The sequence below is a fragment of the Peromyscus eremicus genome, chromosome 15 (genome assembly GCF_949786415.1).
Source record: "Peromyscus eremicus chromosome 15, PerEre_H2_v1, whole genome shotgun sequence".
Taxonomy (NCBI): domain Eukaryota; kingdom Metazoa; phylum Chordata; class Mammalia; order Rodentia; family Cricetidae; genus Peromyscus; species Peromyscus eremicus.
The window spans coordinates 29498141-29642319 of NC_081431.1; the positions used below are offsets into that span (position 1 = coordinate 29498141).

The following is a 144179-nucleotide window of genomic DNA, read 5'->3' on the forward strand; positions in this document are numbered from 1 at the left end:
CCAAACAACTACAAGATGATGTCTTAGTGCATAGTACACATTGTAGGTATGTTAAGCTCCTTACCCCCATATATGCACACACAATTGCTATATAGTCTATTTCTCAAACGAATTAGAGCTTAAAATCCATCTAAGGACCACCAGCATTGACCTCTTTCTGACAGTGAATACAATGTGACCAGCTAGCTACTTCTCGCTCCCGCTGCCATGATTTCCCATCCCTCCAACCCTGAGCCAAAGCAAACCTGTCCTCGAGGAAGGTGCTTCTTAGCAGGTATTCTATCACATCCGTGTTAACAGCAACCAGCACACAAGACAGTGTGGTTCTTCAGAAGATCTGGTTTCATCTCCGGAATGCAAAGGTCCTGAAATAGGTAAAATGTCAGGTAAGATTTCCAAAGGTTGCTAGGAAAAAAGAACGACTCCGAAGGCAGGAAGAAACGAAGACCAGTTTCTGGAGAGAAAAGGGGCAATGTAAAGAAAAAGGTCAGCAAAACAGACGAGAAGATCAGAGACACACACAGCAACGAGGAGGAAAAGTTAGTAAGGAAATTGAAAAACAGAAATCAAAACCAAAAATGTTAGAAAGGAAACCCCCCTACAAACTAAAAAACAGTGGAATTGCCACAGTTTGGACCAAGCGGAAGAGTGACTTGGGGATGGAGGACAAGACTGAGGAAGCCATTGAGACAATGCTGCAGTGTCCCATAACTTAGGGTTATAATGAAGATGCCAAACCTGGGACTCTCTAGGATGAAAGAAACATAGAGAAACATGGAAGGCCTAGAGAATCTATTCAATGAGGTTAGAGCGGAAAATCCCCAAATCTAGAGAAATAGACACCCAACCACAAGAGCTATTTAGAAAACCGTAAACATTACTAGAGAATTACCTCTTCACAATAGTCCAGATAATAAAAACGAAGCAAATAAACATCAGAATAGCAGCAGTGCTCTGGTCAGCAGCCCTAAAAGCCAAGAAAATATGGGATGATATACTTCAAGCCCTGAAAGTAAATAACTACCGACCAAGATTGCTATAGCCAGATGAGGCTGTTTGGATGAGAAGTGTCCCCATAAGCCCCTGTATTCGAACACTTACTTGGTCCATAGTGAAGGTGATGTTTGGGGAGGTTATGGAATTTTTAGGAGGTGGAAACTTGCTGGAGGAAGTACGTCACTGGGGGCAGGCTTTGAGGGTTTATAACCATTTCACACTTCCTATTCTCTCACTGTTTCTGGTATGTGGAGGAAAGTGTGATCGCCCAGCTTCCTGCGCTCCTGCCATGCTTATTCAGCCATGATGGACATCTAGTCCTTTCAAACCATAAGTCAAAATAAACTCGTTTAAATTGCTTTTGGTCATGGTATTTTATCATAGCAACAGAAAATTAAGTAACACACCGCACCCTTTTATAAATGGTGGAAAAATAGATTTCAAGACAGGCAGAGTCTGAGGCAGTTCTTGATCACTAATCCATTTCAGAACCAAATTAAGTACTATGCACAGAGAAAGAAGAAAGTCTCAATCGTGAGATCACAGGAATGAATAAATGTCATGAGAGGAGCGAATAAAGCTACCAAGGAGTCTATCACATCCAACACAGTGAATAGTAACCCAACAGAAAGCTGCAATGAAATTACAAGAATAAGTAAAGCATTCCCAATAATAATCTTATATGTAAATGGCTTCCACTTCCAACCAGACTGACTAGCATGATTAAAAAACTGGATCCAACTATTTGTTGTCTTTAAGAAATGTACTACATGAATGGACACTCTGGGTCAAAGAATGGAAAATGAAAAAAAAAAAAAAAAAGGAAATAGAAGCCCAAAAGAAGCTGGGCTAGACACAAACCAAAATAAGAGATAAACAAGGCCATTACATATTAATAAAGGCGACCAAGAAGTTATAATAATTATAAGTGCATGTGCATCCAATATTGGGGCTCCTAATTTCATAAACACTAATGGACGTAAAAGATCTGAGAGTTCCTAACAAAATAATAGTGATTTCAATGCTCTAGTTTCATCCTCAGATTAGGCCATCCAAACTAAAAATCAAAGAAACCTCAGAGTTAAACACTATAGGTTAAATGGATATAACAATACAATAGAATATGCCAAGCAGTAGATAAAATTACACATTCTTCTCACCATCCCTAGGACATCACATTCTAGGACATGCAGCAAATCTTAAGAAATAGATAAAATAATTTCTTTATCTCAAAGAAGAAAAAGACTATACAAATCAATAGTGAGAGAAACTACACAAATAGAGCAAGCAATTATTTTCCGAGTGACCAGTGGGCCACTGAAGAAGTCAGGGAGGAAGGTTAAATTCCTGGAATCAAAGGAAAATGGAAGCACAACCTGCCAGAATCTTTGAGATACAGCTAAGGCAGTTCTAAGAGGAAAGTTTATATATGCTTCCATTAACAATCCAGAAAGAGGGCTGGAGAGATGGCTCAGAGTTTGAGAGGCTACTCTTCCAGAGATCCTGAGTTCAATTCCCAGCGACCACATGGTGGCTCACAACCATCTATAATGAGATCTTCTGGTGTGGTATGCAGGCATACATGCAGACAGAGCACTGTATACATAATCAATCAATCAATCAATCAATCAATCAATCAATCAATCTTTAAAAAAATCCAGAAAGGGCTCAGATAAAAGAACAATTCAGACTCAAAAACAGTAGATGGCAAGAAGTAATAAAGATCAGGACAGAAATTAGTGATTTGGAGAAAAAATATGTACAATCAAGCAAAGAGTTGGTTCTTTGAAAAACAATGAGTTAGGCTGACAACCTTATTCAAGCTCTCTCCCTCTCTCTCTCTCTCTCTCTCTCTCTCTCTCTCTCTCTCTCTTTCTCCCTCCCTCCCTCCCTCTCTCTCTCTCTCTCTCTCTCTCTCTCTCTCTCTCTCTCTCTCTCTCTCTCTCTCACACACACACACACACACACACACACACACACACACACGAGAGAGAGAGCAAATCAATAAAATCAGATATAAAAGGGGAGATAGGAATAGATTCCAATGAAGTAATATGATCACTCAGTACTATTTTGAAAACATTTAAAAAACCTGGAAAATCTAGAAGAAATGGATACATTTCTAGATACACATGACCTACTAAAATTAAACCAAGAGGACACCTTAAAATTCCTAACAGGCAATGAGAGTGAAGCCATAATAAGTCTACACACAAAGAAAAGCCCCGAGACCAGATAGACTTGCTGATGGAATCTGCCAGACTTACAGAAGAGCTAACTCAACACTTTATAAACTGTCTTCTGACATAGGAAGGGATGGAACATTGCTAAACTCATTTTACACAAACATCACCCTGAGTTACACACACACACACACACACACACACACACACACACACACACAATTTCCCTGATGAACATACATGCAAAATTTCTCAATATGTTGTGGGTTTTTTTTTTTTTGCAGGTTGAATTCAAGAACGCATTAAGAAGATTATACACATGACAAAACTACTTTCATTATAAGGATGTTAGTTTGTTTCAACATATACAAATCATTAAGTGTGATTCAGCACATAAGAGACTGAAGGGCAGAGACTGCTTGATCATCTCAACCAATACAGGAAGGGCCTTTGACAAGGTCCAACATCTTATCATACCCCCTCCCCCCCCCAAAAAAAAAAACTAGGAATAGAAAGAACATACTTTAGCATTCTAATTCCTGATCCTCCTGCCTCCACCTTTGGAGTGCTCGGATTACAGACTTGGACCACCATCTCTGGCTCCTTTTGTGGTTTTCAGCTGAACGTTTTTATGATGCTGGTTTCTCTACTTGCTCACCTTGGTAGTGGTGCCATTCCTGGTCCTCTCCTCATTCTTATTTGCCAAATATATCTATAATTGATGCAAACTAAAATTTAAATAACAGTGTAGAGCATAAGTGCTCTGTGTTACTAAATATTAGTAAAATAATCCTGACCTGCACCTCCCAGCTCTGTGCCAGTCTGCCATTCTTTGCAGTGACGTATCTATATGCATTGTCTTCATATCTCCTTTGTTGTTTTATTTTGTGCTGATTGGCTATTTTAAAACTTTGGTTACACCCTTCCTTTTTGTTCACTTTTTTTTCCCTCGAGACAAAGTTTCTCTGTGTAGCTTTGCGCCTTTCCTAGATCTCACTCTGTAGACCAGGCTGGCCTCGAACTCACAGAGATCCACCTGCCTCTGCCTCCCGAATGCTGGGATTAAAGGTGTGCGCCACCGCCACCCTGCCCATCCTTCCAATAGTGATTAATATCATGTACTATTGAAGCATTCTACAGTGATTACCCTAGATAACACTGCATACATCTTTACCACATCAAGGCACTGTGTTCACTGGTCCTTTTCTTCTCAGACATTTGGCAGACTCCATTTTCCTTAGACTTCATTACCTCTTCCCAGTTTCTCTGTCATCGTTTTCTTTCAACATATACTTAAATCTAAGCAGGGCTGTTATTGTGGGACGCGTTAATGGAGGTTTCTTTGCTCTCCATTCCTTCCTATCCCTCTGGTGTTTAATCTGAGATCATTTTCCTTTTGACTGAAGAACATGCTGTATTATTCCCTGTAGTACAAGTCTGGCTGGTGGCAAATTGTTCTTTAAAACAAAATTACATTCGTTTATTTACTTAGTACACCACCTCACATAGAGAAGACACTTAAACCATTTGCTGAATGAATGGAAGTGTAAACATGTAAAGGAGTCTGGATGCACAGGCAGCCTGCAGACACAGTTTTGTTTTTTCGTACATAAGACTGAAGCTTTCTTGTCTTTTGATGCCTTTTGATGAACACATGGCTTTCTTTCCCCCAGTCTCATCGTAGTGTGTGTGCTCCCTGGCTTAGCTGCAAAGGCATGGTAGATGTATGATAACAGCTGTAGGAAAGTCAAATTCTTTTAACTTTGTCACATAGAGTTGAATTGATTCATCCTTTTAAAAATTTGTTTTATGTGTGAGAGTCTTGTCTACATGTGTGTATGTGCACCACATGTATGCAGTGTCCACAGAGGCTGGAAGAGGGCACCAGATCCCCTGGATCTGGGGTTACAGGTGAGCTTCCATGTGGGTGCTGGGAACTGAACCTGGGTCCTCTGCAAGAACAGCAGGAGCTCTTACCTACTGAGCTCCCTATCCTGCTCATCATTATTAGAGATTGTACTGGAGATCTAGAATGACGTTCTCATAGACACCTGGAAACTCAGCGGAAATAATTTTGTGTGATGTTTCTGTTGACAGCTAAGAGACATTTGGGAGTCTGATGAGTAGTTAGTTTGCTGGTGGCTTGCAAAATTTAACCTTTCAGACATGGAAATGGATGTATGGGAGGTTAGCTTAAAAGGTTGTCTTAAAAGACATTGGATTGGAACTGACCTCAGACACTAATGAAAGAGTAATCCTCCCCAATTCACCCCAAAGCTAGTAATCCCCGGGGCTGCGTGCTGGTGATTAAAAAAGAAAGGTAAGAACAGCTGTCTTTTTGTTCAGCTTAATTCTGTCCATGTACCTGGGTGGGTGTTAATTTCCTGGTGGCGCTGGCTGAGGGAAAGGGAGGTGTTAGGTTTCTGTAAGGACTGAATGTGCAGACGGGAATTCTGCCTGGTGTGTTCCTGGGGAACAGCACAGTTCAGGGGAGCTCAAGCTCGGGAGCTCAGGTTGCGTGCCTTTTAATTTCTGTCCTTTAAGTTGGACACATGGGCCACTATGTGCCTTAGGACATGGCAGTACTATCAAGTGTCAGCTAGACAGCACACTTTAATTAACAGTGTATCACCTCACCCCCGCCTCCAACAATGAGCCTGGCTGAGCCTGTGAGGCAGAAGACAAGCTGTCAGGCAGAGGAACAACACCTTCACCCTGATATGCCACATTATCTGTCATCTATCTGCCTGTCTGTCTGTCTATCTATCTATCTATCATCTATCTATCTATCTATCTATCTATCTATCTATCTATCTATCTATCTATCTATCTAGCAAGCAGGCAGATATGGTTCGGGAGTAGTAGCTGAGAGCTTACATCCTTACTGGCAAGTAGGAGGCAGAGAGAGCTCACTGAGAATGGTGTGGGCCTTTTGAAACCTTAAAGCCCACCCTCAATGATACACCTGAACTGTACCATGTGAAGCCTGGAGCAGGGAACCCAGCTACACTTTTTCTGGACTTCAGACCCATAGAAACTATGAAATAACAAAGGATGTTGTTTTAGGCTCTACATTTGTAGCAGATTGTAAGGAAGCAATAATAATAATAATAATAATAATAATAATAGCAATAATGATAATACCTCACAAAAATCCATCTATCACTAACTCAACTTTAATTCTCTATCAAGATTAATATGCAGCCGGGTGGTGGTGGTGCACGCCTTTAATCCCAGCACTCAGGAGGCAGAGGCAGGCAGATCTCTGTGAGTTCAAGGCCAGCCTGGGCTACAGAGGGAGATCCAGGAAAGGCACAAAGCTACACAGAGAAACCCTGTCTTGAAAAACAAAACAAAACAAACAAACAAACAAAAAGATTAATATGCGTCTCAGTAAAGTCAAACACATTAATCAATCAACTCCAGTTTTATCTCATTGTCTTTTATTGATTTATTTATTTTGAGAAAAAATTCCTTTTGAGTAACTTTGAATTTTAGGAAAAGCACAGGCTTGAAGGACAGTCCCCACCAAGATGAAGACAATTATCTATAAATGTGAGGCTACATATGACTTGTTTCACTTAATGGACTCATTCGGTCCCATCTGTTTTGTTATAAATTATGGGCTTTTATTCTTTTTATGGCATAAGAGTATCCCACTATACATATGTGCCACATTAAAAAACATCCATTTGTCAGTTAATCCAACATCTCTTTATGATAAAAGTCCTGGAGAATCTACAAATGCAGGGGACATATCTTAACATAGTAAAATCAATATACAGCAAGCCCACAGCTAGCATCATGCTAAACAGGAAAACTCAAACATTTTCACTAAAATCAGGAACAAAATAAGGATGTCCATTCTCTCCATTCCTGCTCAAAACAGTGCTTGAAGTCTGAGCTAGAGCAATCAGACAAATGAAGGAGATAAAGATAAATAGGAAAGGATGAAGTCCAAGTATTCTTATTTGCAGATGATATGATTGTATACATAAAAGATCATAAAGAGTCTATCAGAAAAACTACAGCTGATAAACACGGTTCAGCAAGCTAGCATAGAGTAGAAACATCTATTTTCCAAACTAAAGTGTGGCTCTGCTTAACTCCTCGTCTCCCTCTGCATCCCTGTCTCAGAAAATGGACTAATTATTCATGTTAGACTCCTGGTTCCCTCATAGCCATAACTTTCTCTTCATCAGTGTGTTCTGCTACTCTGCCTGAGACGTGATTGACATCTTCGGGATCCTCGTGTGGAGACTCTTCTCTCACCTTTCTCTGTCCCTTTCAGTGGCTGTTGAGATACCTTCTCAAGGCTTGTACAGCACACCGTCGAATCAGGATCCCCCCATCTCGCCTTGCACACTTATCTCCATCACTTCACCATTTTACATAATCTTCATATTCCTCCCATGGTTGATAATCAAACTACTTCATGTCATTTCTTTCTGTCTTTCAGATCGGTAGTTCTAGGAAGATGTCGCTTCTCTTCTCCATCACTCCTGGGTAGCTCTTAGTGGGCACTTAATTCATGTTTGGCATCCTCCATATTCGGAAGTCTTCCCTAAACGGTCTGCTTTCATTTTCATTGTTCTGACATTCTCCTTTTCTTTTATAACAACAAGAAAAACCTGCTACAGGCTCTGCTGGGGATTGGGCTATTTCAGCTGCCTTGGGTTGCTTCCTCCATGGCTTCTCCCTTCCCATCCACTAGCAACATGCTGTATCTTTAGTAAAAGGAAATGTTTCTACTAATTGCATCCTCTCAGGAAATAGGGGGATTCACCCTGGGAGGATAGCATTGGCCATGGCTGTCCAAAAGGGAACCAGATGCTTTTTGGAACAAAGGTTAGCATCCCTCTGCCTAATGATGTAAAAACTTTTCACTTACAAGGGGCAGAGTTTTTCTTAGAATAATTGGGTACAAACTAATTTCCTCCTCCTATCCACTAGCACTGGAAATAAGAGAAATTAGGGTCCTGGATTCTAGGGAGGAAGGTCAAAGTTCAAAGCTCTCCTGCTTGGGGAGGATGCAAAGGACCTTTGAGGTGAGTAGGGTGTGACTGAGGGTGGGAGCAGCCAGGAGGCAGGTGACCAGAGGAGCCCCCTAGTGGAAAGAGGTCCTTCGTTCTTTTCTTTCCTCCCGATTTCAGTTCCTTGAGCATGGCACACAGAGGAGCTTCCTTTATTCTCAGGTCTTGTATGTTGGCACAGAGCCCTTGACCTTCAGCACAGAGTGCTCTTCTCTCCAGGGCTTCCACATCTGTCCAAGTCGCTAGCGCAGGGCCGAGGGAGTTCAAAGGATTGCTCTATCAGGACAGTTCACTCGGGCAGCAAGTTTGTTGATCCCCACAGCACCTCCTTTTCTATAGGTGCCATATGCCACGATTCATACACAGACATGATTTGCCTGATTGTTGCAGTCTGGGCCTGGAATAATTTTAATTAACGGGAAAATGGTCCTCAATACACCGATTAGACCTCTTCAGGTACAACAAGATAAAAGCCTGATAATTTGGATGGAGTACTCTTCTTAAACGTCTACTGTAGGCACGGCAGCCAATGGGAAAGCCAGGCTGACTCCCACCTGACCCAGTGAGTAATTAAGAGAGGGCCTTTTCTTCTCCACCTCTCCCTGACTCTACCCTGCTCCCCAACTGAAGCTTAACAGGTTGGCGGCATAATTTGGAGACTTTCAGGGGTGTCATACTAGAAGCTTAAGCAAGAGCCAAGACATCTTCTACTCCCAGTCACTGACCAGCTGGGGTCGAAAAGCCAGCAAGTGTGAGGAGGAAGGATCTGGGGACGGCTCTCAGCAAAGTTTGCGAGGGCCTATGGCCATGAGTGAACCGGGCACACAGAAGGCTGGTGAAGGCACGGTGTCCCGCCTGCTCAATGTGGTGGAAAGTGAGCTTCAGGCAGGGAGGGAGAAGGGAGATCCTACGGAGAAGCAACTTCAGATCATCCTGGAGGATGCCCCACTCTGGCAGAGATTCAAGGAAGTTACTAATGAAATGATCGTGACCAAGAATGGCAGGTGAGTTTGTCTGCATCCTGCTTGTGCTGGCTTTGGGTTGGCGAGGAAGGTAAGACACCTTTAGGAATGGCGAAGCTGCCACTCTTCATTCAGAGGCACTAGGCTCTGACGGAACACCTTAAAGAAAGACGGTCTCAGTTGGTTGTCACTCAGCCAACTTAATTTCTCTGAGATCCTCAGAGCAGTGGAAGATGGAGCCACCTGTCTTAGACACACGTTAAATGGGGAATTGCTTTGCAGGGGGCATGCCCCATGCATGGGGGAAGTGGACTCAACTGTCAGAAACTGGTATTCATTTTTGACTGACTGTGTACCCTGGAGCAGACGTGAGCACAGCCCTGTTCAGACAACGTGAAAGTCAATTATATTTGGAGACCGGACAGTTTCCTCTTAAGCCCAGCAAAGGTGTCAGACAATTTTGATTAGATGAAGATTGGGATTGAAAGGGTAGATTTAGCTCACCAATCTAACCGCCTCGTCAATCAGTGGCTCACAGGACCAGGGGCTAAAGCAGCTTTCCTGTGGAGAGGGGCTGCCGACCCATCTGCTGAGGAAGCAGTTTGGAACCAGGCATTGGAGAAGACACAGGCCTGGGCAGAGAGGAATGTGTAAAATGCTTCCTTGAGGGTGGGTATTCAGTTATGATTGTGTGTGTGTGACTGTGTGAGAGCTGGCATGGTCACAGTGAATGAAGCCTTAATACCCTGTCTCAGGGAAGAGAAGTTTTCTCCTTTTATGCCCCCTGCAAAGAGTGGGGATTATAGGTACGGCTCTCTGCTGGTATTTCTCAGATTCTGTGAAGTTGAGTCTGTTAAGGGGCTTTTGAGGCAATACTAAAAGCTTGCACTTAGCAGAGGAGATGCAAATGTTTTGAAAGAGACTCGCTGCTCAGCCACGCTGACTCCCGATATGGTGCTCACAAATCGTTTGGTACCCATGGGCACAAAAGTATGCAACACCGAAGGACATTTGCGGTGATGTTGGTTGAGCCAGGACTCTTATTCTGACACCTCGAGAGAAATTTGGCTTATAGAGAAAAGTTGAAGCCAGCTGAACTTCAGGCTGGCTTTTGTCCTTGAGTAAGGTGCTTCCGCTCCCGGTGTCTTAGCTTTCTGATTTCAAATAAGACACGGTATGTACATTTTACCTTATTTTACGTTATTCCTTGTACAGCTGGAAGAAGTATGGACCCAAGGGCCGTGGCATGACAGTGACCTGTTCTGGGAGTCAAAGTTATACTGTAAATAAGTCATTTTATAAACGGCAGTTACAGCTGTAGTGGAGCTATCAACCTGTGTCATAAAGACATTTTTTCCCTTCTAAACAGACCCCCACATGTGTCCCATAAATTTTATTGCTTTGAATATTTGAAAATTCAATTTCACTTGTTTCTTTTCTTGATAGAAAATAATTTTAAGTTCAAAGAATTGCTCTAAATTCTTAAGTGGATTTACAGAGAAACCCTGTCTCAAACCAACCAACCAACCAACAAACAAAAAAACAAACAAACAAAAAATTCTTAAGTGGATTTAGTCTCTTTCAAAGATGGGTGATGATGCAATTGTAAAATTAATCATATCTGGTTGTGGGTGGAACATTTGACTTGTGCTTTATTAGTCTTTATTTGACCATCAAAGTGGCTCTCTGTTACAATACAAATAAGTACAACCAATACATTAAAATATGGTTCAAGTATTTTAGTAAAGGCAATAGAAGTCTCTGAGACATCATTACATTCAATTTGATAGTAAATTATAGCAGAATGTACCTTTGCCATTTGAAAAGAGTGTTTTTTTACCTTTTAAAAAACCCCAGAAAAATTTCTTTCAGTATTTAAAGTTTAAAATGATTTATATTTAAAGTCATTCCAAGTAATTATGTGAAAATTATTCTTTGTGGAAACAGTGCACTTGTAGCCAAAGTCGTTCTTAGTTATGATTGAAACCTTTTTCTTAAATTACCTTAAGTCTGCTGAGCCTTTAGGGCCACGATTTCCCCAGAGTTTGGACAGCATGCTCTACCTTATAGATGAGGCAAGAAGATGAACTTGTAGGAAACTGCTGTGTGAATATCGAGCCTGCTCAGGACCTGCTCGCACTCCCCTTGGGTTTTCAGATTCAGATTCTGGTAGACTTTATTGTTCTTCCCACAGACCACGGCTTTCTGATTTCATCGTTTCCTTACGCCCTTCTTCCTTCCCTTCACCCCACCATCTCTTCCCCCATGTCTCCTTTTTACACATTCTTCTCTGCCCAGGCCTGTGTTTTCCCCGATTCCTGGTTCCAAACTCCTTCCTCAGCAGGTGGGTCAGAGCACTTCTCCACAGGAAAGCTGCTTTAGCCCCTGGTCCTGTGAGCCACTGACGCAGTTTTCCAGATGCTTAGCCTTGAGCAGGCGAGCTCCCACGGTTGGTTGTCTTTTCCCTTCTTTCTGCTTTTCTCCCCATTACTAATCAAACAGCAACAACAGCCACACTTTCAGCCGTTTGTTTTTTGTAAGCTTTCAGATGTAGCAGTAACTATAACACTGTTAGCTGTGCTCACATTCACCTCCACCCTTTAAGCTTATATGTTAGGTTGCAGGAAAAAAATTCAGTTCCGGCTATACAGGCACCTAAATCAAATCTCCCCCCTCCTCCTCCCCATCCTCCTTTTCCTCCTCTTCTTTTTTATTCTTTCTTTCCTCTCTTCATTCCTCCTTTCTTATCTTTCCCCTTCCTTCCTTTTTTCCTCCCTTCCTTCCTTCTTTCCTTCCTTCTGTCTTTCCTTTCTTCCTTATTTCTTTCCAGTACTGGAGACTGCCTAGGCAAGTGATATAATATTGAGCTGTATCCCCAGCCCTCTTTGGACGGATCTTACCAAGTTGCCCATGCTGGCCCTGAACTTACTTGGAACCCCAGGCTGGCCTTGAGTTCTTACCTCTCATGCCTCAGCCTCCTGAGTAGCCGAGACAGTAGCCTGTGAGTTCAGACCCAATGCAGGTGTTTCCTTTACCTATAAACACCTTCATCTGAGAGGCAAGTGCTGTATTTCATGTATATTTCATGCAGTTTAATAATTCTGAGTTAGTTAAATTTACCTTGCCCAGATTTTAAGAAATTGGAAGCATGTTCTGACATATCCGGTGCTTACGGACGATCATAAATAAGAGCTGGGAATGCAGGGTTGGAATCTGTTGATAAGTGGGGGTGCTGGTGATGCTCAGCTCCTGCTAGCAGTTTCTGGTGAGGGCAGCATGGAAGTGAGAAAAGGGAAGGTCATACCTCAGGCGGGTTCATCTCCATGTCTGGGTAGCCCATGGATTATTTTCTCTACACTTTATATAAACACAAGAGAAGAAGATTATAGGCATCGACGTAATCTGCTTCTAACCAGATTACGTCACTGCTAATGTTACTGCTCTTTTCCCTCTGACTTGTACATGATTGACAACTGCAGCCGAGCTTATGCCTGCTTACTTTCATGTATTGACATTCCCGTGCCGTGTGTTTCGTAATTATACAACACATATGCACACGAACACACACACACACACACACACACACACACACACACACACACACCCCTCAACCCCGACAGCTCTAGTGAGCCCCTGACGACTGTTCCCGTTTGGTGAGGAGAGTGAAGAAGGTGTTTTTGAGCAAGACCTCCTGAGTGGTGCCTTGGTCAGCCTGGGTTTTTCCTCTCCTTGCAAAGTCGGTCTCATCACTTCCCCTTTTCTTCTGTAGCCCTCTCTCCGGCCAGCCTCTTCCAGCAGGGCTATCTCCCAAGATTGCTGTTGGTGAGATAAAAACTGGACAGCTAGCTTCCCAGCAAAAGCACAGCCAAGTGTGTGGGTAGACTCAGTACCCATGAGCCATCAAGCGTGGTGCCTGGGGACCAATTGTTCACATTGCCTCATTTTCTCTTCTTTCCTGTCCATCACTCTCTCTCTCTCTCTCTTTGAGGAACCTTTCTTTCAAGGATGAATTAAGTGCTGATAATCTGTGAGTTAGAGGCTGAGTCGTATGTTTCTAAACTCCTTAAGACTCTCAACCTCTCTGTGCTTAGTCATGCTTTGGGGGAAAATGGAAGGAAAAAAAATCACTTTGAGCCGGGCGGCGGTGGCACACGCCTATAATCCCAGCGCTCGGGGAGGCAGAGCCTAGCGGATCTCTGTGAGTTCGAGGCCAGCCTGGTCTACAGAGTGAGATTCAGGACAGGCACCAAAACAACACAGAGAAATCCTGTCTCGAAAAACAAAACAAAACAAAAAACAAATCACTTTGAATAGAAGTGGAGTTCATCCCTGATAGCAAACCCTTGCTATGAGTGATGACTGCAAGTCACAGATGATGTATCGAGATCACTGTGGGTCCAGACAATGAAGGGGAAGGGGGAGATGAGGTGGAAGGAGAGGAACCTGGCTAAGAGGGAGGTCTAGTCTGGTTCTAAGACCTTCAGCAAGCTGACGGATTTATTCACTCCTCATTGTGATAATAGAAATTAAAATCACATGGCGTTGTTTAGTTCACTCAGGTGGTGATCTCAAAACCAAGAATAATTTTAAAGTTCTTGGCAAATGGATCACTAAAGGGTACAAAACAGTTGATCATTCTATCACTTTTCATAGAAGACCTCTTTCCAAGCTTCTTTGTTTAACTGGCAGCATTATTGTGTGATTCATATAACGTATTACCCATACATTTAAGGCAATCAGTTCAATGGGTTTAGAGTATTCACAGAATTGTGACTCCTTCTCCACAATTGACTTTTAGTACATTTCATTGACGTTTAGTACCAAAGAATCCTGTGTCCCTTAGGCATCAGTGACCCCCTAGTTTTCTCTTTGCCTCTATAGATTTACATATTCTGGTCATTTCATACAGTGGAACCACACAACATGTGATTCTTTGTGAAGATTTTTCACTTAATCCCGTGTTTTCAAGGTTCACATATACTGTAGCATGCAGCAGTACTGCAGACCTTTTGTGACCAAATAGCACCCCATCATATGGATATAACATAGTCTGCATCTGTTCGTCATTCAATGGATCTGTCTGTTTTTGTAATAATGCTGCCATGACATATGTGTAATCACGTGTTTTCATTCTTCCTGCATACATTCTGAGGAGTGGAATTGCAAGATTAAATAGTAATGCCAACAGACCATTTTCCAAAGTGACTGCACCATTTTATATCCTTCACCGCGCTGTGAGAGGGGCTCCAGTCTCTCCACGCCCACCAGCGTTTTCTGTGGTCTTGCTTTTCTGCTGTAGCTGTCCTTGAAGGTGTGAAGTAGCATCTTACTTGGATGCTTTTAGGATGCCTAGTGAGGCTGAGTAGCTACTTGTGCAGTCACGTTTCTTTACAATATCAAGTATATCTGAATTTGGAAAGAAACAAGAAATTTCATTATGGGTCTTTTCTTTGTGATTGAGACCTCGCACGATAGAGTTGAGAGACTGAGGGGGGTGCTCAAACCTATTGGGACACCCTATGGGGTGTTTCCTTCTCTTGGTCCCAGCAGATATGGCTTTCTCTTTTAGTCTCTAGGCAAATAGGCTTATTGGAACCTTGGGGCCTCTGTACTAAACCAGGGTGTAGTAACATCTCCTTGTGGTGAAGGAAGACTTAAATGAGGTGTAACATATGCTAACCCCTGGGTGCATAGGGCAACTATTATCGGAAGTTGACCTTGCATTAAATTATCTTGTTAATGGTAAGTGAGAAAACTCCCAGGGTTTGATGGTATACTGTCATCTGGAGCAGGTGCATCATTCTGTGCTCAGTGTCGGAGAACAGAGATGCTTTGCAGATTTTGCTCTTATTTAAAATAACATGCTAAGGATGCTACATAGCCTCATGGTACTTTTAAACTTTAGCTCACAAAACAGCAATTTGTCATGCTTGTGCTTTTTTTTTAAATTTTATTTTTATAAGACAGGGTCTTACTATGTTGTCTTGGCTGGCCTGGAACTTTCTATGTAGACCAGGCTGGTTTTGAATTCATAGAGACCCCACCTGCCTCTGCCTGGCAAGTTTAACTATTCCCTTCACTTTGCTCCTGCCACTATTAGTGAGTGACCATACTCCACTCTTGTGAGGTTTTTTTTTTTTTAATAATGTAAAATGAAGAAGAAGAAGAAAAACAAACAAACAAACAAACCCCAAATGTATCACTTTAGGGAAAGCTTGGGACAGTTGCAACCATACCTCCTGTGAACAAACCGTCTTCCCAGCTGTTAAAACGACTTTATGGATCTCTATGTCATCTCTCTGATGCCCACGTTTATGCTCCTTTGCAAATGGCATTTGTGTGTTCAGCAACTCCTCTTGTCTACACTGGGCCAATACTATTAAAATAATTGAAAACGTTAAATACACAGAGACAAGGAAGAGTTCAATCTGATGTCAAGAGGAAACAATGGAGAAGACCCGTTCTATTGCTTCCATTAAGAAAAAAAGCAACAGAAAGCAGAGCGGGGAATGTTGCCTCACTGGCCTTCCTGGTGGCCTGAAAGAGGAGTCATCTTGAGGAGGGGAGTGATGTGGGACATACGATTCTCAGCCAAGAATGTGGGTTGGGAACACATTATCTGAGGCATTTTCTCCCCTAAACATTTTATTTCTGATGCACACACTTCGTCCCATTTATTGAAACTCACATCACAGCAGGGCAGCTTTATAATGTTGTAGGGACTCAGTGAGTTGATTCCCATGAAGTGTTTATTCCAATACCTGGTGAATGTGCTAGGTGTTGGCACTGTGCCCCCAGACTCATGACCTCCAGCTGGCCAGTCCTGCTGCTGTTCTAGAATCTTACCTTGGGTCACTTTGGACATTGAAAGCACAGGCAGTATCAACTCTGCCCCTGGCTGCCAGGAACCACTTCCTTTGGCTTTTCTTTCTGGAAACAGGAAGTGTAGAAATAACTGGGGGGACGGAGTGATGGTGACTATGTGGTTTCTCTTTGTGGGTAATGAAAAAGCTATAGCATCAGAAGTCAGATGTTTAGATAGATGCGAATATTGGCATTGTTCTAGAAGGTTGAAGAAGGACCAGTGAATTCATAGCTATGTATCAAGAAGTATTTGCCTTGAACAGAGATCCCCACAAAATGATCAAAGACAGGTGGGGTTTAGGGTGTGCACAGTCTCACACTCCTCCCTGTGTTCGTGGTGTGCATGGGTGTGGGAAGGCTCTGAGAAGTCCTGCAGAAAAGGAACCCTAACTGTTCCATCACAATCCCCTTTCCTGCTTGCTTTACTCTGCAGCTGTGTACACCTTTATTCACAATCAGGGTTCCATCTGAGTCTGGAGACGGTAGGTCTGTAGCATGAGGCTGTTAGGGAGAAAGCTGTCTGAGAATGCGGCATCTGAGGACACACTTGTCTGTATGTCCTTCTGTATGAAATGACTAGACCCGATGCTCTGCAGATTTTAACACACAGGACAGTGTTTTATAGTCAAACCCCAATGTCAAATGCATTGATAGATAGAGGCTCTGGTGGAATTAGGGCTGTGGTCTTAGCGGCTGTCTATGTAGCTTCCTTTCCAGATCATTCCATGGAGGGTCTCCTCAGGGGTGAGAGGCCTCTGGGGCAAGGAGGGGGAAGGGATCCTCTAATATCCCTTTTGTGGCTGTTTCTGGCTTCTTTCAGAAGGATGTTCCCTGTCCTGAAGATTAGTGTTACAGGACTGGACCCCAATGCCATGTACTCCCTCCTGCTGGACTTTGTCCCGACGGACAGTCACCGCTGGAAGTATGTCAATGGGGAATGGGTGCCTGCAGGCAAGCCCGAGGTCTCCAGCCACAGCTGTGTCTACATTCACCCGGACTCCCCCAACTTCGGGGCGCACTGGATGAAAGCTCCCATCTCCTTCAGCAAAGTGAAGCTGACCAACAAGCTCAATGGAGGTGGGCAGGTACGCGCGGCCGCCCCGCACACCCATCAAGAAATATCAAGGGTGCATTTAGGCAATTAGAGGGGTCCTCACCAGCCTCTTTGCCCACAGAAGCCGGTTATTTCCTGGAGTCCAAATGTAAACAGGAATAAACAGCTCTTAATTGGTGCTTCAGTTTTTAATGGACTTCCTGATGGTAAGAGAATGAGAGAGTGTACCAGTTTACTTAATCATCAGGCTCTTTCCCGTTTTGTCTTGCGTGGGGCGCTTTTTACTCAGCCCAGGGAGGGAGATGTTTGTGGGTACCAGGGTTTTGTTTTCCTCTCTCCCTTTTTTTTTTTGGTGTAAGTGGCATGTTGGCAATAGACAAATACCTTAATAAAAAGCTGCTCCTAAATGAAATAATTACTTCTTCTGCTTGGGCATTATGATAATTATCAATAGAATATTGAATCAGCTTTGGTTTTTTTTTAGAATAAAATAATTCAAACAAACCTTAAATAAGGAAGGTTCTATTTAACATTTCCAATTAGGGTAAACATGATGTGGAGGCTCTTTTCCTCCATTTCTGTGGTAGGTTGCAAATCCAGCTCCCTGGGTAAGCTGTTAGTTACTTTATAAAATGCAGACTGTTTGGAGGCCCTGGAGATGGGACTTGGGGGAAAAGGCCTGCTCCTCTACCCGGTCGTCAGGTTTTGCTTTGTTTGTGCTGAGCCTGTGGCTGCTCCTTTCTCTCTCTGCTAAGTGGCAGGGAACATAGGAGTCCATAGTTTAGGAGGTAGAAGTAATGCAATCCCAGGCTTTGTGTTAGCCAGAATACTCTTTATTAAAATGCAGATCTGAAGGTTGCTTGTTCCTGCCCTACTATATCTCACAGCACAAGGCTTTCGATAGCCTTTTATTCAAATCATAAGAGTAAATTTTATATAGCCCTCTGACATTAGATTTTCTTACCCTATAGGCACTGTTAACATTTTGTGTTACTGGGGACTCTACATATATGAACAGATATGTATTTAAACAGATTGAAATGTATATTGGCGTGCTGAACACAGAGGAAGCAAGAAAATGGAAGCCTGAACTTGGGTAGACTAGAGAAAACTTAACTTTGTCTGTCCACCTCTGGCCCAGTCTGAGGGTCACTGTGATGTTTGCTGGGAGTGTCTGTAAAACACTTCCTCACTCATTTTCACACAGGACTTCATGTGTATGTTCCTAGTTGGGGTGGGTGCTAAGCTTGGGGGAAGCCCAAGGTGCTGGCTAGCTGATCAACTATGATATGCCAGGCTTAGCTCAGCTCTTTGAAACTTTTCCCCCCTCCCATTCAACAGATAATGCTGAATTCTCTGCATAAATATGAGCCCCAGGTTCACATAGTGCGTGTTGGAGGCGCCCATCGAATGGTTATGAACTGCTCCTTCCCTGAAACCCAGTTCATTGCTGTGACTGCCTATCAGAACGAGGAGGTAAGGGAGTGCGTGCCTGTGCACACATCTGTGCTCCCCATGTCTCTCTCTCTCTCTGTCTATCAGAACAAGGAGGTAAAGGAGTGTGTGCCTGTGCGCATATCTGTGCTCCCCATGTCTCTCTCTCTCTCTGTCTATCAGAATGAGGAGGTAAGGGAGTGCGTGCCTGTGCGCATATCTGTGCCCCGTGTGTGTGTGTGTGTGTGTGTGTGTGACTGTTACATGGAAGTGCACAGCAGAATTAGTGGGGAGTCTTTTTATTGCCAATGAGCAACACTGAACAGAATTTAAGTTTTGAGGATTCAGACACTCTCAACAGTGATAAAGCTAGACAGTGAGGCATGTGCAGAGGCTCTCATGTCCGTCTGTTTGCTAAAGGCCCATGTGTTAGTCAGCTTTCTGACACTATTACAGGTACAGGGGACAGACAATACAGAGAAAGTTTTCCTTTGTCTTACCATTCTGGAGGCTTCAGTACAGTCCAAATGACCCTATTACTTTTGTAGAGTGGAAAAAGAAACCTTCCCCAAATTCCTTTCAAGGGCATGTCTCAGTGATCTGAAGACCTCTGACTAAGTGTCCTACCTCCTGAATATTCCACCAGCTCCCAGGGAGCACCGAGCCTTCACACGTGGGCTGTCGGGACTCACTCAGAACAACGACAGCCCACCACAGCAGCCTCCCGGTGCTGACCAGACAGTTATCTCGAGTGAGAAAACTGCTGAGTTGTGTTAGAAATCCTAGTCTTTGTTTTGGGCTCCTCAGCGTGCTTGGCTGGTTGCAAGCTGATATGTCTGAGAGGAGTGTGAGCTGGTAGGGTGGTGGGCAACTTCTCCTTTCTGCTCTGGAAGCAGGCTTGCGGGGCTGACATGTGTATTCTCCTATGGTTTTTATGATGCCATCTGTTCTTCTTGTTAGTTTTTTTCCTCTCTGAGCACAATCAGGTGTTTTTTTTTTTTCCTACTTAGTAACTTGAACATTGAGTCTTTAGAATTCCAAGCCTGGCCTCTCCGTGAACTGCTTTGAGTCCATCTCGTTCTCCAGGGGCTGACAGCCCTGCTAATCATCAAAAACAACTGGGAAACACTGGATTCTTTTTGATTAAACTTAAACATGAAAGATAATATAGGTTTATTTGAAAAATATAATGGATGGTAGCAGAGTATGCAAGGTAAACATGGAAAGGAAAAATGCATTTTTTTTTTTTTTGCTTTTGGAGGCACACTCTCTATGAAAGCTATAATGACCGACTTTAAAGTGTGTTCCCCCCACATTTGCTACGATATATACGGGGATTTCTTCATAGAGATTTCTTCACATAAGTTGGTTCATCTTGTAAACGTTAGCTCCACGTTTCTTTCCTTCCTTCCTTAAACTGCTATAATATATAGTGGATCTTTTTCTATGAAATTACATTCAGGCATGTCTCTTTGTCTTATAATCATTCTGGTATTTGATTATACAGGTCTATGACATTTCATGTGAGCAGCCTCCTGCCCCCAGCAGAACTTAAGTTGTTTTATTTTCTATTATAAATTATGCTGCAGTGAATGTGCTGGGTAATCCATCATAGATCGCTTAGTAGTGAACACCTAGAGACAGGATTGTTCTGCACAAGGACTGACTGTATGTGGAAGATTTTGATCAATGTGCCAAGTCCGTCCCCTGAAAAGGGCATCTCACTGACAGCCCCCACATAGAAGCAACCCTTTCACCCTTGGCAATCTTATCATTAACAAAAACGATAACTTCTGCTTTAATGTGCATTTCTTTATGTGGAGGCTTTCACAGAGTCAGGCACCAGGATTGGCGTCTCCAGGCATGGTTTCTAGACTCTGCAGTGTTCTGTCTCCTATGAAGGGCCCTGGTGACATCAGGTTGGAAACTGGCATCTTGGTTCTATAGGTGGAATGATGTTGCAGACCTAGCTTAAGGGCATGTGTGCAGAGAGAGAGTGTAGCTGCTGTTCTGTAAAGTAACCCAGAAGCCTGGCAGTCAGCCAGGGGGAGCAGAGTCTTCTCTAAGCCTCCCACTGGTGCTGTCTTTCAAGATGACATCCGCAGTCTCTCAGCTAGCCTTTTTTTTCTCCACTTCTCTCTGAGAGGAGTCTGGCTTGAAGAGAGACCATGTGTCTTTTGTGTCTCAGAGACGTGTCCTGGTTCTTCTGCCCAGGCAGAGATCCTTGCCTATCTGCATGCTGCTCGCTCTTAGCCACTGGCCCTTGTCATTCAGTTACTGACTTGGGAGATGCCACAGGTGCTAGACAGTTCTCTCTGGACCAACTGCCTGGCAGTGGCTACCTTTCCAGCAAACTCCCCAGTCTGACTTAGCCATTCCTTAAATTTGAACATATCCCTTGGAGATCAAGCTATGTAAAATCTAAGCCTGGGCCCTCCTACTGCTTACAAGGTTTCCCTGGGAGTTGAGCAGGTGTGGGGTTGGCTGAGAAAGAGCTGTACTTTTATTTTACTGTTCTTCCTCCACATAGAGAGTCATAGGCTCTTGCAGACACCATTATTTTGTTTGCTTTCTTCAAAAGTATTTGCTGGATATTGGTACATGCTGACGTTATCATAGGTGCTGGAAACACTGTAATGAACAAAACAGATACGCACATCATTCTCAAGGCACTTATATACTGGTTGGTGGGAGATAAAGACAGACAGACATTCTCTCTCTGCTTCCAGCTCTGTCTCAAGCTCTGCCTCTATCTCTGCCTGTCTTTGTGTATGTTCGTGTCTCTGTATCATGATGACAGACGGAGCTGAAGAGAGAGAGAACGCATGATCAGAACTGCAAAGTTTCACATTTTCACTTTTCTTTATAACTGTCTAATATTTCCTTTTCATTGTAAAAGCTACATATTAACACACATATGTCACGGAATCTGTCCTGTTCACTTACTGAGTGGATTTTATGATGTAGAGGGACAGTGGATGGGAATGGATGATGTGTTTTCGCATTAACGTGGCCTGAGGGTAAGTGGTTCCATGAGAGCAAGGGACTTGATGCTGAACCGTATACTGTAATTGATGTGGGGATCACACCTGCGCTACACTCCCCACTGTGTGACAGGGGAGAGAACTGTTTGTGGCAGGGGCTCAGTGACTCTTGGATCCAAATGAAAAATGAACGAAAAGGAGGACTGGTGGGTCGGCCCTGCCAGGCTTTACTGATCCCTGGCGCTGGACCACTTTGCTCACTTGGCACACCATTTGCTGTTTCTGTCCCACAATGCAACAGTCCTTGGTGAACAGTGAGACATGGGAAGCGGGGAGAACAGGAACGAGGGAACTCAGGCTTTATGGAAGTTCACAGGGGGAGTCAAGGGCTCTGGCTGCTTCACTAACCCTTCTTGTCTTTGCAAATGCAAGATAACAGCTCTCAAAATCAAGTACAACCCGTTCGCCAAGGCCTTCTTGGATGCCAAGGAAAGGTGAGTAGAGGGGTTTCAGTGAGATCTTGCAAGCTGAATTCTGCATGCGTGGGGCTTCTTGAGCAGAGCTTGTGTGTGAATTGCCTTCGCCAGAAATAGGCTGCAATGCTCAGGTCAGCGCTGAAGAAACTCAACAAAATTCAAACCAAATCACAATGGTTTGTTCCTATAGCAACTGTCAGTATTTTATCAGCCTTGTTTTCCTGTGGATTAGTGGATGTAACATAACCACATAAAGATGTGATTTAGATTTTAAGTAATTTTCTCGGCTCGTATCCAACCTTTGAAGACTAGGTATGGTGTTTTATTTTAATTCTTGAGACATGATCTCAGGCAGACCAAGCTGACCTTGAACTTGCCGTGTATCTGAAGATGATCTTAAAATTCTGATCTTCCTGCCTCCATTTTGCAAGTGCTTGGGGTGACAAGCATGTATGTGGTGCTGGGCATTGAAGTCAGAACTTTGCGCATGTTAGACAAGCATTCTCCCATCTCAGCTGTGATCTCCAACCCAGGAATATGGTTCTAATAATTCCCCCTTTCCCTTCAGATAGGATTTCCTTATGCCCTTGAAGTCTCTATCTTGCTGCCTCTGGAATAGCGGGGTTACAGGCATATACCACTATCTGGCTTTCAATTTTTTAAAAAAGTTACCTTTAGTGCAAGAAAAGTGAAAAACCATGGGAAGCTTCTATTTCTCAATGGTGAGGAGAAGAGTTAGAGACTTTCTGGGGCATGATCTAGTCTATCACACATGGAACTGTCCCCAAACCCTGTGCAGATCTTAGCTGCTGTTGTTATTGTCTGCATATTGTCAGGCATGTAAAGGAATCACAAAATCAACCAGATCAAAATAAAAAGTGATGTCTGTAAGAATGACAGGAAAGGAAAAGTAAAATCGTCATGGTTACGTTGGACTCAGTGCCTCCAGGAAAGTGAACCTGGGGAGGGTAGCAACTTTGACTGTTCTTATTCCAAGATGTTTATCGCCCTCTGCAGAGAGTTTTATGTGCTTTATGCTGGACTGTAACAGACTCTGTGCTTTTCATTACTCTTTCAGAAACCACCTAAAGGACATTCCAGAGGCTGTCTCTGAGAGCCAGCATGTGACCTATTCACCCTGTGAGTGGAGTGGACAGTGTGTGGGAGGCATGTGGGTCGTACAGGGCGCCATTTTCCTTCAAGTTCATTTGACTGTCAAGACTGTGTAAGGCCTAGTCCAAATCAAGAGCCCATAAATTATTTCTCCAACCCGAGGCAGGTTTATGCCTTTTCCAGAGTTCCTAGAGAGAAGCCAGGTTCCTAGGCTGACGAGGCCCAAGCAAACCTCAGGTAGGAGCCACGAATGGAAGTAATCCCTTTCATATGCCCTAGCTCTCATATAAGAGCTCCGTAACAGGCATCTGGGCTCCTCTTCTCCCGTCAGACTCTCCACTCTTGCTTCTTCATCCTGGATTTTTCATTTTCTTAATGTTTGCTGATGTTGGAGTGGGTCTTCATTGCAGGGCCTCAGCAGGCTGTGGCCTCACGTGTTAGGATGTGGCTGAGTTTCCTGGAGGGCGGGGAGAGTTGGAGTTGATCACATCTGGAGATTCTCAGGTAGTGTTGGAGGACATTCCTGGTGGTACCCCTTTCTCCATGGCCCAGCACAGCAGAGGCCTCATGGTGGAGCCAGACTTCTGAAGCTGCTGTAGTAACCCTAGGGCAGTGATGTGGGAATAAAGTTGACCTTCTGACACACTCTTTTTTTCTTTTTTTTTTTTTTAAATTGAAAATAGATTCTTCTAGGCTGGGCGTTGGTGGTGCATGCCTTTGATCCCAGCACTTGGGAGGCAGAGGCGGGTGGATCTCTGTGAGTTCAAGGCCAGCCTGGTCTATAAAGCAAGTTCCAGGAAAGGCACAAAGCTACACAGAGAAACTCTGTCTCAAAAAACCAAAAAAAAAAAAAAAAAGAAAGAAAGAAAGAAAGAAAATAGATTCTTCTATTATACAATACATCTGAGCACATTTCCCCCTCCCTCTACTCCTCTCAGTTCCTCCCTACCTCCTCTGTATCCAAGATCCACTCCCTCTCCATTTCCTTTCAGAAAGGAGCAGGCCTCCAAGAGACAACAGTCCAGCACAACAAAACGAGATACAATAAGACAAGGCAAAAGCCCTGATATGGGGACTGGACAAGGCAACCCAATAGGAAGAAAAGAGTCCCAAGAGCAGGCAAAAGAGTCAGAGACACACTTGCTCCCACTGTTAGGGGGGGGGTCTCACAAAACCCCAAGCTAACAGCTGTAATGTATATGTAGAAGAGTTGGTGCAGACCCTTGTAGGCCCCATGCTTGCTGCTTCAGGCTCTGTGAGCCATGTGAGCCCTGCTTAGTTGATTCGGTGGGCCATGTTCTGGCTGACACGCTCTTTAGTTCAGATGCTAGTGGATTGCTGAGAAGGATTCTTGCTGCCATGTGAAAGCTTTGGAATTCTTCACCCCTTCCTGTCCCCAAACTGCAAGTCATCTTCTATGCAGATGTGCCAGTAGAGTCTCACAGAGAAGCCGTTAGGAAAGCCCCCTCCCCTTTTTTTTCAAGACAGGGTTTCTCTGTGTAGTTTTGGAGCCTGTCCTGGATCTCACTCTGTAGACCAGGCTGGCCTTTAACTCACAGAGATCCACCTGGCTCTGCCTCCCAAGTGCTGGGATTAAAGGTGTGCACCACCACCACCCAGCTAGGAAAGCCTTTTAAAGGGACTTTAGCCAAATGCTTTCTTGTTTAGGTTAGGGTCAGTGTGGACCCATACCTTCTCAATATCTATGAGCTGTAACATTCTCAGCAAATATCCTGAGGTGTAGACATCATGGGGCAAACTAACTGGCCTTGGGGTGGGGGGATGGGGGGCTCTGCCTTGTTCTTGTCAAGAATTCACTCTGATTTTTGTTTTTTTTGCTTAGTAAACACCTGAATCCTGATTCTATTAATCAATGTAGAGACGTTTTTAAATTTTCTCTAAAGTGTCTATAATTTTAATCTAAGAAATAGACTGATAAATGTAAGTATATTATAAATTATAAACATGCCAGAATATGAAAGCCATACAGAAAACCTGAGACTCAAGGAAAGGGCTACATGGTTGAAGCTTAAATAGTATGTTGGGTTACAGTAAGAGCCTCAAGGCTTCTGCAGGTGGGGGTGGGGAGATGATGGTACTTGCTGTGGAAGAGTGAAGGGAGTGTAGCCAGAAGTTTCCTGTGTCCTGCGCACTCAGCAGCCACTCAGACCCAAGTAAACACACAGAGGCTTATGTTAATTAAAACTGCTCAGGCTTACCACTGATTAGCTCTTACACTTAAACTCAGCCCATTTCTGTTAATCTATATGTCACCATGTGTTCTGTGGCTTTACCTGTGTGTCATTACATGCTGCTCCCTGGACGGCGGGCTGGCGTCTCCTCACACAGCCTTCCTCTTCCCAGAATTCTCCTTGTCTGCTTATCCCGCCTATACTTCCTGCCTGGCTACTGGCCAATCAGCGTTTTATTAAAGCAGTGTACAAAAGCATTATCCCACAGCAGGAGCAAGCAGTTCCATCCTGGAGGTCAGGCTGCACAGGTGATAGCCTTCTGATGAATCTGTAATGTTCTGTGAAAGACTTTTGGGCAGGTCCAGATCAGGCCGGGAAGGGGGATCCCTGGGGAAAGCCTGTTCACTGCTGCTGATGTTTTTACACATCTGGATCTCCCCACAAGGACAGCTTTTTAGGGCTGTTCCTGTGTGGAAGGTCCCTAAAAAGCCGTTTCAGAACACGCTAAAGACATACATTTTGGGGTGGGCTATTTTGATCTCTCTTAGGTGGAGCTAATAAAGAAGTCAAAGGGATTGGGGATGATACTGCATACTTTGTTTACTTATATGTAAACATTTTAAGCAGGAAGAGTGGGCTGTCATACCCAGCTCCATTTTCTTTTTCTTTTTTTAAAAAATTTTATTTTATTTATATTTTATGTATATGAGTGCTCTGCATGTATACCTGCATGCCAGAAGAGGGCATCAGATCATATTATAGATGGTTGTGAGCTACCATGTGGTTGCTGGGAATTGAACTCAGGACCTCAGGTTTGCCAGGGGACTCTCCTTTCTCTATTATTACTGGCACACAACCTAAAGGACTCCACTGTGGGCAAAGTGCAGTGATGGTACTGAAATCTCATTAATTCCTCTGTGCCTCCTCCCCCACTCAGAGTGAAGGCAAAGGGTCCCCAGAACAAAGGCTACATCCTTGTCAATTCCTGACTCTGTCACACTAACAATCATGAGTCCTTGATGTGGGTCAACCATTTAGGAACCCAGAGAAGCAAGATAGACCTATTGCTTCCCAGAAGCTCCCAGTTCCTGAGCCCTAGACCTGGAAGATTCAAGGCCATCACATCCAGAAAGCTCCCTAGTCCCTTGTCTGAACTCACTGCATCTTCCTGAGGACCATTGGTTTCTCCATGTTTTCCAGTGAGATCTAGGGCCAGCTTCCTTCTTCCTGACTCTGGTCTCTCCATGTTGTCCATTCTGTCTACCAAATAGATGCCTCAGTATTGACAGCATGTCTGTGGGTGAATTTTATAGGCACTGAACGAACGTCTAAGGGCACTTGGTGTTGCTACAACACTAGTGACATCACAGGGGATTCCAAGAGCTCTCCAGGATACAGTAGAATTTCCAGAGAAGGGATTGCTGATGTCATGGGGAACAGCCTTTGCCTCCTTGCCAATTAATTCTCCATGAACTGACCAGAAGCTGAAGTTTCCTCTCCAGGAGTCTCTCCTATGACACAGGGGAATCCATTCAGCAACTCCTCCTCCAAAGCTAGAGATTTTTCTCTGCTCTATTAGAATCTTTTCACTACTTCACCCATGGGGAGTTGAACTCTCACTTTATAAGCACTGCCCAAGAATGGCCCTTCCCCTACTTAACATCCATACCCCATAATATGATAAATAAAGCATACCAAAAAGTTAGGTCAGAGTTCTCACAGAATCCTGTTTGTAGGCTCCTGCTGGAAGACATCATTTTCCCACTGGGTAGAGGAGAGAGGGACCTTTACTCTTCCTGTGTAACCACATTAAACAGCCCTTGTATCTGCAGTTAGTGAGTTACACACACATCTAATGTTTCCCAGACTAACGTTTACTTTAATTAAGCCAGAGTGACTTTTGCTGTCTGATTTTGGTGTGGAAGTCTCTGTATTTTCTTCTTTTCTATTCTAGTGGGAGGCTGGATCTTTTCTAATCCGGATGGCATGTGCACAGCAGGAAACACCAATTACCAGTATGCTACGCCATTGCCTCTGCCTGCTCCCCACACCCACCATGGCTGTGAGCACTACCCTGGCCTCCGAGGACATCGGCAGGCTCCCTACCCTTCTGCATACGTGCATAGAAACCATTCTCCCTCAGGTGTGTAGTTCTGCTAATTAAACCCTTGGGCATACACCGTGGGGGTACACAGCTGCTAAAAAGAAGTACCTGAAGATGGGATCCCTTTCATCTATAGTATATACACACACATATATAATGTATGTATATATATTATTTTGTATACTAATATTTGATAGCATTTTGTCTCCTTGCCTTTTGTGTGTGTGGAATAGCTGTACCACTGGGCTATAGCCCCAGCTTGTCCATGGTCTCTAATGGGTAGGAAAGGTCTTGACTCAGGGTCTTGATAGATATACTGGTAGTTTTGGGATGATGTCTGATGCTAAGTCAAGTTGTAGGGTCTGAGACACTCATCTCATTGTCCTTCAGGGCTCTTCCTTATCACTGTGTCCATGGCTTGGTCCAGGGAGTCTGGTCCAGTGCAGGAGAATTGCCAGGAAACCCCTGGAGAGCTACTGTTTGGTCTGTTCAAGCCTCTGATTGAGTTGGGGTCATGCAGACTCAACTTCTATACTTTTCCAGCCTAATTTTAAAATTGGTGTTGTCAGTTTTCCTTGTTGACTGTTGTCTTGTCTATCTTGGCCTTGTGCATGCTCAGACCTTCTCTGCATATTAGATTTGTTTAAAAAAAGAAAGGGGATAAAAGCAAAGGTTAATATTTAATTTTGATTATTCATGTACCAAATAGTTACTGAGAACCAATTATATGCCGGGTTCTGCTTCAGGCACATGAACAAAATGGTCAGATACTTTACCACTATGGGGCTCCCTGTCCTAACATGAGTGACCAACACTAACCACAACAGATGAGTGAAGTCCATGACAGGAGATGCCGCTGTCCTTCCTCAGTGACACCTGAGCTTTTCATTTGTAGAAGGCTTCCTGGTCATCAGTGGTCTGTCCCTGTGCTCTTCAGGTGGCTGTCCCTGGAGCCTCAATACTGCTGCCAGCTGTGGAGAACATGTGGCTTAATGGCACTGGGAACGAGCAGGGCCTCACTTTGTTTTTCCGTTTTTTTCCCTGCGCTCAGCACACAGTTCTCTCTTCCAAGCCCTCTTTTAGTAAGGTGATTTAGACCCAGCCTTTTCCCTGGAGGAGCTATAAAAATACATCAAGAATTAATCATAATACAGGGGAATGAGTGGCCTAATGTGGGTCTCACAGCTGCAGCATCACCTGGGAACTCGTTAGCTCTCTAGCGTCTCCGGCTCCACTCTGGGGCCAGAGAGAGCATTTTAACAAGATCCCCAGGTGCTCGTGAGCACATTAAAGTTTGAGAGGCAATCTATAAAACACACAGACCAACGTACTGTGGGAATGAAGAAAAAGCAAGTAGGTCTGCCTGGTGGGCAGAAAAGGATGCCCAGAGGGGGCAGAAGTGGGAGTGGACAGGAATGAAAGGGTGGATGACAGGCATCACAGGCAGAGATGCAGGGTGCTTGGGGGGAGCAAGTGCTGTGTGCAGACGCAGAAGGGTAAAAGAGCCTGGGCTACCTGGGGGACAGATCTGGACAGAACGTGGAGGAGGGGTACCATTGGTAGATGTAAGAACCGGGACTGAAGAGGCTACAGGTGCCAGCCAAGAAAAGCAGCAGCCCCCCCCCCCCCCCCCCGCCAGGCCTGATTTCGTTTTACACTGCCAGGACAGATGTCCGAGGTAGGGTGATTTGTAAAGAATAGGAATTTGTTCCCTCACAGGGAAGCTGGCTAGTCCAAGACCAAGGCAATGGCCTTTCTTGCTGTGTTATAGCGTGGAGGAGAGCGGGAAGGGGGCTACATTCACCTTTTTTATGAAGAATTCACTTCCACAGTGATGGTGTTACTCCAGTCATGAGAATTCTCACAGGTCCCGTTTACCACCACTGTTACACTGGAAATTAAGTTCCTAATGCATGAACTTAGGGAGATGCATTTGAGCCCTAGCACCAAGGTTGGTAATAGGAATCTCCTCCTTTTTTCCCCACCCCCTCTCTCATTCCTTCTTCATGTGTTTCCCTTTTATATACACTATTCATTCAAATGAAGATTCAAAAAAGTAGACAGCATTCTTTCCTTTCTTATAAAAATATATACATTTAAAGTATACAGTAATATATTGATGTACACATACACACATGCACATACATATACAGTGAAATTGTTACTATGTTTAGGGAAAACAACATTCGTTTAAAATATGAAACAGAATCTCCCTAGGCAGTGATGGTGCATGCCTTTAATCCTAGCACTCTGGAGGCAGAGGCAGTCAGATCTCTGAGTTCAAGGCCAGCCTGGTCTACAGAGTGAGTTCAAGGACAGCAAGGGCTGCACAGAGAAACCCTGTCTTAAAAAAAAGAAAGAAAGAAAAGAAAAAGAAAAAGAAAGAATAAGAAAGAAATTCTCTTAGTAAAATTTCAAGACATAGTACATTATTATTATTATTATTATTATTGGTTATTTTGAGACAGTGTTTCACATAGCCTAGGATGGCCTTCAAGTGTGTAGCCAAGGCTTCTGATTCTCCTGCCTCCACCATTAAGTGCTGGAATTACAAGGGTGTACCCTCGGTATCTGGTTTATGCAGTACTGGGGATCAAATCTTGGAATTTATTCACACTAGGTAAGCAATTGAGCTACACCCCAGCCCACTATACACTATTAATTCTAGTCTACATGCTGTGTGCTCCATCTTTGCACTGACTCATCCCTTGTACCTGCGTGCCTCCTGCACCTCCCCATCCCTGGTAGCCTCCTTCCCATCCTCTGTATCTACGGACCCAATGAGTCTGTAGTCTACACACAAGTGAAGCTGAGAACTGCTTTGTTCCTGTGGAGAGACACTTCTCTTGAGAAGTTCAAATCTCTGGGATCTCCAAGGAGAAGGAAGGCCAGACCCAGAAATCTCTGGCTTTGGCATCCCTTGGACGTTGTTTGAAGGATACTCTTGTGGTCCATTCTTGAAGGGTGGTAAACATGATGAAGGGAGTCGGTCAGGTAGACTGCATCACACAGGGCAAAGTGGCCTCCCTCCCCCAGCCTTGTCTATAAAGTGATGATGGTGAGGCATTTGAGAAGGTTATAAATTGAGTAGCACCTGGTCTGTAATTGACACTCAATAAATGCAAACGTCTTCCTATTTTGTCTGTTTCCCTCAGACGTTACCAACACAGTATTTGTACCTGTAACATAGCCTGCAGTTACATTTTGCCGTGAGATGATATCACTGGTCACCATGTTTACATGTTCTGTCAAGTGATCTGTTGTTATTTCCCCAAAGTGAACTTGATAGAAAGCTCAAGCAATAATCTGCAAGTTTTCTCGGGACCTGACAGCTGGACGTCCTTATCCTCTCCACCCCACGCCAGCATCCTGTCTGTACCCCACACCAATGGGCCAATCAATCCAGGGCCCAGGTAAGACCAATGCCAGGAACTCACTCATAGTGGGACTTGGAGGCTTCCTGTATCTCTGAGGACTCACGTGCATTGCTTCCAGGATGTATCAGTTTAAGTTATTGTTCTGACCTTAAGCCAGTAGGAAATGAAGGTGGCACCTGGGTGACTCTTTTGCATTTGGGGAAAGGGTGGTGAGAAAGTCCTTATTCAGCAATACGCTCTTCATTTTATGGCTACAGCATTTTACGGGTTGAGATGGTAAGTAGATTGGTCCATCTCTCCAGGCTTTGTACCAGGGAGCAGAGTTGAGAAGTGAGGCCCTGCGATGCAAGGATGATAGAAAACACTACTTACAGGATACTGCATGCTTAGCATCACATGTTTGCCTTTTAATTTAGTCTCTACAACAATTTCTGAGCTATGCAGAATTGTTTCTTCATTTTTTTTTTTTTTTTTTTTGAGGATAGAAAATGGGATTCAGCTGGATGGTGGTGGTGCACACCTTTAATCCCAGCTCTTGGGAGGCAGAGACAGGCAGATCTCTGTGAGTTTGAGGCCAGCCCGGGCTACAGAGTGAGTTTCAGGATAGGCTCTAAAGCTACACAGAGAAACCCTGTCTCGAAAAACTAAAAAAAAAAAAAAAAAAAAAAAAGTGGGATTCAGAGATGTGAAGGAATTTGACCAAGGTCACAGAGCTAGAAGGTGGTAGAGGAGTCACCCAAGGGCTTCTGGAGGCACTGTCCTGCTGGTTGTATCTATCACATTGCCTGCCTTGGCCAGGGGGAGGCCATACCACAGCTCATACACTATAATAACCTTCCTTTCACTGCTTTTATTATCGTAGGCAGCTGCAAGGGAGTCCCAGACAGATGAAATGCTGTTTGAGATTAAGTTGTTACTAGCAGGGGCAGCACCAGAATCCAGCCTTATTTATTTATTTTTTTTTTGTTTGCTCTATCTCACTGGGTCTCTTGGATTTTCTGCAGAAACAGAGACTAGAGACACAGTCCTTGTCAGAAACCCGCTTGCTATCACTGTCCCCCTTGGCCCTGCCTCTTACTGTCAAAGGGGTTCTAGAAACTTACCTGTGCTTGTTAGTGGCATCTCTTTGCTGAAGGAACATCACCGGTTCCTGTCTCTCTGTCTCTGCAGTCCCTATCCATGCCTGTGGACCATCAGCAATGGAGGTGGGGGCCCTGCCGCAGCAAGCGCAGAGGTGCATGCCGGTGCGCCAGGAACATTCCTCCTCGGGAACCCTGCCGTCACCTCCCCTTCCTCCGTGCTGCCCACCCAAGCAACCACGTCCGCTGGTGTGGAGGCCCTCGGTGAACCTTCCCTCACCAGCATTGCTGTATCCACCTGGACAGCGGTGGCCTCCCATCCCTTTCCAGGCTGGGGTGGCCCAGGGGGAGGTGGACGCCATTCCCCCTCTTCGTTGGATAGTTAGGCAGGCTCCTAGGAGTCTCTATCGGCAGAGAACTGTCTATGTGTGGGTCCATAGCAATCACATCTGCTGACTCCAGCGAGTTGGGCGGCTTCACCCAGAAGGCTGGAAGGCTGCATGGTGATGCCAGAGACCTTCTAGAAAGTGACTTAGTTTGGCTGATGCAGATTTTACTTTTACTTGTGTGTCCATCATTTCCCGTGGCTCTCCCGCTTTCCCCGAGCTTACCCCCACCATGCTTAGGTTGTGAGGTCATCTTTGTCCGTGTGCCCTGCCCCCTGCTTCCTTTTCTCTGGAGCTGCTGCAGGGTTGTGAGGAAAGCTCAAACATTGACCGCGTGAGGCTGCTGCTTCTCGGCTTTGTTTGCGCAGCCTCGAAAAGCATGTGTGGCCGTCAGATCTGAGCGGGCTTCTGCTTCGAGACCTTGAGATGGGAGTCTATAAGGTTAACGACAGTAAGCTGATGTTAAAGTCCATCCTGGGTTGTTCGTAGGAGTGTGTTTGGAATTGAGGAAATGAGGTTGACTCCCTCACTGGCTCATAAGCAGTGGCTCCCCATTTCCTACAGAACGAGACTTCTGAACGAGACTTCAGGTGATGTCATAGTCTAAGGCCAGCCTCTACCACTGGGCCTTCCTCTGCATCTCCAGCTCTGTGCATTAACCTTTTAGCACCGGTCAAGCAGACGCTTTCCCTCTTCTGAACACAGCTGCACGTGCCCTTCTCCGTGTCTCTGCCTGTGCCTGAAGTCTCTCTCCAGTCCTGCCTTTGTGAATTGTACCTACTTGGCCAGGACTGCTTGAAAAACCACTTCGGTGTTCATCGCCTTGGGAGATGTTCATCTTTTTCTGTGCCCTGCTTCCCAGCCCCCTCCCGTGTCCTTACCTCAGGCACAGAGCTCCCCTCCCTCTGCCTTGTGTTTCTGTGAGTGTATCTGTCTCCCTCATCAACTCTAAACCTCTCGAGGGTGGGACCCAGCCTTCCCGTCATTGTGCCCATAGCCTTGACTGTGCCTTGACTACCATAGGTGCCCAATAAACATCTGCTGAGTTGAACGGGTGTGAAGTGTGTGTTTGCCAAAAGGACTATATGGAGTTGACGGAGAGGGAGAACTCTGACACTAGCCTGGGACACAGCAGCAAGGCAGTGTTGAAGCCAGAGACACATTGGTTAGACAGTCTCCCTCATCTCAGGCACAACCAACTTTGTGACTGAAATGACGCATGGGAATGAGCGAGCTTATTAGGGATCCCCTGGAACCATTTGTAGGGATACAGGTTCCTGGGTATGTCCCATATCTGTGGGTAGAGAATCTTTGGGCTAAAATTTAGCATCTGCACTTCAAAAATCCTCGGAAGTGATTGAAAAGCCAGGTAGGAAGCTACTTATTTCAAACAGAAAGAGAATGGGGATTATTCAGGTCTAGTTCATGAACTTCAACTTCTACCCCAGTCAAGGTTGTTGCTGTAGTCAAGGAGTAAACCATGGCTTCATTCATTTTTCGTTTTCTTACCCGCTGTTGACTATGCTCATCAGTATAGAAGCGAGCTTTCCAGACCTGAGTGGTGAGTTCTCTGCACAACATTACCAGACTGCACTGACCCAGGGAGCCTCAAGCTCCACCACAGCGAGGTCCAGTGGTCCCACCACTACTCCATCAGCTGAACCCACTCTGCTCTAAGGCTGAAGGTGCCAAGCCTGGCATTACTGGGCCCTTGGCTCTCTCTATAATGAGACACACTGTTACACGTTGTTAATCGGGGTTCCTTTAAGAAAAATAACACCTCAGATCTCTGGAAACGATAATACTTCAGCTACCTGGGAGGCCATTGTACTCCATTTGGGTTGCCTGGCTAGAGCTCTGGGCCACTAATTGATGTGAATGACCAAGGCAAGCTATACTCATGTGACTGTTCTTTGAAAGGGTACTCCATCATCATGTTCCCATGGCAGTGCTGTAGCCCAGGTCCCCAAGTGTCTCTGTGACACCATTAGACATCATTAAGGTCTTAAAACATTAGCATCTCTGCCACATGGTATTTGGGTAAGTTTTAAAAAGTGGCCATGAATCTGGGCGGTAGGGGCACACACCTTTAATCTCAGCTCTCGGGAGGCAAAGACAGGCAGATCTTTGTGAGTTTGAAGCCAGCCTGATCTACAGAGCTAGTTCCAGGACGGCCAGGGCTACACAAAGAAACCCTGTCTTGAAACAACAAAACAAAACAAAACAAAAATAAGACCATGGCTCATTCTGTCAGAGCTTTGAATGATGGCTGCTTCCAGTTCCTGGTGAAGGCCTTGTTGTCCTCAGTTGCTGTAACAGTTCCTTGTGTGCCAAACGATGGATGTGTTCAGGTCTGTATGTCTGTCTACATGTATGTTTAGTAAAGTATGAAAGCTCGTCTTCATACCTTTCCCGTATCTCCCAGCCTAAAGCAAACAAAACACATGGTCCAGAGGCTCTAAACAGCAAGAAATCAATAACCTGGATTCTTTTCCGTTCTCTTTGCTCCAGCAGCTCCAATCCTCTGCAGAGCAGTAAAGCGTGTAGCAGCCGAGTTGGAGGTGATTAATCTCGTTAGTGTTATGAGATGCTCAACTTGGAATTTGAAATGATTCATGTACGTAGGCAAGTGAGAATTGCTTTTGCATTTAGGATCTCCTTGCTGGATGAATATCAGCAGGCTGAAGGGCCACATAAAATTATCCTTGCATGTAGCTTGAGTTTTCCTGCCTGGCCCACAGTCAGGACAAATCTCTGTCACCCGCCAGTCCCGCAGCCACTCAGATCCGACCAAGTAAACACATAGACTTATATTGATTACAAACTGTATGGCCATGGCAGGCTTCTTGCTAACTGTTCTTACAGCTTAAATTAATCCATTTCCATTAATCTATACCTTGCCACATGGCTCGTGGCTTACCGACATCTTCACATGCTGTTTGTCATCATGGCGGCTGGCAGTGTCTCTCTGACTCAGCCTTCCACTTCCCAGCTTTATTCTCCTCCTTGTCCCACCTACACTTCCTGCCTAGCCAATGGCCAATCAGTGTTTTATTTATTGACTAATTAGCAACACATTTGCCATACAGAACATCCCACAGCACTTGCACATCTGGGACACCACATCCTTTTCCCAGCGCACAAGTCTCTGTTGAGGGCTGCCACACTCCCACTCAGCTCCACCCCTCCAAGCAGAGATGGCTGGATCAGGATTTCTGTGTTTGTACCACAGTCCTATCTGTTACAGGCTGTGTGGTGCCTGTAACCACAGAGGGCTAAGTATCTCAAAAGAAAAAAAGAAATGGAGCCTCAATTTGAAATGCATTGTAAATAACATAAATTAAAAATATACATGAAGACAGGCCAAGTTTCTCTGTAGGTGCCCAGGTTGATCTGACTTCACGGTCAGCCTGGTCACTATGGCTGTTCTGGGGACCCAAGGTGAAGTAATGGCTGCCCTTCATCCTGACAAGTCCTTGGGGTCTCCAAGTGGCCATTCTTTTCTTTGCACTCAGTACCTGGGGAGTCCAGGGCTGCTCTTGTAGAGCTTGGGCTGGTGACACTCTGGGACAGTGTTTCCTGCTCCTTGGCACTGTCCACATTCAGTGTGAGTGTCTCTATTGGCTGTACCCTATGCCAGTCATCTGAAAATCCTCAGATACACCCAGAAGTGTGCTTTGCTGATCTCCTTGGTGTCACTGAAGCCAATCAAGGTGGAGATGCCCTTCGGATGGTAGAGTTACATCTTTGCCCACAACTCAGTGTCACTACTTTACCGGGGAGGGGACCCAAGCATGAGCAATTACAGGACTCTGAAGGTACCTCCCTTAGCTTCTTGTCGTATTAACTTGGGTCTCTAGGGATACTGTAAATAAAGCAAAGGGCCTGCTTTTTGGGAAGAAACTTGCTAGAGGAAGCAGGGAAGTGGGAGGCAGAGAGATGGGCAAATGAGCAGAGCCTCATGGGCTACATATTTCAGGGGCCTGGTGGCAGATGGCTGGTTCCAGGAAGGACTAGATGGCAGGAAAGCATCGTTGGGAGTTTCTCAGAAACCCTTTGGGGCAGATTCTGGTAAAAACTGAATTTCCTGGAGCAGTAGAATATGGAGTTTGAGTTCATTGTAATTTGGATTATTAATGAAAATGTGAAAGCCTACTAAATGAAGCTTGCAAATATTAATGATAATTAGAAAAGAGGTAGATTTGGAATAGATTATAGAAAGTGCACTTGTTGTCACTTCCCAAAAATCGTGTTGGAGACAAAAACATTCAGAATGCTTCAAGAATTCACTTTATATTTAAAAATTCTCAGAAGGGTTGAAGTGGAGAAAAACTTTGCATTTGTAATGACTTTGAGTTGGGAGGCCATTGATATGCTATGCCACAGTTTGGTGAGCCTGCTTCCAGGATGTCACTGAGCAAGATGATGCCACGAGTGTCTTTCTCCACAGAGGATGAGGTTCAGGGACCCTGGGGTGGGCTTTTCAGTTTAAACCCAGGACGGCTTGGGCTTGTTCAGGTCTAGATGGTCCCATCATTATACTGGGTCGTATCCTTGAGGGGTGATCAGTGGGAATTGACCATCCTGCTGCTTTTATCACATGGGGGATGGGTATTGTATGAAGAGAAGTGGTGGCTGGGGAGGAGATGTATCAGGAAAGGTAACAGATGGACTTGCATTCTTACTGCTGCAGTTCCCTCAGCCTTCTGTAGGTGGCGCGGTTGTTCAACATAACTATTTCTACAGAAGACAACGGCCTTTGTAGAAGCATCTAGAAGTGCTCTTAGACACAGCCCATGCAGTTGCTTGATTGCAGTCAACTCTGTATGTTTATCTCAGTTTTATCAAAATCACCCCCCAAAACTTGCTTACCCTGAGCCGTAGAAACACTTGTGTGTGTCCTTAAGTATTTCTTTTTTCAATCTGTAAAACTCCAGGCTTAGAGCCTGTGGCCCACAACCGGTGAGATGTCCCATAACAGATCAAAATTTTAATTTGCTGAATCATGCAGGGTTACAACACTTTGGAACTCAGGGTTTGCTCACCAGTTCAGGCCTGTTAGGGTTCTGGAGAAGTCCCACAAAAGACCACCATCCACGTATACAGTCAACAAGAGTGTTTATTATCTCAAGAACCCTTCTAACATGCTGAGGCCCAGCCATTCCACACAAAGTCAAAATGACCCTGAGAGGGATGTGTGGCTTCTTTTAAGCACAGCTGAAAGGGAGTTCCTAAGGTAATTAGGTCATTTTAAAATTTGGCTTAAGCAAGTGTCAATCATATTAGTACGTTCCTGATTGGCTAGGGCTAGCAGGGATTGGCTAGGGCTACAGTGTTCCCATTTTTGGGCAGGTCTGGACAAGTCTCAGGCTCTGTCCTTTTTTATCTGCTGATTGTGGCTCAGGCCTGGCCTAGCCTGATATTGCATGTACCAGGCTTCTTCATCCTTGTTGTCGGGGTGTTGGAGATCGATTGTCCTTTGTGGCTCTCCCAGAAACTGCTCAGTTTCAGGAAATTAAAATTTAGGCCTGATCCCTGAGGGAAGACTGAGCAGCCTGTTACAGCATCTGGTTGGTCCTCTCAAGCTGACAGGAATCAGAGATACAGAGGCAGGAAGGAGTCAAACAGGACAACATACAACCCCGAGTACCCCCCAACCCCTCTCATTTTGCACCCCTCCTACAACCCTTCCCACCTCCCCCCAACCCCCATTCCCTGCCCAGAGCTACTTCCTCCATTTAGGCTCAGCTTCTGAGTGTCTCAGGAACCTCTCGATAGGCTCAGCTCACACTTTGAGCAGTTGTCCTCCAGCAGCTGGTTCAACATCTGGAGGTTGGGGACTCTTGGGAGGGGCTTTCTTAGGAGAAGTAAGTCACTAGAACTGTGCCTCTGAGCAGTAAAGCCTAGCCTAGGCCTGCTTCTGGCCTAGCTCCTTGAGCCTATGGGCAGCTTCCTGGTCTGCTGCCATGGAAACAGCTTCAGCCTCCCGCTTTTGGAGACTGAGCTTCCCCACCTGCCTATTCTGCTGTGGTAGAGTGAGCCCTAATAAACCCTTCCTCCCCATTTGTTTCTGTCAGGTATGGTGGGAACATCCACACAAGATAACTAACTAGTATAGTAACTGACCTCATTACCCTGAGAACTCCAGGCTCAGACTGCTTCACAAGTAAAATCTGAATTCGATTAAACTCTAGAGAAGAGATGATGCCTTGTTAAAATAAGTCATAGTCTGCTATGTGGCTCTCACTGACCTAGGACTCACTATGTAGACCAGGAAGGACTCAACATTACAGTAATCCTCCTGTCTCTGCCACCTATGTGCTGGGGTTACAGGCTTGAACCATTGTGCTCAATTCAGTACTGCCTTTTCAAAGAAAGCTTCTCCAAATATAAAAGAAAACTGCCTCAAAACTCGTTTTGTTTTCCAAGACAGGGTTTCTCTGTGTCCTGGATGTCCTAGAGCTGACTATGTAGACCAGGCTGGCCTAGACCTTCCAGCGCTATGAAATCTAGTCCATAAGTGGTGAGGGCTCTAGGGAGACGTCAGCTTGAGTGCTCCTTGTTCAGTGAGTTGTGTTGGGTTCCATCCCCAGGAACGGCACCTTCCTGTCAGTTTATGGAGAGCAACCAACAGCCTCAATACCTTGAATAGTTTGGGGTCCTATTGGACCCATTTGGCCCACAAATCAACCAGGTGTAACCCATTGCCAGTGTTGGAAGCTTCACTTGGTGACAAGAGATATCCAGTTGGGGGGTTCTGTGCCCATTCTTTTTGGATTTCTTCTTTGTTTCTTTGCTTGTAATTTTGCTATCTCATCTAGATCTCCTCCATATATGTATATATTTTAGAGTGATTCTGCTCTAATAGGTTTCTATAAGATCCCTCAAAAGGCCCTTTATTTTAATTATTCCACCCTATATTTCTTCACTTGCCCCTTCTTCCCACTCGCTCCTCATTTGATCATTCTGTTTGAGACTCCATCGTTCATCCATCCATAACAATCTATATACTATCCCTCCTTTTGTGGAGAACTGTCTCTCCCTCCTAGTCCCTTACTCTATACCTAACCTGTGGTTATACAGATTATAGTTTACTTGTCTTTGACTTAATAGCTAACATCTACATATAAGTGAAAACATACCATATTTTTCTTTCTGTGTCTGAGTTATCAAACTCAGGAAGACTTTTTCTAGCTTCATCCATTTACCTGTGAATTTCATGGTTTTCTTTTTCTTTTTTAACTGCTGAGTAATATCCCATTGTGTAAATATACCTCATTTCCTTTAAATGTTCATCTGTTGAGGAACACCTAAGATGTTCCCAATTTCTGGCTATTATGAATAGAGCAGCAATGAACGTGGTTGAGCAAGTAAGTGTCTCTGTGTAGGTGAAGCATCCTTTAGGTATATGCCAAGAGTGATATAGCTGGGTTTTGATCGTTCTCAGCTTCCCATGAGCAGCCACACCTATTTCCGTGGTGGCTGTACAAGTTTGCATTCCTCCCAGCAAAGGATGAGTGTTTCCCTTACTCCACATTCTTGCTGACATGAGCTATCATTTGTTGCATTAATCTTATCTGTTCTGACTTGTGTAACATGAAATCCCAAAATAGTTTTGATTTGCATTGCCCTGTTGAGTAAGGATACTGAACATTTTTTTAAGTGTTTCCCAGACACTAGAATTTCCTCTGCTGAAAATGCTCTGTTTAGATCTGTACCTCATTTTTAATTGGGTTATTTGTTTTTCTGATACTAGTTTTTTAGTTCTTTATATATTTTGGCATTTACTCCTCTATTGGATACGTAGTTGGTAAAGAACCTTTTCTGATTTTATAGGTTGCCTTTTGAAATAAAACACTATTAGTGGCAGAATAGATAATGCTGTATGGGTGAACCTACAAGTTGACAGACACCCTGGGGTTAACAGAATTCATTAAAGTTATTTAATAAAAGATCCCCAAATAATAATACATTCATTATATTAATAATTTAATAAACATATATTGATATATTTGTAATTATTCTTTTAGAATCTCATAGAATGCATTTTAACGATATTTACTCCCCAACCACTCCCATTTATTCACCTCAAATGTGCCCCCACATCTGTGACACTCAACTTCAAATCTTCTTCAGTAAATTAGTTTTTAATAACCCCATGGACAGACTCCTAAAGAAAGCTGACTCTCTCTCTACCAGAAGCCATTATTCCTTCAAAGCTCTTCAGCTCATGCATCCTTCCCACTCCATGCTTGAATGTTGATCCGCTTGATATTAGACAAGTGACCACAGCTGCTATGAGTCATGAGTGCAGTGCTCCCGTGGTGGCCAGAAGACACTGCTCTAATCTTCCCTGACCTCTGGCTCCTACAACTTTCCTACTCATCTTCCATGATGGTCTTTCAGTCTTATGTAAAGAGTATGACACAGATATCCCATTAATCATTGATGGAATCAGTGAAATAAAGATAAAAATATAAAGATACAGGAAACAAAGAGTTGGTTCTTTGAAAACATTAACAAGATGGGCACACCTTTAGCCAAATTCACCAAAAGGAAGAGGAGGATGAAAATAATAAAACAAAGGAGGAAAAAGGAGACATGGAGGGAATTCAATCACTTAAAAATTTACATTCCACCAAACTGGGAAATTCCTTTTTAAATTTTTTTTTAAATTTTATTTTATAATTTAATTTAATCTTACATCATCCATGGATTCCCTTGTTCTCCCCCCTCCCGCTCCCCCACCTTCCCCCCAGCCCACCCCCTATTCCCATCTCCTCCATGGCAAAGACTCCCTTGAGGATTGAGTTCAACTTGGTAGATTCAGTCCAGGCAGGTCCAGTCCCCTCCTCCCAGGCTGAGCCAAGTGTCCCTGTATAGGCCCCAGGTTCCAAACAGCCAGCTCATGCACTGAGGAAAGGTCCCAGTCCCACTGCCTAGATGTCTCCCAAACAGATCAAGCTAATCAACTGTCTCACTTATACAGAGGGCCTGATCCAGTTGGGGGGTCCTCAGCTATTGGTTCATAGTTCCATTCGTTTGGCTATTTGCTCCTGTGCTTTTTCCAACCTTGGTCTCAACAATTCTTGTTCATACAAAGCCACCTCTTTCTCGACAATTGGACTCCTGGAGAAGAGTTAATACCAATACTCTTTAAATTGTTCCACACAATAGAAACAGAAGGAACATTACCAAACTCCTTCTATGAGGCTACAATTACCCTGATTCCTAAACCAAACAAGGATACAACAAAGAAAGAGAACTACAGACCGATCTCCCTCATGAACGTTGATGCAAAAATACTCAATAAAATACTGGCAAACAGACTCCAAGAACACATCAAAACAATTATCCACCATGATCAAGTAGGCTTCATCCCAGGGATGCAAGGGTGGTTCAACATACGAAAGTCCGTCAATGTAATACACCATATAAACAAACTCAAAGAAAAAACCACATGATCATCTCACTAGATGCAGAAAAGGCATTTAACAAAATCCAACACCCCTTCATGATAAAGGTCTTGGAGCGATCAGGAATACAGGGAACATACCTAAACATAATAAAGGCAATTTACAGCAAGCCAACAGCCAACATCAAATTAAATGGAGAGAAACTCAAAGCGATTCCACTAAAATGAGGAACGAGGCAAGGCTGTCCGCTCTCCCCATACTTATTCAGTATAGTACTTGAAGTTCTAGCCAGAGCAATAAGACAACATAAGGAGATTAAGGGGATACAAATTGGAAAGGAAGAAGTCAAGCCTTCCCTATTTGCAGATGACATGGTAGTATACTTGAGTGACCCCAAAGATTCAACCAAGGAACTGATACAGCTTATAAACACCTTCAGCAACATAGCAGGATACAAGATCAACTCAAAAAAATCAGTAGCCCTCCTATATACAATTGACAAACAGGCTGAGAAGGAAATCAGAGATACATCACCCTTTACAATAGCCACAAATGATATAAAATACCTTGGGGTAACACTAACCAAGCAAGTGAAGGACCTATATGACAAGAACTTTAAGTCCCTGAAAAAAGAAATTGAAGAAGATGTCAGAAAATGGAAAGAGCTCCCATGCTCATGGATAGGCAGGATTAACATAGTAAAAATGGCAATCTTACCAAAAGCAATTTACAGATTCAATGCAATCCCCATCAAAATACCAACACAATTCTTCACAGACCTGGAAAGAATAATACTCAACTTCATATGGAAAAACAAAAAACCCAGGATAGCCAAAAGAATCCTGTACAATAAAACAACCTCTGGAGGCATCACGATCCCTGACTTCAAGCTCTACTATAGAGCTACAGTAATAAAAACAGCTTGGTACTGGCATAAAAACCAACATGTGGACCAATGGAATCGAATTGAAGACCCTGACATTAATCTGCACACCTATGAACATATAATTTTTGACAAAGAAGCCAAAACTATACAATGGAAAAAAGAAAACATCTTCAACAAATGGTGCTGGCATAACTGGATATCAACGTGTAGAAGGCTGCAAATAGACCAATATCTGTCACCGTGCACAAAACTTAAGTCCAAGTGGATCAAAGACCTCAACATAAATCCAGCTACTCTGAACCTGATAGAAGAGAAAGTAGGAAATAGTCTTGAATGCATTGGGAAATTCTTTTTAAAAAAATTGATGAATTTCTAAATCTATATGATCTACCAAAATTAAATCAAGATAACATGAATTAATTAAATAGTCCCAAACTAACTAATGATATAGAAGCAGTAATTAAAATTTCCCAACTAAAAGAAGCCCAGAGTAGGAGGGATTCAGTGTAGAGTTTGACTAGTCATTTATAGAACAGCAAACACTCCTCAGACTATTCCATAAAATAGTAAAAGAGGGATCGCATTCAAATTCTTTTTTAAGCCAGTGATACCTTGATGATGAGAGAGGGATATATATATGCTTATTACCTTGATGAACATATACACACACACAAATTCTCAATAAAATACTCGCAAACCAAGTCCATGATCATATAAAAAATAAATCAGGGAAACAATTCCACTCACAATAGCCTTAACTATATAATGAGACATTTTGGATTAACATATTTTAAGAGAATAGTGTTAATAAAATCTGAATATATATATATATATATATATATATATATATATATATATATATATATAAAGGCCTGTGTAAAAATCCAACTTCCATTCATGATAAAAAGTCCCAGAGAATCTAGGGTAATGGAAGACATATTTCAACATAATGAAGTCATTGTACAACAAGCCCACAGCAGCATCATGCTAAATAGAGAAAAACTCAAAGGAATTTAAAAAAAAAAAAAAGAGGAACAAGAGAAGCATGTTTACTCTTTCATTCTTATTTAATAGAGTATTTGAACTCTTAGCTAGAGCAATAAGACAACTGAAGGAGATAAAGGGGATGCAAATGGAAAAGGGAGAAGTCAAAATTTCCTTATTTACAGATGACATGATTCTAAACCAATAGGATTAAAATTATCAGAAGTCCCTTAAAGTTGATCAATACATTCATAAAAAGGAAAAATGCAAACTTAAGACAGGAAAGTCAGTAGCCTTCCTGAATACCAACGACAGACCTACTGAGAAAGAAATCAGGGAAACAATTCCACTCACAATAGCCTTAACTATATAATGAGACATTTTGGATTAACATATTTTAAGAGAATAGTGTTAATAAAAAGTTATGAGGTATCCAAGAGAAATCCTAAATACACATAAGACATTTGAAGTTGATGTTCTAAAAGATCTTAAAGACTTAAATGAATGTAAGTTTTTAAAGTTTTATGGATAGGCAGGTAATATAAAAGGTCAATTTTGCTAAATTAATAAAAATAATGCAATAAATTTTGAACGAGAAGATGTGAGTACAATAAATCACTCATTTCTGTAGAACTTAATAATCTGACTATAAATGTTCTGTTATGAGCAAAGGATAATTTTTAAAGTGGAAAAGGCAGGAACATCCAGAGATAATTTTAAAGAGGGAAAAGCAGGGAAGCATGCCGTATTAGAGAGAAACATGTTATATTAGATAAGAAAATAAAAATACTTTAGTGTAGCTACATAAGCAGTGGTGTGTAATTGGGAGTGTCAATATTGCAAAAGATTGCAGTGTCCAGAATCTTTAAGTGTTGAGAAAAGGGGCTACAGGCTGAAAGGAGGAGGATGGACTATCATCAGTGCATGCCCTGAGAATATGGCAAATGTTCTGGTTAGTTTTTTACTGTTGTGATAAAAGTCAAAAAAGCCAATCTGGGAAAGTGAAGGGTTTATTCACCTCACAGGCTACAGTCCGTCATCAAGGGAAGCCAAGGTAAGATCCCAAGGCAGCGGCTTGAAACAACAGAGAACCACTGCTCACTGATCTGCTCAGCTAGCTTCCCTCTGAGGCCCAGGCTCACTTGCCTGGTTATGGCACTACCTGCAGAGGGCCAAGCCATCCTCCATCAATTAGCAATCAAGGAAATGCCAAAGAAGCATGACTGTATGCCAATCTGATGGAGTCAAATCCTCAACTACCTGTCAAGTAGACAGCCAAGATTAGCCATCACAGCAAGCCATGAAGGGAAAAACAGAAACCTGAGCTTACTGCAAAGAAAATTGAGCCTCCATGAGTAAAATAGTATGCACAAAGTGAAATTTCAATTGTAGGAAGAAAAATCTAAAAGGATTTATGTTAGAAATTGAAACTATATTTAAAATAATGAGAGACGACAATAAGCCCAAGGCACAAAGGAAAAGTTAGTACAGGTGATTTTGTAAAGCTGCAGGGTGGCTGCAGGGTGGACATGGGGAGGGGCTATTGGCTGCCAGCACTTTTGACAATCCTTGTAAAGTTTTGGTGGAGGAGTTCCCCTCAGAAGCCCTACACCTTACTACGGAGGCTAGATATGAAATACAAGCCTGAGTCACTCAACTGCATGCCAGAGCTTATGTTCTAAAGAATGGAGGAGTCCATTGTGCTTGATGATTAGAGGAAGGTTGTATCCCATTTTCAGAGCCATGGATGTTGCAAGCTTCTAAAGCAGCTCCAGGCTAAAGCCAGTATTCTTGTTGACACACACTGCAGTGCCCACGCTCATTGTGGTAGTGCCAGTGGTGAGCTCTGTATTATGATTTAGCTCTGGAATATGATTTGTTTCCTGGTGCTGCTGCCTCCAGATCCTGCCTCCTTTACCATCATCAGTGGAACTTCAAATCCTAATAAGCCATTTTTGCTGTGAAAGCAATTAAAGGCCTCTAGCTGTTCTTTATAATGAGGAGCATACAGAAGTCTTCCCTGGGTCCTCCTGTTTAACAAGGAGTTTTTTCCTTTCTCAGGACTCATGGAGTAAGCAGATGTGGTCTGGAGGAGTTGAAGTCCAAATTCACATGGCTCTTTCTGATGCCACACTCTTTCTGACAGGTCCAGTGTATTTTCTGTGTTAGGCCATTCTTACTTTTTTTTTTTTTTTAAAGAGTACTCATTTTCTGTCTCTTGGACACTTTCCCACCACTTACTGCCAGACATAACGTAATTACTTGAATTTCAAATCTTCAAGTATAAAGGAAGAACAGATTCTTTTGTAACTGGATTTCTAGCTGATCCTCTCCTACACAAGAAATCAATGACTGGTATTTCAGTTTATTTCAGCCATCCGTGGATATAAAGTCATCATGACCATGAGATCTACAGCTGATTCAGATGTACCTTTTGATTCAGATGTACCTTTTGATTATTTTCACTCCTTCCTTTCACTCTCCTGGGGAGCTATTTGCTCAAGAATATTAGTGAAGAGGGGGAATAAGATTGTAATGGGTATTCTTGGTTGCCAACATGACTAAATCTGGGATTAACTAATGCCTAAAAATAGAGGGCACACCTGTGAACCATTTCTGCCTAATTTGAAGCAGGAAGATCTATTTACTTGTAGTCTGGATTTTTGAGGGAGGATTAATATAAATCTTTAATTCAAATAAAATCTGGACCATGGTTTCTGCTGGAAGCCTACAGAAGGACATGGAAGAAGGAAGCTTTTTATCTTTGCCTGGTTGCTCTTGCCTAGTTAGCACATTCATACCCTCAATACCCTGAGAGTCTACTTCTTTAAAATTCCAGCATATACTGCAGACAGCTGAGACATCCAGTCTTGTGGCCTGAGCAACAACTGGATTCTTGGACTCTGTGGACTGAGCAACTACTGGATTCTTGGGCTTTCCATTCATAGCCAGCCATTGTTGGATTAGCTAGAGCACAGCATGGAAGCACTTCTAACAAATCCCCTTTCAATATATAGAGATATTCATTTTATCACTTCTGTTGCTTTAGAGAGCCCTGACTATTACACCAGGCATGTGGAAAGGATATTCTAGAGCAGTTTTTTGGGTCTCATAACATAGAGACATAACAGTCTCAGCTCACCTACAAATTCCCAATGTTCACTTTCCCTTAACCTTAGCCTTCCCCAGGTGCTTGTTCACTTCAGAGGACTCAACCTTCATCCTCAATACCACTCTGACCTAACTTTTTGGTATGCTTTATTTATCATATTATGGGGTATGGATGTTAAGTAGGGGAAGGGCCATTCTTGGGCAGTGCTTATAAAGTGAGAGTTCAACTCCCCATGGGTGAAGTAGTGAAAAGATTCTAATGGAGCAGAGAAAAATCTCTAGCTTTGGAGGAGGAGTTGCTGAATGGATTCCCCTGTGTCATAGGAGAGACTCCTGGAGAGGAAACTTCAGCTTCTGGTCAGTTCATGGAGAATTAATTTGCAAAGAGGCAAAGGCTGTTCCCCATGACATCAGCAATCCCTTCTCTGGAAATTCTACTGTATCCTGGAGAGCTCTTGGAATCCCCTGTGATGTCATTAGTGTTGTAGCAACACCAAGTGCCCTTAGACGTTCATTCAGTGCCTATAAAATTCACCCACAGACATGCTGTCAATACTGAGGCATCTATTTGGTAGACAGAATGGACAACATGGAGAGACCAGAGTCAGGAAGAAGGAAGCTGGCCCTAGGTCTCACTGGAAAACGTGGGGAAACCAGTGGTCCTCAGGAAGATGCAGTGAGTTCAGACAAGGGACTAGGGAGCTTTCTGGATGTGATGGCCTTGAGTCTTCCAGGTCTAGGGCTCAGGAACTGGGAGCTTCTGGGAAGCAATAGGTCTATCTTGCTTCTCTGGGTTCCTAAATGGTTGACCCACATCAAGGACTCATGATTGTTAGTGTGACAGAGTCAGGAATTGAAAAAGGATGTAGCCTTTGTTCTGGGGACCCTTTGCCTTCACTCTGAGTGGGGGAGGAGGCACAGAGGAATTAATGAGATTTCATTACCATCACTGCATTTTGCCCACAGTGGAGTCCTTTAGGTTGTGTGCCAGTAATAATATAGAAAGGAGAGTCCCCTGGCAAACCTGAGGTTGTCATACTTTACGTCACAGCCACTAGCAGGGCTGAGGCACCAAGTGCTGCTCTCTTCCAGTGACTCCTAAGATTTCTGACTTCCCAGCTGCGGGTGGCACACAGGTCTCCAGGTCAGCCTGAGTGCTATTAGAGCTTGAGGACCTAGGCAGAGACTGCCTCTTCCTGGCAGCTCTGGGTGTCCTGGGCTGTCAGTGAGGATGGCTTTGTGAATCTGGTGACTATATTCTGCCCCTGTATGGCTTCTCCATTAACATGAGAGTTTGAAGCATCAAGCAGGTAACTGGGCATCCCTACACTACTTGAGTGCTTGTGACAGTAGCAGTCATCTCCCAGCTTCTGAAAGCACATGGCTGAGGGCTCTGAAGCCAATGTGTATTCCCTGCAGCTGTGAATAAGCCTTAGGAGGTTGTTCCCTTGGTCAACTTGTGCAGGGAGACAGAGGAAAGCAGGTACCTTCTGAGACATCCACTTCCCTATAGAGAGATGGAAGAATTGACATTTACAGAGGGGGAGACTCAAGTCGGGTTTTTCACAACCTGTTGGACAAAGTCTCATGTATCAGTCACTTCCTGAGCATCCTTCAATGTGTCAGGTTTGACTGAGATGAGGTAGTGTGTAGGGCAGGTGCTGTCCTTTGACTTATAGAATTGTGTATTACTGAGGGCAAAGGATCCCAATCATCTCCCCTTTTTTGTCCTTTGCCTGCCCTTCTCATGCTCCGATGAATATTGTAATTTAAGCTGGCTGTTCCCCCTTCCTAAGGGCATGTGCATTGTCACAGATAGCTCCAGATCAAGGAATTTGGCTTTTGTGTAGCTCTAGGTGAAGCATCACAGCAGTGACACACTACATACTCTCCTCATGACTGGCAAATTTGTTTTTCTGAAAATGCCTTTGTGTATCTGTGTGTGGCCTCTCAATAGACATTCATCTTTCCTCAAAATCAAGTGCAGGAATGGACCATCACTCTTCATGGGAGTGTTTGCTCTTGTGTTGAGGGCTTACCTGGGGAGTGTAGCTGGAGAGTTTCTCTCCAGCTCCTGCCAAGCCCTGGCAGTCCCACAGCCCACTTATAAAATAAACACACAGACTCTTATATTATTTAAACTGTTTGGCCTAATGGTTCAGGCTTCTAGCTATCCAGTTCTTACATCTTAAATTAACCCATTTCTATAAATCTATACCTTGCCACATGGCTCGTGGCTTACCAGTATTTTACATGTTGGTACTCATGGCGGTGGCTGGCAGCGTCTCCTGACTCAGCCTTCCTGTTCCCAGAATTCTCTTCTCTGCTTGTCCTGCTTATACTTCCTGCCTGGCTACTGGCCAATCAGCATTTTATTTATACAGAGTGATATCCACAGCACTTCCCATTTCTTTTTTTTTTTCAAAAAGGAAGGTTTTAACTTTCACATAGTAAAATTACATATAACAAAACAATTATCAAGCAAGAATTATAGTTACAATATTTAGTCTATTTATAATATCTAGTCTATTTGTATTTGGCAAAATTAAAGAAGATACCTATCTATCCTATATTTGTGAGTCTAAAGGTTCATATATAACTTATCTTTTATCATAACTGAGGAAAATTATAACTATCTAGTCTTCAACTACATTGAAGACCTCAGAAGGATATAATATTAGCTGAGAAACGGGAGACGGACGCAAGCAACTTTCGAGAGTCCCCAGTTCTTAGTACATCCAGCCTGACCGGTCCCTACTTGATCGCAGTTTGCTAACTTATGATGGCTGGAATGTATTCTTCTGAAATTTTGGGGTAATTTTCATCAACTATTGGACTTACGTTTGTTCTGACAGGATGCTCACAATCTCCCACCACACCAACATTTTGTAACAGCCTTGTGGATCCTCCACAATGTTCTTGTCTTCAGGGGATTGAACTTTCCTCCTACCGTCCTTATGTAATTACCTAGAAATCTTTATTTCTCATGTTATTGACTAGAAATCTCAAGAAGGGGTTGAGCCATTTCCTGGGATGTGTTTGGTTTGAGTCTTCAACTTCCCACATATGAAGTAGTGAATATATTCTAAAGAAGGATAGATTTCCGGCTTTGTAATGAGGAGGCAATGATAGTCTTCCCTTGTGTTTCTGGGAAGGCTCTTGGGAAGGGTAGTATGGCTTCCAGTGATTTGCAGAAGTCTTGTCAGTAGGTGGGTGAAGACTGCTGGTGGTGACCCTAATAGTCCCTGCTCTGGACAAACTATTGATGTCACCAGTGTGGTGGGAACATCAAGTGACTGTGGGGTATTCTTTCCTTGCCCATAGACACGTTGCCAAGACTGAGCTGGCTGCTGGGAGACAAAATGGAGAACATGGCAAGGCCTGAGAGAGGCAGAAGGAAGCTGGGCTTTGGTCTCAGTGTGAAATATAGAGAAATCAATGGTTTGGGGGAAGGCGCAGTGCGTCCTGAGCAGGGGTTGGGGAGCTTCCTAGAGGAGCTTGAGCTGGGCCTTGCAGTAGTGGGACTCAGCATCTGGGAGCTTCTGGGAAGCAATGGGCTTATCCTGCTTCTCTGGGTTCCCTAAGAGCAGGCCCAGAGCAAGCAGTTTCTGATGGTTAGTTTGAGAAAGCCACGAACTGTCAAGTCTGCAGCTGCTTTTCTGGGATCCTTCATCTCACTGTGAGTGGAAAGGGAGGCCAGCAGGAGCAAAGGAGTGACTAATTAGGCGTCCCTGTCAGGGTAGGGTGTTGCTGCCCTTCATCCTCATGGACTCCTTCAGTTTCCATGGGAATCTGATGCCAATAAGAAGGGAGGGAAACTCCCCTGGCCATGCGCCAAAGTCTCAGACATTCAGATGCTTTGGTCCTGGGCACATGTGATCATGTTTGGTGCTGCTAAGCTCTAGGGACAAGAGGACTTACCTGCATCACATCAGATACGAGGTGACACTGTCTTCCAAATCTACATGTTGGAGATAACTTATGCCTTCCAGGGCTAGGTTACTGCCTTAGGGATGGAAGCACATTCCTAGCCATGGTGGTTGACGACAGAGACATAGCTCATGGACATCAGTTTGAGGATAGCTGCCCTGCTCTTTGGGGCCTTCACTGGGTCTCTAGCATTTCCTCTTCTTCGGGCTTCCTTTTGGGACTCAGCATGGATTCTCCTGGCTCTATGTAATTCAAGTATACAAGTTCACGTGTCTTTATCTACCTGCAGTGACCACTGGGGAGGCACCATCCCAACTCTCCACCTTCACTGAGCAGGAGCAGGAAATGAACGATGTGGAGAAACTCATCTTTCAGCTGCAGAGTATGGCATATGAGCGAATTGAGCTCTATGGAATCTTGGACACTTACACCAACATGGATTTGAAGAACAGGTAGTCATTATGCCCAGTTCTCTGCTGACCATCTTGACCCCACAGTATCAAGCCAAGCTTTCCTGAGGTACAGGAGGCAGAACCTTCAGGGTGTCCTGGTGCCTAAACTAATTTTCCTGAGTGCATCAGAGAGGCAGAACTTGGAACCTGGGTAGATGTGAGAAGGGGACACAGGCTCTTCTCCTTCTTCCAAATGAAAAGCAGAGCCTGTGGCCTGAATCACAGTCTGGGGACAGGGATAGTAGGGTGTAGCTCTCAACATGCATTTCAAGAGGCCTTGACAGGTGTTGGCTTCTGGGACATGCTAGGTGCTGTGAGTTTGTGGTGAGTCTTTGTACTTGATGATTGCGTGCAGAAAGCTCCAGGCAGCAGCTGGAGGAACCTGGTCCCATTGATCAATCTCAGTTTGTGGCTGGAAGGCCTAAAGCTCATCACAGCTCCTCTCTGGTCTTCTTCCTCATAATCTGAGATAGTGCCACCTCCCTGTATTTCATGGGCATCATGATTGTATGTGGAGGTAGAGGACATGTGGGTATGTGGGTGTGTACTCCTAGGAGTCTGGGGTCTGTGGCAGGGCCTGAGGATTTCCCATTCTCACAGTTTCCAGGGGATGACAGTGCTGAGGCCAGGGAGCCCCACTTTGAGCAGCAAACCTCCTGGCCACTGTGCGCACCTTGGTGCAACATTGGAATCCCCTGTGGAGTCTATAAAGCCATCTTGACGTTGGGACTTCTCCCTGGAAATACCGAGTGTGTTCTCTGGTTCTCACTGTCACCCAGGAATGAGAATCCTGTTTTGAAGACAAGAGAAATGTCATCATAGGTTCCTGGTGGGCCCAGATATGTGGCATGGACTCCTGGGAACTTCTTAGAGAGCTAATCTCCAAGCCAACTTAGAGTGCTCATGCAGCCCTGACTCCCTCCCTTTGGACCGCCTGCCTCTTCTGGCCTGGGGACAGGATAGGAAGTTTAATAAGCACCAGGAGGTCCCAGTGTAATAGGTACCAGGCTGTGGCATCCACTGTGCTGGGGTAGGCCAGGACACAGCCTGATTTCATATGATCCTTGAGTCCTGTGTTCATGGAGTTCTTTTCTCCTGGGGCCATGCCCTACCACAGGATGGATTCTCTGGAGATGCTGAAAAAGGAGCATAAGCAGGTGATGTCGGACCTGCAGAAATTGCCTGTGGAGATCATTGATGCCTTGAACAGGTGCAAGCGGCTGGTTGAAGAGAAAGAATCCTACAGGTACATGGCTGCTTTAGCCTGGGAGGGACTGATTGTGCCCTCTGTGTCTTTGACCCAAAGTGAGGGCTCTGGTTCTAGCCTGTCTGCCTCTTAGCAAGCAGCGTCCTTGTGGGCCTTGGACTTGTGCCTCCTGGACTCAGTTTTGGTAAGTGTGAAAAGAGCCCCCCCCCCCCAGTGATGTTCTGCCAGTCTCAGGAGCCCCTAGATAGAAAAATGGTTTGCACCAAGAAGGAAGTGTCAGGCAGATGAAGTGTCAGGCATCCCAGGGCCCCTGGGGCTGTGGCAGGGGCTTCCCAGAGCTTGTTGCCATGGGACCCATAGACAGACTTTATTCCAATAGGGACTTCTGCCCTCCTTCAGAGAGGATTTGCCCTCTACCTGCTGCCGCTTTCCCAGTACCATGAGCAGTTAAGCAGAGGTGCTTGCTGCATTGTGTTCTCAGGGGCACAGGATCACCTTTGGTGCCAGGATTTTCAGAAGTACTTTGAATCTTTCTGGGGTTATTTATTCTCTCAATTTGGCTTGCCACTGTGTGACGCTGTCTTGGCTGCTGTGAGATCCAGTCCTGGGCTGTCTGGGGGCCTGGGACTTTTCAGGGCTGGTGGTACTTGGAGGTAGGGATGGCTGATGGTACTTGGAGCTGGCTGGGGCTCACCATTTTTGGTTGGCGGGTTTGTTATCTCCATAGCCTGAAACTCCGAGATTTGGCTCAGCTGAAAAGAAATGTATGTGAGTTGAGGCTGGAGAACAGAAAGCTGTGGGAGGAGCAGGTTGCACTTCAGGAGTCCTGTGAGGAGGTGAGGAAGCTCTTGAAGGAGGCCCACGAGAAGATCTGTGACCCCTGTGCTGAGCAGCAGCAGGTAGGCTTCGGCAGCGGGGACAGGCTGCCCACCTGTCCAACCATAATCATGGAGACACCCATGGAGCCATCCATCCACTCACCCATCTAGACTCCCACCTACATACCATCCAATTGCTCATTTCTGTGATCATTCACAAGTCTCTCTGGAGAGTTACGCCAGCAACCCCTCCTGCTCTGCTAGCAGCTGCAGTCCATTGAGGGAGCTGGGTCAGTACGTATCACACACCTACATGTCTTTGTAGTCAGAGGGCTGCTATGCAGGCAGCTACTTAGGGAATAGCACAAAGCTTACTTTCATTGATGACATCAGCAAGCAGTCTGTGGCTCATTTGCTTTGCAGGGGTCATGTGAGATCGAATGTAGGAAGCAGCTTGCAAGGCCTAGAGCCCAGTGCCAATGCCGAGTGAGTGGTTCTCACTGTCAAATTTTGAGTAGGGGTCACGTGGCCTGCTCCTTTGTTCCTGTTTCCTAACATGGTCTCTTCCATTTCCTCAACTTTTGGTTCCCATTGACAGAAGCCTGAGTATCAGCTTGTCAGCCCTGTTTCCTGTGGGTGGTGCTGGACAGTTCTCCCATCCCGGAGCTTCCAGTCTGGAGCTGACTCAATGACCATTGATGTGGGAGGACTTTGACAGGCTGAGGGTTGGGGTGGCAGATTTGAGGCTTCAAGAGAACATTTTCTCCAACCACCCAAACATAATTTGACTAAGCTGTGTGTTCGCCTAGGAATTTTTAGTCTCCAAGGGACGGATAGCATTTGTGGTTCTCAGCTGATGTGCATAGTCTAAATTCAGCTGTTCATTCAGCATCATGTCCTCTTCAGTTTTTCTGCTCACTTAGGATTTCTGTGGTCTCTCCATGGTGTATGCATGGGTGTGTATATGTGTACATTGCTGGGTGTGTTTGTAGACCAGATGGTGTCATCTGGAGTTGTCCTCTGTTGCTCACTCCCTTATTCCCTTGAGCCCAGGTCTTGACTGAACCTGAAATTTTCTAGTTTGGTTAATCTGGCTGGCCAGCACTCTGGATTTCCTGTGCTCTCCAAGGTGGATCTTCTGTTGTTTTGTCTCTTCTAATTGTTACAAGTTTCAGTAGCTCAGAAAGAGGAAGGATGGAGTAGCTCTCTCTTCATTTCACACACGTTTATTGTTTTGGAGTTAATGTGTTTTGTAATAAATAACAAAAATCAAACTGTACAGCTATTTTAAACAGGAAAAGCAGATTTCTTCCCTTTCACTGCACCGAGCTAACACGACGGGAAATGTCTGGTTTGTCTCTGGCTTCACAACACAGAATCCCACAGTGCATCTCCTTGCTGACATTGTGTTGCTGACTATATCATGTGCATGGCTGTGTCTTAGAACATTTCCCTCTCATAGTTGTGCAGAGCGCTGCATTCCTGAAAAGCACTGCAGGTGACGTCACTAGCCTCCTCCTGAGTGACATGGGGGCTGAATTCATCTTCTATGCACTGTAACCCGTTGAAAACGTCCTGGGTGTTGACCATGGGTCATTTTCTTTCTCTTGAGCTAGTAAGTCTTCTGTGGAGGAGCCAGAGGAGGTTTAGTGAAGAGATTGTGATGGGTCAACTTGGCCCTGTGGGATCAATGAGTCTCAGGGTGGATAAAGTTCACGGAAGGAAAAGTAAGCACAGGCCAGGGTAGCAGAGCCCGGCTGAGTTTAAGAGCCTTGTAGGGAGGACCCACTACCTCCTGCTGCAGCAGAAAAGGTTATGAAAGGCAGCTGTCTTCTCCTTGGCCATTCTGGGTTCAGAAGTGTGTGTGTGTGTGTGTGTGTGTGTGTGTGTGTGTGTGTGTGTTGTGTGGTGCATTTCTTTTCATATGAGTGTGTGTACCTCTATTTGTATTTGTGTGTGTCTCTGTGTGTGTCTCCTGCCTCTTATTTGCACAGTAGTGTCCCTTTGTGTGTGTGTGTGTGTGTGTGTGTGTGTGTGTGTGTGTGTGTGCGTGTGTGCCCATGTGTGGTTGAGTGTGGTTGTCTGTGCCCATGTTTCCTGTATGTGCAGAGATAAGTGCTTGAGTGGGTATTTGCGAGTACCTGTGCATATATGTGCAAGTATGTGTTTGTGTGTAGTGATGTGTTCATTGTTGTGTGAGTGTGTATTTCTGCATTTCTGTCTGTTCACTTACCCATGAAACACCTTTACTGATGATGGATTCCAACTTCATTGAGAAGTACTGTGCCCACTCACTTTGCCTCCATCGAATATTGCATGTTGTTGCCCATCTTCCTACATGTCCACCTGGCAGTCTGGAACAAAAGGACACAAAAACTACTGTAACTCAATGGTTTTCGGGTATTTGCAGAGGGAAAAAATATTTGTCTGCAAGAAATGTCTTTGGAGCAAACCAGAGGAATGTGGTACAGGAAGGTGAGGAGGAGGCCACTGTGGCAAAACAAGGTGTCTGAGAGGCAGGATAGGCTGGCTGAGGGTGTGTGTCCCTTTTCTGCTCTGGGTGAACGGTGAGCACACTCAGTGGTCAGGTGGCTCACTGAGTCTTCCCTGTCTTGTCCTCATCCACATTGCCTGCTACCACTTTCTTTCCCCCTTTGCCTAACCTTGGACGGTTAACCTTGGCCTTGAAGCTTGGACTGGATTTTATTCATTGAGAGATTTTGACTTGCAGTGTGCTTCCAGCTGCATCTCAGCTCATCAGATGGTCCCTAGCCATGCGGTGGTGTGAGAATGGGGCTGTCCTAGGGCACACCTTTAGGCACACGATGGTCTGAAGCATTCACCATGGGTTGTATCTGTAGCACTCAGTAACTGCTTTTCTACAAAGTCGTTCACTCTGAGTTCAAATCAGCTTCACGGAGGGCTGGGAGAAATGAGGACCCTCAGACATTGCTGGTGGTGTAAAGTGATATAGCACAGTGAGAAGGCACACACAGTTCTTCAGATAGTTAGACTGCAGTCCCCAGGTGACCCAGGGACTCCAGAACATGAAGTAGGTGTCCACAGAGAAGCTAGGGCATGGAAGCACTATAGCAGCTTCCTTAGAGTAGCCTCAAAGTAGAAACTATCCAGATATCCATCATTTGATGAGTGAAAAAGTACAATGTGGATGAGCTTTGCCATGGAATATTGTTCAGTATGAAATAATACATGCAAATATTTGGCTCTGACTTAGCCTTTGGTTACTCAAACAAATCCCCGACAAATTACCTTACAGGGAGGAATTGTTGATTTTTGACTCCAGGTTGTGGAGATTTTCTAGTTTCCTGAGCTCATTGCTTTGGGACCAAAGTGAGGTAGCTTATGGTAAAAGGAGCTCCATTTGGAAGAAGTTGTTCACCTTGGGGGCAGCTGGGAAGCAGTGAACAAGACCAGCGGACTGGTCTACCACCATCCAGTGGTCCTGTGCTGTGGAACATTCCTATACTGCACATCCTGGGAAGCTTCCTAAGCATGGTTGGCTAATGGACCAGGACCCCAGAGGTCCACCTGTCTGTGCATTAGGTTTACAGGGTAGGCACTGAGCTGCCTATCTCTCATGCCCACTGTGTTCTTCTCTCATCCAGCAAAAGTTAACCTTCTTCTCAATGGTATCCCCAGTGATTGCTCCTTATATTAGCATTAACTGGGAAACTAAACATGTTACTGCCTTACACTGTGCTTGTATGTGTGCATCCATGTACTTGTGCATGTTCATGAGTTTACGTGTGTGCGTGTGAGTGTGCAACCCTCTACTGAGAGTACGACCTTCTAATGAACAGGAGCAAGAGAGCCTGGATGAAAGACTGAAGGACCTGCTGAAGCAGAAGGAGCCGGTCCCCCAGCAAGGGGACTTGGCAGACAAGCTGCACTGTCACTTCTATATCTCTGAGAAGAGGTAGGAGCCCAAGCTGGGAGGAGCAGTTAGAGACATGTAGGTCACCTGTACCTGGATCTCTGTCCTTTATGGGATTCTCACCATCTGGATGGCTCTCTTGCCACAGCCAGGGAAAGAACAGCCCAGGGGATTGTGCTGGCCCAGTCAACAAGAACTTCTCCAGGAAACACTATGTTTGATCCTTAGTGTTTCTGGGGTTTGTCTACCCCTTATTCCCTTCTGAGCTCTCTGGTATCTCCTCAGCACCTTGTCCCCCGTGTCTCCTCACAAATTTCCCTATGGTAGTCCTCAACGTAGCCGAAGGAGGGTTAGATGTGGAGGACAGTGTGTGCTCCGGCCTCTTTATTATCCTTCCAGTACATCTCCTTTAGAGAGAAGTTCTACCTTTGGGGCAGATCTGCATGCAGCATACTCCTGCTGATTACAGGCTCTCTGCAGTGGGCATCTGTTTCCTGTGAAAAGATTTTTTTCTGCTACAAGAAGATTTGAGGGTTGAGGAGTTGAACCCAGGCAAGCTTCTGTGCTGTAGGAGTAATTAGAACCTTCACTGCTTTTATTTTGTAGGCTCCCTTAGAAGATATTAGAAGATCTAAACATTCGCTTTCCCACGGTGCTCACATTCACCTGGTATCTAATCAGGGCCATGCATATCAGTCCTGAACTGTTACTCAGATATTGCTACATTGTTATATTTTTTCAAAAAAATGTATCTGGACAAGTGGAGAAATGTGCTGAATTTTTTTGCCCAGCACAGTGTAGTTCTCAGTTCATCTTCTAGGAGATTTTAAAAGCTGAGAAAAACATCCACGCCCAGGTGCACTCTGACGCTTCTCCCTTGGGAAATGCAGGGAATGACCTCACCTGAAAGGTCATGCTGGATTGTCCAGCTGAATAGAGCTGGTTCAGGCTTAACAGCTGACATGGCAGGTCCCCACCAGGCCTGTTCCCTAACTGCCTTCCTCCTCTAGGTCGGACAGTCTCCCGTCTGAGTTGGAACAGGCCACAGTCCAGGATGAGAGTCTCCTGCAGACAGAGCTGCTGCAGGAGGAGCACTAAGTCTCACAGGCAAGTGAGCCACCACTGCATCCCATCCCCAGCAAACATGGCATTGGTTGGGGTTTGGGAGCTCTTGACCTTGGCTTCCAGTGTGAATAGGCCCTGATTTTTTTCTAGCCTGTTGTCCAGCCAGTCTGCTTCTGGGTCTGATTTCCTTTCCTTCTCACATAGCAGATCTTGAGAGACCTGAGGAGGCCAAAGAAGCCATAGACACCTTGAACAGATGACATTCTACACCTTCAGATCAATGCCTCCTCAGAAGAAGACACCCCCTTATAGCTGTGAACTCACCAGTGAGGCATATACCAGCTGACCTCCAGGTGATCCAGGCCCAATCAGATCCATGGGTCTCTTGACCCAGTACTCCTGAAGAAAAGAAAGCATCACAAATGAGCTGGAGATACAGAAAACCTGAGACAAGAATTACTGAGAACCCTGACACTCAACAGAACGTGGTCCATGTAAGGAGTACAACATGGAAAGTAGAGATGTTGGTGAGCAAGGCTTTTTCTTTCAGTTTAGTGTGGAAGGCTTTGGCAGCTGATTGAGTCCTCAGCCCTCTCTATGCAGAGTAAATCCATCACAGAAGACTGTTGATATCAAGCTGTTCCAGACAGGCCACACCCCAAAGCATCATATTTTGTTCTCCAGCCCAGCGGTTGAAGCTGACTCGATGTCATGTACAAGTGTTGCTGAAGATGATGCCCTACAGAGATGGTGGCAGTCCCTCACTCCTCCTGTTAGCCATTTTTCCCTCCGTATGTAAAATGAGTGGGTATTCTTCAGTCTTCACTGAGGTGACTGGTCCTGAGAAAGGATTTATAGAAGACATCTGAGTCATCTTTGATGTTCTTGGGCACTCAGATGCTGCCCACGGGTGTGTTGGGTCTCTAGGAAGCACACAAATGTATGCTGACTGGAACAATCAAACAGTGGGCAAAACATTACAGGATTGGCAGTGGGTGATAATTTATTAAAAGCTTCCCATAGGTTCACAAAGAGTGCTCTAGGATCATGTCTCTCCCTTAGTCTTTATGTGGGCTTGACCTCCAAAACCCCAAGGAAACATGGCCTTCCTACCCTGTTTTCAAGGTCAGCCACAGGCTGTAGGTCTGTGCTGCTCAATCTGTAGCAAGAGAATGCTGCTTAGCTTAATTTTTATCGTTTGGTTTTGGGTTGGATTTTGTTTGATTTGGGTTTTTGCTGTTCTTTGTTATGGTTTGAGGTTTGCTATTTATCTGTTCTTTCTTTTGTTCTTGTTGTTATTTTGGTATTTTGCTAAGGCTATTCGCTGCTTATAGTGACTGCTCCCTTTAAGCCCCTATTGAGTAAAATAACTGTATTGTTATGAATAAGAAAGTGATTTCCTACTCTCCTATCTTAGAATCAATTTCCTTTGTCAGGTGTGGTGTCTCATTCCAGTACCTCCAGAACCTCCTATAATACCAGAACCTCTTGTGTTTCCAGCTTGGGCTACATTGAGAGTTCCCAGCCAGCCTGGGCTACACACGGCTTTGGAATTGGATGGTGTTGCCAACTCTGTGGATACCCATTGCACGATGACAAAAATATCTATCCTGTCTCCTTGTGGTCATATATTTAGCTATCCCTAAAAAATGGCATCCTGTATACATATTTCATGAAATGATCATGTACACAAAATTAATGAGAAACACACACAAGTATTGCTCTACAGCCTCTTAGGAAATGAAAACATTTACTAAGGTAGTACGAAAGAAATCCATGACCTGCTTGCCACATAGGGCCATGATGATGTCCCTGCCTGGGCTGCTGCCAAGGGCAGTGTCCTGTCCATGGCCCTGACACAGCTGTGGGGTTGTCTGTGTTGATATGCCTGACTCCTGTCACCAGTGAGGGCCTTGCAGCCACCTGCAATCTGGGCCACCAGCTATGACCTTGTTGGTATCAAAGGGATATAGCCCCACAGGGGGCATGTGCGTCTTAGCCGCCTGTGCGGCCACCTAGGACCATAGTGACATCTGGGTTGGGACTGTTGCTGAGGGTCATGTCTGGGTCCATGGCCCTGCTGCAGACAGGGTCTGAGTTGATGTCTCAGCTCCTGTTGCCATCAAAGTCAGTGCAGATGCCTGGAATCTGGCTACCACCTGGGGACAGGGTGCTGTTGGGTCCACACTGATCTGAGTGACCTCCACTGCCAGCCACGGCCATGGTGACATCCAGGCTTGGGCTTCAGCCTGAGACCACGTTGGGTTCATGTTGCAAACATAGCCTGGAACTGTTTACATGTCCATGGCCTGTGTTGCCACCAAGGGCCACACAGAAGTGGATGGGGATCTGGGCCATTACCTAGGACCATGTCAGTATCTGAGGGCTGTGCTTCTGCTGGTATCATGCAGAGGGACCCTGGTGTCCCCTGGGCCTAGGCTGCTGTCAAAGGCCAAGTCTGGATCCGTTGCCCCGCCACAGCCTTGGTCTATGTTGATGTCAGCGGCTCCTGTTACCACTGCAGACAGGATAGGGATGAAAAGAGTGAACCCTGCTCTAAGCTGGCTTTAGCATTAGGGGGGACTGGACCCACCCCTCACCAACTTCAGCACTGGGGAGAGTGGGTCCTGTACCTGGACTGAGCAGCACAGTAGAGCTGACCCTGTTGGTTGTGGTGCCTGTGAGCTGTCCCCGAGGGTGTGAGAGCAGAAGAGCTGGGTCCACCCGCTTCTTCTGCCTTGTGTTGGCAAGGATAAGGGAAAGATGCCCGCCTCACTTGAGCAAATGCCACCTGCGGCTGGTGGGAGAGTTGGCCTCCGGGGCATGAGAACAGAAGAGCTGGGTCAGCCTCTCACCAGCTGCAGCAATTGGGATTGTGGGCCTGGCACATCACCTCGGCAAAACAGTAGAGCTGTCCCTGTGGTCTGAGTGTGGGTAAGTCAGATGCGAGGGCATGAAAGCAGGAGAACCGGCCTCTCTGCGTTCTGCCCACTGCATTGTGTGAACTAGCTGGGGTGTGCTGGAGAGTTTATGTTGGTGGTGAAGATGAAGGAAAGCTGGCAGCCTGACCAACCCAGCTACCCCCAGGCCCAGAACCAGGGCTATGAGTTATCCCATCCTAATATTCTCTATGAAGTGCTGGAGCATGTGAAGGGCCCAATTCTGCAGATCCAAAGCTGCAGGATCTCCATGACACAAGGCGTTCATAGGATATCAAGAGGAGTAAAGTGAATGCCATATCTTTAGTGTAGAGAAGCCAGAGAGGCCTGGAACACTTACAAGGAAAGATGCATGGACTAAAGGGTATATACTGTGTGACTCACTGGGCCACACTACATCTTCCTTGACAAGATTTTTGTTTGTTTTTAATTTTGGGTTTTTGGTTTTTCTTTTAAATTTTGTTGTGTTTTGGGGAGGGGGTTTCAAAGGCAGAGCTCAGATGTGAAGGAATGGGTAGGAGGAAGAGTGGAATTGGGATGCATGATATGAAACCAACAGAGAATCAATAAAATGTTTAAAATAAAAATGAAATTTGAAAAATCAAAGCTATATGCCTCTGGTTTTCTTGAAATATAGCACCAGTGATAACCAGACAGCAGACAGAATGCATTCCAAGATATGTTGGGACTTTTTTTTTGGTGTTTTTGCCTTAACAATGCACTGGTGCAATATTTAAAAAGATTTATTTCTTTTATTTATATCTGTGTTTTCTGCCTGCTGCAAGGCTGTAGACCACATGCATGCAATTCCACCAGTGGCCAGAAGAGGTCATTAGATTCCACCTGAAACCAGTTAAAGAGGCTTTTCAGCTGCTCTGTTGGTCCTTTGGGAGAAAAACTACTCAAAATGGAGAAGCCATCTCTCCGGGCCCTGCACTTAACCTTTGTCCTTCTAGTCATGTGTGCTGTATTAGTTCAACTGAATCATCCCCAAGCAAAGAGAAATTCCAGGAGAAGAGTAGGGACAAAAACATGATGCAGGCGTGCTAATTTTCATAGGATGCCATGCATCCATGCAAGATGTTCGTGGGTTCAATATCCTGCTCCAGCATCACTTATTGTCAAGGTTGGAGCAGATCTCTTACATCTCATCCTGGATGACAGTGCAGATTAGGGCCTTCAGATGAATGCAGAATTGAGAGGACCCTCCTGGTGGTGGAAGTTAGGAGTCCCTCTTGATCCTCCAGCTAAGTGTTGGGAGGAAGCTTCAGACTAGCCCGAGTGGCTGGAGCCTGCAGCAACAGCCATGTGCCTCTGATGGAGAGCATGTCTGTGCAAGGCCAGGAAGGGAGAGGGATGGTTGATGCTGCTCTTTCACCACAGCAGATCTCATTGTGTACTGAGGAAGGGTTTCTTCAGGATGACTGCTTTATGCCCGTGAAGCTCCCCTGGACCGGATGTGACTTCTGAGACTGACAGTGAGTGAGAGAGTCAATGTGTGGAGGAAGTAATCCTGTGGGTCCCCAACAGGTGCTGTCAAAGCAGGGGAAAATCATCCACTCTTCATGAATGAAGGACATAGATACATTCAGGACATTAATATAGACATATAGCTCATTCAATTCCATGGATGATATGATCATCCAGAGAGACGGCTCAGTGGGCAAAGGTACCTGCTGCCCGGTTTACATGCCCAAGTTCCTTCCCTGCCCTGTAACTCACATGATTGAAGTAGAGAACAAACCTCGGACAAATTGTCCTCTGATCTTCATGTGGGTGTGGATGACAGGTCATCACCATGAAAGCTGAGACGTCTGGCTTTCTTTCTCTTCCTCACTTACCCTAGAATCTCTCCATCTGATGCACTCATGTAATTATATCACTCTGCATTCCATCTGAGAGGTTTGCGATCTTTTCTATCTTACTTTTGTTGCCGAGATGTTATAGGAACCAAGAAGGCCAAAACCAAAGCATCACCTGAAGGACAGGTTAAGGGAAGGTGGCCATTGGGATGTGTAACATAGCTGAGACTTAAACTGCTCTATCGGGTCTTCTCTACATGCTGGTTTTGTACTCAGAACTCTGGAGAGTAACAGAAGTTATAAAATGTATATATATATGTGTGTGTGTGTGTGTGTGTGTGTGTGTGTGTGTGTGTGTGTGTGTGATTTTTTTTAGAATGACTTCCAGGCTGTGGTCCAACCAATACAATGGCTGGCTATGAATGGAAAGTCCAACAGTCAAAGTAGTTGCTCAGGCCACAAGGCTGGATGTCTCAGCTAGCTGGTCGTTAGTCTGTGCTAGAGTCCTAAAGAAGTAGGCTATAATGCCTGTGAAGAAAGGGGTGTATTAACAAAGCAAGAGCGAGCGGACAAAGAGGAAAAGCTTCCTTCTTCCATGTCCTTCTATCCGCTCCCAGCAGAAGGCATGGCCCAGATCATATTTGAATTAAAGGTGTTATTTCCTACCTCAAATATCTAGATTAAAAGTAGATCTTCCTATTTCAGATTAAGCAGAAATCTCTCATATGTGTGCCCTCTAATTTTTTTTTTTTTTGGTATTAGTATCAGATGTAGTCACGTTGACAACCAAGAGGAGCCATCACAGTAGTATTCTCCTCTTCGCTAATACTCTTGAGCAAATGGCTCCCTTAGAGAGTGAAAGGAAGGTATGACAATAATCGTCAGTGACATCTGGGTCAGCTGTAGATCTCATGGTCATGATGACTTTTAGTGGCCTCTTTCTGGCTGTGGATGCCTGAAATAGGACTAAATACCGGTCTCTGGTTTCTTGGGTAGAAGGGAAGCAGTTAGAAACCCAGTTTCTACACAATTGGAGATTAGACCTTCAAATAAGCATGATGTGCCTGGTAGTAACCGTGGTGGAAAGGGGCCCAAGAGGGGAATATGGGTACCCTTTAAAGAAAAAGGAAGAAATGCCTAACAGTGAACACACTGGGCCTGTCAGCAAGAGTGGGCTTGGCACGCGGTTGATGATTCAGGCTTGTATTTGGGACCTGGTCTCTGTAGTAAGGGGTAGGGCTTCTGATGGGAACTCCTCCACCAAAACACTGGAAGGATGGTCAAAGGTGTTGGCAGCCAACAGCCCCTCCCCATGTCCGCCCTGCAGCCTCCAGAAGGGGCTTCAAGAAGTCACATTTACCAACTTTTCCTTTGTGCCTTGGGCTTATTGTCACTCAGTATTTTAAATATTGTTTCATTTTTCTACATAAATCCATTTACATTATTTTCCTACATTTTCCTAAATATTGATTGACGTGAGAGTGCCCGGCCCGTTGTGGATGGGGTCACCCCGGGCTGGTATTCTGGTTTCTATAAGAAAGCAGGATGAACAAGCTGTGGTAAGTGAGCCAGTAAGCAGCACCCCTCCATGGGCTCTGCATCAGCTCCTGCCTCCAGGTTCCTGTCCTGTTTGAGTTCCTGCCCTGACCTCCTTCAGTGATGAACAGTGACATGGAAGTGTAAGCCAAATAAACCCTTTCCTCCCCAACTTGCTTTCGTCGTAGTGTTCACTTGCAACAACAGAACCCTAACTAGGACACCGTGGATGTCAGAGGACACCTTCCAGGAGTTGGCTCTCCCCTTCTGCTGTGCTGAGATAGGTCCCTCTTGTTTCTGGGATGTACTGTGTACTCAAGTCCAGCTGGCCTCCCAGCTTCCAGGCAAATTCTGGTCTCTGCCCTGTGTTTCTCTGCCAGGAGTGAAGGAATCACAGATGTGTGCGATCCTTCTGGCTTTTAGGTGAGTTCTGGGGGTTGAACTCATTGGACTTGTACAGCCAGTGTCTTTCTGGATTAAGCCATATCCCCCAGCATTCTAACAGGGGTTCTGAGCTTTGTGCTAAGACATTGACTCCTATCAGTTGTTCTGCTGCTGTTTCAGAGGCAGGGAGCACGTGGAGGGGTGAGGAAACAGAAGAACGTGTCACCCTCCCAGGGTTCTGATCGCCTGGGGATGGCCACTGCCTGTGAGCATCAGTTTCAAACCACCTGAAAATGACTTTCTCTGTTTCTGTTTTCTCGTTCTTTTGTCCAAACCAAACCAAATCAAACAAAAACAAAACAACAAAACAAGCCCCCCCCAAGACAACAACAACAACAACAACAACAAAAAAAAAACCAAAAAGAAACCACAAATGTAGTGGAGGCCATGAACTCTAATGTTCCCCTATGTGTGTCTCCTTGGGGGAACCAGGGGCAGATACTTTCATATTTCTGTATCTTTTGTGAGCAGAGATGTACTGGCTGGTTTTGTGTGTCAATTTGACACAAGCTAGAGTCATCAGAGAGGAAGGAGCCTCAGTTGAGGAAATGCCTCCGTGAGATCCAGCTGTGAGGCGTTTTCTCATTTAATGATCAATGGTGGGTGGTGCTGGTGGTCCTGGGTTCTTTAAGAAAGCAGGCTAAGCAAGCTAGAAGAAGCAAGCCAGTAAGCAGCACCCCTCCATGGCTTTTGCATTGGCTTCTACCTCCAGGATCCTACCCTGTTTGAGTTCCTGTTCTGACTTCCTTCAATGATGAACAGTGATTTGGAAGTGTTAGGCAAGTAAACCCTTTCCTCCCCAGCTTGCTTTTTGGTCATGGTGTTTCATCACAGCAAAACAAAACAACAAAACAAGCCCCCCCCCCACAACAACAACAACAACAACAACAATAAAACCAAAAAGAAACCACAAATGTAGTGGAGGCCATGCACTCTGATGTTCCCCTATGTGTGTCTCCTTGGGGAAACCAGGGGCAGTTACTTTCATGTTTCCGTATCTTTTGTCCTGATTAAGACAAGAGACAATGGTAAGTTCTATTCTGGATTGTCATTTCAAGGACTTTTGAAACGTAGTTTGCTTTGGAAGACACTGTGTCAGTCTCGAGCAGAGTTCAAGTTTGCTGTGAGGTGCAATTAAGACAGTGTCTTCCTGTGGTGAGATATTTATGCACTGTGTGAAGATGTACTTGCTGTGATTGGTGTAATAAAAGCTGAAGGGCCGAGAGCTAGGCAGGAGGTATGGGCAGGATTTCTGGGGAGAGAGAGGAAGAGGAGGAGAATCTAGGTGTGCAGGAGATGCCAGGGGACGCTGAGGAAACAGGAGGCGTAAGATGACAGAAGGGTAAAAAGCTCTGCAGCAAAACGTAGATTAATATAAATGGGTTAATTTAAGTTATAAGAGCTAATGGGACAAGCCTAAGGCCTAGCTTTCATAATTAATAATAAGTTTCCATTTCATTATTTGGGGGCTGGTTGGCAGGACAGAGAAAGACTCGTTACATCTTCCTCCAGGCAAGGGTCAAATTTTCTAAGAGAAAGCCCATTACGAAAATGTGGGGTAGGGGGCCCGGGAGAGAACTCAGCTGGTAAAGTGTTTGCCCAGCAATTATGAGGACTTGTGTTTGATCATCAGAGTCCACATAAAAAAAGTGAGACAGTGGGTGGCACTTGCTTGTGACCTGAGCACTGGCCAGGCAGAGGTTGGTGGATGGCTCCCTGAGCTTGCTGGTCAGGCAGTCCAGTCTGTTTGGTGAGCTCCAGGCTAGTGAGAGATCCTGTCTCATAAAACAAGGTGGGCAGCTCCCAAGGAACAGCACCTAGGTTGTCCTTTGACATCCATACACAAGCGCCTGCACCTGCAAACACAGTTGCATCTGTGCACGCATGAATGATCACGCATACATACGCAAATACACGCGCGTGCGCGAGCACTCACACACACACACACACACACACACACACACACACACACATGCATGGTTAAGGGGTCCCTCAACTATGATACAGACCCATTGCAGAGAGAACATTCATGTAGACCACACTGTAATACCCTTCTGGGGTTTGGAAGGCAAGGGAAATGGTGTGATGATGAAGTATGAGCTGCCTTTTCTGAATGACAAGTGAAGTCGTGTGTGTGTGTGTGTGTGTGTGTGTGTGTGTGTGTGTGTGTGTGTGTGTGTAGCCAGCATCTGTGAAGCCTTGTTATCTTGGAAGAGTGATAATAGTCTTAGTTCCTTCCTAGTTTCTCTTCCTCTTTTTTTTTTTTTAAATTTTAATTTAATGGTGTGTATATGTGAGGTTGTCTGTGTGTGGGTATGTACATGTGGGCAGATGCCTGTGGATGCCAGGAGAGGGCATGATGTTCTCTGGAGCTGGAGTTACAGGTGGTTGTGGGACACTGGATATGGGTGCTGGAGCCAAACTCTGGTCCTCTGTGAGAAGCAAGTGCTCTTAACCGCTGGGCCATCTCTCCAGCTACCTCAACAGATTCTTTAAAACGATATACATGTTTATAAACCTCAATATAGTTCATCGTTTTGTAAAAAATAAAAGCATGAGAGTCCATTTTCAAAACAAAATGCCTTAAGTCGGCTTAAGTCCAAATACATACAAATGAGCACAGAACATCAGGCCCCTGCTAAGGACTGCTGGTCTAGCTACCCTCACCTGAGAAGCTACATATTTAACAACAGTAAAAAAATACTAGCAACCCAGATTGTCTCTTGATCTGTAGTTGTGACAAGCTCATGCTCTCGAAAAGCTTTCAAGTACACAGGATGTAAAGAGTCAAGATTAACCCACACGTGGTCTTGGTCGAGAAGGAGACAAACTTGAGAAGCAGAGAACGTGAAAGATTGTTACCCACCCGCCACGTTCTCCCCCATGAGAAAGGTTTGTGTTCACCTCCCTCCTGTGGCTGATCATTGTAGGTGGCGCCCTACCTTGCAAGGTTATAAACTGCCTTGCTGTCACTAGTCTGAGTCTCTGGTGCTAATTATTAGGAGTTGGGGAAGGGCCTTTGTTCCTCACAATTTTAATTATTCTAGAATCTTTCATTAGGTGGGTTTCCATTTTGTGAATAATCCTCAGCGTATTTGCCATCCCCTTTCCTGAAAAGTTGATCTCCACTTGTTTTCTGTTACAAATGGCTGCTGTGAACATCCTCGTACTGTTTGTGGTGAACACCCATGAGTATCCACAGGCTGGAGACTCCAGAGCAGAAGCCAGTCTTCAGATATGTGCTGCTTAATGTCTGTGCCTTTTACTACAGTGTTCTCTGCATTGATTGGACAAAGTCACAATTCTAGTAGTAACATGCTTCCATGGTTCTTAACCTTTTCCAATTAGAACTGTATAACTTTTTTTTTTTTTCAAGACAGGCTTTTTCTGTGTAGCTCTGGCTGTCCTTGAACTTGCTCTGTAGACCAGGCTGTCCTTAAACTCAGAGATCTGCTTGCCTCTGTCCCAAGTGCTGGGATTAAAGGTGTGCACCACCACCGCCCGGCTAGAATTGTATAACATTTTATTTGATTGTTTTGATTTTCATATTAGGTGAGAGTGAGTATCTTTTCATAGCTTTATAACCATCGCAGCTTTCTCTTTTCTGAAAAATTCCTCGTTTTTCTAGACCTGCAGATTTTTATTTTCAAGTTCTGGATGATAGTCCTTTGTTGGCTTTAGGGTCTCTCACTTAAGAGAGAGCTTTCCCAAAGTCCTGAAGGGGTGGCAGCGATATGACTGCATGGTGTATTAGTTAGTGCTTCATGCTGTGACCAGATACCCCACAGGAAGGAGAAAAGACTGAGCTTGGCTCCTGGTTTTAGAGGGGCCTGCCCATGGTTGTTTGGTCGTGTGTGTTTGGGCAGAACACTATGACTGTGAAAGCCCCATCTCTCATAAAACGTACTATCCCAAACCCATCCCAGGGGGAAGGAAGGAAAGTAGACCCTGCCTCTGGATAGTAGGTAGGGTATGTTGAAGTCATGGTTGATACAAAAAGCACATATAGGAAATATTGAGGCCATTTTTTAAAACAATAGCAACAACAACAACAACAACAACAACAACCACCTAATCTTTCATGCCAGTCCAGGATTAAGTTTACTGCTAATTTCTCATCTTCATTTTCTTGTTCCTGGCTTTTGAACCAGCTCTCCCCAAATCTCAAGTTCATAGGCCAAACACAGTAGCCTAGGCTTTAAACAATCAAGGGAAAATTCAGCCAGCGTTGGGGAACCTTCCAAATGTTTCCTGATGTACCAGTTGATGCTTGCCCCTCCTCAAGTTCCTGTTTCTAATTGATGATACAATACTCTGGAGGTCCTGACTGCTTTTATAATTGTCTCAGGTTCACCCTTTAAAGCACCTTTCTCCTTCGTTGTGTGAAACACTACTGCAGGGGAGTGTCTCCTTCATCTTTCTATTTCCAGCAACCAGCCTGAGTCTCTATCGTATGGCAGATTCTCACTCCGGGTTCCTGCACTAAACTGTCTAGTAGAGTGATGTCATGTTTCTGTCCTTTAATGAGAATCCGTCCTGCTGACTTCGGCACAATGTGCTGATGTTACTTTAAAAGTCATTTGCTGTTCCAAGACTCCTTGTGATTCCTGGAGATAGGGGGCTGTAAGTGTCTGATAAATTAATGATGTTGTGAGTTTAGCATATATATGACTCCTTGTGTTTGCAAAGCAGGAGACATAATGTTTCAGTATAATGGACTTCGAAGGTACCAGACTGGAAAATGATCTCCCCAGTTCTGTGTCCCCATAGCACCATGCTTCTGCTTTTATCTCCCCCAAATGCAAATGGAGATCCACCTCACAGCCTCCCTGGACTTTATCCTCTGCAGATACTAGAAGTCTTGTAAAGAGGCCGAGGACTCCAATAATTTTAAATGTGTGCTGGGCTGATGGGTTTGGAGTCACTCCCCTCAATCCTGACTGAGCACTGTCTGTTCTAACTTTAGCAAAATGTGGGGCAACGTGTCTTTTGTGGTGTGACATGAGTATTTAAAAAATGAAGAGTGGAGAATAAATGAAGTCAGGAGACTTAATCAACATGCAAAAATGCATTTCAAATGAAAATTTAATGATCACTAAATATATAATTACCTTTGCTTATGGAAGAGACTCCATCTCAACCATTCCCAGCACACTTCTGTGTCTCTCTTCAGCCTCATAAAGTATCTCCCATTGGTTCTGATGGGGTTGACTCTGAATGCTCCCATTGGTTCTGGTGTGGTTGACTCTGAATGCTCCCATTGGTTCTGGTGCGGTTGACTCTGAATGCTCCCATTGGTTCTGATGTGGTTGACTCTGAATGCTCTCATTGGTTCTGGTGCAGGTCACTCTGAATGCTCCCATTGGTTCTGGTGTAGTTGACTCTGAATGCTCCCATTGGTTCTGATGCGGTTGACTCTGAATGCTCCCATTGGTTCTGGTGCGGTTGACTCTGAATGCTCCCATTGGTTCTGGTGTGGTTGACTCTGAATGCTCCCATTGGTTCTGGTGCGGTTGACTCTGAATGCTCCCATTGGTTCTGGTGTGGTTGACTCTGAATACTCCCATTGGTTCTGATGCGGTTGACTCTGAATGCTCCCATTGGTTCTGATGCGGTTGACTCTGAATGCTCCCATTGGTTCTGATGCGTTTGACTCTGAATGCTCCCATTGGTTCTGATGCGGTTGACTCTGAATGCTCCCATTGGTTCTGATGCGTTTGACTCTGAATGCTCCTATTGGTTCTGATGAGGTTGACTCTGAATGCTCTCATTGGTTCTGATGCGGTTCACTCTGAATGCTCCCATTGGTTCTGATGCGGTTCAGTCTGAATGTTGATGCTAATGAGAGGGGCGACAACAAGATTACATTTGACAGCCACAAACAACCCTCAAACCTCACCTGAGTCACTGATCTCTAGATCTTAGATCTCACAGATCTAAGTCCCACCTCTGACTTGGTCTGCTGTTGTGGGTTGGTTCGTTAGACAGTGAACATTGGCTTATTGGAATTCTATCTTCTTCTTTGTATTGAAAGATGTTAACAGCAGCGAAAATACCAACTGATATTTATAAGTGGATGGCTGTCTATGTACACTAGAGGACTGTTTCACAATACTAGTCTTGTTCAGATGCTCCTTGCCACGTCCATGGACTAAAGCTATGCTTTCCCATCTGTTTTTAGGCTGTGTTACTGCTCATGGCCTTCATCTACAGAATTTTGTATTTTAAGTGAAATTATGATGCTTTCATTAGCTGAGCCATTCTCTGTGAGACCATGCTTCAGAGATCAGTTACTATGCAGCTAGCTAGAGCTAAGACCTTCCTGGGGCCAGAAAACCATTGTAAATGGGAGACAGGAGGCCTCAGGTGTGAGGCAGTCCAATGTTCTTCTACTAACGCCCTTGGTGTGCAGCTACACACTCTACACTCACTACTAGAGTGAGGACAAAAGGAAGCAAATCACAACTCAATAACCAAACACTACAATTCAAAAACAAGTGAGGACCAGGAGTAGGCCCTTCTCCAAAGAAGATGCACCAATGCCCAACATCACCATTCGAGAAATGCAAATAAAAGTTACAATCAAGTTGTCACTGCACACCCTGTCAAGTCCCACTCGGCCTGTTGAATGGTTCTGAAGCGGGGAGTGTGGAATTGGGAAACAATAGCTATGAAATATAGACATAGATGAAGAAAAAGACAGAGACACAGGACAGCTTCAGGAGGTCTCTGGGTCAATACCACAGACCCTGAGTTTATTACTCACAGCCTTTATATACCCAAAGCAAGGGGGGGCGAAAAGACCTCCCCCTTTCAAGGACATCATGGTTCAAGGTACGAAGTACAGTCAAGTGTAAACATCTCCTTAGAACTCAAGACATCTGGTAACCATGCCTTATGGCAAAGCATCATGTAAATAGGCCTCCAGGTATAAGATACCTAGTAACCATGCCTTTGGCCAAAACATCCTGTTATGTAGCCTTGCAGGGGGAAAACAAGCTCAGACTCTCTGACCTTGAGTCAAGATGAAAACAAGCCACAAGCTGGGGTCTCTGTGGGACCCCATAACACCCAATACAGTAGCTATCAGTAAAAAATGAAAAATTGTGAGTATTGACAAGGACTGGAAACGACAGAGCCCTGTGCACTACTGGGTGAGTACAAAATGGCGCAACGGCCGTGAAAACGTGTGTCAGCCCACAAGCAAATAAAACTAAAACTGTCATGTGACCCAGAAATTCCACTTCCGAATTCCAGAAATTCTGATTCCAGAAAAATCAAAGGCAAAGTCTCCAAGAGCTACTTGAATGCTCGTGTTCACAGTAGCATTATTATAATAGATGAACGGTGGGAGCAGCCTGTTGACAGATGAATTCCTAAACAATGTGTGGCGTGCATACACAGTGGAATGACATCTGGCTCTGAAACGGAAGGAAACATATTACAAAAACATTTGAGGACTACAAACTAAGTAAAGCACTCCAGTCACAAAAAGACCAGCGCTGTATGATTCCACTCATATGAGGTAGCTAGTCGATATCCTGGAGACAGAAAGTAGAACGGTGTTTTCCAGGGGTTCCCAGAGAAGGTGTGAAGGTGTTGTTTAATGAGTACAGAGCGTCAGTTTTACAAAATAAAAGAAAATTCAAGTTGCAGAGATGGCTCAGTGGTTAAGAGCACTGACTGCTCTTTTGGAGGACCTGGGTTAGATCCCCAGCACTCACATGGTGGCTCACACCTATCTGTAACTCCAATAACAGGGAAGTCTGATGCCCTTTTCTGGTCCTGAAGGACACATGATACACAGACACACACATAAAATCAATAAATCTAAACAAGAGATAAAAGTAGTAAAACAGCTATGGAGACTGGTGGGAGTTCAGAGACTCGGGGGTAATGGGATACTTCCACGGAGTCTATTTGACGGTCAAAGGAATTTATTCAGGGTTTAATTCACAACAAGAATAAAGGAGTTGGTCCTGAAATCCTGGAGGGGTAGGGCATGGTCCAATGTGGTTCTCATGAGAGCTTTGCCTTGACCCACAGCACCAGCATCCAAGACCACAAGGTATCGGAGAAAGAGTGAGCACGTACATCATCCCAGGTCTTAAGGGGTCCTGGTCCGGGCCATGCCCCAGGGGGCGCAGGTACCTAGGTTACCTGCTGCCTCACTAGGGCCGGTGATTTAGGGTAAGGCACAGACAACCACCCCTACACGAGGGCTTGAGAGGCCTCCACCTGCAGAGGTCCTCAGCCTTGTGACGGGTGTATTTTCTTGAGCAGGTACTCAAGAGCTACCTCATCTCCAGGCATCTTGGAATCAAACAGAGGACTCTCCTAGAGACATCTGCCCCTTTCCCTTGTGGCAGGACATTCTACTAAAAAACAAAACAACCTCTGTGCCACGAAGCCTGAGCTGTGTGACTGAGAAAAAGATCACTTGTTAATAGTAACTCATTGTCCAGTGGCCCCTTCCATTCACCGTTATGAATACATCTCTCACACAGGATGGAGGCTCTTCCATCCTGAAGCAAGAAAGCTTCGGGTCAGAACTGGGCTGTATTCAGTTCAATAAAAGATAGTACACAGCCTGCTGACCTCAAAGACCACCACAGTTACCTGTTGACAAAGCAACCCAAGCTGATCACTGATTGCCGTGGAGGACCGTGCTATCTTCATGTCTCAGTAGTGTCTCGGAAGGGAAGGTCAGTGTAGGTCAGTCATGGCTTGAGGATGTGGCTGAAGGTCCCAATGATGACTGACTGACTGGAACTGGGGGAAGTTCCTGCTATTCCAGGTTAGGGCTTCATAGGTACAGTGATGGGGGTTTTTAAAACAGGCTTACGTTTTCCTAGTGTTCTACAGCCTAGCTCATGTGAGGCAGATGGTCTACCACGGAGCTGCAGCTCGTGCCTTGAAGAAGGTTTTGATGTACGAATCAAGGAGTTTACCTTGTTGCTGCAGAGGAAGGCTGAGGGATCTATTATTCAGATGTATGGAATTTCAGGAAATTCTTTAACGAAAGAATTAAAGAATCAGCAGTTTCCTCTTCCCGGAAAAGAGTATTTTGGAGCAGTAATACTTTAAAATTTATTTTTTTAAATGTAATTATTAGTTCTTTGAGAATTTCTTACCATGTGCTGGGATACAGTAAAGCAATGTTAACGTGGAAGTCTTAGTTCATATACACATATTTTGAGAAAAGGTCTCTCTATGTAGTTATGGCTGTCTTGGAACTTGCTCTGTAGACCAGACTGGCCTCAGACCCACAGAGATCCTCCTGCCTCTGCTCCCCTAGTGCTGGGATCGAAGGCCTGTGCCACCACTCCCAGCTTGGAAGTCTTAGTTCTCGATCCTATCAGTCTGCAGTTGCAGACACCTTATTCTCTAGCACATTCCATAATGTTGCACACAGACCCTTTGCCAACAGAGAGCATCTTGGGATAGAAGAAGAATTGAACAGGTGAATTGGGTTGGTCTGGTTAACAGAAGAAGAAGAACTTTTCATCAAGATACACTGAGCTCAAAAGGAGATGTGTGTGAACTGGAAATAAGCATGGAATGTGAATAACTCATGAATCTCCTTAATACCTGACTATAGCTCAGTGTGGTACATGCCACTGGCATGCACAGATGCTGGGGAGACTTAGCCATGACATCAGATGGCCTCCCCTGTAGAGAGAGAGGTACATGCACAGGAAACATGGTACACTAACTCCAGAGCATCTATGTGCAACATGGTGATGTGGTGATGACCTCTGGGGCAGATTAGGAAAACTTCATCTGTGGCGCAGCTATTCTGTGTCTGAGTCTAGGAGGATAAGAATCACCCCCGAATCTCTGGCCATTCCGTAGCTATTTCAGCCTAAATGTCAACCATCTTATTGGTCAGGAATTCCCCAATATGGTGGAGTTGGGGTGACAGTGAGCAGAGCCTTGTCATCACCAAAACCAAAGTGGAATTCTCATTCATCCTTCATGGAGGGAATAAAGCTTCACTGGGGTTCGGGAAGTGAATGAGCTGTAAATGGACTGGGATTTGGGCCGATACTCTTGTTGAAAGATCAACACAATGATGAACACAACACAATCACCTTTAATGAGCACGGCCTATTTCCTCAGTATTCTGTAGCTCTCCTGTAGAAAGAAACCATGCCTCTTGTGTTCCAGAAGTCCTATTGGCATGCTGCATACACAGAGAGTTGCGATGATACCTGGGGTCTATGGATCCAGCTGAGAAAGCATTTTCCGGAACAAGAACACTCTGCTGAGAACTAGGCACTCTCTTTGGGGTTATCGTCTGCTAATGAGCTTCCAGGTATTGGGCAATTGTTTTAGTCTCAGTGCGATGGGGATTTGGGATCGTCCCAGATTTTCCCAGCAGCTGCGGAGAACTATCAAATGCTGGACATTGGGCTGAGGAGTCAGCTGTTAAATTTGATGTGGCTTTTCTGTGGGCAGGATGCCTGCTAGCATGGGGGAAATGGTCAATTTAATATGTAACACTCTAGAGTTCCAGGACAAATACCACTCAGGTTCTCCGCTCCTGGGCTGGAACTGTGGAGGTAAAATGAGGACCTGAGCCAAGGGAAGGATCTAGTAATTGGGTCCAGAGGCATCATGGGGTGAGTCTGTGGGGCTAATTTCTGGGCTGGCAGCTGGATAATGAGGAAAAAAAGACATATGTGAATCCAGGTGATTGATAATTTGAAGATAATCTTGAACATTTCAGACCTTTAATCCCCATGTCTGTAAGAAGGGCAGGCTTGAGTTCCCTTTAATGTAACCTTTATGGCCAGTGGTATCATACCTGCTGTCCCCGTTGGGAATGCTACAAGTTGACTATGGTAATAAATACACATGCAAAAGTAAACACTGGAAGTGGTTGGCTAACTGCAGGGTTCTTAAAGAAGCAAACTGAAGCCCACCCTAAACTGAAAAATGAGTAAGACTTTGTCGGAAGTCAGCCATGGCTGGTGAGATAGTTCAGTGGTAAATGTGCTCACCACGTGTGGTAGTTTGAACATAATTGCTCCCACCTGCACCCCGTACGCTCATAGGGAGTAGCACCGTTAGGAGGTGTGGCTTTCTTGGAGTAGGTATGGCCTTGTTGGAGGAAGTGTGTCACTGCAGAAGTGGGCTTTGAGGTGTCATATATGCTCAAGCCACACCCAGTGTCTCAGATCACTTTGCTGCCTGTGGGATCAAGATGTAGCTCCTTCTCCGCCCTCAGCTCCTTCTCCAGCACCATGTCTGCCTGCACGCCACCATGTCCTGCCATGATAATGGACTGAACCTCTGAAACTGTAAGCCACCCCATTAAATGTTTTCCTTATAAGAGTTGCTGTGGTCATGGTGTCTCTTCACAGCAATAGAAACCCTGACTAAGACACCGTGCAAGTGGTAAGTTTGTTTTTTTTTTAATCATGAGTTTTTATTTTAATAGTTTCCCAGTTATTCCTCTCCAGGACAGCTCAGTTGACAGGGTTGCTTGCCTGGCATGCACTGGCTTCTTTCTCCAGAACCCCTTGAGTAGGGGTGCAAATTTGTGGAGGCAGGAGGATCAGAAATTCAAGGTTACCCTTGGCTAACTACTGAGTTCAAGGCTAGCCTGGGTTACAGAGCAAGACCCCATGTCAAGCAAAAACAAAAGCAGCTATTCCATGAGAACCTTTCACTTGTTCAGTATAACTCTTCAGCGTCCTGGGGGTCTTCATTGTCCTTCACTTGGGGTCGTAGTTAGCTTACAATCCACTGGGAAGGAAGTGCCAATGACAGGTTGTTTACATTGTCTTGGCCAGTGGCCTATCTGTGAAGGACTGTCTTATGTAAATCAATCACTGTGGAACACTCAGCTCACTGTGGGCAGCACCGTTTCTTAGGCAGGGGCTCTAAACTGTGGAAGAGCGGAGAAACTGGTACTGGGAAGATGGCTCCGTGGTGCTTAAGAACATGTCCTACTTTTGCAGAGGACCAGATTTCAGATCCCAGCCCCCATGCCAGGTGACTCCCAATTGCCTGTGACTCTGGTTACAGGGGAATGCAATGGCCTCTGTGGGCATTTGCACTCATGTGCACATACTCCTCCACCAAATACATATAATTAAAAAAAAAAAAAAACCTCAACCAAAGAGTGGATAAGTCAAGGTGAGCATAAGCAAGCAATCATGTATACATTCATTTCTCTCGGATGTTGGTTATGGATGTGCTGTGACTCGCTGTTGGACGTTCCTGCCTTCATGTCCCCACAATGCTGGACTATATAATCTGGAGTTATAAGCTGAAAGAAACCCTTTCTCTCCTGAGTTGCCTTCTATCAGGATGTTTTTGTCACTGCGACCGAAATGAAACCAGGACACTCAGCATCCTCAGGACACACAACATCATCCTGTGTCAAGACTTCCAGAATTTTAATCACTGTGGTTTCTCCCGTTTTCTCTGTGTTGGTCCCAGCAGGGCAGAGTGCTGTTGCAAACGTGTTTCTTCTGCGGTCATATTCAGTAGAACTATATTGGTGAAATTATTAAGGCCACTCCACGTAGTTAAAAGGGAGGTTTATTTTGTGGGGTAACTTACAAGTGAAAGGATAGGTTACAGGGTCTGGGAAAGGTGTAGCACAGTCCAGCGGTATTCTCTGGAGAACTCTGCTCTATGTACCTTCAGCGTCCAGGGTCCGGGAACCAAGAGAGACGGCCCATTCGGATCTCCGGTCTTCAGGGCCCTCTCTTGGCCCTGCCTTGTAGGCGTGACAGTTACCGCAGCCTCAATGGGGGTTGGAACTTCCAGATCAAAGCTGGAATGGCTACCCACTACAGAACTATCTACCACCTGTCCTGCTCCATACACTAAGCCTGGGCATTTGTGGCTGCATGCAGGGTGACTAAAATATATGGGTTCTCCCATCCAACTACTATAAGGTTGACACCCCACATCCTCTGTGTGTGGTCATCCTAAACAAGCCTCCTTCCAGGACTTGAGTCTTATCTCCTGGGATAAGTCTGTGGAATTATTTTTGGATGAAATTCTGCCACCCAGTACTTTAGTAAACTATAACAGCATACACCACACAAAATCTGAAAAGCCAGACCCAGTGTCGTCTTATCCGTTAGCAGAAGCAGCCATTGGCCACAAAGAAGTTCCAAGGGCAGTAGTGCCAGGAACTACTTTCTGGGAAAGGGAATCAGTTTATTTATTAACTCCTAGTTAGTGGAAAATTAAATTGACCCAACCTCCTGCCTCTTGCCCTTCTGAGGACTGGAAGTTTGTGGCATCGTTATTAAAGATCTGGGGAGGTCTGTGTGGATGTCCCCAAGTTGGGGCTATGTGTCACAGAGGACGGTCAGTAACCCTCAGTAAAATCGGCACCGGCTGTTTCTTGGTAGTGTTCGCTTCCAGGTGGTTGACGGGGTCCTCTCCAGTCCTTCAACGTGGAAAGTCAGGCACAAAGTCTTCACGGTTTGTATTTCTGGGAGATTTCAGGGCTTGAATGGAGACCTCTTTTTCTCCCTCCACAAATTGCTTTCTGCCAGAGACTGTGGAGCCAGGGGAAAAGCACTCTTTGTTCCCGTGCCTCTTTCTCCTCTGTGTAGTCATAGAGGAGAGAGCCCAGTGAGGAAACCCATACTGGATCTAGGCGGGAGGAAAACTCAGCAAGCCTTTAAGAAGATCTGCAGCGTTGCAGAGTTCTGGTCCCACCTGGCCTGCCCTGGTGATGGGTAGCTGGGAAGACATCAGCCCCAGGATTTCTGTCTGTAGATGTGTGATCTGCACCCTTTGATCAGAGCCAATCGTGTTCCTCAGAACTGCACAAAGTTAATCTATGCTCACTGCCCTGCGGTTTAGGCTGCAGCCCTCCTCCGGGACTACCGCGGTGCCAGCCTCTAAACCGCCACTCTCCAGTCCGCCACTAGGTGGCAGCAAAGGCCGGACTCGCCGACCTACTGCATTACGTAAAGGTCTCCTGCCGCAGAACTTTAAAAAAAAAAAAAAAGTGATGCAGCACAATTTTCCCTTTAGAGAAATCGCCACTCATACAAGACTCATAGCTTTAAGGCTATGGCGTTAATTGATACAGTCTGGATGAGAGCTGCGTTCTGGTTAGGTCGGGTAAAAACCCGAACCAATCAACAAACCCCAAAGCAAACCACCCCATCTGAAGCATCTTCAGGGAGACTGTAATGCTGTTATGGCCCAGGTGCTTTGCTGCTGACAAATCAGTTTAGAAAAGGCATGCCAGGAGACCAAGCTGCGGCTTTCACAGCCCCCTCCTGCCTCCTTGGCAGGGAAACATGCAAAGAATCAGTGAGGGGTCGGCTCTGGAATTGACGATGATTCAGGAGTTTTTGCGGGAGACTCAGTGCACTCCAGGCAGGTGTCAAGGTGAGGGGGTGGAGCAGCATTCTAATCCAGGACGAGAGGCCACCTGCTCCTGGGGGAGGTGGCGGGTTGAACTGCGTCTCACACTGTGCCCTGTTGCACCACTGCACCCCAGAGGAGAAAGAGGAATGGGAGACAGGAAGTGCAAGTCTTCTAAGGCTCTGGAAATCTGGGTGCTGTCTCCAGAGACAAAGCGCAGTAGACCACCTGGTCCTTAGCAGTTGGGAGTCCCACTCTATGCCCCCACCCCACATCATCCTTATCCGCCATCATTCCTGTTTCCTCCCCATATAAGCTGCTACTTCAGCAAGATTTCAAAAACCTTGTGTGGAGTTTTTTTTAAGAAGTGAAGCCGGGGCTGGAGAGATGGCTCAGTGGTTAAGAGCACTGGCTGCTCTTCCAGAGGTCCTGAGTTCAATTCCCAGCACCCACATGGTGGCTCACTACCACCTGTAATGAGATCTGGCGCCCTCTTCTGGCCTGCAGGCATGCATGCAGACAGAACACTGTATACATAATAAATAAATCAGTGTTCTTGCCAAAGATGAGTTCTTCAGCTTGTCTGATGGCTGGCTTAGTCACATGGATCAGAGACTCCAAGGATCAATGCAAAAGGTCAGGGACAGAGTGGCCACTGGCAGATGTTCCCCTTTCTCCCATTCTCCATCTTCTAAGAGCAGTAGAATGCTTCAAGTTCATGGTGCTAGAAGCCCAGTTTTCCCCTCTGTGTGGCTGTGTTGATGTCCTCACCTCTCAAGGTCTCCCTGTGAAACAAGGAACATGGCGCCTGTCTGTGTTCTGTGGCCTCTCCTCTCCCTTACCTTTCCTCAGTGTCCAGGATGTTGGGATGAGAGAATTCAGCTTCTTGTTCTGGGTCAGCACAGCACTCGGCTCACACAACTCCATCTTCGATTCATCTTTCTGGTATAGACATCTCAGGAAGGCCCTGCGTTTTCAGGAACCCATTTCTGTCTAACGCCTGGGAGTTGGTTAGTATCCAGTTCCTTACATTTATGCATCAGAACTGGTTGGTTTCTTTGCTTACTCTGTAAACTGTCCAAGTTAACCTGTAGGCTAGGTTGGTGCATAGCTTGCATTTCCAGATTTGCTGTGCTGAGCCCCAGATCATGTTTGTCAGAGGATGTGCAAGCGAGGAGGCTAATTGGATGAGTGCTAACCCTGGAGTGGTGTGTATAAAGCCATAATATCCCAAACGTAGCTTGGCATTTGATCGCCTGCCTGCACAGTAGGCTCAGAAGTGCTGAGGGTGTGAGAGACTCCAAGAGCTCCAGAGGGGCACACTAGCCCGGGGCACTCATCTGGAGGCTGCAGTAAGGCTCTCTGCTTAGCAAGACTGGGGGTTCTTGGATGGCTTACACTGCAGCGATTTACCACTTCCACAGAAAGACAAAGGCTCGGTGAGATAAGTCCAGATGAAAGCTAACACCTAGAATGATGTCTTAGGTACTCAGTCAGTCCCCATGTTTTCCTCACGTCTCTTCTGCCTCCTAAAGATTTGTTTTTCTCCTCCTGTACGTCATCAAGCTTAGCGTGTTTGCAGAAAAGTGGATTTATTCTTGATTAAAATCTAATTAAAGGATAAATGCTCTTCAAATTCCAAGGACACTGTTCAAGTGTTCAAAGAGTATCTGGGAAGACAAGATGGGGAGGTGGGTTTTAGCCCTGCACCTTAAGTGGCCAGCTCCAAACGGGCCAGCACCAAGCTCTTCCAAATCAGAGAGCTTCCCCTGCTTGAGCTCACGGTGATAGGGTGGGAGAGGAAAGTCACTAGCATCTTGGGAGCTGGGCAGACCTAATTTGAAGCTGGCCCTGCATTGTTCAGTGGGCAAATTGGCACAGTTTTGAAGGTCGGCTGAACCTCAACCTTCTTAGCTACTAAATGAGATTGATAACTGACTCTCGTTTCAAGGCTGGAGCGAGATGAGGGGATATGACACTTGTCCACCGTCTGACACTTTGTAGGTGGGGTCTCACCAGACAGCACTGAGTCCCTCTTATATCAGCGCAACTGCTAGGCTGTTAGACTGTCACTGCTAGGCTGCTAGACTGCCACTGTCCCAGACAGTCGTTGCACTCTCCGGAGTGAGCCAAGACTGGGACTGAAGAGGACTGTGTCCTCTGCCACCCAGTGACAGGCATAGTGGTGTGTGCCCGTAACTCCAGCACTCAGGAGACAGAGGCAGGAGGATCATCCTGAGTTTGAGGCCATTTTCATACGTGCAGGGAGTTCCCGGCCAGCCAGCGTTACCCAGTAAGATTATCAACAAAGAAACAATCCACGTAAACAAACAAACAAACCTTATTCCAGAGAACTTTACTCTCATTTTCACAAACTGTATAATTTTTCTCTCTGTAAAAAAAAAAAAATGTTCCTTTTGAAGTAGAAAAGAAAATACCATGGAACTAAAAATAATTTAATACATTTAAAATTTGCTTTCAGTTCTCTTACTTTGAGAATATTTTCATTTTATGTTATCTTTCTTACATTTATAGATGTTGAATTATATCCAATTTGTATGTTGTTTTAAAACACAACTCTTTAATTTTAAGCTGTACAATAGTCTCTATGTTTCATAGCATTTTTATTATAATTCTGTCTTCTGTATCATAGTCCATCTTGTGCATTTACTGTAAGATGAATTCTTTGGCCTAAAGCAGCCACTGCATAACTTTTGAGTTCAGCTTCATGTTTTCTCTGCATAGAGTAAACTCAAATTCAACTTGATGTGTGACGCAGTTTTAGAACAAGTAGCTGAGTCTCAGTCAGTCACAAGTGGCCAAATGTTCCAACAATATTGAAATAAGAGAGTGGGAGCTGCAACCAATTGGACCATCTCTGCCCTTTGCTTCCCTTTCTCTAGCTATAAGCATAACTTTCCATGTGATACGATGGTGCTTTTAAAATATTGGTTCAGGCTGCTAGTCAAATTTTGAATCTCAAATAGAGAAAGTTTTCCCATTTCACAGGTTAAAGGATGCCCAAAGAAATGAACTTGGACCTGAATTTTTGTCCTCCTGTCTTTCCGAAGCCTCCCTCACCCACATTCCTCCACTGTGTCTGTCACCATGGACTGCTAGCTGGTCTCTGCCTTGAGTCTCCACCAAGCCATCCGGGAACCACTTGAAAGAATTCCTTCCTGCAACATGAATCCTAGAAAATCCTCTACAAAGTCAGAAGCTATGCCTATGGACGCATGCCCATAGTCCCGGCACTTGGGAGGCTGAGGCAGGAAGAACTTGAATCCAAGGCCAGCCTGGGCTACAGAGTAAAATTTTGTTTGAAAAAAATCTTTCAAATTTAATTTAAAATTAAATTACTGCAATTTTTCTCTTAGTACCAAGATTTATTGGCTGTCAAATAAATCTATGGAAATTAAGTTTTCAGCAAAATTTTGAGGATACAACTGGGGCTTTGTGGGGCTGACGTTTATGCTATAAAGACTATCTCACCATATATGTATGTGTGTGTGTGTGTGTGTGTGTGTGTGTGTGTATGTATGTATATATGTATTCTCCTTCTCTTTATTTCTTCAAAGTAAGCTCCTTAGGTTGAGATGACAAGGTTAAGCTGAGTCTGGCAGCTCATGTCTGTAATCTCAGCACCCAGGAGCTGAGACAGGAGGATTGCAGTGAGTATGAGGCTAGCCTGGGTTATAGAGGGAGAATTGATATTTGCCAAGGGAGGGTTGCTGTGGGATGTATGGCAAATGTGTTGCTGATTAATCAATAAAACACTGATTGGCCATTGGCTAGGCAGGAAGTATAGGCGGGACAAGGAGGAGAATAAAGCTGGGAAGTGGAAGGCTGAGTCAGAGAGACACTGCCAGCCGCCACGATGACAAACAGCATGTGAAGATGCCGGTAAGCCACAAGCCATGTGGCAAGGTATAGATTTATAGAAATGGATTAATTTAAGCCATAAGAACAGTTAGCAAGAAGCCTGCCACGGCCATACAGTTTGTAACCAATATAAGTCTCTGTGTTTACTTGATTGGGTTTGAGGCTGTGGGACTGGCAGGTGAGAGAGATTTGCCCTGACCGTGGGCCAGGCAAGGAAAACTCTAGCTACAAATGGCGTCCAACGTGGTGGCAAGAGTTTCCACCTAAAAATTGAGAAAAAAGATTCTAAAACGGAGCTAAAAACAGTTCCTAATTGTCTCTCTCAAATGAGCGGCAGCTGCCAGTTTGAGCTGCTTGTGGGTTCCTGGCAGCTCGACCTGCTATATGGTGGGAATGAGGCCTCTGCAAGTGGAACATTAAGCTGCTTGGTGGATTTAGCCTTTGCAGGTACAAAACAAAAAAAGAGGTTTTTTGGGCTACACGCTGCTTGGATAAAAGCATAGACCCACGATAGCTCCCAGAGCTGGCGGTAAACATAGCCATGTTGGGAAGCTGAGGTGGGCGGAGCCAGCAGCCACAGCTGCTGCAGTTTAAGGCAAGAGATTCACAATAAGACAGATTCAGATGTAATAGTTTACAATGTGTGTAAAAGATACGTAGGCTTGAAAGAGACAAAAAAGGTGATATATAGAGTTACAGAAACAAATACATAGTTTTAAAAAATAAAGTCTTTAAAGAGACAGTAAAGGTAATATAAAAAATAAGCCACGTGAAGATGACTATTACACAGAGAATCTGGATTGTGTTGTCTTTGGGACTTTTAACTGCAGAAAAACATTTGATTGTAAAAGCTGTTGAGTTATGCCAAAATGTATATTTTAAAGATACCTTGACTTCAAAATTTGGATATAAGGATATGTTGCTTTGGAAAAGAGTCTCTTTTGTTTCCACAGAAAGCCAGAGGCTATGAATTTGTTCCAGATTAAGATATATCAGGTTTGACCAGCCAAGACCCCCTGAAAGGTCTCCGATGACACCATGGCCCAGATGATCCAACATCCAGAACGGTTTGAAGGCATCTGGCTCAGACAATACAGCCTCATGGACTATTCCATAATTCTAAAATTTTCTTTGTTTCCCCATAAGATACAGCGCCCCCTTCCAGCAGGAAGTAGTAAGAGAAGCTACGCCCAAATTCCCAAATTATATGTAATTTTACTTTAAGGTTAAAACCTTCCTTTTTGAAAAAAAAAAAAAAAAGGGAAGTGCTGTGGGATGTATGGCAAATGTGTTGCTGATTAATCAATAAAACACTGATTGGCCGTTGGCTAGGCAGGAAGTATAGGCGGGAAAAGGAGGAGAATAAAGCTGGGAAGTGGAAGGCTGAGTCAGAGAGACACTGCCAGCCACCATGATGAGAAACAGCTTGTGAAGATGCCGGTAAGCCACAAGCCATGTGGCAAAGTATAGATTAAAGAAAATGGATTAATTTAAGCTGTAAGAACAGTTAGCAAGAAGCCTGCCACGGCCATACAGTTTGTAACCAATATAAGTCTCTGTGTTTACTTGATTGGGTCTGAGGCTGTGGGACTGGCAGGTGAGAGAGATTTGCCCTGACCATGGGCCAGGCAAGGAAAACTCTAGCTACAGAGGGTCATTTTCTTTTGGGAAGTGATAGGTAACTGGTAGGTTACTCAGACCATAATAGATGGCTTCACACTCAGGGCTGTATGCTCAGCACATAGGCTCAAGGGTTATTGAAGCATTCATCTAATTATTCTTTATCAATAAAAACTCAAGAGTCAGATATCCGGGTAAGAACCTGAATGATCAGAGAAGCGGCAGAGAAGCAACCAGTAATCTCCTCTCTCTCCTTCCTCAATCCAAAAAGGGTCGAGCCTCTTTCTGAGCCTCTCCCTATCACTTCCTGTGTCTCTCTATGTGTCCTGGGTCTTCCAAAACCTCTATGGCTAATTTTGGTCAGCTAGTGGCTAGCTCCACCATCTGATTCAAGGTAAATTTTATTGGCAGTCTCAGGAGTGTCAAAGTGTGATCAAAATATCCCACAACATATTATTATTGTTAAATTTATTTTCTTTATGTGTATGAGTGTTTGCCTACATGTATGTATATACACCGCATAAGTGCCTGGTGCCTGTGGAGGTCAGAAGTGGACATTGGATCCCCTGGAACTGGAGTTACAGGTGGTTGTAAGCCATTGTGTGGGTGCTAGGAACTGAACCCGAGACTTCTGCAAGAGCAGCCAGTGTTGAAAACTGCTGAGCCATTTCTCTATCCTCGATGATGATGATGATGATGATGATATTATCGCTGATGGCACAAGAACATAAAGTTGGAGATAGAAGAGTTAGGGGTTCATGGGGAGAACTGGAGGGAGGTAGTATGATCAAACTACGTTGTACACATGTATGGAATTTACAAAGAATTAAGTAAAATATTATTTTAAAACAACAACAACAACAACAAAAGAGCCATAAATGTGTTGTTGGCTGTTGCTTTGCAGTAACATCCCAGAATGGTTGTCCCAATTTAACCTGTGACAAGCACTAGGTGAATGCTCCCATTTGGCCCAGGAACGTCCACTGCTTACCCCTGTCCCAAAGGCAGCATTCCACTCTCCGAGAATCTTAGGCACGGCCGTGAGAAGGAAGGCTTTCCTCTCCCTGTGCAGCCTGCCGCCAGGCCAGCCCCGTCTGTGGCGTCGCAGACACGAACCTACAGTGCCTCTCCTCTCCCTTGCGGTAGCGAGCGTCTTTTGGCCTCCACCCCATCACATGGAACGCTGTGTTTACAGCCGGAGAAAGGGAAATAAAGGACAGAGGTGGGTCAACAGGTTGCAGCTCCCGCTTGAGGGCAACAATTTTGCTGTTGACCGAATCACTGGCCTCCCCCAAGTTTCTCGAAGGCAGATCAGGGGAAGGAGCTGGGGAGCTGGTGACTCACTGCACGGTGACTCAGACAGCACCCATATCAAGTCAGGCCTGGTACCTGGAGTGTGGGTTTCTCCCCTAGCATCCTAGCCTGTGGGAAGGGGTTTGAAAGACAAGGAGAGGGCGTCAGACTTTAGACCTAGGGAAAAGTACCAGGGGACAGGCACCAGGGAAGACAGACTTCTGAGATTGCAGGTGTCACGGACAAAGCTTTAGGAATCTTGTTTGGGTTCAGACATCCCCCCTGCGTGGAGAAGTTGACTCAAGAGTAAGGAACTAACTTCCCCCACCCACTTGACTCTCTTCTGACATCATTCATATTTATTTATTCTCCAATCAGCCAGAAAAGGATCGAGTGCGCATTCCCTTTGCTCCTGAAGGGAGAGCGGAACTTGAAGCATCTGGCTTCTCTCAATCCCGGTGAGGAGGCGTGGTATGCTCTGCTGGGGAAATGTGTAGATAAGCCTTCAGAGTTTAGTTGGAGGACGGTGCTACCACAAAGAACTCAGAAGATAAGTGAGCTATTGGCAAAGATAAGGTTCAGGTACCCTCTTCTGGGAGAGATTATGGATACGTTTGAAATAAGTGATCACTGCCCACAGGAATATAAGAAGTCAACATCATTTTTCTACCCTTTAAAACAGGGTAATTGATTTGCAAGCTCAAGGAAAGCCATGGGTAGAGTATATTGGAGCTGTTTCTGCTTGGGATTTGGGAATGTGAGTCCATGCCATGTCCTTGAAGAAGAATGAGGAACACGTGGTTGGATGCTACTGTGGTTGGATATAACCAGGCTTTTTTCAGCTTGAGGCTTTTTTCAGCTCGAGGGATGGTCTACCTGATACAGAGTGCTCTGTCCTTAAAGTTGGCTTTGACATGCTGAGTTTCTTATCTATGACACCACCAAATTGGGGGAAGGGGTTACTTCTTATAATTCAGCCGCTCAGAGAAAGCTCTGAGGAAACCCAGTAACTGATGGCTGGATGGAGATTTTAAAATCATCTAGAGCCCTGGAATAAGAGGCTTGAAACAAATAAGACGAAGCTAAAATGTCATGGTTCTGGGGGGGAAAAGCAACTGTCTAAATATAGATTAGAAGTGTTCAGGGGAGAAGCTGTGGGATAATGAGATACGCAAAGACACTTGCCTGTGAGGGTCTGGCAGATCCCAGGGTGCCCCCCCCCCCCCCCCGGCCCCCATCAAGAGTGAGGGTGTGCTTAGAGCAGGTCTCCAGGAAGGGAAGCAGACTGGGAAACAGGCTGTGATAATACATGTGGCTTGCCTTGCAGAGTAGAGAGAGTAAGGGGATGTGAGAGAACATGCAAATCTCAGCAGAGATTTGACAGTGGGAGTGAGCCCGAAGAGGCATCTTGGGCTGGAATTGGTTCTCTGAACTCACTCTTCTCCAGGCGTCCATGCCCGTTCAGAGGAGCTCCATGCTAACAGGCTTCTCAGGGCATCCCACAAAAATACCAGCCTGCCCCCAGATTGCCTCCTTCCCACCCTCTCTGCAGCATTTCTTCAAAGGTCTAGTTACCAAGTAACTAGCTGTGCTTCTTGTTTCTGGGAAGTGTCTGCGGCAGGGTGATGTGTGTGCCATGTTGGACTGCAGGGTCTGATTGGCTGGGCTAAGTCCTGGGTCTGTTTCCTTAGGCATCAAAAAAATTTAGAAATGCCTCTCTGACTCTTTTATTTGTTTGTTTGTTTCTTTCCTTCTACAGGTCTCACTTTGTATTTCTGCTGGCCTTGAACTCACTCTGTAGACCAGGCTGGCATCGAACTCACAGAGATCTGCCTGCCTCTACCTCCCGAGTGCTGGGATTAAAGGTGGCGTGTGTCACCATGCCAGCCCCTCTCTGAGCTCTTAATTTATGCCTGCCTAATCTAGGAAATGATAGCTGATAACTACTACTTCTCTGGGTTGCTGTGAACGTTGAATGGGTTAGTACTACAAAAAGTTTAGAAGGATGCTTATGTGAAATACTTAATTGCTTTCCATTTAATTGTATTTATTTATTTTAAATTATTTATTTACCTTTTTGATATTATAATTACATTATTTCCCCTTTCCCTTTCTTCCTTCTAAACTCTCCAAATTCTTCATGGCTTCTTTTTTTTTTTTCATTAATTGCTATCATACATATACATATATGTATGTGGCTATATGTATACGTGTGTGTGTGTGTGTGTGTGTGTGTGTGTGTGTGTGTGTGTGTATGTGTGTGTGTGTGTGTGTGTATTCCTGACTATACAAATACAGCCTGTTCAGTCCTTATATGTGTGTTTTCAGGACTGACCACTTGGTGTTGGATAACTGATGGTGTGTTCTTCCCTGGCATTCCTTAGTTGTCTGTAGAGCTTTGTGTACAGTTGAGATCTCCTGAGCTTCCCTTATACATGTTATTTGTCGTTTGAGACACCGTCTTGCCATATAGCTGAGTCTGGCCTTGAACTTGTAATTCTCCTGACTCAGGTTTTCATGTGCTGGGTCTGCAGGCATACACACAACGCTCAGCTATTTTCTGATGTTTAAAATTGTTATTCTCACCCCACGACAGAGCAACCTCCACAAGGGCAGAGATTCTGTTTTGTTCATATCTTAGAAAAAAACAGGGGCTCTACAGACGTTTGAGGTGCACACGGACGAAAAGGGGGAAGTTTCAAAATGTTTCTTTGGTGTGAACTAGAACTTGCTGCTGATCAGAGCTCGTCAGGAGCAGAAATGCTGCCCTGGTTGGTAACAGCAGGATGTGCTGGTGCTGCTGAGGGGAAAGCTTGCTGGGAGGGCTGCTGGGGGGGGGGGCTGCTGAGGGAGGGTCTGCTGAGGGGGCTGCTGAGCCCTCGAGAGTGGTGCAGCACAGGCTAGCTCTACTCTGGTTGGAAGGCTAGGCCTTCCAGGTTCTCTGTAAGGAAGTTACTTGATGGATTGATGAAGGTCATCACCAAAGACTGTGACTGAGGAACAGCTCAGGGACAGGCTCAGCTGGGCTCCTTGGATCATAATAAACAGCAACAACAACTGGAAGTTGTAATTCTGTGAAGCTGGAGATCCGCAGTCAGTATGACTACCAGTGTTCCGTGTCAAGTTGACTGATTTGGAATCACCTAGGAGACACACTCATGCGATGTGTCTGTGACAGTGTTTGTAGAGAGGTCTAATTACGGAGGAAAAGCTCACCCTGAATGTGCCTGACACTAGACCATGGCCTGGTCTAACCCTAAACCCTCCCAAATAAAAGGGAGCAAAGGAGAGGGTGAGCTGGGCCCAGGTCTTCACCTCTGTGATTCCTGATTTACACTCAGTGTGACCAGCTGCCTCACACTCCTGTGGCCACGCTCACCCTCAGGCCTTCCCCACCATGATGGACTGCACCCTCACACTGTGGCCAGGTTGAGCCTTTCATTTATTGCTCTTGTCACAACAATGGGAAGAGTAACTAATAAAGTTAGTGGTAGGCGACAGCCATGTTGGCTCCCACGGGTCATAAGGAAGGCAGCATAAGGTTCTGTGTTTATTTATGTACACATGTACATATATGTGTATGTGAACGTATATATGAACGCACATATGTATGTACATGTTTACACATGTACATGTTTGCACACACGTGTGCAGGTGCAGAATTTGACCTCAGGTCTCTTCTGTCGCTCTCCATCTTAGTTTTAGGGACAGAGTCTCCCATGGGACCTGATTGTCACTGTTTTGTCTAGACTGGCTAACCCACCAGTGAGCCCCCGGATTAGCCTGTCTACCCACTCCCCATCCGCAGGGTTTACGTGTGTGTCACCATACCCAGCTGAGGAATCTGAATCATCTCCTCAGCCTTCAAATATTACAGCATTAATCCACAGCATCAGACTCACCTTTTTCCTTTCTACGAAAAAGTTTTGATTTTTGAAAAAAAAAAAAAAAGGTGTAGAATCTCAGCTACTACGCATTATTTCAGGATTTGGGGTGGAAATCTCTTTTTGCAGGTTCTTTGGACATGGCCACATTTCACAAAATTACCTCCAAAGGGAAACACAATTTAAGTCCATGGCAGGGACATTGACGTGGACGGAACACAAGACTGATAGTGTGAGCTTTGCTGCACAGCCGCCCCTGTGAGTCTCCCCGAGGCTGACTGGGGCTGAGGGAAGTCTGTCTCCGGCAGCATGCAGGGTCTGGGGGAGAGGAATGCTGCTCTCAGCATTGATTCCAAGACTTGACCCACTCGCTCCATCAGGAAACGCCAGGCTGGGAATGACACCTGAAGATGTAGAGGTCTTTAAATGGACCGCTTACCGCATCCTTTCTCTTTCATCTTTGGGAACTTTCTGCCTGTCCCCCTGTCACAGTGCTTCAGGGCCTCCTTTGCAGGCTCCTGTCTCTCTTTGTCTGTCTGGGGCACTTCACCACATCAAGGAACCACTTCACCCACTAACGTCACGTGGTAGTCTGGGAATAGATGTAACTTTGAAGGGGTTGGTGACAGGGCCCCTGGGGATCTTGATTCCCTGACAGCAGCTGGTGCAGGTGAAATGAAATGGTGCCAATAGAAGTTCTTTGTCGGCTCTGGTCAATGTTAGGACAGTTATCATATATGATGGGAAGCTTAGGTAGGGAAATGGTCAAGAGGAGTGCTCTATTACTTTTCAACTCACTCATTTCTAATTTTATTAAGACTATTGAGCTTGAGATGGTTTGCTCTATAGAAAAGACCTGGTGGGCATGAAAGGGACTTTTAGTTTCTCAGCCTTGAGAATGAGTCACAAAAAGCGCTCCTGTCTTCTAAAAAGCAATCGTGTGCACTGTTCTCATTCAGGGTTTGGGTAAAGCGCACGTGAGTGCCCAGAAATGTGGGGCCACAGACAGATGATGGGTCTATGGGGGTTGGGGTAGGGGTGTGAGAGGCAGTGCTAGCCAGCCAAGGCTGTAGAGCCTCCTCAGGTAGTGAGGTACCAAATTTGAGCCTGTAGAGGTGTGGCTCATTTCCTTGGCAGTGCTGGGCATACTCATGACTTTGGACAGTAGATTTTCTGTAGGACAATGGAGGCATGTGCTTTCATGTGCCTCTGGATCTCAATGTCCAGTACAGGGTGTGGCTGGGGGACGTGTCCACCTCTGCAACTCAATGTCCAGTACAGGGCATGGCTGGGGGGGACATGTCCACCTCTGCATCTTAATGTCCAGTACAGGGCATGGCTTGGGGGATGTGTCCACCTCTGCATCTTAGTGTCCAGTACAGGGCATGGCTGGGGGACGGGTCCACCTCTGCATCTCAGTGTCCAGTACAGGGCATGGCTGGGGGACGGGTCCACCTCTGCATCTCAATGTCCAGTACAGGGCATGGCTGGGGGGGGGGAACGTGTCCACCTCTGCATCTTAGTGTCCAGTACAAGGCATGGCTGGGGGATGTGTCCACATCTGCATCTCAATGTCCAGTACAGTGCATGGCTGGGGGACGGGCCCAGGAAGTAGGAAGCATGGCTAACCCTAAGTCCTTCCAGAAAGCCTTCTTTGGTTGCCTCCTTGCTCCTGACCACGCTGTCAGGATCTGTATTGTGGGAACCTGAAGCCGACTCTCCCAGAGCTCTCTCTGGGTCCAGCATTCTCTGCTCAGGACACTTCTTCCTCTTCATTTAGATGTCCAGGTAATCTCCACCTGTGAGGGGGCACCAGGTGCTATTTTCCCTTACTTCCTCTGGAAAGTCATCCTCTCCAGGGTCTCCTCTCTTCCACAGCCATTGCACTTGGGTGGTCCTCCTGGACTCTAGATTGAGTCACTGGAACCAGAGCTAACTCACCTATCTGTGGCCGTCAGCTGGTTGCAATATGTCTATAGATTGGTTCAAGCAGTAACTACAGGAAGCACTAACTACTTCAGGGAAGCGAGTACACGGATCCTCGCTGGGAGCTGAGCTCTGCTCCTGGACAGATTGGCTGGGTTTCTCATTATCAGCTCGCTGGTCAGTGAAACAGCCTGCTGAGACTCCAGTCGAGGTTCTAAGCTCTGTGAGTTGTCAACATAGTCATTATCCCCTCAACTCCAAGGAGAGCAAGGTTGGAAAGGCCTCTTAATGTTTGTTACTTGGTAACCAGGTTATCTGGGCTGAATTGGGGGGGGGGGAGACTTGGCAGTGGCATGGGTCTGTTCTCTGTCCCGGTCTACTGTCTTCTCCTTTCTTCTCCAAGTCACCTAGTAAACAGCCTAAGGCAAGAACTTAATACTCATGTTTCAGTTGGGAGGAGCAAACCCAAGGTATTGAGGTTGACAAAATGCAAGAGAGGCAAGGAGAGCAGGAGACAGCACAAGGCGGTGCATTTCTGATCTGCTTCATGATGAGTTCTGGGGTGGCCCAGTGGGCATGTCTGCCACCTACTTGGGTGGTCTCCGCCTAGGCAGTCCTGTTTTGGAAAAATGGTGCCTTGCAGAGATTTACAGCATGGGGAAGAAGAGAGAATTTATCTGCTCTGATTCCTCTATATTCCATTTGATGACTGTGGTGGTTTGAATAAGAATGGCCCCCATACTCTCGTTCGTATATCTGAATGCTTCGTCACCAGAGAGTGGAACTCTTCGGAAAGCATTGAAAGGATTAGGAGGTGTGACCTTGTTAGGGGAAGTGGATCACTGTGGTTGGGCTTTGAGATTTCAAAAGCTCATGCCAAGCCAGTCTCTCTCTCTCTCTCTCTCTCTCTCTCTCTCTCTCTGCCTGCAGATCAGGATGTAGCTCTCAACTACTTCTCCAGCACCAGGTCTGTCATGAACCGCCGCCATGCTCCCCGCTGTGGTGATAATGGACTAAGCCTCAAAAACTGTAAGCGAGCCCAATTAACTGAGTTCAATTCCCGGGAAACCACATGGTGGTTCACAACCGCCTATAATGAGATTGGATGCTGACTCTGGTATGCAGGCATACAGACAGACAGAGCACTCCTAAGTAAATCTTAAAAAAAAATGTTTTTCTTTGTAAGAGTTGTGGTCACGGTGTCTCTTCACAGCAATAGAAAACGACCAAGACACTGACAGTCAATTTTTATCCAGCTTGACTCCCATATCTCTGGGTTAATAGAAGCTGTTTGGGATGTCCTAGCTTACATCTTGTGGTGGGTGGGCCGGTCAATCCAAACCTGGAAACGGTGGGAAGATAGGAAAACTCTGGGAATGTGGCTGGTGAGCCCGGAGACCGATGTGAAGAGTCCACAACCGTTCTGTGCCGTGTGTCTCCTTTTGCAGAAGAAGAAACAGGGTGAAGTGATTGGAGACCTTTCTCAAGGTCATGTGGGGAGTGACGGGCAAATTGCAGACTGGCTCCTCCAGAAGCTTTGGAAGAGCAAGACGCAGAATTTGAATTTCATGTAACAGCAGAAGAGAGTCACTAGAGGGTTTAAAGTTGAGTAATGTGAGACGAACCTGTGCCCTTCTCATGTAGCTCCCCTTAGCAGAAGCAGGCAGTGCCATGTGAAACCATCCAACATAGTTCTTGAGGGTTTCAGGGAGTCCTTGTTTGGATGTAGAGCAGTAGTTCTCAACCCGACTGTCTTGACCTCTTTGGGGTTGGACAATCCTTTCACAGGGGTAACCTAAGACAGTTGGAAAACACAAATAGTTACATTATGATGCATAACAGTAGCAAAATTACAGTTATGAAGTAGCAACAAAAATAACTTTATTGTTGGGGGGTCAGTACAACATGAGGAACTGTATTAAAGGGTGGCAGCATTAGGAAGGTTGAGGACCACTGTTCCAGAGCTTCCTTTGGGCTTCCTTAATGCTTCTTCCTTAGTTCATTTAAACATGTTGAATACCCTTTTAGATTTTATTTTTAAAATTTATGTGTGTGGATGCTCTTAGAGGCTAGGGAATGGCAGATCCCCTGGAGCTGGAGTGACAGGCAGCTGTGAGCTGCCTGATGTGGGTACCAGGAACTGAACCCAGGTCCTCTAGAAGAGCAGCAAGCCATCTTACCTGCTGAGCCTCTAGATCTACAGTGCCCAAGATCCTGGATTTTCATGGTGGACAGTGGAGAGTCACATGTATACAGAAAGCTTCCTCCACGCCAGCTGTTATTCTGAGTCCACTGACAATCTCAAGCAGTCCCCACCACAACTCTATTATTGCCCTCACTGGCTCGGAGCCACCCACTAATGATGGCAGTTAGCATTGAAACCAAGCCGTCTGCCATCAATAGTGCTCTTAAGCACAGATGTGGCCTCACTTAGGGGTTTTAGACGAGAAATGGTGTGGCTAGAGAGGTTTCAGGAGGAGCACTTTGGCTGTGGTATAGGAAGATCCATACAGGAAGGAAAAGGGACTTCAAGGAGCTATTTGAGACCAGCAAGGCTGAAATAGGAACTGTTGGGATTCTGCCGCCGATCCAGCTGCGTAACCACACATGTGCAGATTGCATGACCATGCTGCATGCACGTAATCATCAGTGCACACTAATAACTTAAGACGCAAGACCCCTTGCTTAGCTACTGAACTGCGCATGTATGGTCATGCAGCTGGACCAGCGGCAGAATCCCAACAGGAACGACTTTAGCCAGGACTATGGTGCTGGGGCTGTGAGAGGTGGCAGTTGCTTCCTATGTGGAGAAGACACCAGAGCCTTGTCATGGTCATACGGAGGCTCTTTAGTGGTTGGAATAGACACACATTTGTGGGTGTATAGGGGAAGCAGAAGAAATATCTGAGAGAATGAAGGGTGGATGAAGGCCAGAATTACCTGTTACTTGGAGGAGTGCCTCACAGGTGGGCAGGAAGTAGGGCTAGGGCAGAGGAAGAAAGGTCCAAAGCTTGGTAGGAAGAAGGGTTCCTCCCACTCCTTGGTGCGTTCCAAGGGGGAGAGACTCAGAAGTGTTGTGCCTAGTACAGGAGGACGTGGGAAGAGAGGCCATAGCTAGACACAAACAAACGTTTCCCAGCCACAAGGGGGAAGCAAGGAGGCTGGCCTTGAGTTAAGGGTTCATTCCTTTGTCAGATGTGAGTCTGGGTGACTGCTCCCTGGCTTCCTCATGTCTGACTCACAGATCATCTTCCCCACAGAGTCCCTGGGAGAATGACCCAAGGGGGTGGGCCAGGGGCAGGCAGGCATTTCTGTAAGGGGGCTGATGAGCCAGTATCCAGCCTTTCAACTGTAAGTCGTACACAAACTGGCCTGACTCACAGTTTAAATTCCGGAACCCTCGACCCAGGCCTCAGTAGGCAACTCTATTAACAGCGGGGAGGGGCGCTCGCACGCCTGTGAAGGCACGTCTCAGAAGTCAGATTTACAGCTGGGGTATTGAAGGCACCAGGGACCAACTGCTCTGCAGAGCTAGAGGATGTAAATCGTGTTTTGCACTTTGAAAACCCAGACTGGGGAAGAGTTGGGTGTGCAGTCTGTCTTGCTCTTCCGATTGCTTCTGAGACTGGCTGCTTCTCTCAGGGTTCGGAAACCTCTGGAGTCCTCCTCTTCTTTTTGAAGGAGAGAGAGCGACCTGTTTTTTGGGGGGTGAAAAGCTCATCCTGCAGAAACAATTGCTATTCTGCTGAGTGCCTGTGGGGGCGCACTGACGCCGTCTTAGCTACCCTCCCTGCTACAGGCTGACTCATTCCCTCTGCAACCTACAGATTGCAGATTGCGTCTTGCCTGGTAGTTGCTATGCAGAGCTAAAAGCTGTCGCCTGAGAGTTATAGAAATTACAACCTGTCAAAGGGAATATTGTTCTAAGTATGCTCGTTTAATGAGACTTTATTTTTATTATTTTTTTAATGGGTCCCCAATAGGAAACAGCAGGTACCACTGTTTTCAGAAAATCGTTTTTTCCCTTGAGGATGCTTAGTAATTGGCTTTGGTTTCTATACTCCTGCAGTCACGTTAGACACGACTTTTAGCTTCTCTGTGTCCGTCTGGCATGTGTCCCAGGCTAAAGTCCCTCTGTTAGGTGGCTGCCTAGGGATCAGAAGCTTGGGGGGCCGTTCCAGCAGATGGCATCCTCTTGGAGTCTGATAACTTAGCAAGGCCCCAAAGAGACATTTTTTTTTTCTTTTATTGTGATCAGGCTATGTTAGAGCAGAGTGGACAGCTGCCAAGGACTCCTGAGACGATGTGCATTATTTTCCCAGGTGCCTTCACTCAAAGCTGGCCTCTCCAGGAAGAGGCTGGGCTGGCAAGGTCCTCATTGCTTGTGCGGGGTACCCTTTAGTCCTGGATGACGGCTCTTGGTTCTGTTCGATAAAGGATGTGTGTGGCAAGAGTGCCATTTAGAGCCACCTGCAGTTTACAAAGCTCTGGTAGCGTCTGGTGGCCACTGATAAGGCGGGAGGCATGCAGGCCAGTTTCTATTGTGTGGATATGAATGAGACAGACCCTCAAAGCGGCCATGGTGCCATTGGACACTAACAGGCAGGCTGCAGCAAGTGTCTGGCTGGCATGGCATCCAGGGCTGTGAATCTACTGTTTGCTGGGTGCCAGCTGGAAAATGAGGCAGAAAAGCAAAAGGTAGGCCCAGCTGCAAGGAACTCTGGGAATAATACAACAGTCATCTAGCTCTCTACAAGTGGTTAGAAGAGCTCAGAGCTCAGTAGGTCTTTCAAGTGTGTCTGACCTTGACATCGTGACATGATGCTGTCATCTATGAAGTTCACCATGGAAATCCATGGAACTGAGTTACAAAAACATTGCAAAAAAAAAAAAGTCATAATGGTTTAAGGAAGTTTGTGATTTTGTGTTGGGCCACACTCACAGCTGCATGTGGTAACCAGAACCTGATGGCATTCTTGACTGAGTTTAAAGAGATGCTGTATGTAAAGGGAGCATTCTGTACATTGCTGGGAGGAAATGCATGTGCTTTTTGAAGGAATAAACAAATCAAAGAGATGAATGCCCGCCAAGTAAGTACAGGCTAATAGGTACATGTTGTGTGTGTGTGTGTGTGTGTGTGTGTGTGTGTGTGTGTGTGTGTTTTCCTCTTCTTGTTTGTATGTGTGTGTTGTGCATCTATACTTATGCATGTTTGTGTTGTGGGGACACTTGAGTGTTTGTGTGTAAGTGGAGGCCTGAGGTTGATTTTTGAATCTTCTCTGATCTCCCTTCCACTTTGATATTTAGGCAGGTTCTCTCAGTCAAATCCAGAGTCTACCAATATGCTTGCTCGTTCTGGAGACTCCCTGTCTCTAGCTTCCCAAAGATGGAGTTACAGTGGGTGACTACATTTTCCCTCCCACCATCATTTACATGGGTCCTGGGGATTTGAACTCTGCACCTCATGCTTTTGTGGCAAGCACTTTAACCACAGAGCCCTCTCCCAACCCCCATGTTGCTGTTTGAACAGAAATGGTCCCCAGAGGTTCATGGATTCTGTCAGTTGGTTGCCAGCCGGAGGGGCTGTTTTGGATATAGGAGGCAGAGCCTTGCTGGAGGAAGTGGACCACTGAGGTCGGGCCTTGAGGTGTTATAGCCTGGCCTCACTTCTTGTCTGCTTTCTGACTGGGGACATAGTGTGACCACCTGCCTCACACTCCTGCCGCTGTGTCTTCCCATCCGTGCCGGACTGTACCTCATCTCAAACTGCAAAGCCACATCGACCCCTCTTCCGTTAAGTCGCTCCTTGTCAGGTGCTCCGTCACACAGAATAGTAATTAGCACAGTAGCGTGTTGAAGCCAGTGTCTTAAACCACACCCAGGTGGTAGGAGGTGGAATTTAGGTTGTCTGACCTGTCACTCAAGTCAGGGAGTGTGAAAGACCTGTGGGAAATGGGTGGGTCCTTCAAGAAGGTCTCAGAGTGGTGCAGGACTGAGCTGGAGACCAACCAAAAAAGCACGGGACAAGTATAGCATGACTGACTATTGGGATCCAGGACGTGGCATCAATGAGGGTCAGAGAGGCAGAGTGGGAGGAAGGACACAGAGACAGACAGAATAAATGAGCTTAGACGTTGTAGGTCTGAGGTCCTCCCTGCTGTTAGGAAATCAGTTAGAGGCATGTTTACAGGGGCCATCCTTGTCTGTGAAAGGAGGTGGAACTCGGAAGCTCTTCCTTAAGGCATTGCATTGACCCCTATCCCACCCCTCTGAACACCTAGTAAGCATTAAACTAATACACGTTCAGTTAAGGTTGGTTCTCCCTTACCTGCTCCTACCAATTTTTGGTAGAGCCTAGAAGTAAGAGCATGGATCTCCCCAGGGGCCTTTGTTTGCCCTGCTTCGGCACTTACTGGGTGTACAGCTTTCTTAGGCATTCTCTCTGTGTCTCAACACTCTTCACCAATTGCCCTGGTTAGATTTGTTTTTTCTTCTTCTCAAGTTGATACACCTGGCAAGAGAAGACCCTCCCTCAGGTGAAGAATTGCCTTGATCAGATCAGCTTGACCTGTGTGTGTATCTACGGGGACGTTTTCTTGATTGTAATTGATGCAGGAGGCCAAGCCCACCATGGGTGGTGCCATCCATAGAAAGATGGGCCTAGGTTTTCCAAGAAATGCAGCTGCACGTGAGTTGGAAGCTAACCGGTAAGCAGTGTTTTCTGTGGCTCTTGCCTTTGCTCCTGCTTGAGTGCCTGCTGTGACTTCCCTCAATCATGGACTGCCATGCAGAAGTGTAAGCCAAGCAAAACCTCTCCTCTCCACATGGCTTTGGGTTAAGGTGTTTATCCTCACAACAGAACAGCTATCTAGGACACCACTGAACCAAGAATCTGCATAATTGAGCTCATTAACTGAGTGAAAGAATACTGGTTTGGAGGAAGGCATATGGATGTTTCATGTTACTTGTCTTGTTTTTGAGACAAAAGAAACTTAGGAAGGACGTGTTTATCAGGGTTATTCATGTTTGAGGGTACAGGCCATCATGGCTGCCAAGTTGTGATGGCAGGATCCTGCGGCTGGTCACATTGCACCGGCAGTCAAGAAGCAGAGTGAAGAGAGAGCCACTGCCAGCTCCCCTTCTTCTTATTCACTCTGGGACCCCAGTCCATATTTAGGCTTGGCATCAGGAGACAGGTTAGTGTTTCTGGCCCAGGCTGGGTCCCATGAACCCATAGCAGGGTCCATGAGCATTAGACCTTATCAGATGTATAATGGGGAGACCAAGGAGATTTTTGACTATGGCCAGCTTCATTTTAAGAGAGGGGGGAATCTGAGCTTGGGCCTGTGTTCAACTTTTTATCGTGACTAGATGGAAGCACAGAGTCAGAGTTGTTGATCATTAGGAATCCTCTTCGAAGCACAAAGGATAATGCCCCAATATTTCCTGTTTCTGCGAAAGTTGCTCATCAGCCACACATTACCATGGCAATATTGTGATTGGTAAGGTTTACCTGTCTCATTGAAACTTTGATTTCTAGCATGTCCGCACCTTTTCATCTCAGAAACACCAGCATTTTAGACAGACAAAAGAATAAATATAAAGCTCTGATAGAATGGAAGGCATCAATAGAGAGTCAATAGAAATACTACAAAGTCTCTCTGTCCGACCTAGCCTGGGACAGTGGATGCTGGGAGGGAAGAACAGAGGAAGAGGTACAGTAAATAGAGTGGCTGTGAGATGCTGTGGGTTTCCATGCCTGCTGCCTCCCACGGTCCTTTCTTTTCCCACTTCCTTCCTGTTTTAACTTTTTGAAAGGTAACATGTCACACAGCGTCATAATTGGAGTTCTTTCCCTCAGAAGCTAGGATAAGAGGTGAACCAGGAGTTAGCTCTAGGGCTGCATGGAACAAAGTGGGCCACACTGAGCCAAGCCTGGGGCTGGCCTAGGGTTGAGGGTGATGGTCAGCAGAAGGATGCGTGGGCTCTGTGATGTCTTTGGTGCATATCCTTTCTCTCTTCTGTCTACTGAAAAGATGCCCAGGAACTGAGAGACCCTTAAGCATGGACTTTTATGGCAATGATTAGTGCTTGGCTCTACAGATCATTTGTTTAAGTGCCTTAGGGGGATTTGTAGTCTGAGACAGACCTTGGAAATGTCTTCATCCAAAAGAATAGATTGGACCTTTGGGGAGGTCTGGTAGCTCATCTTCCCCCTCTTCCACCAGTGATGAAAGATAGATATAAAACAATTATTCCTAGATATTAATCCTCTGTGATCAGAAAGATTCCTGCTGCTTTCATACAAATATCATAAATTAAAAACACTATCATATGTAAATATTGCATTCATTTGTAGTCGTACAGAACCACCCACTAAATCTTACTGAAGAACGTACTTGTGTTTCTTTTGTAGTCCACCACACCTGTATTTCTGTACTGATCAATCAACCTGCACCAAGCCCATGTGTAGAGGGGAGGGACTCTTCTCTCTCAGAAGAGAGAGTGCCACCCCCTTTCTTTTTTTGAGATCGTTGTGAGAGACAAGTATGAATATTTTTTTTTTTAAATAGAGTCTCACTATGTAGCTCTGACTATCATGGAACTCACTATGTAGACCAGGCTGGACTTGAACTCACAGAGATCCACCTACCCACCTACCTGTGCCTCTCGAGGGCTGGGCTTACAAGTCACACCACTACACCCTGAAGGTGTGATTCTTATTTTCCCTAATTAAATGAGAAATGAGGGAAGTGAGTTAAGGAAGGCTGTAATGAAGCATGGAAAGAACCGCTAGACAGGCTAGACAAAAAAGCATGTGTACACCACGTGCTTCAGAATGGGCAAGATACCCCCATTTATCTTTATACAGAAATGTTCTCCATTCTTCTGTTTGTTGATTTTTTTTTTTTTTGAGACAGGGTTTCTCTGTGTAGCTTTGCGCCTTTCCTGGAACTCACTTGGTAGCCCAGGCTGGCCTCAAACTCACAGAGATCCACCTGGCTCTGCCTCCCGAGTGCTGGGATTAAAGGCGTGCGCCACCACCGCCTGGCCTGTTTGTTGATTTTTTTAATCAGTCAACAGCAGTTCTCCACAAGAGGACCAGCACTGTTCTAGTTCCCCTCAGTCTTCTCATAGATGCCAAGCAATCAATGTGTTTCCTTGCTTAGAAGTATCTATCAATGGAGCAGCAACTGGTTTTGCATTGTGTCTTTTAGTAGCAGTAAAGTGTGAGTTCTACTAAACAAACAAACAAACAAACAAACAAAAGAAGAAACAGAAACCAAGAGCACCAGGCTAAGGCTGATCCCATGCAGTGCTGAGAGGACCACTGTTGAGCACTCGAGCTGGTTAGTCCGTGTGATGACTGTTCTTGGTTGTCAACTTGACTACATATGGAGTTAACTAAATCTCCAATGACTGGGCATGCCTGTGAGGGATTTTTTTTCTTTTTTAAATTGAATGAATGATTTCTTCTTATTTTATGTGCATTGGTGTTTTTCCTGCATGTATGTCTGTGTGAGGGTGTCGGATCCTTTGGAACTGGAGTTACTGACAGTTGTGAGCTGCCATGTGGGTGTTGGGAATTAAACCTGGGTCCCCTGAAGGAGCAGCCAGTGCTCTTAACCACAGAGTCACATCTCCAGCCCAATGGATTTTTTTTCTTAATTAAATCATTTGAAGTGGGAAGACCCACTTCAAATCTGGATCTTTGAGGTGAGAAGATAAACCTTTAATTCAGGTCTTTTGAGGTGGGAAGATCCACTTTTAATCTGGATCATGCCTTCTGCCTGAAGCTTACATAAAGGACATGGAGGAATAAAGCTTGCTTTCTTTGCCCGATGAATTGCTAAACAATTTTATTAATAAAAAACCCAGAGCCAGATGTTGGGGTTACAACTGAGAGATCAGAGAAGCAGAAAGAAGCCAGCCACACTCTTACCACTAGGAAATCCTCAGCCAAGAGAGAGCTACTTCCTGTATACTCATGCCTGTATATACCTTTCTGTGTTCTGCCATCTTATTTCCCTTTTCCACTCAGCTCCATCACTTCTTCTCCCTGCCCAGCTCTATCACTTCCTGTCTGTCTGTACAGACCTCTAGACCTCTATGGTTAGTGTTGGGATTAAAGGTATGTGCCACCATGCCTGACTCTGTTCCCAGTGTGGTCTTGAACTCACAGAGATCTGAATGGATCTCTGCCTTCCAAATGCTAGGATTAAAGGTGTGTGCTGCCACTGCCTAACCTCTATGTTTAATATAGTGGCTGGCTCTGTCCTCTGATCTCTAGATAAGCTTTATCTGACTTACTCACTTTACTTACAATCCAGAAGATTTCATTCCTTGAGGGCTGGGGAAGGTAAATTTGGGTGCACAAATAGGATATCACCATACTTGTTGGCAAGTCCTTTCCTTCACTGGCATTAGAGCCTACCTCTTCAGGATTCTGGTGTATACTGAAGACCAGCTGAGATATCCAGTCTTGTGGACTGAACAACTACTGGATTCTTAGACTTTCTGTTTGTAAGTAGCCTTTGTTGGATTAGCTGGGCTACAGCCTACAAATTGTTCTAAGAAATCCTCTCTATCTCCTCTTCCTCCAGAGAATCTGGACTAATACAGTGAAGATTCTTTAAAATGCATAAGGAGCTAAGATGCAGTACAGTGGTAGAGTTCTGGCCTAGCTTGCATGAGTCCCTGGGTCTAGCCTGACACACTGCAGAAAGGAAATGGATATGGAGGCTCAGGAGGGAGTGTAGGCATCTGTGATAATAAGGGCAGCATCCAACATTGTTCTTGTGGCCTCCGATTCATGTGTTGAGACCCCAAACCTGAATGTAATGGCACTTGGTGCTAGTGCATAGAGTTGGACTGTATTTATTAGGGGTCTGGTCTGATGAGAGAATTGGTAGCTTTATAAGCAAAGGCACTGGAGCCTCCTCTCTCTCTCTCTCTCTCTCTCTCTCTCTCTCTCTCTGCAGACCCCGTGGAAAGGCCATGCAGGCACACAACAAGAAGTGGCTGAGGACAAGAGATGAGCACAGGGAATGAATCCCATCTTCCTGCACCTCTACTGCAGGCATCTCTATCTTCAGAACAGATAATTCGTTTTTGCTTTTCAGTCATTCTTCTGTGCTATTTTGTTATAACAGCTTTAGCAGCCTGATACAGTAGCTAAACCTCGATGTGACTTCTCATATTGATTGCCAGGAATGGCAATATGTTTTGAGAAAACATATACAACTTTGGAGCCCACCTTTCAGTAACAGGTATTCTTTAAAATACTTACTTCAAGTGGACGGGAATCTGGGGAAACCTTGGCGGGTTCTATGCTGGGTCCTTTTCAGACAAATACCAATTGACTTTCAAAACACCTGGAGTAGTGAGTAGTGTTATTATTGTTTTGTAGATGGCAAAACTAGACTCCCAGAATAACTTTCTGCTAAGAGCTCAGATTTGGACCCTGCCATTGGATTTACATTCAGAGAGTGTTTCATTCTTCTGAGCAATGTTTAAACTAGGAAGTGAAAGAGCTCGTCTTATATGTAAAGTCTATCTAAATTTAAATTTCCTTCTTTTCACTCTGTATTCAAATTTTCTTTACACCATGGAGACTGTTTTTCACCCATTTAAATATTTAATTCCATTGTGAAGAATTATGTTTTACCCTTAAAAATATGTAGTTAGGTGTTATTGGAAAGTATGAGCTATGTTTTCATTAGTTGAGACAAAATCAGGTTGTTGCTTCTTCAAAGCAACTCGGGTTTGGATGACTTCTGGAAGGAAGAATGGGTCTGTTTAAGCTTTGAGATTAGTAGAGTGGACCCCACTCACTTTACTTACAATCCAGAAGATTTCGTTCCTTGAGGGCTGGAGAAGGTAAATTTGGGAAGTTAAAGGGTATCTGAAAATAGATGGCTACATCAAATACATTTGTTGTCAGGTGATTTGGGTTGGAATTAAATATAAAAGAAAGCAATTATGAGCCAGAGACTAAATGAAATTATCAGAGGAGTTCCTTGGGGAGATTACCTCTGTCATCATCATTGTCATCATCATCATCATCATCATCAACATTTTCATCAGCCCTACCACCACCACCACCACCACCACCACCATTACCACCATTATCACCACCACCACCATTACCACCACCACCACCACCACCATTACCACCACCACCACCACCACCACCATCACCACCACCATTACCACCATTACCACCACCACCACCACCACCACCACCACCATTACCACCACCACCACCACCACCACCACCACCATCATTACCACCACCACCACCACCACCTCCACCATCACCTCCACCACCACCTCCACCATCACCTCCACCACCACCACCACCACCACCTTAGCTAGACATCTTCTGAGAGTTCAGCTGAATGCTGATCACAGAGATCATCTTATCTAATCTTCACTTGAGCTGGAACCAGACGCTCTTAACATCCCCGTTTAACAAGTGAGGAAAGAGACTTGGACACATTGTTTTTTTTGGTTACTGGCTAGTTCACTGTGAACCATAGGAGTTTGCCATGGTGAGTGTTGCCTGCATGGAGGGGAATAATGGCATTAGGCTGTTTTGGAGGAACGTTGGTCTTGATTCAGCAAGCTGGAAGACATAGCCACGCTTAGGGGTGGTGGAGTGGTTTATTGCAGGAATGTTTTAGGATGACTGACCACCCTTACACAGGTTGTACTGTAGCATGCTACATCAGCCTCTTGGTTCCTCACTGTCCAAGGTTCCAAAAGGATGAAAGATTGAAATAGGACCAGTAGAAGGACAGTCAACTCCCTATCTTCAGGGTGTCAGAAGAAATAGGAAATAGGACTCAGAACTCAAGCAACCCAACCCCCAATCTTTTGACTCAGTCCAGTAGTCCAGTATTTGATTTATTGCCCTTGGCTTCACACACACACACACACACACACACACACACACACACACTTTAGTTGTGTTGATTCTGAAGGTGGAACCCAGTGCTGCTCCCTCCCCACCTACCTTTCTTTTGAGACAGGCTTTGACTCTATACCGGCCTTACTTTGTGTTTATTATATAGCCTAAGCTAGCCTTTAATTCCTGGTCCATTTGTTTCAGCTTCCTAAGTTATGAAGTAACAGGTGTGCACCACCAAGCCCAGATTCCTGTATTTTATAAGTCTAATGCAATAATGCTTGATCTTAAAAAAGAAAGAGGAAAAAAACAGTTTTGCTATATTATAAAGTGAAACTGCCATATTTGTAATGTATGCTGATCAATTTTTTGTCAGCTTAACCCAAAGTAGAGTCACCTGTGGAGAGGGAACCTTAACTAAGGAATTGCCTCCATCGGACCAGCCTGTGGGCATGTCTGTGGGGCATCTTCTTGATTGTTGATGGATGGGAGAAGGCCCAGCCAATCATAGGCAGTGCCATTTCTGGGCAGATGGCTGGGTTTTGTAAGAAAGCTAGCCGAGCAGGCCGGCCACGGAGAAAGAGCTAGTAATTAGCTTTCCTACATGTTTTCTGCCTCTGCTCCTGCTTCAATTCTCTCAGGATGGATGGATGTTGTAGGATGACTGACTACCCCTGCCCAGCTTTTATTGAAGCATGCTACATAGGCCGTGTGGAAGCCAAAGAAGCCCTTTCCTCCCGAAGTTGCTTTTCATGGTGGTGGCGTTGCAGTGACAGAAATCAACCCCGGCAGTGTTTTTGGTGGCTTTTTCTGCATCAGCTCTGTTGGTATCACGTAGCTAGGGAAATGTTAAAGTGCATTTTCTCAACTAGCTTCTCTGCCCTCTGAGCTAATTCTTTTTCCCCACACCCAGATGTCTATTCTGCATATGAGTAGTTTTTTTTTCTCTCTTCTTGATTGATAGGCGTGGAGAAGGCAAGTAGTGCATCTGATTAATTTGCTTTTTATAGCACTTGGCATGATGAAGCAGGCGGGTAAGTGCTAATAAAGGCTGTTGGTGATCCCATCATCCCCCTGTGCAGAGGGTTTGGTGACTCAAAGGTAGCTATTAATTAGTAGGTCGATAGCAAGGAAGGGAGTTGGTAGATTGGTGGGAGGAGGTGGAGGTATGAGAAATTTATCTCTCTGGAAATGCTTTAGTTTTGGTTTTTCTTTTTTTTTTTTTTTTAAATTTTATTTATTATGCATACAGTATTCTGCCTGCATCCCTGCAGGCCGGAAGAGGGCACCAGATTTCATTACAGATGGTTGTAAACCATCATGTGGCTGCTGGGAATTGAACACAGGACCTTTGGAAGAGCAGCCAGTGCTCTTAACCTCTGAGCCATCTCTCCCGCCTATTTTCTGGTTTTTCAAGACAGGGTTTGTGTGGCTTTGCACCTTTCCTGGAACTCACTCTGTAGCCCAGGCTGGCCTCGAACTCACAGAGATTCACCTTCCTCTGCCTCCCAGTGCTGGGATTAAAGGTGTGCGCCACCCCCACAGGGTTAGCAATAGATTTAATACCAATAGATACACACATATATTGGAATATATGTAATTAAAAATTTAGACATTTTTTGTGTTCAATTTGACCTTTATTTGGTATGTCAGTAGGAATACTAAAGACTCATTAAAGGCAACCAAACTGGCCAAGTAGCAAAGCTTTGCAAGAGCAAACAACTTGAGTTAGTGAGATGACAGTGGTGGGTGGGCTTGAGCTGGAGCCATTGTTTTTAGGAGTTAGGTGAGGGATCAGCAGCATTCCCCGTCACCTGCTAGGTTTACTGAAAAGCTGACACAGCAAGTGAGTGGCCCAATTGCCTCCCTGAAAGTGTTTGTTTAGCAATTTTACAATCTAGGTGTGTGGCACAATGAAATAGTTCATGCTTCATTTATTTTTATAGGTGAAGTTCTAAACATCCAGCTCGCCCATTTCTGAGATTTATTTCCCTCTTGCCTTTTATTTTAAACTGGAAAATGCCTTCCCATATTTAATGAGGGTACACATCAATGTAAGTTTATAATCTGGGTGGGCATTTTGCAATGAATGCATCTTTAAATTGTAATGATTTGGAATGTATTAGGGACTTGCAGGGGAAAGCTGGGATATCAGTGTGACAGAAATGATAGACTCATTTCTAATTGTTTGTGACACTGGACTTTTCATAATGGTTTCAGAATTACCTAGGTGTAGTAATCCTTGGCAGAAGTTATCTGAACACTGTCTTAGTTACTTTTCTGTTGCTGTGATAAAAACACCATGACCAAGGCAGTTTAGAAAAGAAAGAGTGTATTTGGGTCTAGGGTTGCAGAGGCGTAAGTCCGTGGTGGTGGTGAAGCATGCCAACAAGCAGCAGGCAGGGTGACAGGAACAAGAAGCTGAGAGGTCACATCTTCAAATGCAAGCTTGAAGCAGAGAGAGGAAACTGGGTAAGCCTGCTTCCAGTGATGTACTTTCTCTAGCAAGGCGATGTCTTCCAAACCTCCCCAAACAGCGCCACCAACTGGAAACCAAGTGTTCAAAAATATTGAGCCTATGGGGGACCTTCTCATTCAAACCCCAAAATACTTTATAATCTTGGGTTAAAAATTCTTTGGGTCAGATATGATATAATCCTCAGCACCTGGGAGGCAAAGGCCCCTACAAGCCTCCCCAACCCTCAACACAAAACAAAATAAAAGCAAAAGCCTTAGCTCATAGTTCTTAATCTTCTCTTTTTGGGTGTGTATGTCACACACTTTTGAAAAGTTCATAAGACAGACATATTTTGCTCAGAAAAGGCTACACATAATGTTAGGAGTTACAAGGTATGGGTAGTAAGCTAAAATTTCCAATTTAAATTTAAATTGCTGACTATTCTCTTGTTTTCTTTTCCCAATACCTTCTTCTGTCTCCTAAACTAAAAGCTGCCTAGGGTGGGAAAAGGACAGTGGATAGCTGCAGATCACTTCAAGGTAAAGCAAGTCTTTATTGCCTCTCCTTCTAAGGCAGTGGTTCTCAATCTGTGGGCCAGCACCCCTTGGAGGATCAAATGACCCTTTCACAGGGATCACATATCAGATATCCTGCATATCAGATACTTACATAACAATTTTTAACAGTAGAGAAATTACAGTTATAAAGTAGCAACAAAAAACATGTTTTTTTTTTTTTTTTAATCTTTGGCTCTTTGGGGACTTATTCTTTCTTATGAATGCCCAACCTTAGCTTGGCTTGTTTCTAGCCAGCTTTTCTTAAATTATTTCATCTACCTTTTGCCTCTGGGCTTTTATCTTTCTCTAATCTATATAGTTTTCCTTACTTCTTACTCTGTGGCTTGCTGTGTAGCCGGATGGCTGGCCCCTGAAGTCCTCCTTTCCTTTTCCTTCTTTTGCTCCTCCATCCCTTTTCCCAGATTTCTCCTTCTGTTTATTCTCTCTGCTGCCAGCTCCACTTATCAATTCTCCTGCCTAACTATTGACCATTCAGCTCTTTATTAGACCAATCAGGTGTTTTAGACAGGCAAAGTAACACAGCTTCACAGAGTTAAACAAATGCAACATAAAAGAATGCAACACATTTTTGCATCATCAAGCAAATGTTCTACATTATAAACAAATGTAACACATCTTCAACTAATATTCTACAACAAAAATAATTTTATGGTTGGGGGTCACTACAACATGAGGAATTGTATTAAAGGGTGGAAGCATTAGGAAGGTTGAGAACCACTGTTCTAGATGAAAGCAGGAGACTAAATTTGCCCCACACCCAGTTAAAGTATACACTCACTTAGCAAACAGCATGTGAGAACACCGTATATATATTGGGAGTTGTAATAGGTCTGAAAAATGAATAATGACTGAAATGTGGTTCCTGTCTTCAAGGGACCCTTGTTTGGGGGCATGGATCAGCTGAGAAGCAAGATACCTGGTCTTGGCTCCTTTATGAAGTTAGATGGCATCTTGAATACTAACAGTTAACCTTACAAACTAAACACATTTTTCTTTTTTCTTTTTATTTGTAGAAGAAAGCATTTAATTGGAGACTGGCTTATAGTTTCATAGGGTTAGTCCATGACCATTACGGCAAGGAGCATTGTGACAGACAGCTGGAGAAATAGCTGAGAGCTTATATCCTGATTCATAGACAGGAGACAGAGAGAGACAGAGAGAGACAGAGAGAGAGAGAGACAGAGAGAGAGAGAGACAGAGAGAGAGAGACAGAGAGAGAGAGAGAGAGAGAGAGAGAGAGAGAGAAGGAGAGAGAGACTGACAGACACGTACACAGAGAGATAGATAGAGAAGGCAAGAGAGCAAGACAGGGCCTGCCATTGGCTTTTGAAACCTCAAAGCCCAGCCCTAGTGACACACCTCTTCCAACAAGACCACACCTACTAATCCTTCCTGAAGAGTTCCACCAACTAGGAACCAAACATTCCAAATATATAAGCCTGTGGAGGCCATTTTCATTTGAACCACCACAACTTCCTACTTTCAAGTTTTTAAAAAACTAATCTTGTGTGTGACCTACTGAGCTTAATTAGTTTGATTGCATGAGCATTGGTGGTGGTAGGGCTATTCACTTGATCATTGACAACTTATTAGTGGCTACATCCCTGAAGAAAATTAGACCCCATTCTTTAGCAATCATTAACTACCAATAGTCTCTCAGGGAGGGGTAGGGCTTCATAAGTGCCTCCCCCATCCATGATAAGTTGTTGACAGGCCCATCTTGTAGAGGCGACTGTAGCTGCTGTGAGTTTACAGTACAATGGTCACGTCATATCCAGAAGACATCTTTCTGAAGCATACCTCCCATATTCTGGCTCTTCCATTCTTTGTGGACCCATCTTCAGCAATGTTCCCTGAGTCACGATACAGACAGACATTCCATTTAAAGCTGAGCATGCAATGGTCATTGATTTTCAGCACATTGACCAGTTATGGGTATGCATTAACCACTGACCACCGAAACAGGAAGCTTCTCTGATGAGAGAAGCACTACTCTAGGGACATAAATGTAAGTATTAGCAGGCAGTTTTGCAATGTGTTTATGTAGGTTTTCTCCTTGGGCCTATGATTTCCTCAGCCACAGACTCTTGACCAGGTTTACAGTACCAAACATGAGTTCCTTCTTATGGAATATGATTCAAATCTAATTAGAAGGTGGTTGGTTACTCCATAACATTCATGACACTATTAGCCAGTGGACACGTCTTGCCTCGAAGGTTGATATTGTAGCTTCCAGGATTTACAGATCAGTAAGACTCTTGATGGCTTTTCTAGCCCAACAGCCTTCATCCCACCTTCCAATACTAATTATTTGATAGCCAGCATGAAGATAGCTTCAAGCTTGGTTCCAACTTAATTTCTCTGTGTCCTGTACTCAAATCCCGTGGTATCTTCAGCAATTGGAATTTACTAGTGAATTCTAGTGACCGACCACGAGCAATGGTGATAGTCTACACTGTTTGGGAGGATTTCTCAAGAGTGACATTGTTGATGTTTGGTGATGTCCTGAGCATTTTGCAGAGTATTTGGAGGCATCCTTGGATTCTACCCAAAATTGAACACATTTTTCCAAAGAGAATGGCTGAAAAATTTCCTCAGGCAAAATGTTTCAAAACTCATGTCTTACCAACAAAGAATATCTTTGTACAGATTTTTTTCTGCAAATTTTCGAGAGTAGGAATATTTCCGTTGATTAAGTTCCTAGAAGTAGGAGTTGCTAGATCCAAGGGGTTGAAGATCTAAATTTAGATAGACTCAGGTTCCCTTCCAAAAAAGGGCTGCACTAGTTTCTAGGTCAGGAAATTTCCTGATGTTACGAATGATGATACTTGCTCAGAGTGATCAGTTTTGCAAGTAACACTGATATTTCCTTATATGAACCTCCCCATAAGCTCTTGTTTGATTCCCTCAGAGCCTTTCTTGTCTTCTCAGGGAGAATCCTGCAGCAGGGGTAGTCTCATTCTCTGTTACATCTCCAAAGCACTTTTTATAGAAATCTCACTTATCTTAACCTTCCCCCAAAGAAGCCTTCAGTTTCTTCCCCATTGGCCACTGGCTCTGGGCCCAAGTCCCCTGTCTCCCTGGCTTTCGTTGTCTCTATTCTATATTCAGCTCTGCATCAGGACCTCTCTGGATGATAAATAATATGTCTTGCATTGGCTTTTGTGACAGAAATCATTTCTGGACATGGTATCGAACTGCCTTCTAAAGATTTAACTTTGTATCCATGGGTTAGTGCTGCTTTCGGCCTTGGTCAGAGAAACTTCTCTTTGCAGTGGGTAGCAACGAACGCAGAGACTCCTAACTGGTGAAAGAGCTGAGATTAGGTGACGGCCAAACAGAATGTATGTATACCTGCTCCAAGGCTTGGGAGCATCGTAGAAGACGGTGTAGCAAGAATGTAAGAATTGGAGGATTGGGAGAAATGCCATAAAATGCATTTTTTTTTTTTTTAGACACAATACTGAGGCTATTGTACTCACAGTAGCTGCTGTTACTATTGGGAGTTGAGGAAGCCTCATGTGAGTGAAACTCCTGAGTGACTGTGGGTTGTTGAATGACTGACCGCATTGAGGACTCCACTGCCTCATCCCCACAGGGGTGGTAAAGCCTTACCCGGGTGAGGCTCAAAGGGACGACAGAGCTTTCCACAAGGGCCTGAGTACAAGTGTTTATGGAAGAGGGACCAGTGTGTGCAAAACTAGCAACTGCAGCTTCCCCATCCCAGATGTTTATGGCCTGAGACTGCTCACCTGCAGACACCTCCTATCAAGACTAGCTAGCCCTTCCCCGTGTACTGTGCCTAATAAACATGCTGAGGTTCCAGAAAAGAGGTTCAGGTTTCTGGTGGTAGTGGGTGCCCTCCACGGAAGGCAGCAGACCTCCACCTGATCCCGGCTTTCCTTGAAATGTGTCCTTCCTTTTTGCATTCACTCAGCACCCTTGTCAGGTGGCTGGGATCGAAGTCACATGGGTTACAGCGTGTTACCTACACAAAACCTGCACAGGACCGGGCTGTTCAGCACGCCCATCCTGGTGGGGGAGGGGCTTACGAGGCAGGCCCCACCCCTTCCTGAGAAGTTGTTGACAGTTAATGGTTGCTAGAAGAAAGGGAGTCATTTTCTTCAGTGCTATAGACACTCCTAAATTGCCCAGGCTTCAGTAATGAACCCCCCATCCAGGCTCACACAGGCAACTCTAATTAAACTCAGTGGGTCTCAAAAAACCAAAAAACAAACACATGCTAGGAAGGATGGGAAAACTGGAGAGGAGTGGGCTTCTTGGGAAGAAGGAATTTGGCAGGGGTGGGAGAGGGATGGAAGAAGGGAATGGGGGTGGGGTGGGTGGGGTGTGGAAATAACCAAGATGCGTTATATATGTGTGAAGCTGTCAAAGAATAATACATTTAGCAAATTTTAAAAGTGCTCTAGACATGCAAGTCGATTGGGGGAAGACTTCAGAGTTAAGTCATAACAACTGGCTTTCCTGTTAGTGTGCTCCTGGGCTACTCTGAAGGAGACGTGCACATGGGCTAAGACCATGCAGAACTCAGCCTTATGAATTCATCTTCTCCAGGCTTCCCTGCCTCTGCCTGTATGTACTCAGCTCTTGCAATGATTTTTTTTTTTTCCTGTGTCCTGGAGACAAATACAGCCTCATTGACAAGATTTTTTTTTTCTTCTTCTCTCCAAGACAGGGGTTCTCTGTGTAGCCCTTGTTGTCCTGGAATTTGCTCTGTAGATGAGACTGCCCTTGAACTCAGAGATCTCAAGTGTTGAGATTAAGGGCATGTGCCACCACATCGGGCCTGACAAGTTTTTACTGTGTCTTATTATTTTGCTCTAATTTGAGCAAATTTTGTGTTCAGATTTGGATGATGGCTTTTATTTTCGACCTGGGTGTGCTGGACCTTAAGAACTGAAGTCCTCACTTTAATGCAGAGTCTCATTGGCCTACTTCTGCTGGAGATAAGACTGTATGGGTTAATGCTCCCTGCTGTAACAGAGACACAGTGAAATCCCAGCTACCTAAGACAAGTGATGTTCTGTTTGGGATCACAAACCAGTCAAGAGCTATGTTCAGCACAATAATACAGGAACCTAAATTCTGTTTTTCTCTTCTACTATCTTTAATCTTTAGAAGGAGGAGAGGAAAGAGAGGGTAGTGATGGCCTCATGCTGACGTGTAAAGGAGCCGGTCACTTCTGAGTCCTTTTGCAGCTGAAACTAGCCACATGGACCTAGATGCCAGGTACTATGGTTTGAATACGAGTCCTTTCCCCCAAAGGTGCATATATTAAAGGCTTGGTATCTGGAATGGTGCTATTTGTAGGTGCCGTGGACTTCTAGAGGGAGGTCCCTAGGACACTGGGGGGTTGTGGACTCTTCCCATTTTCTAGAGACGTAATAATGTCACCACGTGTGCTACTGATTTTGCCGTGTGCTGTCCTTATGAGTGAGCCAATCCACAGGGACTGCTTAGTCTTAGACTGGACCTTCCCAAACTGTGAGCTGCACAAACCTTTTAAAAAAGTAGTTCCCTCCAAGGTTTTCTGAAAGTGGAAGAAAGTTAATGCGCATGGGTTGCTGGGAAATGTAGTCTTTAGCTGAGGAGGCTCCTCCTTCAAAACAGGTTCCTATGATGGAAGGGTAACAGTAAAGGAACAAGCAGCAAGCCACCTGTGACACACGACCTGAGGAGAGAATGGCATCAGTGGTCACTTCAGGGTTTGAAGACCCCAAGCTTAGGACTCGGAGTTCTACTAGTCCCCACCCTGGAAATCTCCACCTTAGAAAACTCTGCCCCCAAGACACCCTATATGAGCCTGCCTCCTGCTCAGTCCGCCGGTGCTTCTCCTCTGAGCAGAGGCAGCCACTCTCTGTGTCTTTCCTGATAAATCTCTTATGTGAGGATTGTTGGACCGTGTGACTTTGTGGTATTCCTTGGCTCCTGACTGCCAGGGTACCTTTCCCCTCAGAGCTGCAACACTTCCATTGCGAACACCTTTCCTCTCAGAGCTTAAGTTACCCTTTTGTTTTGTGTGAAGAAATCCTCAAACAGTCATGTGCCACTATGCCCCGGCCAGCGGGGTCTTCAACAGGGGACCTAAAGGGAGGGCCGGCGAATGAGAGGGACAAGAGACACAAAGAATGAGAGCAAGACAGGACGTCTGATCAAGCTCCCAAATTTTATTTTTCTCTCAAGGCATATATAGGTAGGCAAAGGGGGTCGCAAGCAGGAAGGGACTTAGTAATGGGGGATGCAAGCAGGAAGGGACTTAATTATGGGCTGTTCGGCCAGCAGGAAATGTTGCTCTGAAGGTTATCTATCTACCCTTGTCTAACTGCCTAATTGCTTGACTGCAGCTCGTTCACCTGAAATCTGAGAAGAGGTTCTGGTATCTGTGGGAAGAGGTTCTGGTGCTATGGAGAGCTAAGAAAGGCCTAGATCTACAAAAAGAGGAGAGAAGCCCAAATATGGCAGCACGTGTGTCAAGGGTCGCTTAGGCTTATGGCTCCCGTCACCACTGAACAATGGGGAGGGGTTTCTTGTGAGAAACACACTTAGGTTGTTGTTGTGTGGACATCAGTGTGTACTGGCATTAGCATGTCTATAATGTCACTGGGAGTTAGAATCCCATGGGTCCACCTGTTGCGAACGTGGTTCATTGGTGACTGAGGTGTCTGTTTTGTAGCATGTGATAACTGTATGTTATTGAGCATGACTGGACTTAGGGATTACGGCAATTGAAGTGTAAGGTGGGGATGGGTGAGGAGAAAAAGAGGCATTTGGTTATCTTTGGTGAGGTTTGCCTGTTTGTGCTCTTGGTGTGACCACAGACTGTCCCCTAGGGTCCCTTCATTTCCTCTTTTCTGGCAACCCCAAGCAAAGCCACAGATAAATGAGACCTTCCAGGACTCCTTCCTCACTTCCCTCTGAAGGGGTTGCTCTTTGATGATTTGGGCCAGAGGGTGGCCAGGACTCAAAGGCACTTCTAATAAAGACAGCGCCCTCCCTTGTTGCCTCAGGTGAGGAGGGTGGGTGGGGGCGGGGGGCGGCTCTCACGGAGCTCATCAACTCAGGGAATCAATAAATCCGAAAGCCGGAGGAGCTGTGCTGCGGGGGTGGAGTGGGGGTGGAGTGGGGGTTGTGGTGGTGAAGGCAGCAGCTTCCTTGCGGAGGTGTCCTCCCTCAGTGACGTCAGAGGCGGCTGCGGTTGCCCTGGTAACTTCACCTGATCCAGCGCCGTGGGTGTACGTGCTGATTTCAAGGCTCTCTCCTTTAATGAGGAAGAGCTAAAAATGAATCTCACCCTCCCATAAAAAGCACGGCAATCACAAGGCGTTACTACCGGGTACTCGGCGTCTGTGGTGGAAGCAGCCGTGGGGGTGGGGTGGATGATGCTGGAATGACCCGAAGGACATGTAGGGGACAAGATTTCTTTCACAGAAACCCTTCATGTTCTAGAAAAAGGAAAGCGTGGGCTCGCCTTCTAACAAAGCTCTTCATTTCTACCGTTTCTCGGGAAATTTCCTGTTGAATTATGTGGCATATTACCCTGGAGTCGTCCTGCTCTAGGACATATGGCTCCAGAAATACCACAGTGCTGGGAATCATGGGAGGCCAGTGTGACAGAGACCCCAAAAGTTGCCCTCACAGCATGAGATTTCTCATGAATTCACCTTAAATGAGTGTGCACCCCCCTACTCTCTTTCTGAGCTGCAGAACAGGTTACACTTACAACTTGGATCATATGTGAGAAGCAGACGCTCGCACCTGCAGGCTGCCCACCACAGTGATCTGGAAGCACGGCTGCTTCCCGGCTTTGTGATCTCAACCCAGATAATTGTCCTGACTGAACTTGAGGATCTTTGTGAAATTCCAAGTCTGATCCACAGAACTTTAAGGAAACAGCGATAGAATGCATGTAGTGTGCTTGGCGCGCCATAGGTACCCAAACTCATGAAAGCTATTTTCTCATTTGGAACAATTCTTAAAATGTTTCTGGTCCAGGGTTGATATTATCATACACTAAGGCTTTGAACAAAATAGAAGGGGGAAAAAGTGCCTCCATTGGCAGAGGAAACGACAGAAGTTTTTTTTTCTTCTCATCCTAATGTGACCCTGTGCAGGCTCTCGGGAGTACACGCCTTCTCATGGACGTACCAAGGGACTGGCTCTGACCTCTTTAGAGGGCTCAAGAAAACAATACCCCCAGAGTAGAGTGCTTTGAACTAAAACAGAGCCAGTCTGCCCGACACCGATACCGTGCTCCAGGAGAGGAGAAGAGGTTTCTCTCATCTGCTCTCTTTAAAGCAATGTAGTGGGTGCTTTGAGTACCCCGCCCCCCATAGTCTCTCCAAAGAGGAAGACCAGTTTGCAAAGGAAACTGGGCAAGACCATACCCAAAGCCCAAACAAACTGTCCCAGGGCACCGTCTCTCCTTTGGGTCCACTCACGCCCTTTGAAACTCATTTATCGTGGCGGAGGCTATGGCTCAGTTGCTAAAGCCCTTGCTAGGGAAGGATGAGGAGCCGAGTTCAGATCCCAGTACCCATGTAAACGCTGGACTTGTCAGTGTGCCTGTAACCCCAGTGCCAGGGAGGCAGAGACAGGAGAATCCCTGGGACTTCCTGGCTAGCCAGCCCAGCTAAATCATCCAGCTTCTGGTTCAGTGAAAGACTCTTGCCTAAAAAAAAAAAAAAAAGAAGAAGAAGAAAAAAAAATGAAGAGGGATTGGGAAAGAGCTCCATGTCCATCTCTGTCCTCCATATGCATGTACACACATGTGCACACACACCCACAAACTCATGCACTCATACACACAGATACATACACACACAAAAGCAATAGTAGTCAGCCGGGCATGGTGGTGGCGCATGCCTTTAATGCCAGCAACTTGGGAGGCAGAATCTCTGTGGGTTCTAGGTTAGCCTGGTCTACAGAGCAAGTTCCAGGATGGGCTCCAAAGCTACACAGAGAAACCTTGTCTTGAAAAAAAAAAATAGTAGTCAACAAACCAAGAAATGCTGGGAGGGGAGAAACAAACAAAACTCATTTATTGAGCTTGCCCCGGTTCCATCTCCCCTGCAATTAAGGATACAGTGTTTAGCTCTCACTGGGTTACTAGGAGCCCACGTTCTGTTGACATCTTGGCCTTGTAATAAACACGAATGTCTTTTCTTCTGGTAATATTGCTTACTGCCAGTTTATTCCAGTGAGCAATGATGGGCAGGTCAGAGGGCAGTGAAGTTCCCTTCGTCCCTGTGCACCCCACTTCTCTAGTTCCCCAGCAGTTTTCCTGGAAAGGAAAAAGGCAAGTCTAAGAGAACCATTAAAAAAATACACAATGTATAAGAGATAGAGAGTTAAAATTCAGTAGCGGTGACCACGGGAGCCAAGTGACAATTCAGTCCTGTGGCTCCCTCCTCTGTCTCCAGGCCTGCCACCTTCCAACCGCTGTCTGTTGCAAGCTGTGGGTGGCAATTCTTTCTCATCCATTTGTTGTCATTAATGTTATTACTTTAGATTGGCTTCCTGTGATGAGGTCCTTGATGAGGCGTGGCCTTATTGCAGGTAATGTAGAACTTGGGAGACTTTGCTGTTGACTCTGAAGCCCTTGCCCAGGGTTAGCACATTGTGGCTGTTTTCCTTAGTAGGATGCGGTGGGAAGAGCATCAGAGTCATTTACTCAATATTAATTCGCAGAACAATATCACAAAGCGCAGTAAGGATGACTCCGGGATCTAGAACCTCCAGGATGTGTTTCATCATCTTCTCAGGGGGCTTATGTTCTAGTGGGGAATGTGGCAAACCCAGACCCAAACAGGTGTCGTCTGTCATCTGCTCTTGTATGTGCCTAGCCATTTTCGAATGCTGGGCATTTTATATACAAACTCTGGGTGAGATGAAAGTTGTCTGTGGGAGTTTGTGTTTGTTTCTGGCAGGCATTAACTGGTGACATATCACCTCTTGTTTGAGAGTGAGATGATTCAGAGCTATTTTTAAGTGTTGTGGGAAGCTGTGTAGTTCTTACTCATTTTTACTTCTTGGAGACAGCCCTTGAGGGCTTTATTTATTTTTTTCTCCCCAAGCAATGGCTCTCCAAAGATGCCCACCATATTTTGATGTCCACAATGTGAATAAGTGAGGTTACACGGCAAAGGGGAGCTGAAGTTACAGATGATGTTAAGGTTACATTCAGCTGATCCTAAAATGGGAGACTCAGGGTGGGTTTTCTGGGCTGTTCCAGTTGAATCTCAGGGCCCTTTCAAGTGGCGGAGGGAGGCAGCAGAGGTCAAGGTGATGGACTGTGACGGGACTGCATCCCGCTACTGCTGACTTTGGAGATGGAAGAAGAGTACTACAGCCAGGGAATGCCAGCTCCTTCTATAACCTGGAAAAGGTACATGGACACTTGTTCCCAAGGTGCCCCCAGAAGACACAAAGCCCTGTAGTCACAGTGGTTTGAGTTCAGTGGGACGGACTCCTGTCAAATGGCCAACCCACAGGACAGTGTGATTCTAAATGCGTGTGGTTTTAGCCATTAAATTGGTGGTAACTTGTTGTAATGAGGAAATAATAAAAGGGATTCCGGGTGAAAATCTTTTTTTTCCCCTTTTATTGAAAATAGATTTTTTTTTAAAAATATACAGTATATTCTGATTATAGTTTCCTCCCCCTTTCCTCCTCCCGGTTCCTCCCCATATCACTTCTCATCTGAATCTACTCCCTTCCTGTCTCTCCTTAGAAAACAAACAGGCATCTAAGGAATAATGACGAAATAAAAAACACAATAAGATAAATTAAAAAAACCCAAATTGGAATATGCCCAAACAACCTATCAAGAAAATGAGCCAAAGAAAAAGCACAAGAAACACTTACAGGCACAGAGACACACATGCTCGCACACACAGCAATCTCATAAAACCCCCCAACAGGAAGCCATAATATATACTCAAAGTCTCTGTAAGGTGAAATGAAATGCCCTGACTTATTATGAGACAAAGAACCTCCAAAGGTATGACGTTGAGTTAGTTTTGTGTTGGCCATCAACTGCTGGGCCTGGGGCCTACCCTTAGGAGTGGTTTGTTTTCCCGGTGTGACTCTCTTGGAGAAAGCTAGGTTTTCATTAACAAGTGGCTATCAACTGGTGATAGCTTCTAGGTTAGGGATAGAGTGTGTGTCCACTTCTCCTTTTAGCTCTAGGATCCCATGTGGTGCTGACCTGTACAGGTCCCGTGCATGCTGCCTCAGTCTCTGTGGGTTCTCACTCATTTTTACTTCTTGGAGACAGCCCTTCAGGGCTTTTATTTTTATTTTTCCAAACAATGGCTCTCCAAAGATGTCCACCATCTTTTGATGTCCACAATGTGACTAAGTTAGGTTACATGGCAAAGGGGAGCTGAAGTTACAGATGATGTTAAAGTTACAAACCAGCTATTCGCACTAGTACATCAGCTCTAGTGTGTCTAGAAGGTCTTGACTCCTTGATGTCTTCTATCACCTTTGACTCTTATACTTCCTCTGCCTCATCTTCTGTAGAGTCCTTGAGCCCTGAGGTGAGGGAGTTGATGGAGACATCCCTTTTAGGGCTAAGTCTTCCAAGGTCTCTCACTCTCTACATAATGTCTCTCTGTGGGTCTCTGTATTTGTTCTCATCTGACGCAAGAAGAAACTTCTCTGATGAATGGCTGAGCAAGACACTGACCTATGAGTATATAAAAATGTTATTAGGAGTCATTACTACATTCCTTTAGCAGAGCAGTGGTGTTTGTTTTTCCCTGGGTCCCTTGGCTATCTAGTCTCAGGTTCGTGGCCACCCAAGCAGCCTTGGGTATGGGTTCTATTTTGTGGAGTGGGCCTTAAATCAAATGAAGTATAGGTTGGTTACTCCCACAAGCTCTGTGTCACTATTATATCTTGCAAGCAGATCACTCTTGTAGATTGGAAAGGTGTATGGCAAGGTTGGTATTTACCATTCTCCTTTGGTAGCATGCAGAGTACCTTCCTGTACCATGAACACTAGTTCAGAGGGTGAAGGCACTATGTAGGCACCAGCTCGACTTCTCAGTGTTCAGTGAGTTGTGTAGGTATTGTCTTCAGCAGTGGGGCCTTATCATCAGTTTGGCAATAGCCTGGGTTATTTAGGGGTTCCCATGGGACCCCTTTGGCTAAGTACTTGATTAGATGTAACCCATTTATGATACTGGAAGCTTCATTTGGTGATGAGAGATGTTCAGTTGAAGTTTTGTCTCACCCATTATTTGGTGATTTCATTTAAATCCTGGTTGAAAGTCTTGAATATTCCCTAGAGTATCTTCCTGGTGAATCCTGAACACCACTCTGTCTCTATGGCACCATGAGGCTTCAGTGTCCTTGCCTTGGATCCAGCATCTTGATCCTGGGCTTCTGACTGTTCCTAAGAAATCAACAACTTCCCAGAGAGCAAGAATTCAGCATTCCCTCTCTTCATTTCTTTTCTCTTGGGAATCTTTTCCTTCCTCCTTGGGCTGCTTTTTAGCCATGAGTTCTACTATATGGCTCTCTGGTGTTGACAATTAGCATCTCAGCCTCTGGCCTTAGCCTGCCTGCAAATCAGCAGATATATATGTAATAACTAAAAGAATAAGTAACGCGTAGTGTTGCACAAATCCTAAATGATCTTATGATAAAAACCTGGAGCCAGATATTGGGATAAATGCTGAAAGATCAGAGGAAACAAGCCACAGCCACTTCTCACTTTGCCAACTCCTCAGCCTGCAAGAGAAGATCCTGTCTCCATGAATCCTCAGACTGAATGCCTCTGAGTCCTCAGCCGGAAAGGGCCCGAGTTCCTGTCTCCTCATGCCTTATATGCCTTTGTCTGCCCAGCCATTTCACTTCCTATCTCAACCTTCCCAGTGCTGGGATTAATGGTGTGTGTGCTTCCCAAATACTGGGGTTAAAGGTGTGTGCTACCACTGCCTGGCTCTTTCCTCTCCTAGACTGAATCCATTTCATGTAGCCCAGGGTGGCCTTGAACTCACAGAGATCCAGACGGATCTCTGCCTCTCTAGTGCTAGGATTAAAGGTGTGTGCCACCACTGTCTGGCCTCTGTGTTTGATCTAGTGGCTGGCTCTGTCCTCTGATTCTCAGGCAAGCTTGATTTCTTAGGTTATAAATGTGTCAGCACAGGATAGTTAGGGTGTTGCTGTTGTCATTAGTAGAGTTTATTAGGCTGCCATAATAATACAGGGCGGTTGCCCCTCCCTGACCACTTTTCCTTCTCTGTATAACGAAGGTTTCAGACCTCTAGGCTTCCCCAGCTCTTGCCATCTCCAGTTCTGATGCTGCTGCTGTGTTCAGGAGAACACTGTGCTGATTGAATTTGTGGAGGTCTGAGCGTCCTTGACTACAAGGCTTGAAAGAAAGCCCAGCAGTGTAGAGGACCAAGGAGAATATTACCAATTGATGAGACATTTCAGAGCAGGCGGAAAACAAGGATTTCAACAGGGATTCAAGGCAATGACACAGCATTCTTGTCTCCAGGAAAATAGCAACTTTGGGCCTCCACGCTTTCTTTTTAGCACAGTTTGGTTAATTAACCTGTGATTAATCAGGAACTCTGATTCACTCCACAGAACTTAACAAACTAGCATCCCGATGCCTTTAAGACCCCAAAGAAGCTGCAGAGGCTATCTAACTCTGGATGTTTCCACAAGCCCTGGCTTTCACCTGACAATCTAGGTGTTGCTTTCTTCTGTAAACAATGTGGCAGTTAAATGGATGACATTGTGTCTGGGTTAAACAGGATGAAATTAGGTGGCATTTTGCAGGCTCTGCAGTTCAGTTTGTTTTCTGGGAAGGAAGTCAGGAAAGAAGCAACAAAAGCCCTTGATTACATAAGTGTCAGACCAGGGCAAGGACTCCGCTGAGAAGTCTCCTTCTTACTCATATTGGCCTCCACTGTGCTCCAGTGCAGAGCCGGGCACACAGGAGAAGCTTAACTAGTTCTGTGGATAGATGAGCAAATGCTTCCTCCACCCATGCGTGGAAAGCATTTCCAACAACCTCTCCCAGTCCAGACCCGATGGCAGATACAGGAACCGAAAGATGGGGGGAAAGCTACAGCTTTGCTCTGCCATCTTTCTTTCAAGCCTTGTAGTCAAGGACGCTCTGAGAGTGCATCCAGCACCCTCACAGGGTGGTGGCTCGCCAGCAGTAACAGCGAGCAGTAAGAAGCAAGGCAGTGACAGTATTGTTGGACCCAGCAGGAAGGATGGGGACACAGAACATCCTGGAGGGAGGACGTGCAGCAAAAGAGCTCAATTCACAGAGGCCTGAGAAAGCATGCTCCTGCTTTCAGGATTCCTTCTTCTTCTGTTTTATTCCATTTGGCCTCTAGCTTACTGGTTCATGGTCCCTGGAAAAACCCTCCCTAACATTCCTAGAGGCGTGATTCGGAACCTCCAAGGTGCTTTTCAACTTAGTCAAATTGTCAATCATCACCTATGAAGGAGGGGTTCAGAGGAACTGACATTCAAGTTGGGTCTTCAACAGACTTTTGCCAGGAACGGGCTGGGGAAACCACATTCCCCAGAGAGGGATGGTGAATGTGGGGTGGGACATGCAGGATCAGGGAACCTTGGAGGGATGTTGCACAGCTTCCTGTCACAGAACATGTCGGGGGAAGCAGAGGATGGGACTGCAAGGGTGGTTGAGTAAAGTTGGGAATAGTCCACGGTACCAGGTTAGGCAGCCTTGACTTCATTTGGACCTAACAGGGGGTCTTTGAAGGGTTTTCTAGGATTCATGTTGCAGGAAGGAATTCTTTCAAGTGGTTTTTGGGTGGCTTGGTGGAGACTCAAGGCAAAGATGGGCTAGCAGTCCATGGTGCCAGACACAGTGGAGGAATGTGGGTGAGGGAGGCTTCAGAAAGACAGGAGGACAAAAATTCATGTCCAAGTTCATTACTTTGGGCATCCTTTAACCAGTGAAACGGGAAAACTTTCTCTTTCCTGAGGTTTTAAGGAAGCATCACATGAAAAAAAATCACATGAAAATGCGTACTGCATGGCACATAAGTGCTTAGTAAATATTAGTTGTTCATTATTCCTTTGGGGGAGTGATTTTGCAAACCCAGGCTAATGAGGCAGCTGTGGGGCTGGGGAACAGGGGATGGAAGAGGGCGCTGGCATACAGAGATGCCGAGTCATGTTGCTTCCCTGGAGCTGGAAACAATTTTCTGCTGACATTTGCTGGGCAGAGCCCGCTCGGCTGGTTTCCTTATGAATTTCAGATGAGGCCCTGGGCTGTTTGACCTTGGGTCATCCAGGACTCTCAAGGAGAGCCAGCAGAACTGGAATTAACTGTCAGCCAGGCCCTGGGTGACAGAAGCTGCACCCAAGAGTCTGCCTCACTGCTCCTTGGCGGTTTTTTTTTTGTCTCGGCACTGAAGTGCCTGATGATTGCTTGTTCCTGGGCAGCAGACATGGGCAGCAGAGCCACGTGGGTCTCTGCTGCAGAGCTACAGACGTGATCCACATTGGGAAGGAAATTCAGACATGGGGTCAAGCTTCCGTAAACCCTGAGTGGGTGTTATTCATGGAGAAGCAGGGGCGGGTTTGAAGAGACCATGAAAGACCTTTGCTTGTTTATTGTTCTTTTGGTCCGAAGGCCACCATTAGGAAGCTTCTCACTGCAATGGAGCAGTCTTTTGTCTACCACTGACGGCAAACACCCCAGGGACAGAAAGCATTCTTAAGAAAAAGGGTGACAGCCATAGAGAAATAGTAATCATTGTTCAATAACCATGGAGAACTCCTTAATATCTGGCACCATGCTGGGTACTTTTTAACTCATCATCTTATTCAAATTTCCAACAGTTATATGAGGTCACAATCATGACACACGTGGATGTGAGAGTTTAGAGAAATACAGAAACTTGATCACATAGCGTACATCTTTGACAGAACCAAAGTGAGGGAGCAGGTGTGGCTACTGGGTAAATGGTATAGAGTAGATGCCTCTGGAGGAAGGGAAAAAGGAAGAATGGAAGGGTAGAGTAAATACCGAGTTCTGGCCAAGACTGGCCCCACTGTTTCATAATCACTGAATTCACATATTTGTCACCATCACACCTTAACCCCCAGTCTCTTAGCTCTTATCTGTGTGGGGATGTTGAGACGATCAGAGTTAGGATGTCCAAATAAAGCTACCTGAGAGATTTGGTTACATCCAAGTTTATTCAGATATGGTCAGCGAGGACAAAACAGATGCTTGAAGGACCAGTATTGGTGACAAATAGCTTTTGCACTCTGTGCAAGACACAAGGCATGGAACTCAGGAGGTGCTCATCAATGCTTTTGAAGAACCTGTGGTCGAGGAGTGCCCGTGGAAAAGTGGACTTGCTCACAATCCCTCTGCTCTTCCTGTTTCCAGTGATGAAGTAGTTATAAGCACTTTGCATTCAGGAGGGACCAAAAGAGAATCAAATGCAATTGAACTTCATTGTTTATTAATGAATGCTGACCCAGCTCTTCTGAGCTACTTAAAATTTGAATCCTAAATTCTAAATCTCCACAGGGGGAGTTGGCAGAGAGGCTACAGATGGAACAAAGTATCTGCTCTATTTATTCTCCGTGTCGTGGTGACACACAGCCGCATCCAGACCCAGCATCAGGATGGACAGCTTCATGGTTCCCAAGGGATGTGTCTTCTAAAGCAGTCAGCGTGAACTGAGAAGAAAACCTGGGCAGCTGTGACAGCATCCGGGAAGGCAGTGGAAGTTCAGAGAGGGCTTGTGTTGATCAGCTGTATGACTTGAGCCTTGGGTTTCTTCCCCTTTGGGCTTCAGTCTCCTCATCTGTAAGATCGAGAACTGGACCATCTCAGTAGTTTTCACATGTATTGATGTGATCCGAAGAGTTGAGTCTCTCTCTCCCTCTCTCTCTCTCTCTCTCTCTCTCTCTCTCTCTCTCTCTCTCTCTCTCTCTCTCCCTCTCTCTTTATATAAGTTTGGGACACCATGTTGTATCTACAGGCATGCTCACGAGTCTGTATAAAAGAAATAGCCACTAATGGAACAACTGGTCTTAGATCTACAGGTAGGAAGACCTTTGGAAGGCTACTACAGAGTCAAAGTGTCCCAGACTACACTTGTCAAGGGATACAACTATGTGCTACCTTTGGGTTAAGTCTTGTGGCTCTGACGAGCCCCTGGCAAATTGTAAATATTTAGGCGGCTCTCCTTCCAGTGTTGTTAGCATCCTGCATACCTTTATGACTAGAATTATAGATATCTGAAAATTTTAAATCTTCACTCTCCTTACCACCAATTTACGTATTCCTTTTCCCTGGTAAATTCTGTATGAAAGCTTGGATGCCAGAACTGAGAACACTGTATCCATTTAACCCTCTTCTCATCAGCCCAGGGCAAACCTCGGAAGGTGTTTTGCTATCTGGAAAGCTGGAAGGAAGCCTCCTAGCAGGTCAATTCCCACTCTCATTCCATTTTCCCAAGCGCTGAATCTACCCGACCCGCCATGTTCTGGGGGAAGGCTAGAGGAGCCGGGAGAAGAGAAATGACTGGATAGATCTCCACTATCAACACCCGGTTCTAATGAAACATCTCAAATGGATGGGAGGAGGACTGTTTTGTTATTTACTCTCATGTTGAAGAAACAATGCTTTGAATTCAGTCAAAAGTGTAGGGGAGACTAGATACATTTTACCGAGCTCGAGGATGTTTTGAAGGTCTCCTCTTAAGGCACTTTTAGAGCTAATGCTCTGAAGTGAAGCATATATTCCCAGTTTAAGGCCAAGAGAAAATCCCAGCGCTATGGCTTTGTCATGATACCTAAATCTCATGTGACTTGTTTTCTGTATTTTCAAAAATGTACGTCATATGAATCTATTGTTTGACAATTTCAAGTAAAGCACCCAGAACTTATCTGCTAGGAAACAATGAGGCTAAAAATAAGCTGGTTCTGTTTGTGATTTTTCCTTCAGTTTTGAACTTATATTCTGACTTCTCTCCACTCTGCGGGTCACATGAAAATGGAGTCTCCAAAGCTCCGGGTATTTCACTTCTGTTGATCCTCATCTGTGTAGAGCATTTTCTTCCCGAAATTCTCTTCGCTTTAAAAAAAAAAATCATGAAATAACATCCCACTGTTTCTCCCTGGGCAGTGCTCAATTCCCCTGCCTCAGCTTCCGAGTGCTGGGTCTGCAGGTGGACGTCACTATCCTGGGCCTCGCTTCCTTTGGACTTCTGATGCATCCCTATCCCCAGGTTCCTTTCAAGCCTCCTTTCCTCCACGAAAGCTGCTTCCTTTGCCCACTTACAGGCCACCGCTTCTCCTCTTTGCTGAAACCTGGTGGTGAGTGACTCATTTAAATCCACTGAGTACGCCAGCGACGAGGACCCGTTACCATTTGTCCGCCTTCTGGTTGCCAGTTCCACCGAGCTGTCTAGACGGGGTACTCTTCTAGGACTGACATCATCGGCGTTTGGAATTCACTGTGTGGAAGCTTGGACACACTCTCCAAGGCTGCCTTTCCTCTTAGTTCACACCACAGCCCTCTCAGACGCCCCTTTTCAAGGTTACTCTTTCTGTCTCTTGTACTTCCTCTTTCCCCCAGTTCACACTCTCCATGGCCTCTTTAACTCTTGGCACATCCGTCCTCATGCCCCAGTTCCCACAGTCTGCTCGGGCTAGCCCTTCATTACTTCTCACGTGGGTTGCTGTAACCATTCTTCCTGCCCTCCAGTATGTCTTTCCTATTGTGGATAGTCATCATCTTCAGATTCAGAATCTGAGTTTATCACGTCACCATCCTCCAGCGGACTTTTCTGCACACACTCCTTGGTGAAACCAGTCAAGAACTGGCTTTGGCTCACTTCTCCAACCTCATCTCTTTGTCATGTAAGCCTTTGCTCTGGTAATATTCTCCAGCCACGAGCCCACATATAATATTCTTCAGCCACGAGCCCACATATAATATTCTTCAGCCACGAGCCCACATATAATATTCTCAAGCCACGAGCCCACATATAATATTTTCCAGCCACGCCCACATATAATATTCTCCAGCCACGAGCCCACATGTAGTAATTACTGTTTTCTTTTTGTTCTAACTTGATGTCCTGTCTTTGGGTTTTCCCAGTCTTCTTGAGATTAATATTTAAAAACTTGACATTTTTATAACCAAGGGTTTAGGCCATTTATATTGGGTAAAAGTTAGCAAAATACTCATATAAGTCAATATCATAAATAACTGGGAACACATATACACCAATAAATGGGAAATATAATTTATGCTCAAAAATGTGATTTATTCTCAACTTTATAAGTTTAAATATAGACTAAGGCAAAGTATATAACTTTAAGGGAGGCAAACAAATTTACCAAAAATTTTAATATTGAAAAACTATAATAATGAGAATACTCTGTTTCTTATAAGACTGGTAGCCATGCTCCCACATTTTCAGACTAAACAATGACACATACAATTCATTAGCCTGAGAGTGTAAGAGAGGGTGTTGTTACTCGAGTTATGGGTCAGATGTAAACAAAGAGACAATCAACAGGCCAATGCATCTGTTTTCTAGCCTAACTTTCTTTAGATACATGATCCAATATGTAATAGTTTAGTGGTAGAAGGTGACCTTGGCGGGTTGAAGCCAAGGGATACCACAAAGTCACATCATGTAACAGAGCTCATGTGGGAGGTTTAGTGGGGGAAACACACAGGTGGCCTCTGAGCAGGAGGGGAAGGAAAGAGAGAGAGGGGCGAGAAGGGCTTGCCTTTTATTGAGCGGACTGAGCAGACGCCATAACAGGCTGCTCCATCTTCTCTCAGAGACCAGGCCTCAATTTCAGTTTCCTGAGACTAGGCAGGCAGTTTCTGAGGAGGAGCCATGAACAAAGGACAATTAATCACTGGTGCCCTTGACCACCAGGACAAGGGAGATAGGATGCACTAAGCCTGAGCTACTGAGCCAATCCCCATGGTCAGTGTGTACTAGGTCAGCCAGCCTCCACAGCAGCTCAAGGACAAAGCCAGGGACTTGTCCAGGTGTGCCCAAAAATGAAAAACTGTACCCCTGACCAGCCCTGGCCAATTAGAAATTACTAATATGATTGCCACTTGCTTAAGCCAATTGTAGCTAACCTGCCCTTGGCTATGCTTAAAAGAAGCCCATATGTCCCTCTTGGGGTCTTTGCCATCTTGCCTTTGTGTGGGATGGAAGGCCCCGGCATACTGGAATAATAAACGTTCTTGCCAATTGCATAAGTGGGTGACGGTCTTTTGTGGGACTTCTCCTGAATGCTGACATTATAAGGGGATATAGTGCATGTGCATAGGGAGCGTGCTCTATTTGGTGGCTGCAGTGGCTACAGTGTCACATCTTGGCTGCTGCTGCTGACTGTCCTGATAGCTCCCCAAGAGCAGGCCGGTGTAAATGCCTGAATGCTAACACTATGCAAGGTTAGATTTGGATCAGACTTAATTTTGAATTAAAATGATTTATTTTATTAAGCTCAGTTGAGCAATAGTACAGTCATTAAAAGAACTGAATTGTTTTCATATCCCAACATTGCTTCATATATCACCATTAGAGTCAATGCAATGACTTATATCTTGAAAAATAAGGACCAACCATCATCTTGCCATCCCAGTTGAGGTCAGAGTGGGTTAGAAAAACACAAAAGACCACTGACTGGGTTTGTAAATAATTTTGATTTCTAACATAGTGAATTTTGAGGGATTTAAACCATGTGTAAACACAGGGAATGAATTGTGGTTGAAGTAAAATTTAGATGAACATCATTACTGGTCTCAAGAAATAGCATTATGGGTTCAACATGTTTCTCTCTTTGCTCAGTCTTAACATCCCATCACTGAAAAAGTAGTTCTATGTGGAAATGGTGTTGAATGAATGCATCTATGATTTTAGTGCTGACACCTAGTCACTGTCTCAGGTCTGTTTGTAGGATTACTTTTTTTGTTTTTTGTTTTTCAAGACAGGGTTTCTCTGTGTAGTCTTGGCTGTCCTGAAACTCACTCTTGTAGCCCAGGCTGGCCTTGAACTCACAGAGATCCACCTGCCTCTGCCTCCCAAGTGCTGGGATTAAAGGCATGCGCCACCACTGCCCGGCTGTAGGATTACTTTCATTAGCTCTCATGAGATCCTAGGCAAATCCTCTAGCCTGGTTGTGTCGAATTCTTCACTTCTGAAGAAGAACCGTTCTACTGTTGCTGTTGTGCCTGCAGTAGGAGCCTGCTGCAGGTGCAAATGAGTTTGTATTTGGAAAGCAAGTGTGGCATGTCTTTACCTCAACTCAATGCTGGCTCATGTCAATGTGCAGACACACATACAAAACACATGGACTCAAACCTGGAGGCAAAGTCGTATAGGCTACAGAGGAATGAAACTATGCTGATGACAGAGAACGGCTCAAGCAAATGGTGGACTGAGATCAGGTTTAATTTTGAATTAAAATATTATTATTTTTTTTTTTTTGAGTAAGATGGTTCAAGAAACCACCTAACAGCAAAATGTCAGAATTTCCCATTTTGGGTCATGGCTAACAGGTTCATTTTGTGTGCTTAAGTTTCTGGATGGCCACGACATCTTATAAAAATGTGCATTAGAATGTATGATTCTCTGTTTTCTCATCAGGAATTCTTAGCTAGCCTGCAAGCCAATGGGTAGGGACCTCTTAAGATCTGCCTTCCCAGAATCATATTGGCAGTGGTAGGATTTGAAGCCTTTGTATTCTGTCATGTATAATGCAATGTCATTTTATTTTTTTGGAAGGGAGTGAGGATGAGTGGGACTGGGCTGGGGCTTGGGGAATCAGGACAAGGAAGAGAAAGCTAAAATTAGCTGCAATATCTGGTACCGTTTTCTAAATTGAGCTATGAGCTTTGGCTTCTTCGGGTATTCAGATTTTCTCTTCAGTCTCAGATTGCTTTACTGTTATCACGGCTTCTAGAAGAGGGTTTCTGCAGTTAGCTGACAAAATGCCTCGGTGCTTTGCTACCCTGAGGCTTCCTAGGGACAGCTGAGAGCAGGAACCCACAGTCCAGGCGGAGTGTGGTTCAGGGCTTGAGGCCGCCACACTGTGACCATCAGGGATTTGGGCTAGTGTGTGTGTGTGTGTTTGGGGGGGTGGCATTTGAGCACCAAGCTGTGAGTCAGTCCCAGGTATGTTCAGCTCATTGATTTCAAGCAAGTCATTTGCCTTTCTGTTCTCTGTTTTCTACATCTAGGATGTGGCAGACAGTATCTGGCCAGTCACCAGACAGGACTGTATGGAGGTGCCCATGATTACATCAAAGCTTAGACTCTACATAAAGGTCCTTGGAAAGCAAGGAAACACAGTGCACATGAAAGACACTTCAGGCTGACGGGGCATCTGGGGCTGTTTGAAGGAGGAATTATGCACTCTCAGAAATGTTGCCAACAGGGATACAGAGGCACATAGTATACAAGCAGAGAGGTGACATCAGGTAGTGGAGAGGAGCTTGGACCAGGACTGGAGACTGAGGCTACCATTCATATGCTGTGTAACACCTCTTAGTCTCACTTTTGTCATCTGTAAAATGGGAATTATAAAATACTTGGTGTGATGAGAACATGTATGGAATGTTTGTCATATTGTAAACCCTTCCTGAACGATAGAAACATATGGATGGCATGGCACTTCTTTCATTTTTGTCCTATCAGATGATCGTGTGTATATAAAATTCAGAACTATTTTTTTTTGGGTACAATACTGAATGGGCAAAAAACCAAAAATTATGACAAGTTTTGAATTTGTCATATTACAGATATTATCATTATCTGTGGTGTAGAAGTGACCTTAGAAATGGATTTAGCCCATTCAGAGGGAGGTTTTCTTTGTTATTGTTGTTTTGAGACAAGGTTTCTCTGTGTAACAGTCCTGGCTGTCCTGGAACTCTCTTTATAGGCCAGGCTGGACTCACACTCACAGAGATCTGCCATTAAAGGAGTGGGCCACCACCACCCAGGCAGAGAGAGGTTTAATGACTGACTTAATTTAATCATCTTAGAGATGATTAAAAAAAAATTGCCCTCTGTTACTCAACAAACTTTTCTGATTGTTTAATATGTGCAGGATGATGAGACAGTCCAGAGGATAAAGGAGCATGGTGAGTAGGAAAAAGAACTGTTCTCGTTTGCTTTAACGGGGAAAACACGCACACACAAAATGATGCATTCATATATTGAATGCGGTGACAAATGATAGGAGGGGAAATGAAGCCAGCGAGAGAATGAAGTGTGGAGCATCGACCGCCGTCGTCTGCTCTGAATCCAGGAGCACAGCTGAAGGACACAGATGGACCTCTGGGGATGCTTCACATTCAGGCATCCGTCTCTGTTCAGAGAAATGTAACAAGGCCAGCCGGCTGTACATCCACTGTGTCAAGCTGGGGGTGGTGAGGTCTGGGAACTACAGTTCCTGGGCTGTAACCCGGATAACAGAGGGCCTGTTTCTGCCCCTCTCCGGCTGCCTCTCTGTGGTTGTTAGCACAGAGACCTCAGGGATTGGAAAAGGCTAGATATGCATAAAGTCTGGCTCAGAACATTTAAAATGCAGAGCTCATCTGGCAGGGATTTCTGTGACTCGGGTCTATTATCTTCACAGCTCACAGTTTCATGGGACATTTGTGCAGATGAAATTGATCAGCAGCAGAAGGGAAATAGCTGTTACCTAGGCAACCAGCTGATGACTCATTGGGCTTTGAGGCATCTAAAGCCCTGAGACTGCAGTAATTTTCCAGATGCTTAATGTGCCTTCCTCATTTCTCTGCTCCTCCTGTCCTCCTCCCTCCACCCTTCATTGCTCTCTCCACACCTCTTCCCTAAGGTTCCCTCCACACAGGATGGTGCCCGCCAGGTTCTGGACCCTCACAGATACTGCATGTCCCATCTCACCACCCTGTCTATGGCTTGATGTGCTGTTCCTCACTAATGACATCTAGCAGTGACCAGTCTGTAAACAGTTTGAGGCCACAGAGTCCCTAAGAAGCCACTGTTTGTCTTCAGTGTTTTGGTTGTGAGCTTAGCCTGTATATGGCTGAGCCATCTCTCCAGCCCAGCCATTGTTTGTTTATTCTTCATCAAAAAACCCCTCCAGCCAGGCTGGCTCCTTCGCTTCCTATCTATTCTAGCCTGGGCTCATTCATTTGTCTCAGTGATCTGCAACATGTTTCTTGAGTGACAGTTGCCCCCTGGGACTCTACACAAAAACAATGGGGATGACGTTCAGAGGGACGAAACTCACCTTTGGCACACACTTTCTCTCTGCAGGGTTTCTGCATCTCATCTTTTCCTCACCCATAACCTGATTTTCCAGGCCCTTCCCAATGGTCTATCCTAATCCTCTTTCAAATGCAGTGACTGAAGCTTAAGTATTTCTCTTCCCAAGGCATTTACATTTTACTAAAAGTTTTGCAGAGGCAAATTAAAGACTCAAAGGAAAAAATATTCTAATTAGCCCTTTGCACACAGGTTTAAGGAGAGGGACTTGGGTATGTTGAGAGAGGGCACTTTCAATTTTTCTGTAGTGCTTACATTTTTGTAGCGCTTCTGATATTGACTTAGAAAACTTACATTGGTGCCTCAATTTCGTGTCCCACTCTTCTCTGTGCATATGCTCTCCATCCACACATATGCATGTAAAAACATGCATATACATACATGCATACACACAAACAGACGCAAAGGCCCACCTCACTACTAGTAGTAAATGGAAAAACAATTAATCCTTGGTGGCTGTGGTCTGAAAATAGTCTTTATTGCTTGTTAGTTCCCTGGTTTTTCCTTATTGGATAGGTGGCAAGCATCTCCCATGATGTCCACATGCTCTCCTTGGATGGTAAGACCCTGGGCTACCCTGTGCCTTTTAACTTAAACTGATTGTATAACTGGAGTTTTCAGGGTAAAAGCCTGGGTTCAGAGAGACCCAACATGCTGGGCTTGGCTACCCATTTTTAATGCATGAATTAAAGAGACAAGTAAATGGTCAAAAGCAGAGAAAGGAGACATAGCATTGTGCCCACATTGGGAAGAACAGATAAAGGGGGCCAGAGAGTCTAAGTCTATAGGATATTGTAAAAGGTATATATGTATAGTTAAACATATGGTCTAGGTGTGGTTTTGATCAGTGTCTTAGCCTTGGTCCAGCAGGGTGGGCTGAAAGAAGAGGACAAAGAGATTTTAGAAGGTGATTACTTTTGCTTCAAGGTATAACCTTGTCCTTTTGGAAAATGGCCTCATCTTGGAGGGGATGTAGGCAGGCAGTATCATGCAAAAGGACAGAAGCCAAGAAGGAAAAAAAATGGATAAAAGGAATGACCACTGGAGTGTGCAAGCTCTATTCTTCATAGGCAAATGTCTGCTGCTTCCGCCATTATTCATATATGAGATCCCTACTTCTTCAGTCTTCCAATGCGGACTCATACCAACAACTCCTGGAGAGTTTGCAGGCTCTGTTCTGAGCTTTCTGACTTCTTAGGCTGAGCAGCTCTTGAATTCTTTGACTTTCCAGCAAACAGATAGCCATTGTTGGACTATCCAGCCTCCAATCTCCAATAGTGTAAACCAATCCAATAATTCCCTTTCATAATTAGAATTGCAAATATATATATATATATATATACACACATATATACACATACATACATACATATATGTGTGTGTGTATCATATAATCATCACAGGCTTCTCTTTGTTCTGAAAAGGTTATTATGCAAACATTTGGTCTTTTCAAAGCTGAGAGTGAACTCAAAGTCCAAGCAGTGTCTTCTGAGTGGACATGCTCAGATTTTGTTCCCCTTACTAGAACCTTTCCAGATGGCTTCCAAGGGAATCACCAGGGTTTTTGTTCTGCTGGCCATTTGTAACAACAGAGACAAAAAAGACCCTGGAGTCATGCAGTGGCCTGGAATGTCCTTGCTTTCCTTTGATTTCCTTGTCTTCTTGACCAGGAACATTCCAGCACCAGTGCTGTTGTTGGAGGCTGTGGTCCGCTGCTGGTACACCAATGCTCACTGTTTGTGTACCAGTGCTGTCGCTTGAGGCTGTGGCCCACTGCTTGCACACCTTTTGGAAGGTTCTCTTTACCTCTTCATCAAATTGGTCAGAGCCTAGCAGCCGCCCCAAGGATGTTCCAACTTCACTGCAGCTCTGTCTACATTTTTGTATGTACTCCAACTCACCTTGGCCTGAATGTCTACCTGAAGCTTGAGAAGCATGGTTCTTCTGAGTGCTGTTCCTATATATCCTACAGGCTGTTGGGGCCCCATGAGCAGCTCACTGTATCTGACACAATGTGGAAGCCGCACAATGTGGACTGGGTGTTCTATTTTCTACCTTAGAACATAGAAGGGGAGCCTTCTTTGTACTTTGGGAAATTCGGTGGTCTGGACATTGAGACTTGATTCTGGATTAAGCCAAAAAGGGGGTAAAGGAGCTCAGAAAAGCTTGTCTTTCCTAGCTAGCAGTCGGCTGTAAAATGCCGTTTTGAAAATACAGACTTGGAACATGCACATTTCCTCCTACCTTCTTTGTGTTTTTCTCTCCCAACCCAGATCATTCCCTGAGCAGATGGTTGCTTCAGGCCATCGAGAGAGAAATTTATTTTGTAGGGAAAGCAAAAGAGAAAAGTGTGTGTGTGTGTGGGGTGTGTGTGCATAGGTTCTGGAACAGGATTCCTGTCACCACATTTTTAGAAGACCACTGGGAGGTCAGCTAAGCATTTTTAGCAAGAGTGTGATGGATTCAGATTTGTATAAAGATCATGCTCACTGCTACAGAGAATAGGCTGGATGGCGTACGGTGTACTCAGGCAGTTCAGTGAGCAATTAGTGGGTGGAAGAAGAAAAGATAAGTAGGAACAGATTGGAGAGATGTCTGGGGAATAGACTGGGGGATGAGAATGGGTCAGATCCAGGGTTGAAGGAGAAGTAGGTGTCAGTTTCTGCTTTGAATGACTGAAGAAGACGTTTTTGCGGGCCTTAACGGAAAACACTATGAGGTCAAGATTTGAAGAGTGGTAAAAGATGCTCATCAGTCCAGCGGGACATCTGGGGTACAGTCCTCATGAGAAAGGCCACTGGCAATGAAAGTAGTGATTGGCTACCTGGGGCTGGACCCATGAGGGAGTCATTCACATGTAATCATCTTAGCCCATGTGGGCTACTCTAACAAAACACCATACACTGGGCAGATTAAGAGCAGCAGCAAACTAACTTCTTAGGATTCTTCCAGGGAAGAATCTCAGACCAAGACACTGGGAGGTCTGGGGTCTAAGGAGGATCCATTTTCTGGTTCTTAGATATATGTATGTGTCAGCGTCCTGTGTCCTCATGTGATAGAAGTGTGCAAGGAACTATTCCAGGCTTCTTTGATGAGAACATCAATCTCATTCATGAAGTTTCACTCTTCTAATCGGCTCTCAAAGGCCATCCTCTAAATACCATTGCATCATGATTGTGTTTCAACATCTTACAACTGGAAGGGCACAACATCAGGCCATAGTAGTAAGTGAACATGGCTGTGGTGCGATATGATGAATGGGGAGGGAGAAAAGCAGTAGATCTAGAGTCTGATTAATTAGAGTAGCATGGTTCTGGCCACATAAAATAAAGCCCAAACTCCAGATGAAAACGAAATAAATCAGAGATATGGTAGTAAAGAAAGGGAACTGTGTTAAGGGAAGATTTCCTGTGTTAAAGGTGTGAAAGCCTTGAACACATTTAAATGTGCAGTCTTGGGACTGTGACAGTGTGACAAGAGGTCTGAGGAAGAGGTGTCAGACGCCTTTAGAGCATGGCTGCAAGGCTCAGCCCTGACTGGAGAGGAGCCATTTCCCCTTGTGTCATACAGGACAGAGAAAGGGAGGCATGGGAATCCAAGAGGCCGAAGGTGCCGCCATCATGGCCTTCTTTTTTGTTGTTGCATAGAACACAGGACCTTCTTGAGACTGAATAAGGAGGGTTGGCTGGTCAGAGTCCTTAGGGGAGTGCTACTGAGGAAGGAGGAGACAGACTGGAACCAAAGGATACAGAGTAGCATTTTGTCTCCAGCCTTAGCTTTCTTGGCTCTTGCTTCTTTTTGCCTTTTACCTCATCCCCAGAGATACCTAGGTTTTTCTGATCATATGCCCCCAAATTAAGGCCTGAATCTGAGAAATCACTTCTTCTATTGAGTTAACAAATCAGTGAATCACTCCTCATAGATTAGTGATTTGTTGTTTAGAACTTTGAAAATAATACAAAACAGTTTTAATCCCAGCATTTGGGAGGCAGAGGCAGAGGCAGGTAGACCTCTGTGAGTTCGAGGCCAGCCAGGTCTACATAGCAAGTTCCAGGCCAGCCAGGTATACACAGTGAGACCCTGTCTCAAAAACCCAACCACATTGGAGCAAAATACCATACAACAACTTCCCAAGCAAAACAACAAACAAGCACAACAACACAAAACAAACACCACGTCTTCAATTCTCTGTAGCAAATTGGCATCCTTTTATGTGCGGGTGTGCGTGTATGAATGTGGGTGTGCTTGTGTGTGTGAGTGTGTGTATGTGTGCAGGTGGCTTTGCACATGCAAGTGCACGAATATGAGGCCAGAGGTTAACGTTGGTTGTTGTTGGTCAGGCATCGTCAACCTTGCTTACTGGAACAGGATCTTTTGCTGGAATTCGGCTTCACCCATTAGGCTAGCTGGCTGTCCACTAAGTCCCAGGGATCTACGTATTTTTACTGCTCCAGCATTGGCATTACAGACAGTCTCCACTGCAATGGGCTTTTTCGTGAGTGCTGAGGATCAAATTCAGGTCCTCATGCTTGCACAGCCAACACTCTACTGATGAGCCATTTTCTCAGCCCTGTATCACTTTTTAAAAACCTTCTTCTTCCTTCTCCCCAAACTAAATGTGCTGTGATTTATTTCAGATGCCCTTTGCTAAAGGATGAAGAGAGCAGAAGGAGCTCACGAGTGTGATGAGGGTGCAGGGATCTGGGCAATGCAGGCAACATCCTTGTGCTTTGCTAGTCGTAGAGGAGAAGGGTTAACTATGAGAAGAACAGAGTCTCGGAAAGTACAGTCATCCCAAAGTGTGCAAAAGCAATTGCTTTGTTTGGCCTGGCATGAAGGATTAAAATGAAAAGGTGCCGATTAAAAATAAAATGGCTGGGCTGGAGAGATGGCTCAGCGGTTAAGAGACTGTGTAGACATATAGATTATATAGATGCTGAATAATCAGCCCTAAGCTGTAAAACAACTGTTTATTCTGTTGAAGGAAATCTTTGGAAGAGTAGAAAAAACTACAGAGTCTATCTAAAAAGTGACAGAGTATAAAGAGTGTAAAATAGAAACTAAAAAATATTATAAACAAAATTATAATTTAGATGGAGTTTCTAGAAAATTGGGCACATTTGAGAAAGAATTAGCAAGTTAAAGATTCTGTGATGAATGTATCAAGAGTAAAGTTGGTCAGACAAAAGGAAAATCACTGAAAAGAAGGCCAGAGGGACAGGAAGCCCCGTGGGCAATTATTCAAGTGGACTCTCTGAGAGAAGAGGAAGCCATGAATCTATGAACAGTTTCTAGTGAGACAATAGAGAAATGAAAGATAGTATCTGGAAACTTTGAAAATGATAGGAGATAATATTCATAATTTTAAGAAGTGAACACATTTCAAACAGAATACACTGGAAACTCCATGAACAATATACCAAGAGAGATCAAGCAAATCTCCAGTAAGGACTTGGAAGCAACAGTCATTAAACCAAAAGCTAACTTTTCATTAGCAGTCATGGTGGTCCAAATAGAAAGGACTCAAAAATCTGAAAGAAAAAAAAAAGGCAAGGTAAAGTTCTACATACTAGGAAAATAAAGACATTTTAGACACATGAACCAGAGAATTTATCAATAGCAGGTCAGCAACAGAGGAAATACTAAGTGGGTAAAGTTCAGACAGAAGGAGTATTAGGCCAGATACAGAGTTGGAGATACAGGAAGCATTTAAGGTGAATAGAAACGATGAGTTGTGGCTCAGTGGACATGGATATGTTGTTTATATAATCATCATCATCCATCATCTTGCCTTCCAGAAGTGAAAAATGTGCACAGAATTAATCACAGAATGTCAATAGCATACAAGTAAAGACAGAGTGAGGTAAAGAGTGGAGTTTGAAAGTTCCAAGGTCATTGCATTTTCTAGGACAAGAATATTAATTAACATCATATTTTGATAAAGATGAATAAATATTGTAATTTCAATGGTAATTATTGAAGGAATCCCCAAGGCATGTAATAGAAGGGAAAGATGAATAGTTGAAATAAAAACAATTAAATGTATAGAGAATGGAGAGAAAAAAGAGCATAAAAGAGGCACATATCAAATATCAGACTTACATGCACATGTGTCACATTATGTCAGTGTACGTGAAATAGATATTGTAGTTGAAATGATTAGACTATGCTAAAAAGAAACTTTATAGCATTTATGGGATGCAGTTTCTACATAAGGATTTAGAAAGACTGATAAAAAATTGGAAAAAAATATCTTAAAAGCTAAAGCTGACAGTGAAAGCTAAGATAGCTATATTAATATTGGATAAAATAGACTTTAAGATGAAAACCATCAATGTAAATAATATATAGATAATGACAGAAGGAGTCCTCATCAAGAATCTAGGGCATTTCTAAACTTCTTTACTAAATATAATGTCAAAATGTGTATCGTGAAAATTCAGAAAACTTCAGGGCTCAGTAGATAAACTTACCAACATTATCTGCATACCTATCAGAAACTGATGAAGCAATCAGAAAAAAGCAGTAAGAATTCAAAATGCTGCCGGGCGGTGGTGGCGCATGCCTTTAATCCCAGCACTCGGGAGGCAGAGCCAGGTGGATCTCTGTGAGTTCGAGGCCAGCCTGGGCTACCAAGTGAGTTCCAGGAAAAGGCGCAAAGCTACACAGAGAAACCCTGTCTCGAAAAACAAAAAGAAAAAACACCAAAAAAAAAAAAACCCCAAAAAACAAGAATTCAAAGTGCTGAAGAACACACCACACAAACCTGACTACAAGGTCCTCACAGAACAAATTCTTACGAAGGTGGAATGGGGCTATTCTCAAGTGCATATAGAATACTCACAAACATTCAGCCTGTATACAGTGGAAAAAAAGCTAACATGCCAAGTAGCTATATTTATATAGTGTATGATCACAATACACTTTTGCTATAAATAAGTGCAAAAAAGATAACAAAAGTATCAGTTTAAAATTGGAAATTAGAAAAATACACATCTACATTACTGATAAACAAGAATTACAGTTTACAAAACAGGTTGTATAATAATGAATTTATGACTTATGATTATTTGTGTAGTATAGTTAGAGCAGTGTTGTATTGGTTAACTTTACATTGTTGAGAGCAGCTCTCTGCCCCCACCCCAATGTCCCTTTGTTCAAGTTCACCAGGGTGAACTGGTCTTGAAATGAACATGGCAATGGAATCCAGACCACAGGCCTTGGTGCTCTTAATCTTTACAGTGCTTCTAGTCGGAAGTTTGCAAGGTACATAGTCATAGCTGCTACATAACCTTCAAGATGAGACTCCAAGGAGTGTGAATGCTTATCCCATAAGGCACCATCCACGGCTGTAAGAAGAAACCAATTGCACTCAGGTGGGGAAAAAGTCAAGCTGTGGAGACATCTCAAAAGGAAGGAAGAGAAATACAGAGAAGAGGGCTCAGGAGAGGTGACTGAGTCTTTCATTTGACTGTGAACAGTGAACGATCTTAGTTCCACCAGCTGTCTTCACTATCATTCTTCCTGAAACTGCAAGTGTTTTATCTTCTCTCATGGGTTACACTTCCCTGTCATGTCTCTAAAGGCTAGCTTGAATATTTTTTTCTTGGGGAACTGGGTAGGATGGCATGATGGTTAACCTTGATTATAAAGTTGATTGTTTAGGATCACATCTTTGGAGGTGTCTGTGAAGGAGTTTGAAGAGAGATTTAACTAAGAAGGGAGGAACCACCATGAATGTTGCTAGCACATCCAGTGGGCTAAGGTCTCAGACTGAATGTCTTAGGGCCATTCCTATTCAAACCACCACATTCCACTCTCTGGACTCCATAGGCTTGTAGCTATAACATAATGCAGAAATGAATTCAGTCAAAATTTAAAAATCCCCATAGTCTATCATAGTCTCAACAATGTTTAAAAGTCCAAAGTTCAAGGTCTCTTCTGAGACTCATGCAATCTCTTAACTGTAATCCCCTGTGAAATTAAAATAAAAAAGCAGATTACACACTTCCAACATATAATGACACAGGATATACATCACTGTTCCAAAATGGAGTAAAGGGAGTATAGTGAGGAAATACTGGACCAAAGCAAGACTGAAAGCCAACTGGGAAAACTCTAAACTCTGCATCTCCATGTCTGATGTCAAAGCACTCTTCAGATTTCCAACTCCTTTTATCTTTGTTGATTGCAACACACTTCTCTCCTGGACTGGTTCCACTATTAGTGGCTTTCCTTGGCAGATATCCATGGCTCTGGTGTCTCCAAAATTTTGGGGTCTCCAAAGTAATCCAGGCTTCACCTTTATAGTTTCACACAATGGCCACTCTGAGCCTCCATGCAGTGACACCCCTGACTTCAGTGACTTTTCTTAGTCTTGGAGGGAGATTCCATAATTCCTTTCTTATATCCTTAACTCTAAAGCTAGAACCACATGGCCAAAGCTGCCAAGTTCTGCTGCTTTCTGGGGCTGGAACATGGCCCCCTCATCCAATTACATCTCCACTAGCTTTCTGGTTTTGACGATTTCTTTCACTGCTTAAGCTTGGCTATACTGGAACTTGCTACAGTAGACCAGGCTGGCCTTCAACTCAGAAATCTGCCTGCCTCCATCTACTGAGTGCTGGGATTAAAGGCATGTTCCACAATGCCTGGACCTGTTCTTTAATTCCTTTTTAGGAAGAATGGAAGCTTAGCTGGGTGAGATCTTGCCCTGATGTCTCCATTCCCTTTATTACATTTAACATCAGGCTTTTCTTCAATCTGTTTATCTCCTTGAACACAGGATTTAGTTCCATTCCATTTCCTAGTGCCCCCTTTCTCCTCAAATTGTACATTTTGTATTTTCCCTTTCTCTGCTTGCTCCTTTTCTTTATAAATCTTCATAACAGTGAACACTGATAACCATATGACAGAATCAATACTAGAATGTTTTGAGATTTCATCTGTCAATGAAATTAATCCAAAACTCTTAGTTTTAGCCTCAGGCAGACTTATTGGACAAGAGCAAAAAGGAGCTACATTCTTCACCAAAATATCACAAAATAGTTTCTAGGCCATATACTAACATTCTTCTCCCCTGAAACCTCTTGATTCAGGCTCCACAGTTCAAATCACTCTCAGCACCACCATCCATGCTCCTACTAGGATGGCCCATTAAGCCCCACTTAAAGCATTCAATTGCTTTTCTAATCCAAACTCTCAAAGTTCACATTCCTCCAAACAAAAGCATGGTCAGGCTTATCACAGTCCCTGGTACCAATTTCTGTAGCTAGAGTTTTCCTGCCTGGCCCACAGTCAGGACAAATCTCTCTCACCTGCCAGTCCCACAGCCTCTCAGACCCAACCAAGTAAACACAGAGACTTATATTGGTTACAAACTGTATGGCCATGGCAGGCTTCTTGCTAACTGTTCTTACAGCTTAAATTAATCCATTTCCATTAATCTATACCTTGCCACATGGCTCGTGGCTTACCGGCATCTTCACATGCTGTTTCTCATTGTGGCGGCTGGCAGTGTCTCTCTGACTCAGCCTTCCACTTCCCAGCTTTATTCTCCTCCTTGTCCCGCCTACACTTCCTGCCTAGCCAATGGCCAATCAGTGTTTTATTTATTGACTAATTAGCAACACATTTGCCATACAGAACATCCCACAGCAAACTTCTCTCTTAGTTAGGGTTTATACTGCTGTGAAGAGACACCTTGACCATGGCAACTCTTATAAAGAAAAACATTCAATTGGGGCTGGGTTACAGTTTCAGAGGTTTAGCCCATTATCATCATGGTACAGGCAGACACGGGGCTGGAGAAGGAGCTGAGATTTCTACATCTTGATCCAGGCAGCAGAAGGAGACTGCTTATCATACTGGGCATAGCTTGAGTATGTAAGACTTCCAAGGCCATCTCTACAGTGACATACTTCCTCCAACAAGGTCACACCTACTTCAACAAGGCCACACCTCCTAATAGTGCCACTTCCTATGGGCCAAGCATTCAAACACATAAGTCTGTGAACATTCCTATTCAAACCACCATACTAAGTAAAAAGGAGAAAACAAGTAGGGTACCACATTAATCTGTTTTTTGACCATGGAGACTATTTAATGAGACACTTAATGCTCCTGCCCCATGCCTTCCCTCCCATAATGGACTGTGTCCTCTCTTAAACCACAAGTATACTAAGCCCTTCTTCCCTGACATTGTCCTTGGAAGGCATTTTGTCACAGCAACAGGATAAGTAATTAATACAGATGGAAAAAGAGAAAACCAAGAGACCAGGCAATACTATCTTCCCTTATCTCTAAAATACTGATATTCTATGATGTCCCATGCTTCAAAATGATAGTGTGTACAGGTATAGCAGATAGTAAATAAAAGACTCTCAAATTTCACTAACATTATTTTTCTCCCTTTTTTCTTCAACTACTGCATTGTATAAAGCTCAGATTGTAATCATTCACTTACGTGCCTGCATCGAGGCCTAGACTGTGAATCTTTACAGGGAAGGTCTGTCTTTCTTACCTGTGTTCCCTAACCATACAGCTAATACCCCGTGAATGCTGGTGGGGGTGTGACTGAAGAAATAATGTCTTAGTGGCTAGACATGTGGTTTCGACTTCAGGAAACCACAAGGAAGCATGGGTTTGATGTGGCTGGTTTCCAATTCTGCTCACACTATGTGTGAACCGTAGTGCTGTATAACCAGTGCCTCTGAGATTGATACATTCTGTCCAACAGGGAAGCTCTTTCATCAGGAAGGTAAACAACTCAAAATGGCTTCCGGAAGTCTCTGAAACTGACCAGATGCACTAGGCTCCTCCCCGTCAGAGTAAGCAATAAAAGCGGAGAGTCCCTCTCAGAGAATCCAAGTTGAGCTACCAAGACTCTTGGAGGAGGAATGCTGCAAAGACTAGACCAAAGACTGCTGGAAGAAGCAGAAACCAGCTGAGCCGCCTGGAAGAGGTTTAGCCCACTTGAGGCACCTGGAAAGGACGCTCTCCAACCCATTGAGCTGTCTACAAACTGTGTGCTTCAGGTTTCTACCTTTTGTGAGCTGTCACCCCTGCTGGGGTGGCCCTTTGTGATGCAGCTGTTTTTGAAGTCATTTCTGCTCCTGTAAGTTACCCCAATAAAACTCATGGTTCACAAGCTGGACTTTGGTGTTATTAGTACTTTGGTCTGCCATGGGATGATATGGCAAACACAGTTTTGTCACACACTTCAGATTAGTTTTTGAGTGTCCTTAATCCCAGCACTTGAGAGGCAGAGGCAGAGATCTGTCTGCCTCTGTGAGTTCAAGGCCAGCCTGGTCTACATGAAAGACCCCCAGCCTCCCTGCCTAACATAGCTTAGCTCGGCTGTTTTTGAATAAAGCCTGAGAGGTACTGAGGAGCTCAGTTAGCCACCTGGCCCCAGAGCGAGGAACTAAAAGGTCAGAAAAAGGTCAGAAAAACACCCTGTACCCTAGACAGAAGCTAGGCGTGGGCGAGCTCGGGGAGAAACCACAAGCTGACCTGGGTTTGAACCTGGCCTCATTTGCATCATCCAATCAGAACTGGCCTCATTTGCATCATCCAATCAAAACCCTGTAACCAGGCTTCTTGCTTCTGTACCCGTGCCCGACCCTATAAAAACCCTCTGCTCCAGCCCGTGGGCGCGCCAGTCCCTTGAGCTTCTTGAGAGACTGTGTCGCCCCGGGTACCCGTGTTCCGGAATAAAGCCTCTTGCTGTTTGCATCTGATTCGTGGTTTCGGTGTGTCCCTTGGGCAAGGGTCTCTCCTGAGGGAAGACTGCCTTCGGGGGGTCTTTCATTCATAGTGAGTTCCAGGACTTTCAGGGCCATCTAGCAAGACCCTGCTTCCAAAAATCCAAAAACCAACCAACCAACCAAACAAACAAACAAAAAAAGTAAATGAAACCAAAAAAAACAAGTTCCCATTATGTCGAGGCTGCTGTGAAATTAAGTGAGCTAATTCATGCCATGTGCCCCTCAGCACCTCAGATGCATGATGGATACTCAGTTGGAGACTCTGCCACTTGGCTCCTGTACCCTCCACGCTCCATGCTGGAAGTGAATACCAAGGGAACTGTTAACCCATAATAAAATATTTCAAGGTATGTGAATATGTGCACCTTGTAGGATTTATGCTCCGGCTTACCATCTCCTCAGCAAATGTATGAGTTGTTAACTGCTGTGAAACCCAGGCTGTTTT

General features: G+C 44.9%; 2 protein-coding genes across 3 annotated transcripts; both read left to right on the forward strand.

Annotated features, from left to right (window-relative positions):
• Positions 1-9013: 9013 nt before the first annotated feature.
• Positions 9014-32975, forward strand: Tbx19 (T-box transcription factor 19). The gene is made up of 8 exons (XM_059280726.1): positions 9014-9216; positions 16859-17123; positions 18434-18568; positions 21943-22004; positions 23065-23126; positions 27246-27434; positions 30673-30808; positions 31943-32975. Exons 1-8 carry the CDS (start codon positions 9014-9016, stop codon positions 32235-32237), a joined length of 1347 nt encoding a protein of 448 aa, XP_059136709.1. The 3' UTR covers positions 32238-32975.
• A 14142-nt stretch (positions 32976-47117) lies between these two features.
• LOC131925049 (disks large homolog 5-like) lies at positions 47118-59033 on the forward strand. Of its 2 annotated transcripts, none has more exons than XM_059280295.1 (7): positions 47118-47310; positions 50854-51016; positions 52134-52262; positions 52951-53122; positions 56863-56978; positions 57947-58043; positions 58206-59033. In XM_059280295.1, the coding sequence occupies exons 1-6, from the start codon at positions 47178-47180 to the stop codon at positions 58032-58034; spliced, it is 801 nt and encodes a 266-aa protein (XP_059136278.1). In that variant the 5' UTR covers positions 47118-47177; the 3' UTR covers positions 58035-58043; positions 58206-59033. The 2 variants fall into 2 exon arrangements, with proteins under 2 accessions (XP_059136278.1, XP_059136277.1); XM_059280294.1 differs by having other exon boundaries at positions 58209-59033.
• Positions 59034-144179: the final 85146 nt, after the last annotated feature.

What these genes read in the sequence shown, in the direction of transcription:
- Tbx19 (XM_059280726.1), top strand. Translation starts at nt 9,014, where the DNA reads ATGGCCATGAGTGAACCGGGCACACAGAAGGCTGGTGAAGGCACGGTG. An exon ending in AGCTCAATGGAGGTGGGCAG is followed by an intron (nt 17,124 to 18,433) that starts GTACGCGCGGCC and finishes CCCATTCAACAG; the next exon opens with ATAATGCTGAATTCTCTGCA. An exon ending in TTCTTGGATGCCAAGGAAAG is followed by an intron (nt 22,005 to 23,064) that starts GTGAGTAGAGGG and finishes TTACTCTTTCAG; the next exon opens with AAACCACCTAAAGGACATTC.
- LOC131925049 (XM_059280295.1), top strand. Translation starts at nt 47,178, where the DNA reads ATGCTGTCAATACTGAGGCATCTATTTGGTAGACAGAATGGACAACAT. An exon ending in GAAGAGAAAGAATCCTACAG is followed by an intron (nt 52,263 to 52,950) that starts GTACATGGCTGC and finishes TTATCTCCATAG; the next exon opens with CCTGAAACTCCGAGATTTGG. An exon ending in TTCTATATCTCTGAGAAGAG is followed by an intron (nt 56,979 to 57,946) that starts GTAGGAGCCCAA and finishes TTCCTCCTCTAG; the next exon opens with GTCGGACAGTCTCCCGTCTG.